We start from the raw sequence: 144,179 nt of genomic DNA on the forward strand, positions 1-144,179 counted from the left end.
TGGAAAAGTATGCTCCCTCTTAACCATACCGATTGGCTCCAAATCTATTGGCGGTGTCCATTTTGCTCTCCGAAATCATGGAGACCTAGCCCTAACCCTAAGTGGATTTTCGGCGATTGGGGTTTTCCCATGTATTTTGCCAGGATATGTAAATAAGGCAGATTCTCTCTCTGTATAATAAATATGCTGTATGTCATTTTGTCCATTAGCCACATCTTGAATTTCTTGGTAGCCACTGTTGAAAACTCTTGAATTCAGAGGCGGCACACCTTCTATGCAATGGTAAAATCCTAAAATGGTGGACCTACTGTTTTGAAAGTTTTTTTTATGTTTATTTAAGACTGTTGTGTAGGAAAAAGAGAAATTCAGGAATTCTCTGGTCATCATCCATTGCTTCATTCATCTAACGAAGATGATTAGGGGACTAGAGGCTAAAACATATGAAGAACAATCACAGGAATTGGGTATGTTTACTCTAATGAAAAGAAGGTTATTCTTTTATGCTGCTGGGTAAGCCTGTTAAAGGTATGCCATGGCTCAGTGGCTAAGATGCTGAGCTTGTTGATCCGAAATGTTGGCAGTTTGCAGTTTGAATTCCTAGCGCCGCGTAATGGAGTGAGCTCCCATTACTTGTCCCAGCTTCTGTCAACCTAGCAGTTTGAAAGCATGTATAAATGCAAGTAGAAAAATAGGGACCACTTTGGTGGGAAAGTAACAGCATTCCATGCACCTTCAGCATTTAGTAATGGTGGCCACATGACCACGGAGACATCTTTGGACAGTGTTGGCTCTTCAACTTTGAAATGGAGATGAGCATCGCCCTCTAGAGTCAGGAATGACTAACACATATCTGCAAGGGGAACCTTTACCTTTAAGCCTGTTAAACATGTATTAAGAAAGAGTTGATGGATGTGACCTCTTCCAACTGAAGATGGGTATCTAGAGCAAGCAATTAAGCAATTCAGAAGGATATGTCTGTTGTCAGATTTTTGGAGCAGCCTAATTAATCAGAAGAAGTAACTTTTCCTACAGCTCCTTTGTCCTGCCTTCAAATCAGCTTGCTTGGCTCCATCTCTACAAGCCAAGTTTCTACTCTGCTGACCGCTAGCTTCCGGTTTCACCATGGACCTCCAGAAGCTCTGGCAAGCTCTTGCAAGGAAGACAAATGTATGGCTTTTTTCTCTACTATGCATTGAGGTTTCCCTATTTCACTGATTGCACAGAAAGTTTTGGGGACTCAGCCAAGAGAATGAAAAAGTTGGCTAGAAAGGAGACGGCAAATCATAAGGACAAGAGAAACTGAATTGAAATATGGACCATCAAATCGTATCAATGTTTTATGGACTGATGCACATCAAGGCACGAAGACAAAAACGGGAGTTTCATTACTTATTATGGCGATTTGAAAGGTTTTTAATGTCTCAGGATTCAATTCTGATGTTCAGGTTTCCTTCCCAGGAGCTAAGAGACTTGGATCGTTGACAGGATCTTCTTAAATTTGCTAAATGAGTAAATAAAGTGCACTATCTAAATACCCAATGTGGTTCCTGAAACAGGCTCCCTTTTTTTGATATCAACAAATGCTGTAACATTGCCAACTTTTGCCAGCTGACAGCTACTACATTTAATGCTGGCATTTAAATGCTAGAGAAAGTCTGTCTGTCTGTGTGTGTGTGTGTGTGTGTGTGTGTTTGTGTGTGTGTGTATTTTCCTTCCCTTGCAGTTGCAGCTAATTTGCTTTTATTTCCTGACTATTCCTAGCCAACAGTAATTAACAGACAGCAGGAACTCTTTTTTCTTCTCCTTGATATTTGCAGAGAAAGGAAAGAGCAACAAAGCGCCCAGATCCAACTCTTTGTTATAGCCACCCATATTCTAGAGGAGGAACCATGTAGATGAAATTAACCTAATTCCCTAATTAACTGAATTAACCTAATTTCCATTTTAGATAATAGAGTGAGCTAGCTAGACAGACAGACATAGAAACACAGAGATAGATGACAGATATATGATGGATAGAGAGGGGAGAAAAGAGAGAGAGAGATAGGCAGCAGATTGTTGATGATGATGATGATGATGATGATGATGATGATGATGATGGGTAGGTAGATATAGATTATAGATAGATAGATAGATAGATAGATAGATAGATAGATAGATAGATAGATAGATAGATGACAGAGACAGAGAACAGATGATGGAAAAAGAGCGGTAAAGAGAGAAAGAGATAGGCATCAGATTGATGATGATGATGATGATATAGATAAGTAGATAGACAGAAACAGATAGATAATAGATGATAGATAGAGAAAGAGAGATAAAAAGAGAAAGAAGAGAAAGATAGGCAGAAGATTGATGATGGTAGGTAGGTACGTAGATAGGTAGGTAGGTAGGTAGATAGACAGACAGACAGACTGACTGATAAATAGACAGACAGATAGAGAGAGAGATAATAGAGGATGGATAGAGAGAGGTAAGGAGAGAAGAGAGAGATAGGTAGCAGAATGATGATAATAGAGATAGGTAGGTAGGATAGATAGATAGATAGATAGATAGATAGATAGATAGATAGATAGAAGATAGGTAGGTAGGTAGGTAGGTAGGTAGGTAGGCAGGCAGCAGGCAGACTGTCAGAGGTAATTAGCCCCATTACCTTCTTGGGGTAATTGCCTGGATCGTGGCACTTTCCTTGTGTATACTCTTGATAAAATAAGACCGGAATACATCTTCTAATAAACTCATATTTATTGTAAAGAAAATAAAACATCTAACTATCTAAAAAAATTAATTGTTACATTTTTGATAAAATTCATGCCGGCCACCTCTCTGTGGTCGGACTTCTTGGCAAGAGAAGAAAGAAAAGTGTGAAGTGGAAAGAAAGGAATATGGATACACGTAATTAGCTTACTGATAACAAAAGTTGGCAAGCTATGGAAAGTCTGACAGTCCAGAAATAATGAGCTCTGCTGGTAAATACAAAAACGCAGTGACACAGACAGACAGACAGACAGACAGACAGACAGACAGAGTGACTGACTGACTGACTGACTGACTGACTGACTGACTGACTGACTGACTGACTGACTGATAAATAGACAGACAGATAGATAAATAGACAGATAGATAGACAGATAATAGATTATGGATAGAGAGAGGTAACGAGAGAAGAGAGAGATAGGCAGCAGATGATAATAGAGATAAGTAGGTAGGATAGATAGATAGATAGATAGATAGATAGATAGATAGATAGATAGATAGATAGATAGATGATGAATACACCGAGAGATAAAGACAGAGATATGCAGCAGGATGATGATGATGATGATGATGATGATGATGATGATGATGATGATGATGATGATGTTGATGAGAGAGACAGAGAGAGGCAGAGGCAGAGAGACAGAGGGAAATACAGTAGATATAGATAAATACAATTTTCAGAATTGGTAAACCCAAACCTGAGAATTAATTAAAGTGACAGTTGGCGAGTTGAATCATATTGTTTATTCATATCACCAGTCTATTAATCAATGCTGCAACATTTTGCCCACTTCATCGTGGAGGAGGAGATGGTTTCAAGCTATTCCTCACATTCAAAAATTGTTGTTTTCCTCCACAAGGAACTTATTTTCTTGATTTCGGCAGATTGGTTGAGAAATTAGGGGCGCAGTGGGGTGCCGTCATATTCATCTATACGTTCTATTAAAAAGAAAATAGTAAAGCTGATTTCAAATTTAATGATTTCCTGTATGCATTTATGTTACTTTATTGGCAATCACATTAAAATAGTTTGCTGTTCTTTTCGGTCAGGATGTGTTTGAATAGTGGGGTCCTGGATGCTCTCAGAGATTTTTTTTTTTCCTACAGACGTTTCATTACTATACTATGTAACATCATCAGTGCTAGAAAGAGTATTTGAATTATCAGACTGGCTCACAGCTCGCTATTTTATAGTGGTCTCTTTTTCAAGAATCACCCACACTCCAACGTTGCTTAATTTCCCACCCAGAAAAGGTCAACCTGGCATATCAAAGGTATATATAGACACACTAAAATAAATTTGATTCACAATGCTTGATTTTTTTTTTTATCAGCATACATGGCTTTAATCAATTCTTCCTAAAATGCATGCCATATCTCTTCATGGAAGCTTTGTAGAGGTTCCATGTATACAGTAGTGGCCAAAATTGTGGAAACGTTTTCAGAAAAGTGTATTTTTGAGGTTTGATGGCTAATGACACCACTATTTTGGGGGGGAGTTTCAAGATAATCCTATTCCACTGCTGGAATAGCCCAGACCTTCACCCAATTGAAAAATCTATGGATCCTTCTAAAGAAACTTGTTAGTCAGAAGCGACCCAGCAATCAAACCCAGTTAATAGAAGCCATCCTTCAATCTTGGTTTCACATTAGAACAGCTGCAGAACTAAAAGACTTGGTTCACTCCATGGGAAGACGTTGTAAGGCGGTAATTCATTCTAAAGGTTACCCAACTAAGTATTAACTGACATAGTGATCATTTTTATATATCTCATTTTTTCTACGTATTTCACTTTTCTTCTTTATACTGTAACTGCTATTCTAATAGCAAATCCTTCCTAAAAGTTATTGCATTACATTCTTGATTAAATTATCTTTCCATTGATATATAATTTTATGGGACTACTCCCCCCCCCAAAAAAAAGTGGTGTTATTAGCTAGTTTTAGAAAATACACTTTTCCCAAAAGGTTTCCACAAGTTTGGCCACTACTGTATATTTGTTCAATTTTCTTGGCCATAATGTGAAAATGGATGGTTATTAAATTATGGCTTATTTTTTTTCCAGAGACACTGTCTGCCCTATAGTCCTTAGATTGCCTTCTCATCTTCAACCCAAATATTAACTGGGGCTGACCCTGCTCAGCTTTTTGAGATCAGGCAAGGTTGACCCGATGACATTTATGAAAAATTTGCTCTGGATCGCTTGGTTCTCTGCTGAGAATAAGATGAGGAGAATTCTTTTAAGCATGGCCGGGTTATAGTTCTTTTTCGATACCACATTATCATCCCTGAAGTCTGTGCCCCTTTCCATATGTGGTTCAGCATTCAAATTGTACCCTCTGAATATAGGTACAGTATCTGTTGCAATTTGATATACAGTAGTGGCCAAAATGGTGGAAACCTTTTGGGAAAAGTGTATTTTCTAATACTAGCTAATAACACCACTTTTCTTTGGAGTAGTACCATAAAATTACATATCAATGGAAAGATAATTTAATCAAGAATGTAATGCAATCACTTTTATGAAGGATTTGCTATTAGAATAGCAGTTAGAGTATAAAGAAGAAAAGTGAAACACGTAGAAAAAACGAGATACAAAAATGATCACCATAAAAGAAACGAGATATACAAAAGTTATCACCATGTCAGTTAATACTTAATTGGGTAATCTTTAGCATGAATTATGGCCTTACAACGTCTTCTCATGGAGTGAACCAAGTCTTTTACTTCTGCAGCTATTTTAATGTGGAACCAAGATTGAAGGATAGCTTCTATTAACTGGGTTTTATTGCTCGGTCACTTCTGTCTAACAAGTTTCTTTAGTGGGCTCCATAGATTTTCAATGGGGTTAAGGTCTGGGATATTCCCAGGCCATTCCAGCAGCGGAATTTGATTACCTTGAAACTCAAAAAAAAAAAATGGTGTTATTAGCCATCAAACCTCAAAAATACACTTTTCCCAAAAGGTTTCCACAATTTTGGCCACTACTGTACTCTGCATTAGTCAGACTTTCTTTGGTTGACCTATGACATGAAGAGGAATTTCTTCATGGTTTAAAATGCTCAGAGCTTCTCCATTAAACATTAATGATATATTATCAAATTTTAAAAAAAACCCAGTGCATATGTTTGGCAAACAATGTTTCATTGACTTTTACTTGGTTCGATAACTTGCCTTATGATATTCTATGAAACCAGGGGTGAAATCCAGCAGGTTCTGATAAGTTTTGGAGAACTGGTAGCGGAAAATTTGAGTAGTTTGGGGAACCGGCAAATACCACCTCTGTCTGGCCCCAGAGTGGGGTGGGAATGTAGATTTTGCAGTATCCTTCCCCTGGAGTGGGGAGGGAATGGGGATTTTGCAGTATCCTTTCCCTGGAGTGGGGTGGGAATGGAGATTTTGCAGTATCCTTCCCCTGGAGTGGGGAGGGAATGGGGATTTTGCAGTATCCTTTCCCTGGAGTGGGGTGGGAATGGAGATTTTGCAGTATCCTTCCCCTGGAGTGGGGAGGGAATGGAGATTTTGCAATATCCTTTCCGCAGGAGTGGGGTGGGAATGGAGATTTTGCAATATCCTTCCCCTGCAGTGGAAAGGGAATGGGGATTTTGACGTATCCTTCCCCCAGGAGTGGGGTGGGAATGTAGATTTTGCAGTATCTTTCCCCTGGAATGGGGAGGGAATGGGGATTTTGCAATATCCTTCCCCCAGGAGTGGGGTGGGAATGGAGATTTTGCAGTATCCTTCCCCTGGAGTGGGGACGCAATGGAGATTTTGCAGTATCCTTCCCCTGGAGTGGGAAGGGAATGGAGATTTTGCAGTATACCTCCCCTGCCATGGCCACCAAGCCACTCCCACAGAACCGGTAGTAAAACAATTTGGATTTCACCACTGTATGAAACCCTAAACTTCGTTGCACTTATTAACGTGGTCCGTGAAAAAGGCAGGGCCTTCATGCTTCTTTCCTCCCTGATCAAAGCTTACCAAGCCACAACTGAGTTCACATCATCTCGTCTGAAAGTTTTGTTTTTTTTTGCAACTGGTTGGAATCAAAGCATATCCCCTATGTAAGGAAGGAGCCTTCTCAAAAGATGTACCATTGGCTTCATTTCTTAGGCAAGTCCAAGGGTTGAAAAAAAAATAGGACTTACTGTAGATAACCAGGTAATATTTCCTTCCTGGGACGGTGGTTATTAATGCTGCATCGAACTGAAGCGGTTTTTAAGTACTTGCGAATCGGGGGAGACATTTCCAAACTCCCATTGCAATTAAAACACATTAAAGAGAGAATCCAATTACAGCCGAATCTTTTTCGATCTGTAATTTGTAAAGCAAGTGGTTTGCAAAAAAAAAAAATGAAATGATGTATTTTTAGAGGAGTAGGCTAACGTACATAACAAATGGGCACCCTTTGGGATAAATGCATATCGATGTTGAACCTCATAATGTAATATACAATTAAAATCATTCTTTGTCAAAGGGCCCTAAATGCCAGCCCAAAGGTAAAGCCGCAGTTCTCGAGTTTATCCCTGGTTCAGACTGAACTATGGTTAATATTTCCAGCCCAGCAAATGCTTGGAATGTAGCTCTAAACTTATTTTTTTCTAATTGATGCTTTGACTTCTTCCTCTCTTCCCTGAGGGAAAGCATCCATTCCAGAGATGGTATTCAGCCGGTTCGGATCAGTTCACCCGAACCGGTAGCAGAAATCATCGTCAGCCCGCCCACCCCCACCACAGGTGGGTTCTACTTACCTTTATTATCGGTTTGCAATGGGGCCGCGCACACTCTTCTGTGTATGCGCAGAAGCCGGGGTCGGGGGTGGAGCCTCCTGCTGGTTTTACTACTGGTTCTATAGAACCAGTTGTAACTGGGGGCAACCCACACTGACCCCCACCCTCTCTCCCCGGCTCTATCTTTGCCATCCTATTTAGGCACATTTTTCAGGATAGGCACATGCATGAACGGAAGGAGCGTGCGCCAGCAAAGCGCATGTGGGAAGACTGCACGCACGTTCACATTTGCGAACCGGTAGGGAAAATAGGGATGTGGTGGCTCAGTGGCTAAGATGCTGAGCTTGTCAATCGAAAGGTCGGCAGTTCAGCGGTTCGAATCCCTAGTGCCACTTAACGGGGTGAGCTCCCGTTACTTGTCCCAGCTTCTACCAACCTAGCAGTTCGAAAGCACGTAAAAAAATGCAAGTAGAAAAATAGGGACCACCTTTGGTGGGAAGGTAACAGCGTTCTGTATGTCTTTGGTATTTAGTCATGCCGGCCACATGACCACGGAGACGTCTTTGGACAGTGTTGGCTCTTCGGCTTTGAAACGGAGATGAGCAGGGGTGGGTTCTACTTACCTTTACCACCAGTTTTCAATGGGATTGCGCACGTGGCTTCCTTCTGTGCATGCACAGATCACTGATGACGACATCTGGGGTGGTGGGCGGGGCCTCCTGCCAGTTTTACTGCCAGTTCTTGCGAACCGGTCCGAACCGGGGGCAACTCACCACTGGAGATGAGCACCGTCCCCTAGAGTCGGGAACGACTAGCACATATGCACGAGGGGAACCTTTATCTTTACCTTCAGGGAAAGTAAGTGAATCCATTTTTTTATTTATTTGTGGATCAACTATTTTACTTTGATATAAGGTGTTCTGTCACTCTGGCCCTTGCCCCAACGTATGTAAAGCTACAATGGTGCAAGATGATTTCTTTAAAGTTGAATCTCGATTATAATGCGAAACACACTTGCCTTTGGAAGACGTCAACAGGAAAAGAAATAAAAAAAGTAGAAGAGCTTTTGACTAATTGCTCAGCAAGAAAGCAATTGTCTCTTGTTGTCAGCTCTCTCATAACATTGGTGTCCTTATATAAGTGCATTCGGCTGATTAATAAACACTCGGGGGTGTATGTTTTCTCATTTTATTAAAAAAAAACCCCTCGTTTGATTAAAATGTGTACACAAATACGCGGTTTTAATTAAAACAAATTGGAGGCTTTTCTAAACATCTCTGAAGAATCTAGAAGCAAGCTTAGAGGCTCCGGGTAAGAGGGGAAGGGACTTGGCATCGTAAATCGAGCTTTATTGCAATCCAGCTGGTGATTTATAGAGACTATGCCCAAGTGGTTGTGTGTTAGTGGCAGGAGCAGTTGTTGAGAAAAAAACAAAACAAAAAAAACAGGGGTTAGAGACTGCCAGTGGATATGGTCAGTGGTGGGATTCAGCCGGTTCGCACCAATTTGGGAGAACCGGTTGTTAACTTTCTGAGCAGTTTGGTGAACTGGTTGTTGGAAGAAATCATTAGGGCAGAGAACCGGGTGTTAAATTATTTGAATCCCACCACTGGATATGGTGTTATATGCCCAGTCATCTTGAACCATGAGATGGATGGCAAATAAATGTGGTGTGGAGGAGGAGTGGGGAGAGGGAGGGGGAGGAGGAGGAAGAGGAGGAGATGCAACTCTGGTTGTGAGTCAGGCACAAAACTGACTAACGCCTGTTGATTTTATTCTTCTAAAGTTTTCCACTGAAGATGCTTTATTATCCTCCCTTGTCTAATAACTGTGCATTTTTTTCCCCCAGGTAGACATTTCTTCCCTGAAAGAAGGACCTTTGTATAGAATTGAGTAGAATAACAGTGTTGGAAGGGACCTTGGAGGTCTTCTAGTCCAACCCCCTGCTTAGGCAGGGAACCCTACACCACTTCAGACAAATGGTTATCCAACATCTTATTTATTTATTTATTGGTTTGATTTATATGCCACACTTTTCTGGAGACTCAGGGCGGCTTACAATGCGTTAAGCAATAGCCTTCATACTTTTGTATATACCTGCTTAGTAGGGCTTTTGCCCCTCCCCCCAAAGCAGTGTTCTTTTTTATACAAAGTCAGCTTATTGCCCCCACAATCCGGGTCCTCATTTTACCTACCTCGAAAGGATGGAAGGCTGAATCAACCTTGGGCCTGGTGAGATTTGAACTTGCAGTAATTGCAGGCAGCTGGTGTTACTTAACAGTGCTTTAGTCTGCTGCGCCACCAAGGCTCTTTTTAATCTTCTTAAAAACTTCCAATGTTGGAGCATTCACAACTTCTGGAGACAAGTTGTTCCACTGGTTAATTGTTCTAACTGTCAGGAAATTTCTCCTTAGTTCTAAGTTGCTTCTCTCCTTGATTAGTTTTCACCCATTGCTTCTTGTCCTGCCTTCAGGTATTTTGGAGAATATCTCTTGATGCTCTTGACTAAATAAGGTGGGACTCCATTCAGTAGTTCTACAATGTGCTCCCAAATCTAGCTTGGGATGAGCCACTGGCCAGCGTTCATCGTCTCTTCAAGATGTTCAATGGATGGGGATCAAATCTTCAAGATGGCATCTTGATCAAAGCCATATCTCTTTTGTCCAAGCACATATATTTGTCCATGTTTGATTCCATCAAGTCTAGTAGAACCTCTGCTCAGGAGCAACCCTGTGTTTGAGACCCAAGTGGTACTGTGAATGAGGATGAGTTTCTGTCCTTCACTCCAGCTCCTGTGTTCTCCAATGGACAACAGTGCAACCATGCAATCCTTTCAATCCAGAAGCACCTTGGTGCTTCAGACACAAGTGCAAAACAATTTAAATTTTATTTTTTTTTAAAAAAAATTCTTATTTCTTATTAAAATGCATTTTGGCAAATTCTTCTCCTGTGACATTTTCTTTTAATAGGGAATGGGGCAGAGGTGAAATGCTCCCGGATCGGACCGGATCGGCCAATCTGGTAGCAATTTTTCTCTGTGGTTCGGCAAATTCTGTAGCGATCGCCGCCTGGGTGTCATTACTTCCTGGTTTTAACCAGGAAGTAATGTTTTTTTTTACCTTCTGCGCATGCCCAGAAGGTTTTGCGCATGCACAGAAGGTGTGCGCACCGGTGGGTTTCAAATTTTTTTACTACTGGTTCTGTGGGTGTGGCTTGATGGGCGTGGCATGGCTTGGTGGGCATGGCAGGGGAAGGATACTATAAAATCTTCATTCCCACCCCACTCCTGGGGAAGGTTACTGCAAAATTCCCATTTCCTCCCGATCAGTTGGGAGGCAGAGAATAGATGGTGGGGGGGGGAGGAGCCAGTCAGAATTTTGACTACCGGTTCTCCAAACTACTCACAATTTCTGCTACCGGTTCTCCAGAACTGGTCAGAACCCACCTCTGGTGTGCACGCACATGACATGCACCTGGCACATGCAATTCCAAACCAGAAAGGAAGGTAAGTAGATTTCACCCCTGAAATGGGTGAAAATATCCTTCCCGTCTCTGAGAAAATATTTTTTGGAAATGTTGAAGAAGGCATGTCAGGTTTTCACTTCTTTGCTACTCTATAATGTGGAAGCCAGAGCTAACTATTCCTCAATATTAGAATAAACTTTATTTATTTATTTATTTATTGGTTCGATTTATATGCCGCCCTTCTCCGGAGACTCAGGGCGGCTTACAATGCGTTAAGCAATAGCCTTCATACTTTTGTATATACCTGCTTAGTAGGGTTTTTGCCCCCCCCCCAAGCGGTGTTCTTTTTTATACAAAGTCAGCTTATTGCCCCCACAATCCAGGTCCTCATTTTACCTACCTCGGAAGGATGGAAGGCTGAGTCAACCTTTGCTGGAAGGATAAATTTATACTATGTATTCCTCCTTCTCTCTCTTCTTTATTGAAAGAAAACAAAACCTCTCTAGGAAGGGAAAACTTGTATCTTAAACTCAAAGGAAAGTTGGCTTGGATCCTCTTAACGCTCATCGTGCTTTCACCGCAGCTTTCTCTTCGCCCAAACAGATGGAAGCTGATTTTGCATGATTTGAATTTCATAAATTGGAATTGCCAGGAGCTGCCTTACAAGGGTTACATAAATTTTGCTGGATCCAATTATTGAATTCCAGGGACAATTAGGGTTCCTGTAAGGTTGAAGAGGACAAATAGATTGGAGACCAAACTGGCACAGAACCATCTGGATAGACTTGGGGGAAAGAAAAAAAAAAAGACAACTATGATTTCAAGCTGAAAGGTTTTTTTTTTTTTTTTTTTTTTTGTTCTTGCTTGGCTGGCTGGCTGACTTACCTATAACTTACTTATTTTATGAGCCATTATGGTGTAGTGGTTAGAATGCAGTATTGCAGGCTATCTCTGCCTACAGCCAGGAATTCAATCCTGGCCAGCTCAAGGTTGATTTAGCCTTCCATCCTTCTGAGATTAATAAAATGAGGACTCAGATTGTTGGGGGCAATAGGCTGACTCTGTAAACTGCTTAGAGAGGGCTGTAAAGCACGGTGAAGAAGTATATAAGTCTGAGCGTTATTGCTATTACTCATAAACTCTTTCCTACAAGTTAAACATTGTGTGCAGCTGACTTTGCCTTTTTATAAAAATGAATGAGTGAATGAGTAAATAGTGAGCACTGTTCTGTCCTCACTGCACATTAGTCAGTGTGCAGCTAAACCCACTTATCCTCCAATAAAACAGACCGTGTGCATAGATCTGAATGCTTTATTGAAAGAACAGGATATGGTGAAACTGGGGAAAATAGGGATACATACAATGAGAACCAAATACAAGATAGACACTATTGAGTTACTGCTGAACATAACAATGAATAAATACTAGTAATTTAAATCTCACAGAGAGATGCTCTGTGTGTGGGATGTGGGTTTGTCCTTCAATGACCACATGCCACAAATTAAGATGGATTCTTCTCTGTGCTTCTGCCTTCTCCAGATGCTAAAGAAAATGGAGTCTGGCTTCCCAGCATGCACTTGGTTTGAGAGTGCAGGCTGATGGGTAATGGGATGGGGTCAGTTTCAAACAATATACTTGGTATTTTGTCTCTCCGGCCACTAGATGGGGCTAGTGAGCAACTAAAGGTAAAGGTAAAGGTTCCCCTCACATATATGTGCTAGTCGTTCCTGACTCTAGGGGGTGGTGCTCATCTCTGTTTCAAAGCCGAAGAGCCAGCACTGTCCGAAGATGTCTCCGTGGTCATGACTAAATGCCAAAGGTGCATGGAACGCTGTTACCTTCCCACCAAAGGTGTTCCCTATTTTTCTATTTGCATTTTTTATGTGCTTTTGAACTGGTAGGTTGGCAGAAGCTGGGACAAGTAACGGGAGCTCACCCCATTACGCGGCACCAGGGATTCAAACCGCTGAACTGCCAACCTTTTGATCGACAAGCTCAGCGTCTGAGACACCACATCCCTTAGTGTGAGCAACTACAGTATATAAAGATTGTATGTTGGGGCATATTTGTCACTCCGGCCACTAGATGGGGCTAGAGAGCACCAACAGTATATAAAGACTGTATGTTGGGGCATATTTGTCATTTGGGCCACTAGATGGGGCTACAGAGCAATAACATTATATAAAGTTATATGCTGGGGCATGACAAGCACAAATGAGAAAATCTTCCTACTAACATTGTACTGTTGTTTTCAGAGAACATCTCTTTTTGTTAAGCACATGTTCCAAACATCTGTTTTATGCTACCATTTGATTATCTGAAGCAATGGCTCTGACATTCATGTTTTTCAATCCCTTTTGAGATATAATCAGAGGAGGAGGAGGGAGAGGGAGGAGGAGAAGGAGGAGGAGGAAAGTGCTTGTACACCTAAAATTAATTTGGCCAAGAAACAGATTGAGATAATTTCCCCAGTTGTTCCATCAGAGCTACTTCGGGAAATCTAGGTTAAATACACTTCTCAACTATTCGGTGACCTTGGATAATTTATTCAATTTACCTTGGAGCTACAAATCCATTAGTGTAGGTGTATGAGCATTTTGCTGAAGTTTTCAGCCCTATGCATCAAGCCAGTTTTATCCACGTGTAGACAAACTGTATGCACTACGGGCTTAAATTAGTGTATAGTAACTGGATTGTTTTCAATGGGAAATGGGCACAATTTCAATGGAAGATCATCTCTATTGCAGATATTAGTCTTTAATCAGACAACTACAGCTTGGTATCCTTCCTACAGAGGTGTCACATCTAATAAAACAGTTCCCATTATTGCATGGCCTACTATGAAGAAGCAACGCAAAGTATATAAAAGCATTTTAAACAGCAACGTGGTATCTGATCCTGTGCGCTGGCACAGAAGATGCTAACTGTCATAAAAATTGCATGTCCTGGGTATGGTTTATTTCAGAAAAAGGTTCCGAGTCTTATTTTATTTATTTCCCCGATGATAGATGCATACCAACACATTTAAAGAGCGTAAAAGGGATTGTTAAGGGATATTGGGGTCAAATTTCCACGTCCATTCAATGCACAAAAACTGAATGGTTCTAGGCTCAAGGTGCTTTGTGAACGTGAAATATAAAATTATGGCTGGCACAGCTAGTCCTCTCTTTTCAACCATAACAAGGACAAGGAGTGGTATTCACTTACCTTCCCTACCGGTTCGCAAATGTGAGAATGCTTGAGTCCATGCATGCGCCCGGCCTTCCGTGCATGCGCTTTGCTGGCGTGTGCACCTTCCACGCATGCGCCCGGCCTTCCGTGCATGTGCTTTGCTGGCATGTGCACCTTCCACGCATGTGCCTGGCCTCACTAACATGACTAAATGGGATGGCATAGAGCTGGGGTGGGTGGGCAGGCCCACCCATGATTCCGCTACCGGTTCGAATGAACCAGTCCGAACTGGCTGAATCAGTCGTGGGTTGCCCCCGCTTCGGACCGGTTCACAAGAATCGGTAGTAAAACTGGCAGGAGGCCTCACCCACCGCCCTAGATGTCGTCATCGGTGATCTGCGCATGCAATCCCATTGCGAACCAGTAGTAAAGGTAAGTGACCATGAGGATGAAGCAATGGACCTGTGAGAAACAGCCAGAATTTAGTTTTTTTTTCAAGCCTGTTGTAACTTTATTTATTTATTTATTTATTTATTTATTTGATCAAATTTGTATACCGCCCTACTCCCGAAGGACTCAGGGCGGTGAACAGGCACAAAATAAAACACATAGATACAAAAGTTAAGAGCAGAATTAAAACCAAATTAAATATTTAAGCCCAAAACAATTTCAAACATCCCCAAAAAATTAGAACAAATTTAAAATTTAAATTTAAAAGTTAAAAATTAAAGATTAAAAATTAAAAGGGGGAAAATGTCAGGCCAGGCCAGCTTGCTGAAATAGAACGGTCTTTAGAGCACAGCGGAAAGTGCGCAGGTCCGGGATCCTACGTATCTCCAGGGGGAGCTCATTCCAGATAGTAGGTGCTCCCACAGAGAAGGCCCTCCCCCTGGGGGCTGCCAGTCGACACTGTTTGGCCGACGGCACCCGGAGGAGCCCCTCTCTATGAGAGCGTACCGGCTGGTGGGAGGTTGATTGTGGTAGTAGGCGGTCCCATAAATAGCCAGGTCCTAAGCCATGGAGCGCTCTAAAGGTGGTAACCAGAACCTTGAAGTGCACCCGGAAGACCACCGGGAGCCAGTGCAGCTCGCGCAGGAGAGGTGTTACGTGGGAGTGCCATATCGCTCCCATAACCACCCACGCGGCCGCACTCTGTGCTAGTTGGAGCCTCCGGGTGCTCCTCAAGGGGAGCCCCATGTAGAGAGCATTGCAATAGCCCAGGTGGGAAGTGACGAACAATCACTAAACAAATATTCATAATTTGAGGAGCCCTCTTCTTCTTCTTCTTCTTCACTTCCTCTTTTACTGCTTCGGGTGTCAAGGGAGGCCCAAAGTTCCAGTTCTTACTCTTCTGGTGACCTCATAAATGAAAGTTAGTCACCATGGAAATGAGATGTTTGATGGAGTGATCAGAAGAGATTAATTTCAGGAATGAGATCATAAGAGAAGGAATTGGCATAGAACCAATCCTAAACTACATACAAAAACAGCAAATAAATGAGGGGAGGGAAAGGGTGGGGGGAATATGGGGGGGAAGAAAATTTTTGTTTTTTTGTAAAACTTTTCAATAAAAAAAAACAGCAAATAAAGTAGTTTGTTCATCTGGAGAGGACATCTTGGGATTCTACAACATACAAGATGTATACAAAAAGAGGAAAAGATCAACGAACATGAGGCAGACCCAGAAAAGATGGAGATACAATATAATAATAATAATAATAATAATAATAATAATAATAATAATAATAATAATAATAATAATAATAATAATAATAGTAACAACAACAACAACAACAACAACAAGCCATCAGAATGAATGTAATCAAAGCCAGAATAGAAAAATCTGCTGATGACCCCAAATGCAGACTCTGCAAAGAAGCGGATGAAACCATTGATCATATACTGAGCAGTTGCAAGACAATAGCTCAGACTGACTACAAACAACGTCATAACACAGTCGCTCAGATGGTCCACTGGAACTTGTGTCACAACTACCATCTGCTTGTAGCAAAGAACTGGTGGGATTATAAGGCTGAAAAAGTGGTCAAAAATGAGCATGCAAAACTACTGTGGGACTTCCGAATACAGACTGACAAAGTTTTGGAACACAATACCCCGGATATCACGATTATGGAGAAGAAAAAAGTGTGAATGGTCGACATTGCCATACCTGGTGACAGCAGAATCGATGAGAAACATCTTGAAAAAGTCACCAGGTATCAGGACTTGAGAATCGAACTGCAGATACTCTGGCATAAACCAGTGCAGGTGGTTCCAGTGATACTCGACACAGTGGGTGCTGTGCCTAAAGACCTAGGCAAGCACTTAAAAACAATTGGCACTGAAAGATCACCATTGATCAGTTGCAGAAAGCCACTTTACTGGGATCTGCTCACATAATCCGCCGATACATCACGCAGCCCTAAACGCTTGGGAAGTGTTCGACTAGTGACTTGGGATACGAAATCCAGCATGGTCATCTCGTTTGCTGTGTATACTGTCATAATAATAATAATAATAATAATAATAATAATAATAATAATAATAACAACAACAACAACAACAACAACAACAACAACAACAACAACAACAACTTTATTGTCATTGTACGTTTATACACAGTATACCCGTACAACAAAATTCACTTAACACCCAAAGACCAGGTCCAACACACATAACAATCCCCAAACACACTCCCACCCACCACAATTCCCCACATATCACAACAATATCAGTTAACAATGGTTAAGTGGAGGATCACCTACTGTATATACCAAATATCCTGTTAGCTTCTCATACTGTGAACAAAATTTCGAATTACAAATGCGGTCAAATGCACTGCCAAAAAAGCACTGCAGTTAACTTTAGTTGGATTGACTTCTTTCTATGACTTTGAGAAGATTTCATTTGAATCAATAAATCACTGCAAATTGAGGTGGACGTTGGTGTAATCTGTTAGAAGTAGGGAGGGAAAAGTTCTTTTTCTTTGCAGCTAGCATTAGAGAACTAACTGGATATCCTGGTCCTATCATGAAGCAACGTAATACAAAGCAACCCCAGAACATTCACATTTTTTAGGACAAGGGTGTCAAACTCAATTTCATTGAGGGCCTCATCAGGGTTGTGTTTGACCTTGAGGGGACCGGGTGGGCGTGGCCAAGGTGGGTGTGGCCAGCTTGATGTCACTCATGTCGGGGGCACCTGTGGAGGCCCTAGTGATCTGCCAGCGAAAATGGGCTCCCAAATTCCGTTTTTGGGTACGACGGATTCAACTTGTTTTACTACCTGTTCTGTGGGTGTGGCTTTATGGGCATGGCTTGGCCATGGCCAAGTGGTCTTCCAGGTGCGATTCAAGGTGCTGGTTACCACCTTTAAAGCGCTCCATCGCATAGGACCCGGGTACCTTCGAGACCGTCTTCTGCCACGAATAGCTTCCCACCAACCAGTCCGCTCCCACAGAGAGGATCTCCTCAGGGTGCCATCGGCCAAGTTGTGTCGGCTGGCGACACCCAGGGGGAGGGCCTTCTCTGTGGGAGCCCCAGCCCTGTGGAATGAACTGCCCCCGGAAATGCGTAAGATCTCCGACCTCCGGGTATTTGCTGCGCACTCAAGACCCTGTTGTTCCGCCAGGCCGGGCTATCAACATAATAGTTTTAAATTGGGGTATTTTAAATTTCTGGGGTTTTAAATTGAGCCAAATCTATTTAATCATTTTAAATTTTAATCACTGTTTTGTCTTGTGTTTTTAAATAGGCTGTACACCGCCCTGAGTCCTTCGGGAGAAGGGCGGTATAGAAATAAAATTATTATTATTATTATTATTATTATTATTATTATTATTATTATTATTATTATTATTATTATTATTATTATTATTATTATGGCGGCTTGGTGGGGGTCATGTGACTGAGTGGGCATGGCCAACTCGACATCACTCATGGCAAGGTGGGGCAAGTGGGCGGGTGGGGTGGGTGAGCGGTGACCGGGCAACCGGGCAACCGGGTGGGCAGGGACGGGTCCAGCCAAGATGATATTTGCCGGATTGGTGAACCAGTTAAAATTTCCGCTACCGGTTCGCCAGAACTGGTCCGAACCAGCTGAATACCACCTCTGGATGGCTCCTGGCAACCCTCCTGGCAACCCTCTGTCAGCAAAAACAGAGGAGGGCTGTTTTTTGCTGGCAGAGTCCTTCGCTTTTTCCAGGGCAGCCTCGCGGGCCAGATTTGACAGCCCTGTTCTAGGACATAGAAAGGAAAAAAAAAAAAGATGAGGCAAGGAAACTGTTTAGAAATGAAAGAGAAGAACATCGTTGCAGATGTAGACGGAAAAGAATTTTTTCATCTAAAAGACGAGATGGCCATTTCATCTATCGTCAGAAAAAAACCCTGAAGCTGATGGAAGCTGATGAACCAAGACTAGTATAATACGACCAATCTATTCGGGGCTGATTACAATCAGCACAGCTGCAATTTTGCACCGGCGATCATTCACACACTTAAGAAAGCAAGTTGCTAAAGTAATTGTGGAGGAAGAGAAGACACGTCTGTATGACTTTTAATCTCAGCTGAGCGAGGGGGGCTCTGGTGGGGGGGGGGGGAGGCAATATTTTGGTTATGCTTCAGATAGTTGAAAGATGCTTCACAAAGTTGAAAGCTTTGACTTCCAAGATGAACGACGTTCCATGTTCTTCTACCGTCGTTCTGCTGAAGCCGAGCCAAAACAGACAGGGGCTCTTCCTTCTCATAACAAATTGAATTCAACGTATCATTCAAGAGCATAATTAACATACAACTGCGGCATATGAAACCTCATAGCCATAAAACAAGAAGGAAGCCCCACTGTACGTGGATAAGAAAAACTGGGACTGCCCTTGGAACAAGAGGGTGAGATATGGAAAACAGTCAATTAGTCTGAGAAATGTTCTATGCCAGAAAGCAATTATCCTCGTTCAAAAGTAACAGAAGTGTACATTATTTATAGGGATGCAAACTCCACGCTGATTGAATTACCAATAAGCATTAATATATAGTAATACGTAATAACAGCACTTCAGATCGTTCTAAAGGGCTCAGTGACTGGTTCGATTTTATTACCATCCCCATCAGTGGATGGCATTTTTCCCAGTGGTCTGTAACTTGGCTAGACTTATATCTATTGAACTTCCTAGATTCGTAGAATAACAGAATTGGAAGGGACTTTGGAAGTCACTTAATCCAACCCCCTGCTCAAGCAGGAGACCCTATACCATATCAGACAAATGGCTGTCCAGTCTCTTCTTGAAAGCCTCCAGTGAAGGAACACCTACAACTTCTGAAGGCAACTTCTGTTCCACTGGTGGATTGTTCTCACCGTTAGGAAATCTCTCGTTAGTTCTAGGTTGCTTCTCTGCTTTACAGCCCACTCCAAGCAGTTTATAGAGTCAGTATATTGCCCCCAGCAATCTGGGCCCTCATTTTACTGACCGCAGAAGGATGGGAGGCTGAGTCAACCTTGAGCAGGTCTGTCTGTCTGTCTCTCTCTCACTCACTCTCTCCCTCTTATCCATCTATCCATCCATCCATCATCCATCATCCATCATCTATCTATCTATCTATCTATCTATCTATCTATCTATCTATCTATCTATCCCCCCTCTCTCCCATCACCATCTATCCATCTATCCATCCATCCATCTATCTATCTATCCATCCATCTATCTATCTATCTATCTATCTATCTATCCCCCTCTCTCCCATCTATCCATCTATCCATCTATCGATCCATCTATCCATCCATCCATCATCTATCATCTATCTATCTATCTATCTATCTATCTATCTATCTATCTATCTATCTATCTATCTATCTCTATCCCCCTCTCCTATCTATCTATCCATCTATTATCTATCTATCTCTCTCCCATCACCATCTATCCATCTATCCATCTATCTATCTATCCATCCATCCATCTATCTATCCATCTATCTATCTACCCCCCTCTCTCCCATCTATCCATCTATCCATCTATCCATCTATCCATCCATCTATCCATCCATCCATCATCTATCTATCTATCTATCTATCTATCTATCTATCTATCTATCTATCCCCCTCTCCTATCTATCTATCTATCTATCTATCTATCTATCTATCTATCCATCCCCCTCTCTCCCATCTATCTATCCATCCATCCACCCACCACCCACCCACCCACCCACCCACCCACCCACCCATCCATCCATCCATCCATCCATCCATCCATCCATCCATCCATCCATCCATCCATCTATCTATCTATCTATCTATCTATCTATCTATCTATCTATCTATCTATCTATCTATCATCTACCTATCCCCCCTCTCTCTCCCATCTATCCATTGATCATCTATCTATCTATCTATCTATCTATCTATCTATCTATCTATCTATCTATCTATCTATCTATCTATATCATATTTTGCAATGCAGTTCAGTGAAATAAGCACAAACAAACATGTTGCTGTTGGAAAGAAATACTTTCGAAATGGTGCACATTTCCTACCCTATCCAGTTTTTCTTTCAACACAGAAAAACAATCAGCAAAAATCTTGTATCCAGTTGACAATTGGCAATGGGAACAGCAGGGAGTTTTACATGCACACATATCCATCACACTTTTCCCTTCCTGGGTTAAGCAACATTATGCGAAGTGCAGAGGAAGAGTGAAAAATAGTAAGCAAAGAAATTAAATGTGGGAGATGAGAAGTAAGAAAAAGATTATTAACTGCATGTAGTTTACATCAAACCCTTCACTAAACTTCTCCGTACTTTTGCATCATTGCAAACTATCTTTGTGTCCAATACCTCCACGTACTGTTTAATATATTGCCTTTTATTCTGCAATCTTTACATCTATGTTTTTATGTCCTCATCAACTCCATCCAACCATGACTTTCCTAGTCTTTCCCCTACCTCTCAGCTCATTAATTCTGCCTTCATATATCTGTTTTGCAATTTGGTTTTCATTTTTTTTAATATGCCATCACTTTACCGATACTTTTTTTTTATATTGATCACTTCCTTTTTTTGTATTCAAGCCGCATTCATTCATCACCATGAAATCTTAACCCCATCTCTTCTAATTTTACAACATACCCTTCTTTAGTAGCATTTTCAACTGTGTTCAGTTTGCTTTAACGTGTAAAGATGCAGCTTCTGTTTAACTAAGTAGGCAAAAGCACCCAGATCATTTCACTTCTTCTTTTTCAAAAAAATTTGTGCAGAACCTCAAGACTTTCACACTAATGATAGAAGAGAATATTCGTAGCTCAAGATTGAAAAAAGAATAGAGTAGAATAGAATAAAATAGAATGGAATGGAATGGAACGGAACAGAACGGAACGGAACCGAATGGAACGGAACGGAACCGAATGGAACGGAACGGAACAGAACGGAACAGAACAGAACAGAACAGAATAAGACAGGGTCTTATATTAATTTTTGCTCCAAAAGGAGAAAAATTAGGGCTTATTTTCTGGTTAGGTCTTATTCTGGAGAAAATATGGTACTAAATGCACCCATCTGGCTGACAATCTTAAGTGGGGCTTATTTGGGGGGTAGGTCTTATATTACGAGCATCCTGAAAAATCATGCTAGGACTTATTTTCCAGCTGGGTCCTATTTTTGGGGAGACAGGGTAGAATAGAATAGAATAGAATAGAATAGAATAGAATAGAATAGAATAGAATAGAATAGAATAGAATAGAATAGAATAATAACTTTATTGTCACTTTGAATGTACACTAATCGGCATGCATTAAAGTGAAATTTCATTGCATACAGCTCTCAAAGAGTCACCACCTCCAATATACGCTACATAAAATAACAGAATAAATAAAATAAATAAATACAGATAAATACAGAGCCTAATTCAGATATATACTTGTACATGGCGAGTTTACCAGACGGATGGCATAGGGAACAAAGCTGTTACAGAATCTGGTAGTCCTACTGGAAATACTTCAAAACCTCCTCCTAGAAGGGAGCAACAGAAACAGACCGTAAAGTGGGTGTGTGGGGTCTTTAATGCTTCGAGCTCTAAGCGCAAAGCATTTATAAGCAGTATCCTGAATAATGGGAAAGGGAGCTTCCTATTATCTTCTCAGCTGTCCTCACCACTCTCTGTATGGACTTTCCACTCTCTGAATGGAAATGTGGGGTCCTTGGTGTTCTCTGTGCTCGGTCGTTTGTTTGCATAAAACAGTCTAATCAAGAAACTACCAAGATCACTCCCACCAACACTGACAGGGCAAGCCACTATCATATAAAAATAAGAACAAACCCTTCTCCTTTCTGGCACTGATGATGTTACCTAGTACGGTAAAGAAACATCTGCAAGAAACCACCAAGGAGCCTAACTTCCCACTAACTTTCACATATCTTAAAATCTTTTTCCTCTCAAAATATTTAGCAGATATTCGACTAAGAGACATGTGCCTGTCCTTAAAAAGGCTGTTGTGTATTTGTTGCTTGCAACCATCCACTCTAGGTTACTGATTTTCAGACCCACCCTTTTTTATATATTGTGCATTCCGCTTTTTACAGAGGCACAATTGAGAGTGTTTTAATAAACTGTGTAACTCTATGGTTTGGTGGCTGCAGTGCCTGAGATAGAAAGTCCATACAGAGAGTGGTAAGGACAGTAGAGAAGATTATAGGAAGCTTGCTTCCCGTTATTCAGGATCCTGCTTATAAGTGCTATGTGCATAGAGTTCAGAGCATTGTTAGAGACCCCACACACCCACTTTTTGACTGTTTCTGTTGCGACTGAGACTGTTCTGTCTCTGGGAGGAGATTTTGAAGTATTTCTAGCAGGACTACCAGATTCTGTAACAGCTTTGTTCCCTACGCCATCTGACTGGTAAACTCTCAAGATTCGTTTTCCTCACCATAGACATGTATACATCTGAACTAGACTGTGTTGTTTCTCTGTGTCATATAATATATGTAGGTATATGCATAATTATTTATTTGTTTGTTTGTTTATTTATTTATATTTTTGTCTTGTTTATGCAGTGTATGTTGGAGGTGGTGACTCTTCGAGAGCTGTATGCAATGAAATTTCATTTTAATGCATGCCGATTAGTGTACATTTGAACTGACAATAATGTTAGTCCAAGTCTCTAAGTCTATGCCAAGTAAGTGCACACAGCAGAGAGATGATTCAAAGGAAACAGTTTCTGATTTGCATCTCAGTATCTAACACAACACACTTGAGTGTGTTTACAAAGAGACTTCACATTGCAAATAGTCTTACAGTTGGACTTCGCACATGAGATTCCAGCCATTATTATTTTATAGCAGTATTTATTCTCTTCACCAAATATAACAGAACAGCTAAATTGCCATACTATGGGCATAAGTAGTAGACTAAAATGACTGCCCCATTCCCAGTTCCCAATGATTAATCAAAGTTATCAAAGCGAGTTATGTTTTTTTTTCCTCTCCGAATGCCTTCCAAGCATTGAGCAGTGAATATGTCCCCATTTTCCAAGCAAATGCAAAGAAAGCTTATTCGGCAGACCTTGAATAAGCTATCAATGGACGCTTGCAATTCTCGCCAAAGTACTTTGTCAGGTAGAGAGAGGCTGCACGATGCAGACCAAATTATTTTATGCTTGGTTTGTTATGCAGCATATTTTCACATTTAGCCGAATTGTTCTGCCGCATTTAGCCGGCTAATGAGTCAGGAGCATTATATGTTATCTTCATCAAAAGCACCTGCACATGGTTTGCAATTATAGGAGGAAATTATTCTATGGAATTAACAAAAAAAAAAAAAAAAAAAAAGACCAGCCAATTTGGTGAGGAAACAAAATTCAATAGCATTTGTTCAAGACTTTTTCGGCTAGGTTAGTTGCAGAAGCGTGGCACTCCCTCTTTGGGTCTTCGAAAACCTTGAGTCAATAGAAATTCAGCCAAGTCAACAACACTCCCTTCCAGGCCCATTGAAGTGAAAATTGCACACGCTTTATACCAGTGGATCTATTCTCTAGAGCAGTGATGGCGAACCTATGCCACATGTGCCAGAGGTGGCATGCAGCACCCTCTCTGTGGGCACACGAGTTGTTACCCCACCTCAGCTCTGCCTTGCATGCATGAGGGACAGGGCAAAGGGAGGCGTGTGTGTGTGCATGCATACGGGTGCATGCGGGTGCATGCATACATGTATGGGGGTGCATGCAGGGGGCCATGCACAGGTGCTCTGGGCAGGGTGCATGCGATGGAGGGCACATGCGCATGCAAGGGGGCACATGCGGGGGCATGCACACATGCATGGGGGTGGGGTGCATGCGGGGGCCATGTGCGCATGCACGGGGGTGCATGGGGGTGCATGCACACATGCAGGTATGAAGGGGTTTGTGCACACATGCTTTAGCAGGGCACATGCGGGGGCAGGGCGCATGCACATGCAAGGGGGTGCATGTGCATGCAAGGGGTGCATGCAGGGGCATGCACACATGTACATGGTGCATGCAGGGGCGGGCATGCATGCGCTGGGTGGGGCACATGTAGGGAGGGCATATGTGGGGGGCATGTGTGCATGCAAGGGGGCTCATGTGGGGGCATGCGCACATGCACAGGAGGGCATGCGGGGGGCATGAACACATGCACTGGGTGGGGCTCATTTGTGGGGGCCGGCGGCACATTGCATTTTGGGGTTCAGGCGCTTTGGGCACTCAGTCTGGAAAAGGTTAGCCATCACTGCTCTACATCTTCCACTTGGTCTGGAATCATATTTTTGGAAAAATGCAGGGAATATAAAGGTGTGTTTGGAAACTGATACTGATACTGTCTTTCCCAGATGGTATAGCTAGAAGATCATTCTTGCTTCAAGGCATTGTCAGGTGCCTCTTCTCCACCAAGAGCATCAACTCTCCTTATTCCAGACACAACACTCAGCTATCTCCATGTACAGCAGTCAAGGGGAAATCCCTGCCCCAGGTAGCTTGAAGTACAAGGATAAGCTTATATTTCAGTTAAATAAGAACTACCGTGTATCACCCACTGAGGCATGGCCTATCCAAATGTCCCAGTGTTCATAGGTAACTTATTTCATAAGTTTACTTCAGATATTTCCAGTGAGGAAGAGAAAGAAGGGAACAAAGGGAAGAAGGCAAGGAAGACTCAGAAATAATAGAACAGAACAGAACAGAACAGAACGGAATGGAACGGAACGGAACGGAACGGAATGGAACGGAACAGAACAGAACAGAACAGAACAGAACTATTCTATTCTATTCCAGGAATGGAATAGAATAGAATAGAATAGAATAGAATAGAATAGAATAGAATAGAATAGAATAGAATAGAATAGAAGAACAGAGTTGGAAGGGACCTTGGAGGTCTTCTAGTCCAACCACCTGTTGGGCAGGAAACCCTATAATGTTTCAGACAAATTATCGAGGGTGGGTTAATATAAGCAGAGAGGGCTATAAGAGCAGGAGTAAGGAGGGATGGAGAGAGGAGAAAAGAGGAGGAGGAGGAGGAGGAGAGAAGAGGAGAGGAGGGGAGGGGAAGAGGGGGAGGGGAGGGGAGGAGAGGAGAGGAGGAGGGGGAGGAGAGAGGAGAGGATAGGGGAGAGGGGAGAGGAGAGGAGAGGAGAGGAGAGGGGGTAGTAGGAGGAGGAGGGAGGAGCAGAGGAGGAGGGAGGAGGAGAGGAGGAGGGAGGAGGAGAGGAGGAGGAAGTGGAGGAGGAGAGGAGGACAAGGGGAGAAGGTGGGGAGGAGGAGAGTAGAAAAGAGGAAAGGAGGAGGAAGAAAGGAGAGGAGAGAAGAGATAAGGATCAAAGCTTAATTGTGATAGCGGCCAAACTTTTTTTTTTTCTCACCCAATATCTTTTTACCACTTTCATTGTTCACAAAACAAAAACTTTCCGAAGTGCATTTCTCTTTTTTTTTTCCCCTATAGGACAGGATCCTTCCACCGCAACAAAGTTCCTAAAATCTGAACCTTAACTTTTAATTGGCATGAATGTTTTCTTTGTCTGAAAAGCTGAAAATCCAGGTTGGGATTCATAGCACCAGGGCTGAGGGAGTAGGCTTTTTCTGTCTTCTAGGGCAACGGAGCCATATTGCTTTCTCTCCATGCCAGGTTATATTAACCATTGGCAGAAATGAAGTATAACTGAAGGGAGAAGTAATATATTTTTAATAGGCATCCAGAACCGAGCGGAGATGGATGTTAAACACATCACCAGAAATAATTTCAGCTTTCCCAGTGGCCCCACGTAAATGAAAAAAGTGCGCACTAAGTTTTTTATATATATATATATATATGTGAAACCAGCTACGCATCCATATTGCTCCCGTCGTGATTTCACTGCAGGTTTAACTCAGCCCAAGAAACCTACCCGTCAAACCATTCGTTCTAGCCTGCCACTCCTGATTAGGAAGGGACAGCCTAACATCGTTTCTTAAGAGCTGCATTGCATTTCAACAAATGCTGAACGTCAAGATTAATGCATCAAAGGGGTTTGGTGGGAAACAAAAGGAGGAGGAGGAGGAGGAGGAGGAGGAGGAGGAGGAGGAGGAGGAGGAGGAGGAGGAGGAGGAGGAGGAGGAGGAGGAGGAAAACCTCACGTCAACTACAGGATTCAGAAATCTGGAGCTATCAGCATGAGGCAAAGTTCTCTGAATTTCAATGGATGTCAAAGATTGGGAAGGGAACATCCACCTTGCTGGTGCTGAAGATCTTTGCAAATGGCCTCTTGAAATTCATTTCCAGCGTGCTCTCTCTCTCTCTCTCTCACTCTCTCTCTGTCTTTCTCTCTCTCTCTCTCTCTCCCTCTCCTTCTCCCTCCCCTCTCACTCTCACACACACATAAATATCATCTCCCTCATCTAGATAGATAGATAGATAGATAGATAGATAGATAGATAGATAGATAGATAGATAGATAGATAGATAGATGGATGGATGGATGGATGGATGATATAGATATAGATTATGATCTAGATCTAGATCTATCTATCTATCTATCTCTATCTATCATCTATCTATCTTTTTATCTCTAAATTTCTAGATCTGGATATAGAGATAGAGATAGAGAAAGAGAAAAAGAGATAGAGATAGAGATAGAGATAGAGATAGAGATAGAGATAGAGATAGAGATAGAGATAGAGATACAGATACAGATACAGATAGATGGATGGACGGATGGACGGATGGATGGATGATAGATCTAGATGATCTATCTATCTATCTATCTATCTATCTATCTATCTATCTATTTATCATCTATCTCTATCTCTAGATCTGGATATAGATATAGATATAGATATAATATAGAGATAGAGATAGATAGAGGTAGAGATAGAGATAGATGGATGGACGGACGGATGGGTGGATGATAGATCTAGATGATGATCTAGATCTATATCTATCTATCTATCATCTATCTCTAAATCTAGATCTGGATATAGATATAGATATAATATAGAGATAGAGATAGATAGATAGATAGATAGATAGATAGATAGATAGATAGATAGATAGAGAGACAGAGAGACAGAGAGAGACAGAGAGAGACAGAGACAGAGAGACAGAGAAATATACAGTATTATCATCTTAGCAGAGATTTAGAGCTTAGGTGCTTTTGGCTAATGGAAAAAGAAAACAGAATTGTATTTGATTCCCACAAAATAAGCCATGCCCACAGAATCGGTAGTTAAAAAATTTAGAACCCACCCCTGTACATCACCAACAGGTTTTAAAAAAGGATTTAACATGATACGTAGTACTCTGAGTCTGTCTTTCCTTTCAGTTCCAAGGTTAATTTGTCCATGGGAGAAATGGTACGAATGGATTAAAAAAAGAAAGATGAAACAGGCTCAGACACAACAAAATTTGATGAAGTAAAATATATAGACTAGAAGTATTTTATAGGGATAAGTTTTGTAAGTGGACACAGCTCTGCATAAAAAATGGGGTTCCTTTTTTTCCTTTTTTCTTTTCTTTTCTCTCTTTTTCCTTTCCTTCTCTCCTTCTTTCCCTTTTTTTCCTTTCCTTTTTTTTGTGTTTTTGCTTGTATTTTTGTATGTACATCTTTGGTTTTATGTTTATTGGAAAATTAATAAAAAATTTAAATAAAAAAGGATTTAACAGTGAAAAGGCAGTGGTGAAATCCAACTTTTTTTACTACCAGTTCTTTGGGCATGGCTTGGTGGGGCGTGGCTTGGTGGGCATGGCAGGGGAAGGATGCTGCAAAATCTCCATTCCCACCCCACTCATGGGAGAAGGATATTACAAAATCCCCATTCCCACCCCACTCTGGGGCCAGCCAGAGATAGTATTTGCCTGTTTTCCGAACTACACAAAATTTCCACTAGCGGTTCTCCAGAACCTGCTGGTTTTCACCCCTGTGAAAAGGCCCTCGATGTATTACAGTGATTAAAATAAAATAACTGTGTCAAAAAAAGGAAGAGGGAAGCTGATTAACCTTCCCCCCCCCCACACACACACACAAAAAAAAACAGGAGAAAGGAATCATATAATATCATTAGTATCGATATAAAATGAATTCGGTCCCTAAGCTTATCATTAAATCTCAGCCATATTGACATATATTGCTTCCCCAGCTCATTTTCAGAGTATAAAAGCTTTTCAAAAACAGATCACAGACTCCCCTCTCAAATCTATGCCTTAACATCAGAAGGATAACTTTCTTTAAATGGAGGGCTCATCAAACTAACGGTGCATCTAAGGGGGGGGAGGGGAGGGGGCTGTGCTGCATGGTTTTAAAATAAAATAAAATATTCAGAAGTTCTGACTTTTCAAACAGCCTGACTGGTTTTTTTTTTTTTTGTTTTTTTTGCCTTTTTTCTGTCCCAAATGTTTCAAGGATTCTGAATAATAAAAGAGGCATATTGAAGGCTTAGAAGGGGGGGGGTGAGGGGAAACATGGACCTATGACAAAGGATTTTCGACAGATTTCATGTGAAAACAAGTAAAAAAAAAAAATACCAGAAGGCATGTGCTGGAAAAGAACCTGCAAATCAATGTTGAATTCTTTAAAAAAAAATGTGCCAAGAAAAAAAATAAGGAAAAGAAAAAAGAAACCAGGTCAATCTAACCCAAAGCAAAATCTGTATTTATATTGATATTTATAAAAATGGAGAAGTCATGGTGACTCTTGCATTTATACTTGGATTAGTACATGTTTTCTTTGATTATTATTAATATCAATCTTTTTGGAAGCTACAGTGCAGAAGTCCAGAATGTGAAGAGATGGACTGGGGAGACATCTTCTGTAATAAATTGACAGTAGAGGACTCTGAGTTTTGAATCCCAGAATTTTCCATCAGTCTGCGGATGACAGAGATAGAGAGGAGAGAGAGAGAAAGAGAGAGAGAAGAAAGAGAGAAGAAAGAGAGAGGGGGAGGGGGAGGGGAGAGTGAGGGGAGTGGGAGGGAAAGAGAGAGAAGAAAGAAATTGAGTGAGAGAGGAGAGAGAGATGGGGAAGGGGGAGACAGAAAGAGAAAGAGAGAGAGAGAGAAGAAAGAGAGAAGAAAGAGAGAGAGAGGAGAGAGGAGAGGGGGAAGGAGGGAGAGAGAGAGAAGAAAGAAAGTGTGAGAGAGAGGTGAGGAAGGGGGAGAGAGAAAGAGAGAGAGAAGAAAGAGAGAGAGAGAAGAAAGAGAGAGGAAAAAGAGAGAGAGAACCAGTCCGAACCGGCTGAATACCATGTCCGTGCTTATGGAAATATTTTGCTGGTCTTCTACCTACGAGTAGAAAAGAATATTTGTAGTTTAGGATTGAACTGTGGAATCCTGCAGTTTTTCTGCAAATGTTTTGTTACCCAACAAGGTAAAATTTTTAGTGCTGGTCCTGTAGATGTTACCTAGGAAAGTAATAAAATGTCTACAGGTAAACAATAAAGCTCAGAGAACCCCAAGGAATCCACAATCTTCTACTTATTGGTCCTATGTTTACAATTTTTGCATTTCAAGCTTGTAGGCACGAATTCTGTCTTCTCTAGTTTAGGACTATGGAATCATTTGAGTTTTCTTTTGATGCTTTGTATGGTTCAGCTAGGTTATTGGCGGAATTAAGAAAGTCAGTAAGCTAAATTTAGGATTTGAATGGCTCACCCAGAAGCATTCTTGGATGGCTTGGTTGCTCTTGGTATAGTCCTTTGTTCTTTTGATCATCTTATCAGGGATTAATGCTGCGCTATTGCATTGAGTAGACCTGACCATATTTTCTTTAAAGAGGAGAAAGCTGATGTAGAAGCCTGAAGATAATTGGGCCTCTTGAACAGATGGAAGATGTGGGCTGGGCTCTCATTTCCGAAAAACTGAAGCACTTCTACCACATCCTATTTTGAAGCATTAACTTATTTGGAATATAGCAACACCTTACTTGATGGCCAAAGTTTTCTGCTTCACAAGGATGGTCTGATCAGCAAAATTCCTTTCCAATACTAATTTAAAAAAAAAAATCCTGTTTGCAAAGCTGTTCAAGTTTTATTTCTTCCAGATGATCACAGGATTAGTGATGGATCACTAGTTTTATCCTATTTCTCCTTTGATTTGCTTATTTTTTATTGCCTCAGTCTCCGTTCCTACTCTTATACCGTGAAGAGACAGTGATTGCTTTTCCCTCCCCCCCCCCTTTTTTTTGTCACTAAGCATAGGGTTATTCTAACTTCACTTGAAAATTGTTCTAGATGAAGATCAACATGCCATGGTATCATCCATCAAACCTAATGCTACAACTGTAAGATAAGCAGGAGGCTAAATTGATCTCATTCTTTAGCTAAAGAAGCGATGCAAATCTTGCTTCGCTGACTCTTCATGTAACTAAGCATTTGAAAGATGCCTTAAGTTTGATTTAGATTTAATGGGTCGACCCATATGGACACTGCAAAGGGGTTGATGGGTAAGTGTAGGGTTGTAGATGGGCCAATATGCACACCTCCCAAATCTCAATTACATGTTGTGTGGAAATGAGCATTCTGAATCTTGATTGATCAAACTTCCTGAAGGGAAGTTTGCTCGGTGTTGCTGTTTTGGTGTTCCCAAGCAGAATATGAACATTCTCAGGTGTATAAATGCAACAGCTTTGCAACTATCTCTGAACGAGAAGAACGGTTGCAGGAACTGGGCATGGCTAATCTAGTGAAGAGAAGGACCAGGGGAGACATGATAGCAGTCTTCCAATATTTGAGGGCCTGTCACAGAGAGGAGATAGGGTCAACCTATTTTCCAAAGCACCTGAAGGCCAGACAAGGAACAATGGATGGAAACTGAACAAGGAGAGATTCCATCTGGAAATAAGAAAGAATTTTCTGACAGTGAGAGCAATCAACCCATAGAACAGAATTTGTCTTCAAAAGTTGTGGGAGCTTCATCACTGGAGGCTTTCAAGAATAGATTGGACTGCCATCTGTCAGAAATGGTGTAGGGTCACCTGCTTGGGTGGGGAGTTGGACTAGATGACCTACAAGGTCCCTTCCAACTCAGTTATTCTGTTTCTGTTATTCTGTTTACAGACATGCATTGAAACAATAATCTAATTCCCACCTTAGATTGCAAGAATTTGTGTTTGGAAGTATCTCAACAGAAAAACAAAAAACTCTACACATATTCCATGCACGTTCATTAGCAATAGCAATAGCAATAGCATTTTAGGGTTATTTACAACACTCTCTAGGCAATTTACAATGTCAGCATTATTTGCATTTTGCCCCCAACGATCTGGGTCCTCATTTTACCAAACTGGAAAGGATGGAAGACTAAGTCAATATTGAGCCCTGCCAGGATCGAACTTCAGACTATAGGCAGAGTTTGCTTGCAATACCTCACTTTAACCACTGCGCCACCAGGCCTCTTCAATATCTCTTCAAGAAATTTCAATCAATAATAGTATATTTATATTTATATTTATATTTATTCCCTAGAATATTTATGCTGTTCAACCCCCAGTGACTGAAAAGGATCTGCACTGAAAACTATAGAGGGTTCAAAACAGCAAAAGAATCTTTATATTTACTTCCTTTCAGATTTTGAGATATTTTGTTTTTGATATTAACCAATTAAAAGAGTTGGAAGGGACCTTGTACTGTAGGTCATCTAGTCCAACCCCCCCCCACCGCCCCAAGCAGGAGACTCTACACCATTTCTGACAAATGGCAGTCCAATCTTTTCTTGAAAGCCTCCAGGGATGAAGCTCCCACAACTTCCGAAGGCAACTTCTGTTCCATTGGTTGATTCTTCTCACTGTCAGAAAGTTCCTCCTCATTTCTAGGTTGAATCTCTCCTTGGTCAGTTTCCATCCATTATTCCTTGTCTGGCCTTCGGGTGCTTTGGAAAACAGCTTGACCCCCTTCCTCTCTGTGGCAGCCCCTCAAGTATTGGAAGACTGCTATCATGTCTCCCCTGGTCTTCTCTTCACTAGACTAGCCATGCCCAGTTCCTGCAACCGTTCTTCATATATTTTAGTCTCCAGTCCCTAATCTTCTTGGTGGCTCTTCTCTGCACTTTTTCTAGAGTCTAAATATCTTGGCTCATATTTAATTGGTTGTCCACTAAGACTCCAAGATCCCTCTTACAGTTACTGCTATTAAACCTGGTTTCACCCAGTCGATACGTGTACTTTTGGTTTTTCTTGCCTAAGTGTAAGACTTGACTTTTCTCTACATTGAACTTCATTTTGTTAGAGAGGGCCCAGTGTTCAAGTCTGTCAAGATCCATCTGGATCTTGAGCCTATCATCTAGGGTGTTAGCTATTCCTGCCAGCTTTCTGAGAGTTTCCTGGAAGAAATCAGTACAATTTTTGGAAGCATGATTATGGCCTAGACAGATTTTAAAAATATCATTTTCCAGGTATAGATTATTTATTTTGGATAAGACAGAGCATACCAGCACACGATTTTTCTCACCTAAGTGATGTTGTCAAATAGGGCTATGAGAGTTTTAAAAAATGAGCACAATTCTCCAATTTCTTGCAATTGTTTTCCTATTTTTTTAATCACGTTCTTTAAGTGCTTTTATAATTTGGCAGTGGTTAGTGCAAATGATATTGTTACAAGGTGATAGATAGAAGTGTTATTTTTTCTTTCCCTCATTCTGCAGGCTTCCAAGCCATCATTGCTTTCTTAAAGAACACTTTTTTTTTTTATTTCTTCCTCTGAGCCATTTGGAAGCAAGGAATTTGTTGACCACTGGAGCAGGTGATCTAGTGAAACACTCCCATTTTATGACCCTGTAATCTCTTAATTCAGGATTGAGTTGGGGCAGCTGGATAGAGCTGAGCATTTACTGGCTGGATGCCCTTCCTGATACCTATGTGGAGTTCACAGCAGATTTTTTTTTTCACCCTTTGGAACCTAGGAGAGAAACATCTGCTGCTATACCTAGGATTGAACTCTCAACCTTCCGAGCAGGAGGCAAGTACCTTAACCACTAGGCCACCATGCTGATCTGATGATCTAGTGAAACATGAGGTAGTAAATCCCAGTGGTGAAATCCAAATTTTTTTACTACCAGTTCTATGGGTGTGGCGTGGTGGGCGTGGTGTGGCTTGGTAGGAGTGGCTTAGTGGGCATGGTAGAGGAAGGATACTGCAAAATCCCCATTCCCTCCCCACTCTGGCGCCAGTCAGAGGTGGTATTTGCTCAGTTTCCATCCATTGTTCCTTGTCTGGCCTTCAGGTGCTTTGGAAAATAGCTTGACCCCAGTAGTGAAATCCACATTTTTTTACTACCGGTTCTGTGGGCGTGGCTTGGTGGGCATGGCTTGGTGGGCATGGCAGGGGAAGGATACTGCAAAATCTCCATTCTCACCCCACTCCAGGGGAAGGATATTGCAAATTCTCCATTCCCATCCCACTGAGCGGCCAGCCAGAGGTGGTATTTGCCGGTTCTCCGAACTGCTCAAAATTTCTGCTATTGGTTCTCCAGAACCTGTCAGAACCTGCTGGATTTCACCCCTGGTAAATCCTCTTGCTGAATCACTCCTCAATGAAGGTACTATAATTGCTAGCATGAAGATCACTCAACATTTTCTTTCTATTTGGGGAAATTTTTTTTTTTTTTTTTTTTTTATCAAATGGCTCTTCCGAGGCAACTACAACGGCTCCTATCCAAGCTTAAACTGACTTATTTTATCTTCTAACTGTTTTTAAGGTTTCTGTTTTAATTTTTAAATTTTTAAGTTTTAAATTTTAAATATTTCTATATTTATATTTTTATATTTCTCAATTTACCTTTAGCTATACCCCGGTTATAGTAGCTGTATTTTTAACAACTTTTAACTACCTGAGCTGGCCTCAGTTTTGGGAGTGTTTTTGCTGCCGCTTTTGTTGCTGCTATCTACGATTTATTGCTTTAGCTTGGAAGCCGAGTACTGCCAAGCTTTGATCTGACTTCTTCTTCTATCTGACAATTATTTTTAACTACCATTTTGTTACTCCATTTATCTTATTATTTTTATCTACTCCCTGCTCCTTGCTCTGCCGGGAGGGTAGGATCCTTGCCTTACTCGTGAGGAGTTTTGTTGTTATTTGCATCAGGGCTTGTTTCCTCTTGATCCCTCTGCCTCTGGACCTGGACTCGTCCCAGAAACTAGATTTTTCACCATATTATATAATGAAGTCAAGGAAAAGGACCAGATCCCTTACTGACTTGGCTCCCCAACCTTCTTTGAAGCAATCTAAGATTGAGGACTTTGCTTTAATTCGACCTACCTGCCTGGAAACTCTAGCTCCTTTTCATCTGACTGCTGCTGGTCGTCGTGATCTTCCGTTGGTCGAGGATGTCGTCCCCCGAGTTGAAAACAAAGGCTCTTCAAAAACTATGGCCCCCACTCAACCTTCAAATGAACCTACTCTTATAGAACTCTTGGCCCAGCAATGTTTTCTGGTTGCAGAAACAACTGTGAGTATACAGTCACAGCTTGATAAAATAATAAGTACTTTAGATTGTCTAGTTTCTTCGATTACCGCCGGCTGCCCTGGACGGACTGCTCGGCAGCCTGGTTCAGTGACAGGGCCCTCCCTGTCGGGCCCCAGCAAAAGTACCGGTTGGGGTGGCCCTGCCAGTGGGTTGAACTCTACACCTCTGGGTGCGAGAAGCCACCTGGTTTTACAGCCAAGACAGGTGGCCCTTAATATTAATCCCATTAACGGCAATTTGCCTTACTGGGGCTCAATTCAGCTGGCAAGGGGTCATATACTACAGCTACTGGGGTTGACTGCTGATGATCTGAAGAAGATTGAACTTTTACCCTCCCCTGCATACTGCTCCAGAGTGTTACTTAATTTTGATAACCCCAGCACCCCGAAATTATTCTTCAGGAGAAGTTCTCTGCTAAGATCTTTCGGCATCGTGCCAAGCAGAGTCTTCAAAGATATGTCGATTAAGCCACTCTTAAGAAACCGACAATCTGTGACCAGCAGGAGACTTACAGCCCCCAAAAGACCCTTAGCAGCACATACTAATGTGCCAATTTTGAATGCCATCCCTAATACTAGACCATCTATCAAACACAGACCCATTCCTGCAAGACTTCCCGATGGCATCTTCTCAGACGGTACCTTGTCTGTTCCTCCTACAGCTGGTCAAATCTTCTCCCCTCAGCGAGGCCCATCTCATCAGGAAGTTTGTCACGATCTGATCAGCTGGGAAGTAATGGCCCCAAAGGAAGCGACACCAGCCCAGGGCCTCCAAAGTTCCTTAGTGAATAAGCCTCAGGCTAGTGCCTCTGGGATTCCACCCATCTATGAAACCATCCCATCTCAAGACAATTTTTGGAATCTGGAGGAGATACAGCTTTTCGACTCCTTTCGCGCACTTCCACAACCAGAAAGGGCCCAAATTATAAAGCGCCTGTCTGCAGTTAAATCCAAGCTTTGGAGTCTTTCACTACCTGATAAGGATCCCCCTGGACCCCAGGGAGTCCACATAAATTTATCAGAGGCAGTTCCCTCGGCTCTCCCTCCAGAATGTCCAACTTGTAAACTTGAAGATCCAGGGCTACTCCAAACCCCGTCTGTTGATGTCACCGAATGCTTGCCAGGTAAGCAACCAACGAACGATAGAAGCATAAACTGGACTGCGTGTAGAGCCCTACAGCCTCATGAACAAGGCTCGCCTCCCTTCCACTTTTCTTTGCCTTTATCTCCCAAAAGGGTGACACTTCCATCGAATAACGGCTGTATTTTTTCGGACTTGAAGGGCTCTCTGGAAAAAATTAATTATACAGAATGACTAGCAAACCCGGCATCCCCCCTTTGCACACTTAGATGCCTTTCATGGAATATAGCAGGTTGGGGGAGAAAGTGCGGCACCACCGATTTTATTAACTATATTCAGTCATTTGATGTGGTCCTGCTTCAGGAGACCTGGGCATGCGATAAGATATCCCTTACAGGGTTTACGGCCATTTCTTTGGCTGCTACCAAACAATTCAAGTCGGGAAGACCTAAGGGTGGTTTAGCTTGTTTGGTCTCTACCTCCCTGAAAGTGGAGACAGTGGAGCTGCCCCCCAGTGGGTCCTTAGCTATGGCACTCCTAATTAAGAGAGGACACAGTAAAATGCTAGTGTTCAACGTTTACCTTCCCCCGACGGTGAGGCAAGCCGACACTAAGGCTCAATGGGGTGAACTGGAGAGCTATATTACCCATACAGAAACTAAATTTCCAGCGCCGTACATCTTTATAGGGGGTGACTTTAATGCCCGATTGGGAGGCCAAATTCCCCCACCAATTGAGGCACTCTACTCCCAAGAAATCTGCCAGGCCATAGGACACCAGATCTCAGCCAGGCATTCTAAGGATGAGCTAACAAATTTTGCCGGCGTTCAATTAGCCCTCTTAGCATCCCAACACAATATGACAATCCTTAACGGGAGTACCCCAGGAGATCTAGCGGGTGAATTTACTTTTAGCTCTTCACGGGGGAGTAGTGTTATTGATTTTGTGATGGTTTCCCAGCCACTAAGACAGGCAGTCCATGTTTTTTTTGTGGACTGCCTCACGGAGAGCGACCACTACCCCCTGGTCACAATCATTGGGCTCTTTACAAATATACATCTGCCTAAGGGCCCCCAAATACTGGATCCTTATGTGACCTCTTATGCAAGGAGGATCAAATGGTCTCCCAAGACTGAAAGAAAGTTCCACTCTCTTTTATCATCGCCGGAGTGTCTTAGCCTATACAATCAGGCCTTAACATGCAGTGACTCAGCGGCAATCTCGACCTTCGAATCATTAATTAACAGTATTCAAAGGGAACTAGGAGCTGATTGTAGGCCAAGTGGCCCATATCGTCCAAGAAGCAATCCCTGGTTCGATGAAGAATGTGTGCTGCTCAGGAACAAGATCAGACAGGTTTACCTGCTCTACCGTAATCGAGGGGATAAACGCCTACCTGAGGACTATTACCGCCTGAAGCGGGAGTATAAAGGACTAATTGTTAAGAAAAAGAGGGCTAAAGAAAAAGAGAAGTGGGACCTACTTCTCCTCTCTATTCAGCAGAAGAACACCCGACTATTTTGGCAAATGGTCGCCTGTTCGCTGCCTGGTCATCAAGAACTCCCTCTCTGTTGTATTTCCAACAGAGATTGGGAAAGCCATTTTGGATCAATCTTCCAGGCTTCAATAGTCACGACCGGACTTGGACAACAACTGCCCCCTGCAATTCCGGACTGGCACCCCGTGACTCATGCTGAGATCAACGAGCTTATCTCTGAACTTAAATCAGGCAAAGCTCCTGGCCCTGATGCTATACCCCCTGATCTGTTAAAATCTAATCCCAAGTGGTGGTCTCCTCTTTTAGCAACACTCTTTACCCATATCAATACCTCTGGCAGGATTCCTACCTCCTGGAACCAAGCAATTATTGTCCCTATTTTTAAACGAGGAAATAGGAACAACCCAGCCGATTATCGTCCTATAAGTCTGCTCTCTATCATTGGGAAATTGTACGCTAAATATCTCCAACGCAGACTCCTCACCTGGGTCGAGGAGTCCAACATTATTGGTGCTGAACAGATTGGGTTTAAAGCAGGCTGTGCCACATTGGACCACTGCTTTGTCCTAGCGCACCTGGTTGACAAATATGCCACCATACCAGGTGGTAAACTTTTTACTGCTTTTGTCGATCTAAAGGCAGCATTTGATTCAATCCCAAGGGAATTGTTGTGGACAAAATTGCTCAAAAGCTCCATCGACAGACGTCTGTTGTTCCTAATTAGATCCCTATATAATCAGACTTCTAGTCAGGTCAGGTGTAGTTTGCAGGGAGAACTCTCTAACCCTATCCCGATAAAGAGTGGAGTAAGGCAGGGCTGTCTCCTGGCTCCTCTTTTGTTTAACCTATTTTTATCTGATTTGGCCTCTTATATCGGATGTATTGAGTCTCACGCCCCAAAGCTGTCAACAACGAAGATCCCGCTTCTCCTTTATGCTGATGACGCGGTCCTCCTATCACTGACGAGGCTTGGCCTGAAAAGGCTTCTCTCTGCATTTGGGTCCTACTGTGCTGAGAATCACTTGTCCATTAACTACGACAAATCAAAAGTCTTGGTGTTCTCTAGTGCCCGGAAGTTACACAACTGGGCTATTAAGGGTAATGCTGTTAAGCAGGTTTCCCATTTTAAGTATTTAGGTATACATTTTCAGAACACTGGTGCTTGGACTAGACACCGAACCCAGGTGCTGAATTCAGCTTTTTGTAGCCATCAGCAGATTTTAAGATTTTTCTATACCCAAGGTGGCCAATTTATTCCTTCTGCTCTGCGTATTTACAAAGCCAAAACCTTGGCCCAAACTCTTTATGGAATTCCGATATGGATACAGGGCTTCAAGGAATGTATTGAAAGAACCCAGGCTGCTTTTTTAAGGAAACTTTTGGGTCTCCCTCCCTGTGTTGGCTTTGCTCCAATGTATCTGGAACTGGGCATTCGATCAGTCGAATGCATGGCGTGGATCAACACCTTTAAATGGTGGTTTCGGGCACTCTTTTTGGCAGCCCCTGGCAGCTACCTCTCCCTGGTGTTAGCTGACCCCTATACGTCTCGATGGGAGAGGGATCTGACGAAGAAACTCCACCTGTTAGGTTTTTCGGGGGATGCCATGGGAGACTATGGCCTTAAAGACGCCCAATGTAGGGTAGTCCAACGGCTTGTGGACATAGACTTACAATATCTGAGAGCTAGAGCCAATAAAACCTGCTCCCCTCTGGTCTTCAGCCAACTTAATAATTTTGGACTGAGGATGGCCTCATATTTCTATACTCTAACCATCCCTAAGTATAGAAGAGTCTTCTCCCTTGCTCGTTTTAACGTCTTGCCTTCAGCATTGCTGGACGGTCGATTCAAGAGGCTTCCAAGGGGCGAGCGGCTATGTCCCTGTGGTAGAGCGGAGGTTGAGACTGTGGAGCATGTCCTTTTACACTGCCCCATGTACAACGTAGCCAGGACTAATTTGATGTCTCTCTTAGAGACAGATTTCTGTGGGCCCAATGATAGTGATTTGGTCTTGTATTGTTTAGGGGATGGCTCCTCATACACTACCTCTCAGGTCTCAAAATTTTTTCTAAGAGCCGTAACCATTAGAGGAGAGCGCTGTGGTCCCTCCCAGCCGGGGCTTCCGGTGGCCGGCTGTTCGTGATGTTCTTTTTCCTATGTTTTTCTGTAGCTATGCTTGCATTTTGGTCTGTGACCGTAAATAAATTTATATATATAATGAACAAAAATGGTTAAAAAATATGGAAGAAATATTTGATAGAGTTTTAGTTATATTGTAAATGTATCCACTCAAATCTAATGACTTTCCCTGGGGAAGATCTAAAGAAAAAGAGAAAGGCCCTCTTATAAACTTATGTTTATTTCTTATGTTTTAGTTTTATACTTGAGAGAATTACACAACAAAGCCATTTTGTTGTTGTTGTTGTTGTTTTAATTTGATTTATATGCCGCCCTTCTCCGAAGACTCAGGGCGGCTTACAATGCGTTAAGCAATAGCCTTCATACTTTTGTATATTTATACAAAGTCAGCTTATTGCCCCCACAACTGGGTCCTCAATTTACCTTCTTTAGAAAGGATGGAAGGCTGAGTCAACCTTGAGCCTTGGTGAGATTCGAACCCTGCAGTAATTGCAGGCAGCTGGTCTTAATAAGCTTAATAACAGGGTGCCTTAAACCCCTGTACTACCAAGGCTGTTGTTGTTGTTGTTGTTGTTGTTGTTGTTGTATGTAGAGATACAAGATGCTACAAAAATGGTCTGATTTCCTTAGGACTAAGACCTTTGTGATAAATGTGTTGCCATCAACTGAATTTTAAAGCAGTTAAAAGCTGGATATCTCCAAACCACATCCGTAACAAATAGTGACGGTGAATACGACTTTAAAGCATTAAAAAGTACCTTCCTTTGTTAGAACCCAAAAACATTGTTTTCTCCTTGCAAATGAAACGGTGAGGAAAAGTTTTGTTTGTTCTTTGATTAAACTTCACCAAATTGCTAGAGGCCAGAGAGATTTCTTCCGAAGGCCAGCTCTGACTTTTTGACGGTCAGTTGCTATCTCTGCTATAAGAAGAAATTGTACCCTGTTAATAATTCATGGATTTATATAATGCCTACCCCTTCCCAAGTAAATATTTTGGAGAATGTAATTCAGCGTTCATTTCAAGCAATTCTGCCAGAAGATATTTTAATCGAAGCTGGAGAAAAAAAAATAAAAATAAAAGGAGTGAGTTATCATGCTTACTACATCTATGTCCGAATTCATTAATTTTAAAATGGAGAGCATGTTTAAGAGCTCAACGCAATATTTAAGTGCTTTTTAAATTCACCCTTCCGTTTCTTTTGAAGGGGTATGACCTGGACAGATATTCTTGGCAAATAGGTTAGAGAATTATTCCCCACCCACCCACCCCTAAATTTTATTATCTGGTGTTTGTCTGTCTGTCTGTCTATATCTGTCTGTCTCTCTAACTATCTATATCTGTCTGCCTGCTTGCCTGTCTGTCTGTCTGTCTGTCTCTCTCTCTCTCTCTCTCTCTCTCTCTCTCTCTTTATCTATCTATCTATCTATCTATCTATCTATCTATCTATCTATCTATCTATCTATCTCTATCATCTATCTATCTATCCTCTGTCTCTCTGACTATTTGTCTATCTAACATCTATCTGTCTATATTTGTCTGACATCTATCTATCTATCTATCTATCTATCTATCTATCTATCTATCTATCTATCTATCTATCTATCTATCTATCTCTATCATCTATCTATCTATCCTCTGTCTCTCTGACTATTTGTCTATCTAACATCTATCTGTCTATATTTGTCTGACATCTATCTATCTATCTATCTATCTATCTATCTATCTATCTATCTATTTATCTATGTATCAATATCTATCTATCTATCTATCTATCTATCTATCTATCTATCTATCTATCTATCTATCTATCTCTATCATCTATCTATCTATCTATCTATCTATCTATCTATCTATCTATCTATCCTCTGTCTCTCTGACAATTTGTCTGTCTATCTAACATCTATCTGTCTATATTTGTCTGTCATCTATCTATCTATCTATCTATCTATCTATCTATCTATCTATCTATCTATCTATCTATCTGTATGTATGTATCTGTTTGTCTGTCTGTCTGTCTTTCCATTCATCCTCTCTCTCTCTCTCTCTCTCTCTCTCTCTCTCTCTCATCTATCCATCTAAATTGTCTCTATTTATCTCTCATACAGACACACACACACACATACACACACACAGAGAGAGAGAGAGGGAGGGAGAGAGGGAGAAGGAGAGAGAGAGACATACACCTCATTAAAATGGCCTTTATGCTATTGCATGACTAATTCGAAGCAGAGCCCACATAAGTCAGTCTGTAGTTGGTCAACTCCAAGACAGCAACATCAGAAAGTCTGGTTTTGTTTTGTTTTTCCTGGAGGAAAGGTGGCAAATGGATGAAATAAATTTGTGGTCACATGGGAGATCTGATGCATGCTTGTTTTTTTTTTTCAAAGCAGCAGCTGTCCTGCACAATAGCTACTGAATTTCCGGTGAATTGCAAGCACGCATCCAAAAGGAAACATTCAGTGAATAAAAACCCGATACCGTAAGACTGAGAAATAACACATTCGAAACTGTGGCCTTTTCACGGTGGATCTAAGAGCCCTGATCCTGCACATTGGGCAGTTAGCAGCAACTTGGCAAACCTTTGATAGATGTTATTGATATGTGGGGTTAAAGGCGCCTTGCCTGCAAGCTTAGTGGGGGTTGTGAGTTTTTGATAAAAGCTAAGTCTAGCTCCCAGGAAGGGATTATTGAAGGAAATGCTTGAAAAGAGTAGCACATTTTATTTCTTTCCACATCTTGGCTTAATCCTGCAAAAAAAACCCACAGCTGCAGCATGTTGCATGTGTGAGTGAGAGGCAAAATGTGATAATCAGACTCTAAACTAATTAGAAGGAGGGTTTGCCAAATTGCTTTTGCTCACGACTGAACACTGTGCAAAGAGCCTTGGTAGTACAAGGGTTTGAGGCACCCTGTTATTAAGCTGCTTAAGACCAGCTGCCTGCAATTACTGCAGGGTTCGAATCTCGCCAAGGCTCAAGGTTGACTCAGCCTTCCATCCTTTCTAAGGTAGGTGAAATGAGGACCCAGTTTGTGGGGGCAATAAGCTGACTTTGTATAAATATACAAAAGGATGAAGGCTATTGCTGAGCACATTGTAAGCCGCCCTGAGTCTTCGGAGAAGGGCGGCATATAAATCAAATAAAAAAAAAAAAAAAAAAAAAAAAAAAAAAATTAGACATTGTTACAGCAGCAGTTGTGGAATACTTAGCTAAGCACCAGAGTAACATGTGGAGGAAAGTAATTAATGCCATGCCCTGCCAGGCACATCCTCTGTCTGTTCCCAGACCTCAATACCTACCAGGCATATTTATGAGCAAGGGAGGAAAACATGGGTCTCGTTGGCCAGGGGATGGTGCTTGGTGCTTGGGAACAGTCCCACTTGGTTACTCTGTTGTCCCAGACAGAATTCTGTATGGTGGTTTGAAGTTAGTTGATCTATCTGATTCATTTCCTTCTGTGGGGTTCGTAGGTTGATCCTGAAGTGATCTACAAGGAAGGAAGGAAAGGAGGGAGGGAGGGAGACAAGGAGGGAAGGTGGGAGGAAGGAAGGAAGGAGAGGGAAGAAAAGGGAGGGAGAGACAGAGGAAGAGAAGAAAGGGAGGGAGGGAGGGAGGAAGGAGAGAGGAGATGAATGGAAAGGGAGCGAAGGAAGGAACAAAGGAAGGAAGGAGATGGAAGAGAAGGGAGGGAGGGAGACAAGGAGGGAGGGTGGGAGAAAGGAAGGAAGAAGAGGGAAGAAAAGGGAGGGAGAGACAGAGGAAGAGAAGGGAGGGAGGGAGGGATGAAGGAGAGGGAAGGAGATGAAAAGAAAGGGAGGAAGGAAGGAAGGAAGGAAGGAAGGAAGGAAGGAAGGAAGGAAGGAGAGGGAAGGAGATGAAAGAGAAGGGAGGGCGGGACAGACAAAGAGAAGGGAGGGAGGGAGGGAAGAGAGGGAAGGAGAGGGAAGGAGATGAAAGGAAAGGGAGGAAGGGAGGGAGGGAAGGGAAGGGAAGGAAGGAAAGAAGGAAGGAAGGAAGGAGGGGTATTTTATTGATACGGGACCTTTCCTTCAATAAACTCAAGGTCCTTTATGTAAATGCTCTTCCTTCCATTTTGGTTCATAATAACCTTGAAGAAAGTTGGGCTGAGACAAGAGTGTGACTGATTTGGAGTCTCCCAAGAAGTTTCCATGGCTGAGAATGTGCTTGAACCCATGACTCCCCACTCTCAAGCCGACACATAAACCGGCCCGTCACGTGGAGATAGACCTAATTCTTGGAACTCGAGGGACCCATCCTCTCAACTCCAGAAAAACAAGCTATGTGTGGATGTGAAAGAAGAAGCAACGATGGCATCGTTAGACAAGTAGCCGAATAAAGAAATAATTTATCCACTCCACATTGGTGCCCATTTTGAAGAGAAACAAGCAATCGGCAGAAAATAAAGCACAGTTGTCCGCTAATCCCACTTCACCAGCCTTTGTGCTTCTCTTTTAGTTGTATTATTTACTTGTGGGCATCATTACGTTGTGCTGCATTTTCATAAAAATTGCTCACCAAACGACAGAGGTGGGAAATGGAATTGATTTTAATCCCTTTAACCTTAGAAGGCTGCCTTGGACAAAATGTCTGCATTTTTCTTGCTGAAACCTGTCTCTCGAAAAGGTCAACCAGAGCTGCAAGTTGCATCTGATTCTACCAATAAGTGATTTAAAAAAAAAAAAAAGTTAGAAGCATTGTATTTGCAGTCAAGGTAGATGGAAACGATCTGTCTAAAGTTTTCAGGCTTCACATACTGAAAAGGATTCAGAAAGCTCATAGTGTATATTCCCTCCAGTCCCAAAGGTGCTTTTTTCAAGAGGGAACTGGACTTTCTAGTTTTTCTTTGAAGACGTTTTGCTTCTCATCCAAGAAGCTTCTTCAGCTCTGACTGGATGGTGGGGGAATGGAAGGATTTATAGTCCTTGCAGGCAGCTGGTCATTTGTATTCTTTCTGAGAGTCATTGAGGCCACTTGGAGGTTTATCTGTGTCCTCAGCAGTGGTGGGTTCCTCCCGGTTCGGCCCGGTTCCACCGAGCCGGTAGTGGTGACAATATGACGTCACCGAACCGTTTCTGCCCCCCCACCCCCCACCCCCACCCCACATTATTCTTACTTTTTATTTGGCCCCACCCCCAATCTATTGCCTCCTGAGTCCCAGCTGATGGACTATAAGGAAAAAAACTGTTTAAACTCTTGCCGCGGAGCTTCAAAAGGCCACTCTACAGCTGGTCAGTGGTAAAAGGCAGTTTGGTGGTAGACCGGTGCCTCCAAAAATAAATGGGCAGACCGGTGCCTGCAAAAATGCGTGAGTAGACTGGTGTCTGCAAAAATACGTGAGTAGACCTGTACCTGCAAAAATACATGAGTAGACCAGTACAGCTCTGCAAGCAGTTAAAAGCCTGGTAGACCAGTACCTCTGCTAAATCTTAAACAATTGTCACATGATCATCAAGCCACGCCCACAAAATAAGCCACACCCACAGAACTGGTAGTAAAAAAAATTAGAACCCACCCCTGGTCTTCAGGGTCACCTGAATAGTGCAAATGGATGTGGAGCCTTCTTGGGACTGTTGAAAGGACTGTGTTGTAGATGGGAGATAGATGATGTCGTATCCCTCCCCCTCTGTTGAGAGAGGGCCGTCCAAGTTTGACATAGAGGGCCTCTTTGATCCCTCTTTCAACCAGCGATCCTCTCTGTCCAAAATATGGACTTTTTTGTCTTCAAAAGAGTGGCCTGTGTCTTTTAAATGCAGATGGATTGCTGAATTGAGTCCTTATGGGTTTGTTCTTCTATATCTTCCATTCCCCACCATCCAGTCAGAGCTGAAGAAGCTTCTTGGATGAGAAGTGAAATGTCTTCAAAGAAAAAAAAAACCAGAAAGTCCAGTTGCCTCTTGAAAAAAAGCACCTTTGGGACAACCATGACCTGGATGACTGAGAATCTCCATGGACATTTCCTCCAGTGTTTCCCACCACCACTATCAAATTAAAATGTTAAGAGTTCTTTGCTTATTTCCCCCCGATTATTTATATGGACAGCTCAGGTTTCAGATCCCTCAAAGGAAGAGTATATTTTGCTTTCCCAAGGAACTTTGCTGCATTGTTCTACAATATGGGATCTATCATTTAGGATATATGTAATGGAGGATGGGACTTTTGGGGAAGAGCTCCTGGGATGAGAGAATGTCTTTGAAAGTTTCTGGGATGACATATAAGTGCTAAATGTTGGAAATGTACATTGGGCACATACTATCACATGTGGTGGATGTGTGTGGATGTGTGTGAAAGCAAAGAATTATTGGATAAAAATACATACAGTATATGGTTAGAAAAAATGTTAAAGCTGCATATAGATTATAAGCCAGAAATATTTTTGTTAGGTATAATACCAGAAAAGTATAATAAGGGGAATTTGTATTTAATATTGCATGTTTTGACAGCAGCAAGAATTCTATTTGCACAGTATTGGAAAAATGTGGAAACACCTATAGAAGAAGATGTAATTAAAAATAATATTAGATTGCACAGAAATGGATAGACTGGCATTAAAGATAAAAGAAAAGGAAGATACAGAGTACTTTCAAATATGGGATTTGTTTTATAAATGGTTGGATAATCGAAGTAGGAATTAGGAGCTAGGAAAATATTATTATGCAAGCAATCGACCCAAACAATACACTGTTCACAAAGCATTTATATATGTTAAATGAAAATGTACAAATAAACTATTTAAAAAGAAAAAAGAAATCTTACTGTAGGTTTGGAGGAAAGTGATTTTTGACAGCAAAATTTGAAGAAAAATGGTAAACATAATTCTTGTCATCTTGATAATGTCAAGATGATAATTTCTCTTAAGTTGGAATGGGAATTAATCAGTTGGAATGGGAATTAATCAGTATCAGTATCAGTTAGGTGCAAGAAATCAGGAACCAAGATTATTCAAAACAGTACAAGTTTATTCCGTGATAGCTCTGTACAAGAATCTGAAGTACTAACAGTCAAGGCAAATTAGCGGTAGATAAGTCAATGGAATTCAAGATGGGCTGGACTCCACTCTCTTGTGGGTGCAAACAGACTCTAAACTGATGACACACTTAATTCCTCCCTCGGTCTCAGCCTGGTCATCTCTTTCAAAACTTACTTTGTTTCAGTTTACTTATTTCTCAGCTATTTTATACAGGGAGTATTGTCTGGTTGAAGATTCTCCCTATCAACAACTTGTCTATGGGAAGCTAACAACATCAAATTAAATGCTGTGATGTCTATGCTGAATTCCTCTCTTGCAATCAGAAACTACAAGGATTGTTCCGTAGCTAGCTTGTGAAACAAAAAGAAATTTAATTATACTCTGATAACAGTACAAACAGTTTCAGGATCCCAATACTTTATCATAGCGCTAAACTTCTTGGTGAAATATCTGATGAATGAACAAATCATTGTTTAATCTCAGTTCCTTCCTGCCCACTCTCCCCCTCCCTCCCCCTGGAAGAAGCAGTATAAATAAATTTAATATTTCACACCTTATTGTATTCTCGCTTTGTTTTTAAATTTTGATAGAGCTCTAAGATTGATTTTCTAAAATACATCACGAAATTCAGAGCTGAACTCCAGCAGATTTCCAGTGGGATTACATGTTTCTTCTTGCTAAGAATCCTCAAATTGTTTTCTCTTTTCAAACACTATACCTAACATCTCATTATATTTAAAATACCCCACACACATGTTTTTCTTTGTCTTTGTGGACAACTTTCTACGGTGTCACCTTTATTTTGCTTTCATGGCTTGATTGTAGCTAGAATAATAGTATTTTGTTTTATTTCCTTGTATTGTTTCTTGGAAATTGCTAGCCATCAATGCATATTGGTCAATATGGCCATTGGTATCCTCTGTATGTTATGATCAGTTAGCAGTTGGCTTGCCACATTTTGCATTAGTGGCAATTTCTGAATTTGTTCTGGTCTTTGACTGCCATAAACATTGATTTGACTTGAACTTCTGAACATTTTTCAAGTAATTAATAGAGGCCCACAGATGCCTTTAAGTGGAATGGTATTAGGCACCAACAATCTTATCTTATATAGCTTAGATGCAGGTATAAACCTAGTGTGGGGCTCTGAAAATATAGAAAGAAGACTGTGATCCATGGATCCATAGATCTAATTTAGGGATTTAATCCCTAAATTCCAGAGAAAGACAAACACAGTTTTGTCCTCTCTATTCTAGTATGGGATGTAAATGTAAATAAAATATGGTGAAACCTATGAGAAAGAGATTGGATGGGTGAAGGTAGAACTTGAAAAATTGTAAACTCTGTTCAAAAAAGAAGTTCAAAATATACCCTTTTAAATATATATATATATATGTATGTATGTATGTATGTATGTATGTATGTATGTATATATATATATATATATATATATATATATATATATATATATATATATATATGTTTATGTAAGTTTTTGTTTATGTAAGTTTTCACGGGTATGTATGTGTGTATAGTTAATATTTCGGGTTTCTTCCCGTGTAATTGTGGATATATCCCTAAAAGGGTAGAAGCGACGTTTCGGCAGAAACTGTACATACATACATATGTGTGTGTGTGTGTGTGTGTGTGTATTATTTATTTATTGTTTATTTATTGGTTCGATTTATATGCCACCCTTTTCCGGAGACTCAGGGCAGCTTACAATGCGTTAAGCAATAGCCTTCATACTTTTGTATATATCTGCTTAGTAGGGCTTTCGGCCCCCCCAAGCGGTGTTCTTTTTTATACAAAATCAGCTTATTACCCCCACAATCCGGGTCCTCATTTTATCTACCTCGAAAGGATGGAAGGCTGAGTCAACCCTGAGCCTGGTGAGATTTGAACTTGCAGTAATTGCAGGCAGCTGGTGTTACTTAACAGTGCGTTAGTCTGCTACGCCACCAAGGCTCTTGGTGCATATATATATTTATATATTTATATCATTGCTGTTTAAGGACATAAGCTGTGTTCAGGGAACTTATCTATGTTTTTGTAAATTAGCTGCACAATATTATCGTCAACAACAATTTGACATAATTCCATTTAAGAGTTCTCTGAAACTATATAAGAACTGTCAGTTCGTAAATTCCAATCAGCAGTTTTTGTTTTTGTTTTTTTTAATTTGATTTATATGCCGCCCTTCTCCGGAGACTCAGGGCAGCTTACAATGTGTTAAGCAATAGCCTTCCTCCTTTTGTATATTTATACAAAGTCAGCTTATTGCCCCCACAAACTGGGTCCTCAATTTACCTACCTTAGAAAGGATGGAAGGCTGAGTCAACCTTGAGCCTGGCGAGATTCGAACCTGCAGTAATTGCAGGCAGCTGGTCTTAATAACAGGGTGCTTTAGACCACTGTACTACCAAGGCTCTTGGTAGTTGATATTGAAACCATACAGTGATCAACAGTTATTATTTGTGGTGCAAATAAACAATTTGTACAAACTCCCTTTTCTTTCTCAAGCACCTAATGGGAGACATAGATTCTATCCTTCAAATTTATCCATACAAGAACAACTCTATAATGCAGGTTAGGCTGAGAGATAGTAACTGACCTCAAAGTTTGCACACTTGAAACTAATGGCTGGAGGCTAAAACATACAAAGAACAGTTGCAGGAACTGGGCGTGGCTAGTCTAGTAAAGAGAAGGACCAGGGAAGACAGGATAGCTGTCTTCCAATATTTGAGGGGCTGCCACAGAGAGGAAGGGGTCAAGCTATTTTCCAAAGCACCTGAAGGCCAGACAAGGAATAATGGACGAAAACTGACCAAGGAGAGATTCAACCTAGAAATGAGGAGGAATTTTCTGACAGTGAGAACAATCAACCAATGGAACAGAAATTGCCTTTGGAAATTGTGGGAGCTTCATCACCGGAGGCTTTCAAGAAGAGATTGGACTGTCCTCTGTCAGAAATGGTGTAGGGTCTCCTGCTTGGGCAGGGGGTTGGACTAGATGACTTATAAGGTCCCTTCCAATTGTGTTTAAATCTGTTTAATGGGTGGGGAACCCCTGCTGTAACACATTTAATTTGTTGAGCTTCTCAGTTGTTAGTCCAACGTTTTCCCTATTATGTTTGCAAAAGCTGTCACTCATGTCTGGCAATCTATGGGGGGGGAAAAAAACCTTCCCTAATGGTGTCTCATGAGAATCTATGGACTGGGTGTGTTCATGTATGTGCTGTTTCTAAGTCATTCAACTCAGGGGAGGGGACGGAGGCAATGATCATCTGTCTAGGATCAGAATTAATAGGACTAGTATTGATCCGCCATAAGTCTTCTCACAGAGTCCTGGCCAGAGTCAAATGTAACATTTCTTCACTTCTGCCTTTGATTTTCTCTAGGGACTTTCATCTCAGTGATGAGCTGGCTTTCGAATCTTGGCTATTTGATTCTGCCCACCAGGAACAGAAAAACTGGAGAGAAGATTGCCTGGGGAAAAAAAATTGATAGGTAATTGAAAGCTGAATAGGCCAAAGACAAACTCCTTGCTACATTTTGCATAGCAACAACAATACACAAGAAATGGTCCCTGTTCACAAGGAAAAGCCATTGTTATTGTCTCTCTCGCACTCCATTTCTTTGACCAGGGATGAAATTTTGAATGTCCCTGACAAACTTCTCACGTTCAAGGTGAAATTATGGAGTCAGAGGTGGCATTCAGCCGGTTCGCACCGGTTCGCCTGAACCAGTAGCAGAAATCGTGGGTCACCAGAATAAAAATCAAATTATAAAAAATATATATAAATCAAATTAAAAATAAAAAGATGTTGAGATACAGGAAGAGTGTAGAGAAGAGCAACAAGGATGATTACAGGTCTGGAGGCTAAAATCTAAGAAGAACAGTTGTTGGAATTGGGTATGTCTAGTCTAGTAAAAAGAGAAGGAGTAGGGGAAGACAGTAGTAGGGGCTACTAGAAAGATTAGGGGGTCAATCTATTTTCCAAAGCACCAGAAGGCAAGACAAGAACCAATAGTTGGAAACTAATCAAGGAGAGAAGTAGCCTAGAAGTAAGGAGAAATTTCCTAACAATTAACCAGTGAAATGGCTTGCCTTCAGAAGTTGTGTGCACCCCATCACTGGATCACTGGAGGCTTTCAAAAAGGAGGGTCACTTGTCTGAAATGATATAGGGTCTCCTGCCTGAGCAGGGGGTTGGACTAGAAAACCTCCAAAGTCTCTTCCAACTCTGTTGTTCTATGTTCTATATCTGGAACCAGGAGTCTTTTGAAGCACATTTTATCCCTTGAACTGCAGGATTCTTGCAGAACTTCAGGATCATCGGTGGTGTTTGTACATGTTAAGTCTGGATACTGGATCAACCTCTTTTAAGCATTCACACAGTATTCTGAACTATCAACTATCCAAAAGGTTTTGGTTCATGTTTGACCAAATGCTTAAAACTACAAGAGCAGACGGATAGTAAAATTGGGTGGTGTTGCTATAGTTCAGGAGTGTCAAAATCAATTTCATTGAGAGCCGCACAGGACTGTGTTTGACCTGGGGGGGGGCATGGTAAGGGTGGGTTTGGCCAGCTCGATGTCACTTGTGTTGGGGGCACCTGTGGTGGCCCGAGTGCTTTGCCAGCAAAAATGGGCTCTGGAGCTCCGTTTTCAGCTGCAATGGCTTCCTGCAACCCTCTGCCAGTGAAAACAGAGCTTGGGAGGGCTGTGTGAGGCCCTACCGAGCTCCGTTTTCACTAGCAGAGGCACCACAGGCGAGTCCTTCGCTATTTCCAGGGTGGGCCAGATCTAAGCACCCCGTGGGCCAGATCTGACCCCCGGTCCTTGAGTTTGACACTTCTGCTATAGTTGGTTGCATCTAAAAAGTGAAGTTAAAAGATTATTTTATAAACACAATAATAAACTCAACAGCGTGGATGAAATTGGCCATTTTCTGCACACTTGAGAGAGAAAAAATTAATATTATGCTTGGGCCAGCGAGTTACTTTGTGAGTTGAAAGGGATTCCTAATGCCTCTTTAGCACCGTGGTTCTACCTCCGATATTTGAGATTGAATTCGTATACTTGAATAAAGGCATCATTATCATGTCCACACTTTCATACAGAACAATGGATGCCCACTGACTTTACGATGATGCTGCTCGGGAAGCTTGAATGTCATTAAACTTCAACTGTTTGAGGGATAAAAGGGGGAAGGGCAAAGCCCTTGGCAAGTGGACTGATTTTAAAATGAAATATTTGACGTCAGCCGAGTGCTGCGCAGGTTCAGGAAGAAGCAGAAAGGAGGAAATTTTGCTCTGTTTCCGTTCAAAACTCAAGAAAGAAAAACCCGTTTGTAGAGAAAGGTACTTTTACTGAGCATGAACGGAATGCAATGCAATGAAAAGAAAGCAAGATCTGAGGCAATAGGCGCAAAAATTACATATTGAAAGTATTCCCAAATCCCTCCCCCCAAGGACCCTGGCTGAATGTTCAATCCCCAGCTCCCCAGGTGCTGTTGTGGTCCGCCCGCAGCCTGCAGAGCTGGCAGTGGAGTCAGACAGCGATGAGGCTGGGGAGGAACATGAGCCAGTCCTGGAGGCTGGGGAAGGCCCGGATGAGGGCTCTGCGTCGGAGGCAGAGATGGAGCCAGGGCCATTTGGGAGTGATGTGCAGACTTCGGAGCCTCCAGAGGCTGACAGTAGAGAGGCAGAGGAACAGGAGGAGCCTGTTCCTAGTGCACGTATGAGAAGAGCTGCCAGAAAGCAGGAGCAGCTAAAGCAGAGAGGACGACTCGGGAGTAGGGCCAAGAGATGATTGGCCCCTCCCATAAGGCTTAAAAGACCAGCAATGGCTCTTGGCCTCTTTGCCGGAAAACAACGTTGAGAGAATTGCTTCTTGTTTCACTGTATTCATTTCTTGTCGGTGTCTTCTACTTCTGAACTTTTGCCAAGAAAAGCCTTTGGCAGTTTGCCTAATTATCCCAAGGTCAGTGATAAACTGAGGAATGGTGTTTTGAAGAATTTGCTTTAATTTAGTTTGGACTACGCTGAGGATGAGTTAATTCTCAGCTGTTCTAATAAAAATCTGTTTGTTTTTGAACTGTTTGTATTTAATACTAACTACTTGGGCCTGGGTCACAACAGGTGCATCTTCAGATGGTCCCATCCATCTGATATGCCAAAACGGTTGACCTTGACTGATTATCAACAACTCCATTCAGCTGCGCCAAAGACGATGAGAATAGTCCTCCCTTTTCCTCCCTTTCATGGGACATCTCCACCAGCTCACTTCCTTCTCCCGAATACCTATACATTCCCCCCCCCCACATTACTATGGCAGTCGATAGCAAGCAAGCATCATAGATGCTGACACTCTGTGAAATGCTGCTCCCTCTGAATGAAAAGAAGGTTCCTTCTCTTTAGAACTGAAGAAGCTTCTTGGATGAGAAGCAAAACATCTTCAAGGGAAAAAAATGTACGTTGGAAGTGTAAAAACAAAGAAGGGGCTTTTTACCATCGATGGTGGACATGTGTTAAAGCAACAACAACAACAAAAATTGGACTGTGACTCATATCCTAATACAGAAAATCCTGAAAATGGAGATAAAAATGAAACCAGAATTTCTTTTTCCTCTTGGGTCTCATAGGAAAAAGAACTGGAGAAAAAAATTTGGAACTTTACTATTATATATGTTGAAAGCAGCAAGACTATTGTATGCGCAAAAATTGGAAGGACACTTCGATTCGTACCATGGACGAAGGGTTGCAGAAGTTGATGGAGTTGGCTGAAATGGCAAAACTGACTATTTTGATTAAAGAAAAGAACATAAGTGCTTTTGTTTCTGCATGGAAACCAGTTCTGAACTTTGTGCTTGATGTGGAAAAGAATGAAATTTTGATTTTGGGTTTTACAGATTAGATTGATAGAACTTTATAGAAATGACTTGTTCATACTATTATGGGAAAACAAAAAGCTGTGATCTGTTGTTAATGCTTTAGTCTACTGTAACAGAGAGAGTTGGAAGTCAATGCTTCTTTTCTTTTTCTTTCTCTATCCTTCCTCACCTTTCTTTCCCCTTTTCCCGTCTCCCTCATTGTCCTCTGAATAGAACGGAACGGAACGGAACGGAACGGAACGGAACGGAACGGAACAGAACAGAACAGAACAGAACAGAACAGAACGGAACGGAATGGAATGGAATGGAATAGATTAACAGAATTGGAAGGGACCTTGGAGGTCTTCTAGTCCAACCCCCTGCTTAGGCAGGAAACCCTACACCACTTCAGACAAATGGTTATCCAACATCTTCTTAAAAACTTCCAGTGTTGGAGCATTCACAACTCCTGGAGGCAAGTCATTCTACAGATTAATTGTTCCCACTGACAGGAATTTTCTCCTTAGTTCTAGGTAGGTTCTCTCTTTTATGAGTTTCCATCCATTGCTTCTTGTCCTGCCCTCAGGTGCTTTGGAGAATAGCTTGACTCCCTCTTCTTTGTGGCAGCCCCTGAGATATTTGGACACTGCTATCATGTCTCCCCTATAATTATTTGCTTTGTATTTTGTATTTTATTTAATTAAATTTTTTTTATTTAATTAAATTTAATTAAATAAATAAATTTTACAATACTTTATAACTTAATTAAAAAATGTGATACCAAAAAAAAAAGTCCAGTGGCCTTTTAAAAAGCATCTTTCTGACAACCATGACCTGGATGACGGAGGTGCAGGAAGCTGAGTAGGCCACGCCCACCATGGCCATGGCCACCCAGCAACCAAACAGAGAACCGGTTGCTAAATGTTTTGAATCCTACCCTTGATCAGTTGAGTTTAATGAACAGCCATGGAGTTAGGGAGAATAGCACCACCCACAGCCGAGAGCCATAAAAGATCAAGTTGAAGTAACGTAGTCTTGGAATATGACTCTTCTCGACATGTAATATTGAGTTTTTGCTAAGGAGGGATCTTTGGTCCTGAAACTCTTCTTCATTTAAAATTAAGATTATGAAATTATTAGCTACTTATGCACTTGCACACTCTGTCTTCACTATGGACACGGAGGTCAGGTTTGTTCTGTCCCCGCACCCAACCAGCCAGCCGAGGGTTAAATAAACTCTTCAAACACTCAATGTCAGTGATAAGAAACTTGGCAGCAACTCCGTGGCTGCCTGCCAAGAACTTTTACTCCGATAACACAGACAAAAATACACACAGTTTGAATAGTCCAGTTTGTAATTAAATCCACAGCAAATAGGCGTTGTGTCCAAAGGTGCAAAGTGACTCGCCAGAGATTAGCTTTGTCCGTCACAGAGTCCGAATGGCCACCACACTCCCTTTTATAGCCTGTGGGGTGTGGTCCAGTGACTCAGCTTAATCTCTGGCACATCTCCTTTTCTGCTGCGCCCGCTTGTCTCTCCGACGCTGGCATGGGTCCAACCACAATGTTTCTTCATCACTATCCGACGGCTTGGAAAAACCTGGCTCCTGGCCAATCTCTTCTCCTTCGGGAGACACCTGAGGCATTGCCAGAGAGGAGGTCTTGGAGAGGGAGGCCTGGCCGGCTCCTTTCCTTCATGTTCGGAGCCTTCTTCCTCCGATAAGATAGGCTCGGAGGACGGAGCCACAAGGTTGCTAATTCTGATCCACGGTCCAAACCACGAAAGATGGAATGGAATGGCCTCCATAAGAATGAAGAGAATAAATGAAAGTTTTGCTAAGCCAATACATGCCACACTAATGTTGCAGACACCATCTGGGCGGTAAATTATTTTCTTTCCATAACGTCCAGATCTGTTAATCTCTTCAGCCTCATCTCCAATATAGCTCATTTAAGATGTAGTTTCTTTCCAACAAGTGCATCATCGTTCACTATCATTTAAGGACTCTGACCCTCAAAAGAAGACGAAAGCTTTAAATTCCAAGGCACCACAAAACGCACCTTGATCTTTCCAGCATGAAGACTGATATACAGGCGTTTGCTTAATCATCAACCTGTTTAAAGAGAAAGGACTAATCAGTCATGCATTCTTTGTATGGCTGAATGCTCGTCTACAATGTGATCCTTTTCCTTTGTTCCATTCTAGTGGAAATAAACTTAACAAGTGTTCTTCCTGTTCCCTGCACAGTTTCCACAGAGAATTTCCTCTCCTGCCACGCAAATCTACCCAACCTTTTCAGTAACAAGGATTTAGCCATGTTTGCCAAGCGGTGTTGAATTTATATTTACTGACAAAGAAGTAAAGGGAAACTAGTATAGATCTATTTCAAGCTATTTAGCTCTCGTCAGCTAGCCATACCCTTCTGGGATTCGAACCTAGGCTGCTTGCATATTACATAGATGTATTAACCAGGGGTGGGTTCTACTTACCTTTACTACCGGTTCGCACATGCGCAGAAACTTCCTGATGACATCTGGGTCGGTGGGCCTCCTGCTGGTTTTACTTCCGGTTCTTGCAAACTGGTTTGAACCGGGGACAACCCACCACTGGTATTAACCTCTAAGCCACAGGTTCTCCTCGCTTTGTCGGCTATACCAGGGGAGAGATTAAGTGTTTTTTCCAGTGAGACTGGTCTATCGGGGCAACCTGGTCTACCCAAATATGGGACAGAGCATACTGCTTCCGCTTTCACCCCTCAGCCCCAATCCAGGGGCCTTTGCAGGCAGTCACTTTCACGACAAATTATTTATATTTACTGACAAAGAAATAAAGGGAGACTAAATAAATCAGAATAATGCAGAAGCAGTATGCTCCATCCCATATTTAAGTAGACCAGATTGTCCTGATAAAAAACACTTAATCTCTCCCCTGGTATAGGGGTTCCTGTGGTGGCCCGAGGGCTCTGCCAGTGAGAATGGGCTCCCGAGCTCCGTTTTCGGCTGTGACAGCCTCCTATAGCCCTCTGCCAGCGAAAATGAAGCTAGGGAGGGCTGCCTGCGGCCCTCGCAAGCTCAGTTTTCGGCTGCGACAGCCTTCTGCAACCCATTGCAGCCCTCCCGAGCTCCACTTTCACTGGCAGAGGCCCAGTCCTTCACTGTTTCCAGGGAGGCCCTGTGGACCAGATCTAAGAACTCTGCAGGCCGGATCTGGCCCCTGGGGCTTTGACACCCCTGCCCTACACAATTTCTGACAGATGGCAGTCTGGTCTCTCTCTTTTTTTAAAAAAATTGATTTACATGCCGCCCTTCTCCGGAGACTCAGGGCGGCTTACAATGCACTAAGCAATAGCCTTCATTCTTTTGTATATTTATACAAAGTCAGCTTATTGCCCCCACAACTGGGTCCTCAATTTACCTACCTTAGAAAGGATGGAAGGCTGAGTCAACCTTGAGCCTTGGCAAGATTTGAACTTACAGTAATTGCAGGCAGCTGGTCTTAATAACCAGCTTAATAACATGGTGCCTTAGACCACTGTATTACCAAGGCTGTTTTTGAAAGCCTCCAGTGATGAAGCCCCCACAACCTCTGAAGGCAACTTCTGTTCCACAGGTTTGATTGCTTTCACTGTCCACAAATTTCTTCTTATTTCCAGGTTGAATCTCTCCTTGTTCAGTTTCCATCCATTGTTCCTTGTCTGGCCTTCAGGTGCTTTGGAGAATAGCTTGACCCCAGTAGTGAAATCCACATTTTTTCACTACCGGTTCTGTGGGCATGGCTTGGTGGGCATGGCAGGGGAAGGATACTACAAAATCTCCATTCTCACCCCACTCCAGGGGAAGGATATTGCAAATTCTCCATTCCCACCCCACTCAGCGGCCAGTCAGAGGTGGTATTTGCCAGTTCTCCAAACTGCTCAAAATTTCCGCTACCGGTTCTCCAGAACCTATCAGAACCTGCTGGATTTCACCCCTACTTGACCCCCTTCCTTTTCGTGTCAGCCCCTCAAATATTGGATGTTTATCCAAATACTTGTTGATGTTTCTCTTTGGGTTGCATATCCTTACATATATTAGGGTTGGTTTTTTTTGTAGCATTTATTTCTGCAGGATTAGCTCCCTAAAGCCTGCCAGAATAGTAGCAGCAAACAGGCATCACGGATAAACAAATACAATCCATCCTTTTGGGAACAGTGTGCTTCACAAATCAGGTGCACACCTCCTGTTTGTGTGGGGATAAGTACGCCTTTCTTCTGCAGGAACCTTAGAAGTGGAAGACAAAAGGCAGACATTTCCTTTCCTTTCTCTCTCTCTCTCTCTCTTTCTGTTCCTGTGAAACTCCACCCTGTCTGTAGAATGTGTAAAGAAGCCCTGAATAGCTCAAAGGTCCTGTTGAATTACTCTGTCTGAAATTCTTTGATTATGGAAGATATCATATTGTGGGAGCCTTTCCTTTTTCTGACTGTCTGAAAAGGGCTTCAAATGGGGAAAATGTTGACCCTGGGAAAATAAGCTTTTATTGAATCCTTTGAATCTGCAAACCTTCCTTCCTTCCTTCCTTCCTTCCTTCCTTCCTTCCTTCCTTCCTTCCTTCCTTCCTTCCTTCCTTCCTTCGTCACTCACTCACTCACTCCTTCCCTTTCTTCCTCTTCATTTTGTCCCTCCTTCTCTTTCTTTCCTCCTCCCCATACTCTGTCCCTTCCTTTCTTCCTTTCTTCCTTTCCTTTCCATTTCTTTCTCTTTCTTTCCTTCCCTCCTGCCTGCCTGCCTCCCTCCCTTTCTTTTTCCTCCGCACTTCTTTCTCCCATCCCTCCCTCCCTTCTTTCTTTTCTTCCTTTCCTCCATTCTTCCTTTCCATTTCTTTCTCTTTTTCCTCCCCCTCGCTCTCTTCCTTTTTTTCTCTCCATTTCCTTCCTTCCATCTTCCCGCCTTTCTTCCTTTTTTGTCTCCATTTCCTACTTCCTTCCATCTTCCTCCCTCCCATCCTCCCTTATTTCATTCCTTCCTTTACTCCCTCCCTCCCTCTCTTCCTCCTTCTTTCTTTTTTCCTTCCTTCCTCAGTCACTCACTCATTCCTTCCCTTTCTTCCTCTTCATTTTGTCCCTCCTTCTCTTTCCTCCTCCTCCCCATTCTCTGTCCCATCCTTCCTTCCTTCCTTCCTTCCTTCCTTCCTTCCTTCCTTCCTTCCTTCCTTCCTTCCTTCCCATTTCTTTCTCTTCCTTTCTTCCCTCCCTCCCTCCCTTTCTTCCTTTTTCCTCTCCATCTCTTCCTCCCATCTCTCCCTCCCTTCTTTCTTTTCTTCCTTTCCTTCTTTCCTTCTTTCCTCCTTTCCATTTCTTTCTCTTTTCCTCCCCCTTGCTTTCTTCCTTTCTTCTTCCTCTCCATCTCCTTCCTTCCATCTTCCCTCCCTTTCTTCCTTTTTCCTCTCCATTTCCTCCCTACTTCCATCCATCTCCCTCCCTCCCTTATTTCATTCCTTCTTTTACTCCCTCCTTCCTCCCTCCCTCCCTCCCTTATTTCCTCCCTCCCTTTCCTCCCTCCCTCTCTCTCTCCCTCCCTCCTTCCTTCCTATCTTCCTTCCTCTCTCCCTCTTCTTTGTCTATATTGTTTTCTGCTTTGTCAGCCCAGGTGGTTGTGAAATTAAAAAAAAAAAAATCAGCTGGAACAGCCCCTGGGATTTTAACAATGACATTATAATAGTATGTCTGGAGTAAACAAAGCAAAACAAAATGTGGGCTTGCCCATAAACAAATTTGTATGTGTGCACACGCCTGCGGGCCAGGGGGAAAGTGGGGGAACAATTAATCAGGTTAAATAATAGTGAGCCTGCACACATAGCCAGGAAAACAGGAGAAGAAATACGCATGAATATTTCATGAGTCAAGATATTTTGGTAATTAGACTGTGTTAAATATGCTAATTGAAAAAGCGTATTTGGTGTAGCCCCATATAAAATCTTAAACCTCTTGAAGAAATGAGTGTGTTTATTCCTGCAAGCGTGATCTTCCGTAATCTTTAAGTGTGTTGTATGCAGATTGCATTTCTTTGCATGACTTGTTTCTACTTGGCGAAAGTGGGCTTCGTTTTAAGCCATTCTGTATGTGTATCAGGAGTGAAATGCTCCCGGTTTGGACCGGATCGCCTGATCTGGTAGCGATGGTGGCAGGTGGTTTGGAGAACCAGTAGCAAAAATCCCTGTCCCTCCCCCCCATGCCCAGCTGAGCCGCACAATCAGCAGAGGCTTTTTTTTTTAAAAAAGCATTTTTTCTACAACCTCTTCCACTGAAAAAAATGCTTTTAAAAGTTAAAAAAAAAAAAATCCTCTGATGATCATGCGGCTCAGCTGGGCTCGTCAGAGGCTTTTAAAAGCATTTTTTCTACAACCTCTTCGGCCAAAGAGGTTGTAGAAAAAAGTGCTTGTAAAAGCTTCTGACGAGCCCAGCTGACTTGCCTGATCATCAGAGGCTTTTAAAAGCATTTTTTACAAACTCTTCGAGGTTGTAGAAAAAATGCTTTTAAAAGTAAAAAAAAAAAAAAAGTTGGCCACGCCCACCCCATCACATTAACCCCTCCCCCACCAAGCCACGCCCACAGAACCGGTGGTAGCAAATTTTACATTTCACCAGTGGTGTGTCTGTGTATGCGTGTGTGTGTGATGTATTTATTGTTTTGCCGTTCGAGCCCGTAAAGGCATTCTCGGGAAATGTAATTTCATGTTGTGTTAGTCACTTTGGGTGGGAACATCTACTTGCAAAAAGTAATTTGATAGAACACCTGAACGCTGGCCCTTGTTTTGCAAAAGGGTCAAGCCATCTTTAAACAATAATTGGGGAAAACAGCATGTAACAGCAGTAGCCTGTTCTTGGTCTCCTATTGCTCTCCTGGCTTTGTGACACTTCTTTATTAACATGCTGGGTTGTTGTTGTTGGTGTTTTTTTTTTAGAAACCGAGGGTATGATTCAGCCTGAGATAAGCTTGTTTAAGGGCTTGACTCGTAAGCCGCATTTGAAGAACGCTCCTTGCGCTGAACTGATCACCTGTTGCTTCTGAGTCTGTTTGCTTCGGAGAGGAGTGTTTATTTTACATCAGGAGGGGGGGAGAAAATCGCTCAAGGGTTCTGACCCAGCCTTCGCAAGCAAATGGAAAGGCGGATGTTCTGTGGGATATCGGGCATCTCCCTTCTTGACCACCTCACAAATGACACCTGTCAGAGTCAGCCACTAACCACTATCAAACCACGTTGCACAACCCCCTCTGGCTCCGGTGCACGCTCTCACTGGGTTTCTCTTCTCTCTGGTCTCTCTAGTTACTCTGGCCTTCTCTCTGGACTGGGCCCATAACCTGTCAGGGTGTTTACAGCGTGACTACTATTTTGAGACAACCCAGGAGCAAAATACAGTACACAGAGGTTTTGTCATTACAAGTATTACAAAGTAGCGCTCAATGATCCAAAAAGCAGACCCTGCTAGGAATAAGAAGAAGAAGAGGAAGAAGAAGGAGGAGGAGGAAGGAAGGAAGGAAGGACGGAAGGAAGGAAGGAAGGAAGGAAGGAAGGAAGGAAGGAAGGAAGGAAGGAAGGAAGGAAGTCACTTTATTTATTTATTTATTTATTTATTTATTTATTTATTTATTTATTTATTTAATTCGATTTTTATACCGCCCTTCTCCTGCTGGACTGAGGGCGGTGCACAGGCAAAGATACCTGGGAGGAAAGAGCCTTGATAGTACAGTGGTCTACGCACCCTGTTATTAACACAGCTGCCTGCAATTTACTGCTGGTTCGAATCTCTCCAAGGCTCAAGGTTGACTCAGCCTTCCATCCTTTCTAAGGTAGGTAAATTGAGGACCCAGTTGTGGGGGCAATAAGATGACTTTGTATAAATATACAAAAAGATGAAGGCTATTGCTTAACACATTGTAAGCCGCCCTGAGTCTCCGGAGAAGGGCAACATATAAATCAAATTAAAAAAAAAAAAAGATGAAAACAGCGCATACAAAATTTAAAATTTTTAAAGAATTAAACTAATATTGGCCCAATAAAATTTAAAATTATCCCAACTAAAACCAATTTAGCAACTAAAAATATCTAAGGTGGGGGGGGGGGTCAAGCCAGCCCAGCTTGATGAAATAAAAAAGTTTTAAGGGCACGGCGAAAAGCATGGAGATCTGGGATCCTACATATCTCCGGGGGCAGGTCATTCCAGAGGGCAGATGCTGCCACAGAGAAGGCCCTCTCCCTGGGGGTCATCAGCCGACATTGTCTGGCCGACGGCACCCTGAGGAGTCCCTCTCTGTGGGAGCGTACTGGCCGGTGTCATCTTATTTGATGACTCTGTTTTTGTTCAGTCTAGTAAGAATGAGAATCAGAATCAGAATACAGCTGGAAGGGACCTGTGAGATCTTGTAGTCCAACCGCCTGCTCAAGCAGGAGATCCTGTACCATTCCAGACAAGCAGATGTCCTCTACAGCCTCTTCTGGAAAACCTCCAGTGATGGAGCACCCACAACTCAGTGGGTTTCCTTTCAGTGCTGGAGTTAGGAGCTATTTATTCAGTAATTTATTACCATTGTTGATCAGCCGAGAAAAACATGAAAAGAAACAGTAGCAGATGTTCATAGATCTCCTGGACATTTTCCATATTAAGCTTGCTTTCTTACAACACTTTGTCTGAGCACCGATCTGCTAAAACAGAAAGACAAATCCTATCCCTTGGCCGTTTTAAGTGTATTCAGTCATGTCTGCACACCTAGACACCCAAATATATTCTTAAACTATAGGTACACATTTTTACTGGGAGGAAATGGGGATTTTGGTGGCGCAGCAGACTAAAGCACTGTTAAGTAACACCAGCTGCCTGCAATTACTGCAAGTTCAAATCTCACCAGGCTCAAGGTTGACTCAGCCATCCATCCTTTTGAGGTAAGTAAAATGAAGACCCGGATTGTGGGGGCAATAAACTGACTTTGTATAAAAAAAGAACACCGCTTGTGGGGGGGGACGAAAGCCCTACTAAGCAGGTATATACAGAAGTATGAAGGCTATTGCTTAACGCATTGTACGCCGTCCTGAGTCTCCGGAAAAGGGCGGCATATAAATCGAACCAATAAATAAAGAAATAAATAAATTTTGCAGTAACCTTCCCTTGGATTGGGGGGGGGGAATGGAGATTTTACAGTATCCTTCCCCTGCTGTGCCCACCAAGCCACACTCCCACAACTGGTAGTAAAAAATTTTGAGACCCACCACTGGGTAACATCCTAATTGGGTCTTCTCCAGGCAGTAGATCATATTTGCAAGCAATCCGGAAGGGGAGACACAACGTGATTTAATCTTAGCAAGGTGTTTGGTAATGCTGTCTTTCAATCTTCTTGTATTAGTCATCCCCCAACTATTGGAAGCAAAACACTTTTTAATCTATTTCATATCGAGACCTCCACAGTCTGGCCTTCTAGGCATTTTTGGAGAAAAAAGATTTCTTTTTTTCCCCCTTTCAGTTGAGTTATTTACAAAAAAATTAATCTATAAAATAAAACCCTTTTCTTTCCAAGTTCATTGAGTAAATTTAGACCAAACCTGGCAGGTGTGTTTCAATTAACAGCCCAGATTTCTTGCCACGAATAATCCAGGGACTGTCAGAATTCTATTAGGAGAAACTGAATTTGTATTAAATTCAGAACGGTGGGCAAGGAATCCTGTAGGATACATCTGCCCTGCTCAGGTTCAGTATTTCCTGCATTTTAAAGTGACCAATGTGAAGTCTTCTCCGGGTGTCTCCATAGACAAGATTTGCAAAGATCAATTGCATGTTTGAATTACAAATTATCCAAGAGAAAATTATCTGAGTGGTCATTTGCATAGTCAAATGTCTCTCGGTCTACTTTTGCACTTTTCTAAAATATATTCTGTGTTTTAATCGTTCTCCTTTGATTTGTTAAAACAAAGGAGATGTTGCTAGGTTTGCTTGCTTGTTCCTTTATGAAGGTAAAAATCTGTCAGAGTTTGTTGCAGCCCATCCAATCAGACGCAATTAAATGAACTTCAACAGGATTCAAATTACAGAAGAAACTTCTTTATATACAGTACCATACAGAAGAATTCAGCCTTTATTTTATTTATTTATTTATTACTTCAATGTATATGCCGCCCCTCTCTGAAGACTCAGGGTGGCTCACAATACATTCAAAAAACACTATAAAAACATTTAAAAATTAAAAACATTAAAACCCATTCACACCATTCATGGCCGGATCTCGTCAGATCGCAAAGCGAGATCAATGGCCCCAGGCCTGCCGGAAAATCCAGGTCTTCACTGTTTTTCAGAAGGCCAATAGGGTGGGGATGGTCTGGACCTCAGGAGATAACTGGTTCCAGAGAGCTGGGGCAGCCACAGAGAAGGCCCTTCCCCGCGGGCCCGCCAGCCGACATTGTTTAGCTGACAGGACCCGGAGGAGACCGACTCTGTGGGATCTTACCGGTCGCTGGGAGCTATGTGGTAGAAGGCGGTCTCTAAGATAACCTGGCCCTAAGCCATTTATACAGTATCATACATACGGTATGCATACAGTATCAGGAACACAGAAACAATATTCATAGACGCAAGTCATTACAGGGTAGAGAGATACAGAGGCTAATATATTGTACAGAGGCTCCCATTAGAGGCCAAACCAGCTCTTATATATATTTCAGCAATTCCAAGCCACACCCAGATTCCAAACCGTCTCTTATGGCCCCATAGAAAAAATATTATGTTTCAGTTACCAAACAGCCCTCATTGGCTGATGTGTTGCTATGCCCTATTCCAGTTTATGAATACACTCTGACAAAATCCTCATAGCTGAGATGAGAAGTTCCCTCATTTACATTGTGTAGAAGTTGGCCAAGATATAGGTTTGAGCAATCCATCTCACTTCTTTCTCCATTGTTTGAGGGCCTCTTTGCTTTCATAGAATCATAGGGCTGAAAGGGACTTAGGAGGTCTTCCCTCTCCAAGGCAGGTGTCCATATACCATCTTGGACAAATGGTTGTCCAATCTTATCTTGAAAAACTCCAGCAATGGATCACCTACAACTTCAGGAGGCAAATTGTTCCATTGATTATTTGTTCTCGCTGTCAGGAAATTCCTCCTTATTTCCAAGTTGGATCGCCTTCTGATGAGCTTCCAACCCATTCATTCTCGTCCTGCCTTCAACTGCTATGGAGAATAAATGGACCCCTTTTCTCTCCGTGATAGCTCTTCAAGTATTGGAAGACAGCTACCAGATCACCCCTAAGCCTTCTCTGCATCAGGCTAAACCTACCTTGTTCCCTTAGCCATTCATCATGTGGGAAGAAATATAATCAGGTTCAGTTCCAAACTGGGAGAAAGACACTGGAAACATGGAGGCTGATTGGAAAGATGGTTTAATGATGAAGCAGAATCATATGGGTGGTTCTGGGCAGCTGACCACATGGAGTTAAGACTGAGGGGGTTTTATACCTTCTCTTGGCCTTTGCACTTGAGCTTCCTGTTCCTGTGCAATAACATGTATTCTATTGGCTGTTGTCAGACTTCCATGGGCCCATGTAGGGGTTATGTAGGGTTCATAGCTGGCTCTATAGGCAGAGTACAAATCCTAGGTGTTTGTCTGAGCTACGTTTAGTTGAAGTTTCTGAGGGTGATGCAATGAAGGGGCATTGGGCAATTCCTCTTGTGGCTGGGGGCTAATCCTACCATTGTTCAGACTTTGCTGTAGGGAATTTCAAAATATCCTGTCTTGAATGGATTTCTGCCTGCAGTATTTCCTTTGCCTATGAATAGAGCTACCTAGATACTTTGGCTTCTTTCAATAAGCTCTTTATTTCTTAAGAAAGGTGGGGGCTACTTTCTGTCTCCAAGAGCATGTTTCTCCATTTCTCCCTTTAAGGAAATATAATATTCTGCCTTTTTAATAGTTCCTAAAATATTTCATTCTTCTAGGAGAGGTGGTATTCAGCCAGTTCGTACCAGTTTGGGCGAACCGGTAGCGCCGACTGCGGGTGGGCCTGCCCACCTGCCCCAGCATAATGCTATCCTATTTAGCCGTGTTTTTGAGGCCAGGCACATGCGCTGAAGGTGCTCGCGCTTGCCAAACTGGTGGCAAGAATATGCGAAACTCACCACTGGGAGGGGTGGATGCTAACTTTCTACAATCATACAATTTAGTCTCCGCACTCCTGAACCTCTTTCAATCTCTTCATTTTCTTTTAACTCACAAGGATAGACTCCAAGGGTTTTAAAGGCCACTGAAACCATCCACACCAACTCCCTGCACATAGCAGGTATGCAAATTAATTATCCCAAATTAATTATCTCATGGCTATCCAGCATTTATTTGGTCACTATATGAGAATCTGCCATTCCTTGTGAAAATTGTTTCTGCTGCTGCTGTCAAGTTTCCGAAAGATGTCCTAATTAATTCATGAGCCATGATCCAAACTTCAAAGGAAATATATTCATTTATTAGGAGCAACATTCCGGCAATAGTCGGATGCAGTTAGGACTGATCCTACGTAGATTTACGTTCCCCTATGACCCTGTCTCTCCCCTCCTCTCTGGCCATGTCATAAATCACATTCTCCAATTAACCACTTTGGCTGGCTGTGAAACCTAACACCCTCCTTCCTGATTGCGGTCAGGAAGAATGTATGGAATTCACTTCAGTTCTCCCTCCCTCCTGCTCATGGCAACTTGAAAGCTTTGCAAGTTGACAGCTGCATTTCACCGCAACCAAAAAAAATCCTAATGACATTTTAAAACATCTAAACAATGAAGGAAGAAGTTTTCTCCTGCAGGGGAGGAAAACAATGGGAGAATTGAAGAACAGATTTGAGCCTAGAATGGTTTCCTATCATCTGATGACAAATTAATGGTAGCAGGTTATATTTTTAATGGTTGTATCAGAGGTAGAAGAATCATAATAGCTTCAACGGTACTAATGGGAATTGCATATTATTTGATGTCATCTTCGGCACCATACTTGTCAATAATGCTGTGATTTAACTAATGCATAATTGTCATTATCAATATTTTTTGATCAGTACCCTTATATCAATCAATACTTTTTTTTCACGGCTGCCAATGTCAAAATATTTCAGAGAGGTTTATAAAAATAAAATGCACAAAAAAAACAGAACAAAAACAGAACATGAAAACATTAAAGGTAAAGGTTCCCCTCGCACATATGTGCTAGTCGTTCCCGACTGCGTTTAGTCATGAAAACATTACGAAACAACATTTAATAAAGACATTAACTTAAAAGGTGGAGGAGAAAGTATGGCAAGCATTAAAGAAAGATCAAGTAATAGTCTAGGGCCTTCTCCTAATGTTTAAATACAATAAGCCATTCCGTAAATATTATTTTAATATGCAAATAATCACACAGCTAATGATAATTCCTCTAGCAGATGCAAAGAAGCTTCTTGTAGGTCAAAGAATTGGGAGAATAGGAGGGAGCTACAGGCAAAGTTCCCAGTTGATCTGGTTAGGGCCAGAGATGAATTTCAAAGCAATTAGATTCAAAATCAAAAGGTCATTTCAGCTTCTTTAAATTCCTTCCAATTGTGATTTCTTTTGATGCTAGCTAACAGTCACACAATTGCACTAAACAAAACCTGCACACTGATATGTGTCTCTTAAAATATTTTGATTCTTGCATAGGCATGCCTTTACGTCACCGATTTCTTTCAAGCCAGGAATTATTTTTTTTTAACCTTTTGTGTCACAAACCCAATCAAGAGTCTGATGATTACCTTTTCTCTGGAAAAGGTAATTAAAAGCACAAAATAAAGTTCTTAGCTACCAATCATCTTACAAAGGAAAACTAATTATGCTCAAATATTATCAAGCTATTAAAAACAGAACAGGTATGTAAATCTGCTTCAATTGAATCAATAATAAGACAATACTCTTTTGTAGGATACAATAATTTTATAAAGGGAGATGCACGGAAGTTAACAAGCTTTGGAATCAGCAGCCATAAATTATTTTATTGCCTACAGATATTATTGAATGAAAATATAATTTTCATTTGGAGGTTGGTGAAACAGAGTTGCAATTGTTTTCCATCGAAGTCCATGGTCCCCTCAAAGAGTCGCAAGCTGAGAAACGTCATTATACACCCTACCCATCATCCTATAATCCCTAATTGGAATTGGAAGAAATATTGGTGTAGACCATGAGACATCAATGCATGAGAGAACAAGGCTGCAAATAATCTTAAATTAAATTTACTATAGCCTTAAGGCCAGAGGTGCACCCACACCCACACACCTGTCTGTCTGTCTGTCTGTCTGTCTGTCTGTCTGTCTGTCTGTATATGTCTGTCTGTCTGTCTGTCTATCTGTCTGTCTGTATATGTGATAGAGATTAGCGATAGAGAATAGACAGATAGACAAACAGATGGATAATAAAGTAAATAGAGTATGGGGGAGGTGTCTAGTGGTGAAGATGTTTCCTCTCACTTGGAAGATTGACATTTCAACCTGAGGTAGCAGCAGATGTTTTTCTCCTAGGGAGCAAAGAAAAAAAATATTTGCTGTGAACTCCATATGGCATCAGGAAGGGCATACGGCGAGTAAATGCTCAGCCTCATCCAATTACCTCAACACTACCCCAAATTAAGGGTTGTAAAAAGGGAGAGAGGTTTTTTTATTAGATAGATGATAGATAGATAGATAGATAGATAGATAGATAGATAGATAGATAGATGATGGATGATGGATGATGGATGATGGATGATGGATGATGGATGATGGATGATGGATGATGGATAGATAGATAGATAGATAGATAGATAGATAGATAGATAGATAGATGATAGATAGATAGATAGATAGATAGATAGATAGATAGATAGATGATGGATGATGGATGATGGATGATGGATGATGGATGATGGATGATGGATAGATAGATAGATAGATAGATAGATAGATAGATAGATAGATGATAGATAGATAGATAGATAGATAGATAGATAGATAGATAAATAGATAGATGATGGATGATGGATGATGGATGATGGATGATGGATGATGGATGGATAGATAGATAGATAGATAGATAGATAGATAGATAGATAGATGATAGATAGATAGATAGATAGATAGATAGATAGATAGATAGAAAAATAAAATAAATAAAACAACGTTATAAGAAATTCCAAAATAAAATACAGTTATAAGAAATTCCAAAGCTCAGTAATGGTGTCACATATTGTTATGGGTGGTAGCCGTAAACTGGATGACTTGGGAAGGTACGTTTGAGTTTATCTTCAAAAAAGTAGCAATAAGTAGGAATCACTCCCTACCCAGAAAGTTCTTCGAAATTAGATAGAGAATCCTTATATAGGAAGTAGCATGGTAACATATGGCTTATAGCGTTTTTCAGCCATCACCACTTGGACATGACTAAAGCTGCAAAAGAGTACCCTTAAGACATGGGTGTCAAACTCGTGACGCATCACAATGTTTTTCCCCTTTGCGGAGCTGGGATGGGTGTGGCCTGCGCGTGATGTATCCAGCCCGTGGATGGACACCCCTGCCTTAAGAGATCCAAAATAAACTGTTGTGACCAAAGCATCCCACCTGACTAAAATGAAAGGCTTAACAATATTTCAAAATTGGAATGGATGATAAATGGGAGGCTGGAATGAACCTTTTGAGAAAGAAAGAAAGAAAGAAAGAAAGAAAGAAAGAAAGAAAGAAAGAAAGAAAGAAAGAAAGAAAGAAAAGAAAGAAAGAAGGAAGGAAGGAAGGAAGGAAGGAAGGAAGGAAGGAAGGAAGGAAGGAAGGAAGGAAGGAAGGAAGGAAGGAAGGAAAGAAGGAGGGAGGGAGGGAGGGAGGGAAGGAAGCAAGGAAAGAAGGAAGGAAGGAAGGAAGGAAGGAAGGAAGGAAGGAAGGAAGGAAGGAAGGAAGGAAGGAAGGAAGGAAGGAAAGAAAGAAAGAAAGAAAGAAAGAAAGAAAGAAAGAAAGAAAGAAAGAAAGAAAGAAAGAAAAAGAAAAGAGAGAGAGATTGGGCTGTAACACTAAGGCCTGCTACTCAACTGGTTCAGCCCATTTGGGACAATTGAAGCAAATGTTTTCTCAAAGTCAAGAGCTCCCATTGATTCTCTTAAAACCAGGCCTCCTCCTGAAATTTTTGCCCTAAATCTCTAGCAATATCTAGCAATCTCTGCATGCTGGCCATTATTCTAAAAGTAAAAGGCTGGTCTATTATTGGCTGCATTGAAGCTATGGGTAGATAAGCCAGGAGGCTGATTCTTCATCACAAAGCTTTATATGTCGTGGCCCCCCAGCTGCCAGCAGAACTGGCAGCAAACTCGGACCATGAGGAGGTTGGGGAAGAACTTGGGCCAGTTCTGGAGCCTGGGGAAGGCTCTGATGGATGCTCAGGGTCAGATACAGAGATAGAGCCAGGGCCATCCGGCATTTCCCAGCCAGAGAGGCAGCTGCCTTTGGAGTCGGAGATGAGTGAGGAAGAGGAACAGCTGGGGCCTGTTCCAGATGCACGTATGCACAGAGCAGATAGGAAAGGTGAACAATGGAGGACAATGAGCCGGCTCGGGAAGCAAAACAAATGTGAATGCTGACTGGCCCCTCCCTGGCTGGAGAATAAATAGGAGGAAAGGGATGTGGTTTGGTTGTCGCAGACAACCGTTCACATTTCTGGAAAGTTTGTTCCTTGTGTGTTTCGTGGGACAAAGACTGCCTTGCCAGAACTGAGGTTCGTCTATTTCTCTGTTTGAACCGACTTAATTTGCAGACTCCCAACTGGGAGCTCACAGCCTTGCATTTATCATAACGAGCTGATAAGGACTATTGTTTTGTGTTAACTCCTTGCAGGACTCTTGCCTGGACTTTCTGTTGGTGAATGCAGTTAATTCCCAATGTGTAAATAAAGAGGGGTTTTGTTGTGACCTAGGCTCACTTAGTCATTGCAGGACACAATTAGTCTCAAACAAAACTATTTTATTATAACAGCTGTGAATTACTTCATTCCCAGCTTAGTCCAAATTAATTCCAAAACAAGGCCTTCAGAAGAAGTCCTTCGGGCTCATCACAAACCTTTATCTTCTTGGCAAAGCCCCACAAAGTTCAGAAACAAGAGACACAAACTGGAAAACAGATTTAGCAATGTTGCTTTCCTACAAGGAGCCCAAGAGCCTTTGCTGCTCTTTTAAGCCTTATGGGATGGGCCAATCATCTCCTGGCCTTACTCCTGAGTCATCCTTTTTGCTTTAGCTGCTCTTGCCTTCTGGCAACTCTATGCATGTGTGCACTAGGAACAGGCTCCTCCTGTTCCTCTGCCTCTCTGCTGTCTGACTCTGGAGGCTCCGGAGTCCGTACATCACTCCCAAATGGTCCTGGCCCCATCTCTGCCTATGATGCAGAGCCCTCGTCCGGGCCTTCCCCTGACTCCAGGACTGGCCTGTGTTCCTCCCCAGCCTCCTCACTGTCTGACTCCACTGCTAGCTCTGCGGGCTGCTGGCGGACAACAGATTTTCCTTTGCGGGTTTCTTGCTCCTGCAAACGCTGGGTCAGAACATTATGTGCCATTTTGTGTGTGTGTCACTGATGGGTTGCTACCGGTTCGCCCCAGTTTGGGCAAACTGGTAGCAGTGGCGGTGGGAGACTCCGCCCACCCACCCAGACATCATCAAATATTCTTTGTGCATGCATGGAAGTGGCATGTGCATGAGCAAACTGGTAGCAAAGATAAGTGAAATCCACTACTAGCGTGTGTGTTTGTGTGTGTGTGTGTGTGTGTACTGTATGTAAAAAAGGAAAAACACAGCACCTTTGTGGCTGAGCTGGATTCCTCGCCATGCTGAAATCCTTCTCCCCAATCTCAGCAAAGTAAAAGCAATCCAGCTGTAAGCTATTTTTTTTAGCCAAAAGGATTAGATTTGTCTCTTAGACAGGTCTGACATAAAGTATAGATTTCCAATTGGTTGAGTTTAGCCAGTCATAGTTGTGATTTTGTTAGAAGCAGAAAGCTTTTCAGAAGACAAAGCCTGTCCCCTACTGGGAACGAAAAGATTATTAAAAAAAAAAAAATAACAACAACAACAATAATAATAAAAATTTAAAAAGAAAAGCATGGCCATGTTTATTGGACATATTGTTTTTTTCTTAATAAGAGTAACGCAAACGTTTGGTTGATTTTTCGAGAGCAAGCTGGGTTTTGTTCACGTTAGGCAAAAGAAAAAATTGATTTAGGCAGCCAAATCAGCAGGTGTAGGCTTCCATGCAGATTTTACATGTGACTGGAAGATTTTACAGCACTTAAGGTTTTCAACAAGGAGATCTAAATATCTTCCGTTGCAAGTTGCACACTTATGATAGTTATCCAGAAGCACACACTTACAGATTCCCTGGGCAGAAACTCAACTGCTTAGGAAGAACAAATCACTTCTTGCTTTTTTTTTTCTTGCATAAATCCCAGGGACAATTTTCATGCTTTGGCATCATTTGGAGACAAAAAAAAAAACAATAACAACTTTCTGACTGAAATAAACACATTTCCAAGGGGAATAAAAAGGAACTGATTAGCATCAAGGTGTCAAAGGAAGCAAGAGAAAAGATACCATGTTTGAATCATAGGGGAGTCTGCCAAGAGCCACAGATCTTTCCTTCTTTCCAGTTGACTCTGTTCTTTTCTAAAAAAAAGCTGTGTCCTTCGGTTGATCTACATCAAGTGTGTCAAACTGGTGGCCCACGGGCCGGATGCATCACACGCAGGCCACACCCACCCCAGCTCTGCGAAGGGGGAGAAACTGTCATGATACGTCACATGATGGCTACGTGATGCCGTGAGTTTAATACCCATGTTCTACATGAAACATGCAAGCCATGAACAGTAGCCATCCTGAAACTGGGTGACTCTAAATAGCAGCAAAGAATAGAGTGGAATAGAATAGAATAGAATAGAATAGAATAGAATAGAATAGAATAGAATAGAATAGAATAGAATAGAATAGAATGGAATGGAATGGAATGGAATGGAGTGGAGTGGAGTGGAGTGGAGTGGAGTGGAGTGGAGTGGAATGGAATGGAATGGAATGGAATGGAATGGAATAGAATAGAATAGAATAGAATAGAATAGAATAGAATAGAATAGAATAGAATAGAATAGAATAGAATCGGAGCGGAACAGAACAGAACAGAACAGAACAAGAGTAGAGTAGAGTAGAGTAGAGTAGAGTAGAGTAGAGTAGAGTAGAGTAGAGTAGAGTAGAGTAGAGTAGAGTAGAGTAGAAGAGAAGAGAAGAGAAGAGAAGAGAAGAGAAGAGAAGAGAAGAGAAGAGAAGAGAAGAGAAGAGAAGAGAAGAGAAGAGAAGAGTTGGAAGGGATCTTGAAAGTCATTTCTGTCAGGTCATTTGCATTCTTTTGGGTAATGAAATATCTACAAGAAAACAATCAAGCTTAGAGTGCAAGCTTGCAAAAAGGACCAGCTGTCTGCAAGGAATATAAATCTTTCCATTCCCCACCATCCAGTTGGAGATGAAGAAGCTTCTGGGATGAGAAGTGAAATGTCTTCAAAGAAAAAACAGGAAGTCCAGTTGCCTCTTGAAAAAAGCACCTTTGGGTCACAGGTTCCACTCCTCCCTTAGCAAATGCTTTCAGCAGATAAGGATGGACAGCCACCGCTTTGTGGAATGCTGCCAAGTTAGATGTGTAGTATTTCACATCCATTTGAGGCAATGATGATGATGATGATGATGATGATGATGATGATAATAATAATAATAATAATAATAATAATAATAATAATAATAATAATAACAATAACAATAACAACAACAACAACAACAACCCCAAATGCAGAGTCTGCAAAGAAGCGGATGAAACCATTGATCATATACTGAGCGGTTGCAAGACAATAGCTCAGACTGACTACAAACAACATCATAACACAGTCGCTCAGATGGTCCACTGGAACTTGTGTCACAACTACCATCTGCCTGTAGCAAAGAACTGGTGGGATCATAAGCCTGAAAAAGTGGTCGAAAATGAGCATGCAAAACTACTGTGGGACTTCCGAATACAGACTGACAAAGTTTTGGAACACAATACCCCGGATATCACAATTGTGGAGAAGAAAAAAGTGTGGATCGTTGACATTGCCATACCTGGTGACAGCAGAATCGACAAGAAACAACTTGAAAAAGTCACCAGATATCAGGACTTGAGAATCGAACTGCAGAGACTCTGGCATAAACCAGGGCAGGTGGCTCCAGTGGTACTCGGCACACTGGGTGCTGTGCCTAAGGACCTAGGCAAGCCCTTAAAAACAATTGGCACTGACAAGATCACCGTTGATCAGCTGCAGAAGGCCACCTTGCTGGGATCTGCTCGCATAATCCGCCGATACATCACGCAGTCCTAAACGCTTGGGAAGTGTTTGACTAGTGATTTGGGATATGAAATCCAGCATGGTCATCTCATTTGCTGTGTATACTGTAATAATAATAATAATAATAATAATAATAATAATAATAATAATAATAACAACAACAACAACAACAACAACAACAACAACAACAATTGAAAAGAAAAAAGTATGGTTCATTGACATTGCAATACCTGGTGATGCACGGATTGAAGATAAGCAGCAAGAAAAAAAATCACAAAGTACCGGGACTTGCAAATTGAAGTTGAGTGACTGTGGAAAAAGAAATTGTGTGTTGTCCCGATTGTAATTGGAGCCCTTGGAGCAATACCCAAAGGCCTACCCCGCTATTTAGAAATTCTAAATTTACCGGACTTGAACATTTTGACTCTACAAAAAAACACCTTACTCGGAACAGCTTACATCCTCCGATGATACCTTAACAGTTCCTAGGTCCTTGGTTAGGACTCGAGCTGCTGAGCTATTAACCAGCCTCAAAGGCTGTGAATCTCACTAAAGATTAAATAATAATAATAATAATAATAATAATAATAATAATAATAATAACAACAACAACAACAACAACAACAACAACAACAACAACAACTTTATTGTCATTGTACATGTATACACAGTATACCCATACAATGAAATTTGATTAACACTCAAAGACCAGGTCCAACACACATAACAATCCCCAAACACACTCCCACCCATCACAAATTCCCCGCACCTCAACCACCCAAACATCCACACAGCAGACCAAGTAATGCTGTCCAACAGCTCACTGATGGTGGCCCTTTAGTTCATTGTTGAGTGCAATTATAGCTCTGGGATAAAGACAATGAGATCATCTGCTGATTCAGATGAACAAACATTAGAATGCTAATGATACGCAGCTTCACATTATTATCCTGGACTGTAATTGGCAACACATTTCATCATCCTGAATGGTTGTAGACTTGGGCCGTTCGTTCAAGGTTGAGTGGCTGGTTGTGTATTTTTTCCCCCCTTTGGAGAAATCTATATGATTGAGAAGTATAAGGACAGTCAACAATCAGCAAGTGATGGACTCAATTATAGCAGGAATAGACAGACTGTTAGGAGATCTGAAGACCGTGGAACAAGATGATCATGTAGAACATGGGTGTCAAACTCACCGCATCCATTATGTGATGTTTCATGATGCTTTTCCCATTTGTGGAGCTGGAGTGGGTATGGCCACATTCGGCCCATGGGCCACCAGTTTGACATGTAGAATGTCTCCATTGGGTTGCTAAGAGCCAACTCCTACTTGATGGTGCATAATGTTGTGGCCCATCAGCGACCTATGTAGCTAGTAGCTGATTCTGACAGCAAGGAGGCTGGTGTGGTGCTGCGCCAGCAGCCTGCGCAGCTGGCACTCGAGTCAGACAGTGAGGAGGCTGGAGAAGATGTGGTGCCACAGGCAGGGATTCAGCCAGGGCCTTCAGACCCTCCAGAAGCTCCTATAAGTGAAGAGGAAGTAGAGGAGGAGCCTCTTTTCGATGCACGGGCATGCAGAGCTGCCAAAAGGCAGGAGTGGCTCCTCAGGAGGAAGTCTCCTTGAGAGTAAAGCTTGGGGCTAATTGGCCACTCCCTTATCTTATTTAAGGAAGGACGACAACTGATGCAATTTGCAGGGAACAACTTTGTTCACTCTCCTTCGTGTCTTGATCTTAGTTCTCTGCAAATTGCTTCTGGGCTTTCTGCCAACCATAGTAAGATTACGCTTATTTATTCTTTGGATTCTTGTAGGCTGTTAAGAAAGTTAATTAACAGCCTTTGTTTGAAAAAGACTGATTTAATTTAGTAAACTAAGGTTTGCACAAACTTTGTGTGTGCTGCGTTCTTTGGGGTCCATAGCTGGGGCAGAACACATAATCAATGAAACAAAAATCTATTCCAATATCACAAAAAAAAAACCCCACCATTTTTTTTTCTAGTCTCACTTCTTCATCTTCCTTCAGCAGCTAGCACAATACCGACAGACTTATATACCACTTCACAGTACTTTACAGTCATCTCTAAGCAGCTTACAGAGTCAGCTTCTTGCCCCCAACAATCTGGATTCTCGTTTTATCGACTTGGGAAGGATGGAAGGCTGAGTCAACTTTGAGCCGGTCAGGATCAAACTGTTGGCAGTGAGCAGAGTCAGCCTGCAATACTGCATTCTAACCACTGCACCACCATAGTTGTAGCTTGGTTTCATTAGATTCCTCTTTTCCCTATCTTTGGGACATCTTGCAAATGCTATTTAAAAGAGAGAAAGAAAAACAAAACACTACTCTAGGAGTAAAAAAGACTTTCAACTGCTCTTTTTTTTTTTTTTTTTTTTTGGTTATTTCTTCCTTTCCCACAGTATCTTTTTTTTTTCTTCCTGTCTTTCCCTTTCAAGCTTTCCCTCACATAATTTCACTCAGCTTGATGTAATTAATATACTTCATGGGGCTTAAGCTGCTGTTTTCTCTGTAAGAATGAAAATTTGAGAGTGATATGGATCTTCTTAGAAGGAGACGGCTAATGTTCCCCACTTGTTAACTTGCATATTATTTCTTCAGTTCCCACAAAGAAGTGACAGAGAGGGTGGAATTCCTGTTATATTAGGATCTCAACATATGCGTTATCGCCACTTCAGTACTAAATGGGATGTATCATGAAATGAACACAAATAATGATCTTACATGTAATAATGGAACAGCCTGTTAATGAATGTAGTCAGATAAATATCCATGGTGAAATCAGTCCTAGCATTTATACTAGATATCTATATTTTATCAACATAAATCAGGGGTTGAATGCTACTGGTTCGCACCGGTTTGGGCGAACCAATAGTAGTAAAAGCTTTCCAACAATCAGCTGTTCCGCACGATTTATATTCGCTAGAAAGCAGGAAATCCTGCTTTCTAGCAAATCTAGATCGCGCGGCACAGCTGTTTCCCCCCCCCGCTGTTTTACTTACCTTCTTAAGCCTCCTTTCTCAGCACGAAGCACATGTTTGGTGTGCACTGTGCATGTATGTGCATGCAGTATGTGTTTGGTGTGCATTGTGCATGTATGTGCATACAGTATGCGTTTGGTGCGCACTGTACGTGCATGTACATGCAGTATGCATTTGGTGTGCATTGCACATGTGCACACAGCACACATTTGGCTCACACCATGCATGCAGTGAACCAGTGGCAAACATTGAAGGATTTCACCACTGACATAAATGTTATGAGTGCTGCGTTAGCTACTTTATGCTTTGGCGGAATTTGGACTATTAAGCATCCAAACCATTTCCAAGTAGTCAACTCCTTTTGAAGCATAGAAGGCATTTGATTTGGTGGTTCAATCAGACATTGGTTAGAATCACTCGAGTGAATCTTTGCATGACTCTAGTATTTACTAAGCTCATGGCTCACATAATTGTACCAACATTCAATAAATAATTTACCCAAAACTAATTCATTATCTTGGTTGCTTAAGAGTCCATGAAGAATTGGGGCATAGCTATACAAAATTTTGGAGAAGAGGAATGCGATGTCGAGTGAAAGCCAAACTTATTCCTTCGTTTTCTTAATGTTAGTTTCAAATATTTCCTTTCACTTCGCATGTCTACAATGGAACCGTTGGTCTGAACTTATCTTTTGGTCATAAACGATCAATGTACTTCTGCTATGAAACTGGAAATTCATATTTTTGATTGGTTAAGCCAGGAGTCGGCAATCTTAAATGCTCAAAGAGCCACAAAGGTCCTAACTGGAAGCCCCCCGTTCAATTCTGGAGCCAACCGGAAGTCCGTTTCCCCCACCATAGAGTCTCCTCCTAATGTGGCGTCTTTTTTCCTCTGCTGACTGGAAGTCCAGTTCCCCCACCATAGAGTCTCCTCCTAGTGCAGCGTTCTTTTTCTTATGCTGACTGGAAGTCCGGTTCCCCCACCATAGAGTCTCCTCCTAGCACAGCATCCTTTTTCCTATGCTGAATGGAAGTCTGGTTCTCCCCACCACCATAGAGTCTCCTAGCGTGGCGTCCTTTTTCCTTTACCTGTTCTAACCGAAAGCCCTATAGATTGTGGAGCCGACCGGCGACCAGGAGCCGCAGCAGAGGGATAAAAGAGCCACATGCGGCTCCAGAGCCGCAGGTTGCTGACACCTGGGTTAAGTTGTTTTGAGGTCACAGAAGCTAGTAAACCATGGAAAGTCAGAGAGGAAAAAAGTAAGGTATACAAGGCTGGATTTAAAAATAGTTGCAAAAATAGGATACTAGAAAAAGAGAGTCAATTAAATGAGAAGGAAAAGGTGATAGTTGGTGAGTGATTTCTTTTGCTCCCATGGAAGCATGAGAGAAAGACAGACAACTAGATGTGTCTAGCTAGATAGACAGCGTAATCAATAAACATATACTACCTAGAAGGTACTATCTGCCTATAGATTCATTGATCTATCCCTCATCATGTCTTGGCTGCTACATTTTGGAAGATTCACTGCTGAATTCCATTGAAAAATATTATCTTCAAACTGATATATTCTCAGATTAAACTTCTGTTTGGATGGATTCTGGACTGACATCTTCATGTACGCAAATAAAATATGCTCGTTTCAACTAGGTGCACCCAGCAAAGATTTGGTTGATTGATTTATTATTTGGCCTGTGCATGCGCAGTTAATAAAAGGTGAGCTACAGAGAATACCTTGGCAGATTTTTTTTAACATAATAAAATCATTCTAATTGAATTAATATACTAAAGATATCCTGCTTATACAAACTGCTTAGTATTTTCTCCAAGAAAGAAATAAGTCTCGGTTCATTCTTGAATGTTAATTGCATGACAATGTGCATATATTGCTGGAAACGGCAGAGCTTCATTCATATTTTCTAGCTTACCACATAACTACATTCTTAAATGACTTTTGCTTGGCACATCAAAGATTAAATTCATGTGTGCATTAGAACAAGGGGTCTCCAACCTTGGCAACTTTAAGACTTGTGGACTTGAACTCCCAGAGTTCCTCAGCCAGCAAAGCTCCTCAGCCAGCAAAGCAAAGCTGGCTGAAGAACTCTGAGAGTTGAAGTCCACAAGTCTTAAAGTTGCCAAGGTTGGAGTCCTCGGCATTAGAAAACTTCACGAAGGCCATTCCAATATAAGGTAAAGGCAAAGGTTCTGCTCGCACATATGTGCTAGTTGTTCCCAACTCTAGGGGCGGTGCTCATCTTCGTTTTAAAGTCGAAAAGCCAGTGCTGTCCGAAGATGTCTCTGTGGTCATGTGGTCGGCATGACTAAATGCCAAAGGCGCATGGAACACTGTCACCTTCCCACCAAAGGTGGTCCCTATTTTTCTACTTGCACTTTTATGTGCTTTCAAACTGCTAGGTTGGTAGAAGCTGGGACAAGTCATGGGAGCTCCCCCCTTACGCGGCACTAGGGATTCAAACCGCTGAACTGCCAACCTTTAGATCAACAAGCTCAGTGCCTTAGCCACTGAGCCACAGTGTCCCTTATTCCAATATAGATAGTTTACTTTTTTACAAGAGTAAACTTCTCCGTTTACCTGGTTCCACATCCATCCTATTAACATGCTTTGCCTCAACCCAGAGTTTTAATCTAATGTGAATGCATGATAAATTGTATCAAATTGGCTCTAGGTATTTCAGCCCCACTGACAATTTTCATTGTATTAAACTTACATTTACTTTCTAATTAAAATTAAACTTGCAGTGCCTGCAGCGATGGCAGCTTTAACATCAGGCTGGAAAACTAAGGTAAGTAATTGTTTCTCTAAAGCAATTCTGTTTAAGTCTAGTTAAAACTTGGCTTGCCTAACTCATAAGCCTGAGAAGGAATTGTCATTGCCTGATTACCAAAGCTATATTTGCCATCCCAATACTAAGTCTTACCTACAGAGATATCACATCAACAGTGGTGGGATTCAAATAATTTAACAACCGATTCTCTGCCTAATGATTTCTTCCAACAACCAGTTCACCAAACTGCTCAGAAAGTTAACAACTGGTTCTCCCGAAGTGATGTGAACTGGCTGAATCCCACCACTGCACATCAACTGCATTAGACTTCCTTATCTGACTTGATGATGATGAACACCTTATCCTATTCAAGAGGCAAGTGGACTTTGTTTATTTTTCTTTCAAGATGTTGCACTTCTCATCCAACAAGCTCCTTCAGCTCTTCTTCAGATGAGAAGCGAAACATCTTCAATGAAAAACAAGAAAGTCCACTTGCCACTTGAAAAAGCACCTTTGGGACAACCATGACCTGAATGACTGAGAATCTCCATAGACATTTGGCTCTGCAAGAACTGAAGAAGCTTCTTAAATGAGAAGCGAAATGTCTTCAAAGAAAAACCAGAAAGTCCAGTTGCCTCTTGAAAAAGCACCTTTGGGACAACCATGACCTGGATGACTGAGAATCTCCATAAACATTGAACATCTTATCCTGCATCTCTTTCCCAATGTGTTTGCATGCTGCTATTACCAAGGAGAAGCTAGATGTATTTATTACTTATATAGTTTTTCATTACTCTCACAATTTTTCACGTGCATTGTTTTCTTTAATTTTTAAACATCTGTATCCCCAAACCTGTTCTTTCGAGAAATTTAAGCACTGTGAAAGCCTCAACAGTTGATGGACATCCTTGCTGGGAATCACCAAATATAAAGAAGATCCAAGGTTATATTAATTATTTGTGTCTAGTTTTGGGCACCAGAAGTTAGAAGGGTGAGGATCTTGCTGGGAGGATTACAATACAAGTTCAATGAAGAGAACAAGTGCAGAGAAGAACAATAAAGAGGATTAGGGGATTGGGAGCTAAAACATATGAGGAACGGTTGCAAGAACTGGGTATGTCTAGTTTAATGAAAAGAAGGACTAGGGAAGACATGATAGCAGTCTTCCAATATCTCTGGGGCTGCCACAGAGAAGAGGGAGTCAAGCTATTCTCCGAAGCACCTGAGGGCAGGACAAGTAGCAATGGGTGGAAACTCATCAAGGAGAGAAGCAACTTAGAACTAAGGAGAAATTTCCTGACAGTTAGGACAATTAATCAGCGGAACAACTTGCCTGCAGAAGTTGTGAATTCTCCGACACTGGAAGTTTTTAAGAAGAGATTGGACAACCAGTAGTCTGAAGTGGTGTAGGGTTTCCTGGCTAAGCAGGGGGTTGGACTAGAAGACCTCCAAGGTCTCTTCCAACTTTATCATTCTATTTTATTCTTGTAAAAGTTGAAGAAACTGGATGGGTCTAGTCTTTTGGGAAGGAAAGGGATTGAATATTTTATTCCAGTTTGTTTTAAGATTAAAAGACAAATAGAAACAAAAATTAGAAAAAGTAAAGAGGTCAGGAGAGAGGGGCAGAGAAAAAGAAAGGGGTGAAAACAAAACAAAACAAAAAATGAGAGATTTAAACTTTTTCAGTGCTGTAATGTACTAAGAAAAACCCTGAATATTTCTGAATATGTCAAGCCATTTCTATAACAACAAAGTCTTCAAAACCTAAATTTAATTTCTTTTTTTTCCTGAACATGAAGTCCAAAAGCACTTTCCAAGTAGAAACAAAACTAAGTAATTTTTTTCTCTTTAATTAAAGCAGTCAGTTTTGCTCTCTCGGTCATCTCTATCACCTTAATTGTGAGGGGACATAATAACACTTTTCAAGGTTTGAAAAGATGCCACATAGAAAAGAGCCAAGATCTATTCTCAAGTTTTATTTTCCCTAGATATCGGGTTTGGCAAAAGAAAAAAATGAATAGGTTAACATTGAGAATAAAAGATGAAGAAGAATCGGTGTATTTCAAGACATGAGGACAATTTTATGTATGGTTAGAAAAGAAATATGAATAAAAGATTATAGAGAAATAAATTAGATAAGGTATAAGTAAATGAGAGACAAAACAAAAAAGAAATAGAAACCCAGATGACACCTGTGTAAATGGAAAAGGGGGAAATGTTATTATATAAATGTACATTTATGATGATATGTGTGAATTTAGTAAAATGAAAAAGTAATTGAAAAGAAAGTAAAAATTGGGATTCCTCGAATACCACTTTGGAAAATACTAAATTGAAAATGAATATAACAATAGAGAGAGAATGGAGAGGGGTAGAGGAGAGAGAGGGGTAGAGGAGAGAACAGAGGAAGGAGAGAGAGGGAAAGAAGAAAGGGAAAAGAAGAGGAGAAGGGGAAACAAGAGTAGGAGAGAAGATTAGAAGGGAGGGAGGGGGAAAGGAAGGGAGGAAGAAGGGAGGTGTGGGGGAAAGGAAGGGGAAGTAGAGAAGGAGAAGGAGAGGAGGAAAGAAGAAAGTAGAAGAGTAGATGGAAGAAGGGAGGGAAAGGAAAGAGTGGAGAGGAGATTGAGAAGAAGGATTGTTGTAAAACAAAGGAGATGAAATGGTAGAAGAGCAACCCTGAATATACTTAAATTGTTTAGGATGAAGATTGTATTAGTATGAAAGTTAAAAGAAAATATGTGTGTTAGATAGGAAACTGTACATTTAAGATACGTTTATGAGGGGGGGGAAGAAAAAAAAGTTTTTCAAAAAAGAAAAAAAATTAAGCTGTAGAAAAGCAGCTTCTGAGTGAAAGTCAGGGTGGAGGAATCCTTAACAACAAGAATGATGGAAGTAATTGTAACTGGATGTGTTCAAACAGAGGCTAGGCTGACATCTGTCAAGGATATTCTGTTTAATCACCGTGGTGGACTCTTAAGAGCCAATGGAGGCATCGGATTGAAGGTTTTTGCCATATAACCAGGCAGGAAGGTAGTTCAGCATTATTCCAATACGTAAGACAACCCTGATGCATAGAAAAAGGAGATTATGCAAGACCTCTTCTTCTAATACCAGGTCACCTTTATTGCTCCTGAAGTCCATTCATTAAGCTTTGATATTGAACTAGGGAATCCTATACAGGTAGACAAAGACTGAATAAAACTATTGGTTACAGGGGGTCTACAGCAGGGGTGAAATCCAGCAGGTTCTGACAGGTTCTGGAGAACAGGTAGCAGAAATTTTGAGTAGTTCAGAGAACCAGTAGCAGAAATTTTGAGTAGTTCAGAGAACCAGTAGCAGAAATTTTGAGTAGTTCGGAGAATCAGCAAATACCATCTCTGGCTGGCCCCAGAGTGGGGTGGGAATGCAGATTTTTCAATATCCGCCCCCCAGGAGTGGGGAGGGAATGGGGATTTTGCAGTATCCTTCCCCTGCCATGCCCACCAAGCCACACCATGCCCACCAAGACATGCCTGCAGAACTGGTAGTAAAAAAAATGGATTTCACTACAGGTCTACATGCATTGGATTGGATGTCAAAGCTTGAAGCATAACAATCAGGATCTGGGGAAGTCTTGTGGCATCAGTGGTATAATCAGTAGCCCAATCCAATTGCCCCTTCAATCATTGTTGGTAATTATTAATATATGGTGGTGAAGTGTGGATGTTGTCACTCTGGTTACAAATGGTAGCATGTGTTCCCCCACAAGAGATAGGGGCAATTTTCCAAGAAATGGAAATTTCACTGACAGCTGGAGGGTTGCAGATAATAGTGACCTGAAGGGTAGTGGCATTACAAGAAGGGATAGAGAAAATATACATACCGTATTTTTTGGAGTATAAGACGCTCCAGACTATAAGATGCACCTACCTTTTTTGATGAGGAAAACAAGAAAAAGAAATCTCCCTATGCCTATGCCTCCCAGCAATTTTACCTCGTTGCAGCAAACAGCAAACAGCCTGCTTTACTTTCAGTTTCATTTTCAGCATAGCTTGATTAGCACAAGAAAAAAAAAATCTCCTCCCAACAATTTACCTCCTTGCAGCAAGCAGCAGAGGCCCGTGAAAAACAGCTGAGAGCAAAACAGCTGAGAGTCGGGAGGCTGATCCAATCAACTTGTGCTAATTAGGCTGTGCTGAAGCTGAAATGAGCTGTTTCTTCTTGCTGCTTGCTGCAAAGAGGTAAACTGCTGGGAGGCAGAGGCCAAAGGATGGGGGCCAGTGGGTGGGCAGGGCTACATTCGGTGTATAGGATGCACCTAAATTTTCACCCCCTTTTAGGGGGAAAATAGGTACGTCTTATTTTCCCAAAAAATACGTATATATTCAGTAGTTTTGGAGATGCAATCCCAATCCCCACACATCCAGGTTACTGCCAAATTTATTATTTATTCCAGAAGGGCAGCAATCATATCAATTATAATTTATATTCAATTAACCTTAAATGAAGTCTATACATATGTACCTTTTCTTTAGAAAGCTAAATTGCTTTATTTTAAGGTGTAAAGTAAGTACCTTAAATTTATACAAGAGTTAGCATTTAGCACTGGTACCTCTTATCCCCTTAGACTTGAAAACAGTACCCAAGTGTTTGCTTTATCCATTTCAAAAATAATTCCTATGGGAATGTGATGTATCGATGGCTCAGCAGTTAAAGACACTGAGGTTGTCAGCTGGTTCGAGACCCCAGAGTCGCGTGAAAGAGTGAGCTCCCATTCCTTGCCTCAGCTCCTGCCCACCCAGTAGTTTGAAAGCTTGCAAATGTGAATAGATAAATAGGTACCACTTTGGTGAGAAGATAACAGTGTTCTATGTGCTGCGGGGTATAGTCATGCTGGCCACATGAGCAGAGAAATGTCTTTGGACACTGCTGGAGATGAGCCCTCTAGAACTGGACATGACTGGATAGGGAAAACCTTTACCTTTAATAGAAAACAAAAGGATGCTAACCTTTGCAATGGAAGCATAAGTTCGCTAATGGAATTAATATATTATGTGAACTGAATCCTGAAATCCAGAGCACGCTTCCAATTCAGGTCAACTCATTTGCCAATTTATAGTTGGACAATATGGTCGTTTGAAGGATCCTTGGTGCTCTCTGAGCTTGCGTGTTTTCCTGCAGATGTTTCATTACCCAAACTAGGTACCGTAACATCATCACAAATATGGTCATTTGTGTAGGATATATGTCTTAAAGGTGCTTTTTCAGGAGGCAACTGGACTTTATGGTTTTTCTTTGAGGACATTTCACTTCTCATCCAAGAAGCTTCTTGAAGAAGCTTCCTGGATGAGAAGAAACACATCTTCAAAGAAAACTCAGAAAGTCCAGTTGCCTCTTGAAAAAGCATCTCTGGGACAACCATGAACCTAGAAGACTGAGAATCTCCATAAACGTAGGATATATGTTGTCCACAGTTCCACTGAAGACTGTATTTAGAAGGATGAACATTAATGTTTTTTTTTCCCCTGAACATAATAGAAGCTTTCCATTTTATGCATTTTATGCATTTTATGCATTAAACGGGGATGGTTTTGAAATGTAACTACTGTATCTTCCACAGATTCCGAACATTGAAAACACATTCTTGAAAACATGTTTACTTTGTATAACAAGTAGGAATGTTCAAGTCTCTCAGAGAATAAATGAAGCTTGGAAACTAAATTATATTTTTATCCTATTCAGGACCAGTAAAAATGGATACGTATATTTGCCTTACAAAACAACATTAAAAAAAAAATAGATCATAACTATAAAATGACAATGTCTACAGCATATAAGGAAAATTTATATAAGATGTTTTACAGGTGGCACTTATCCCCATCGAGAATCGCCAGAATGTTCCAGAACAAATCAGAGAAGTGTTGGATATTTTGTTGTTCTTCAGACAGAAAACAGAAGCATCCTGTAGTCCTTGAACAGTAAATCACAAATTTAGACAGCAGCCGCTTATGCTGCAGACAAGGGGGCCATTCAGAGAAGTTGGCATGGCAAAATATTCAGCCAGCTTTTATTCTTCCCATGAATTCAAGGCTAATGCACTCATGATCACCTGTAGCTACTGATCGTCTTCCCAGTAACATGAAGGAAGCGAAGCCAACGCAGTTCTAGGCTGCATTAACAGAGGGATAGAATCGAGATCACATTAAGTCTTAGTGCTGCTTTGTAAGACCACACTTGGAATATGGCATCCAGTGTCAGTCACCACAATATTAAGAAATATATATGTTTAGACTCTAGAAAGAGTGTAGAGAAGAACAACAAAGATGATTAAGGTGCTGAAGAATGATTGCAGGATTTGGGTATGTCTAGTCTAGTGAAAAGAAGGACTTGGGCTAACATGATAGCAATATTTGAAAGGCTACCACAAGGAAGCCTGGTGGCGCAGCAGACTAATAGCCTGTTATTAACATTCAGCTGCCTGCAATTACTGCAAGTTTGAATCTCCCCAGGCTCAAGGTTGACTCAGCCTTCCATCCTTTCTAAGGTAGGTAAATTGAGGACCCAGTTTGTGGGGGCAATAAGCTGACTTTGTATAAAATATACAAAAAGTATGAAGGCTATTGCTTAACGCATTGTAAGCCGCCCTGAGTCTCCGGAGAAGGGCGGCATATAAATCAAATTAAAATAAATAAATAAAATAAAATAAAATAAATAAAGGAAGAGCGGCTTCAACCGATTCTCCAAAGCACCTGAAGGCAGGACAAGAAGCAATGGAAGGAAACTAATCAAGGAGAGGTGCAATCTAGAACAATAGAGAAATTTCCTGACAGTGAGAAGAATGAACCAGTGCAATAGCTTGCCTCCAGAAGTTGTGAATGCTACAGTTGTGAGATTTTTTTTTAAGGAAAAGATTGGACCATCATTTATCTGAAATGGTATCAGGTCTCCTGCTTGAGCAAGAGGTTGGACTGGAACACCTCCAAGGTTCCTTCCAACTCTATCATTCTGTTAAGAAGCTTCCTCAGATCAAATTTTTCTGAAATACAGCAGAAGGAGAAGTGTTACTTCTCACTTGCTCACACATCGTCCATCTCAGGAAAAATGGTCAGTGATGGCAATAGCAATAGCCATAGTTTGATTTATATACTGCTTCACAGTGCTCTACAGCACTCTTTAAGTGGTTTACAGAGTCAGCCTCTTGCCCCCAACAATCTGGCTCCTCATTTTACCCACCTCGGAAGGATGAAAAGCTGAGTCAACCTTGAGCCTGGTGAGATTTGAACTGCCAAATTGCAGGCAGCCGGCAGGCAGCAGAAGTAGCCTGCAGTACTGCACTCTAACCACTGCGCCACCACAGCTCTCATTTAAATATTTAAAAACGAAAAATACCAATATTGTCAGTAAAATGAAGACCCAGATTGTTGGGGGCAAGATGCTGACTCTATAAACTGCTTAGAGAAGGCTGTAAAGCACTGTGAAGCGGTATATAATTCTAAGTGCTATTGCTATATTTACCTGATCTAGCCTCTTGGAAGTGTCTCCAAACACGATTGACCTATGTTGGGTAACAGCATAGCAACAGTAAATTCATCATGTTCTGCCAAGCTATATTGTTCTTTTGTTTGCAAGGAAAGCTATCCAACACAGTTATGCAAAACTAGTGATTGTTGTAAAACCTTTTTAGTACTCAGTGTTTTCAAGCAGCTTTTGTCCACCTGGTTGAGAATGTTCAGAGTGGTCGTCCCACCAAATCTGCAGACATCATATAGGAAAAGGCTGTTAGAAAATAATAGCAAGGACCTGATAGCAGTATTGAGGGGCTGCCACAAAGAAGAGGGGGGTCAACTTATTTTCCAAAGCACCAGAATACAAGACAAGAAACAATGGATGGAAAGTAAGCAACTTGGAATTAAGGAGAAACTTCCTAACTGTGAGGACAATTACCCAATAGAACAGCTTGCCTTCAGGACAGTGGTGGGTTTCAAAAATTTTTACTACCGGTTCTGTGGGTGTGGCTTGGTGGGCATGGCTTGGTGGGCATGGCAGGGGAAGGATACTGTAAAATCTCCATTCCCTCCCCACTCCAGGGGAAGGTTATTGCAAAATGTCCATTTTCTCACGATCAGCTAGGACTCGGGAGGCAGAGAATAGATGGGGGTGGGGCCAGTCAGAGGTGGTATTTACCGGTTCTCCAAACTACTCAAAATTTCCGCTACTGGTTCTCCAGAACTGATCAGAACCTGCTGAAACCCACCTCTGCTTCCAAAGTTATAGATGCTTCATCACTGGAGGTTTTTAAGAAGAGACTGGACAGTCACTTGTCTGAAATGGTTGATCTGTCCCCGTCCACACACACACACAAACACAGCCAGCTGAGGGTTAAGGAAACACTTTGGCACACACCCAGGTCTTTATCTCCAACTTGGCAGCGATTTACACACCGTCTGCCAAGTGCCTTTATTTTCACAGAAAAACAGAAAGATAAATACTCAGCTTCCAAATGTCCGACAACAATAAATATTTCTCTCAGCAGTTCCGAACGAGGCTTTAGTGACTATCCAAGGTTAGTTTTGTTCGTCACAAGGATCACTGACCACCACCCTCTATTATATAGTCTCTGGGGTGTGGTCCAGTGACTCAGTCCTAATCCCTAGCACGCCTCCTGAGCTGCTGCAATCGTTTATCACGCCTTCGGAGGCGTGCGTCCAGGAATGATGTCTCTCCCTCACTCTCATCCGAGCCACCTGTCTCCCTGTTAATCTCCTCTCCCTCGGCCGGCACCTGAGACAGTGCCAGAGGGGAGGGGCCTGGAGAGGGAGGCCTGGCTGACTCCTCTTCCTCATGCTCGGAGCTTTCTTCCTCCGATGGGACAGGGTCAGAAGGCGGGGCCACAACACTGGTATAGGGCAGTGATGGCTAACCTTTTTGCCATCACATGCCAAAAGCTGGGGGAGTGCGGGGTAGTAATGTGTACGCATGCCCACACCTGTAATTCTAGGCGCCCTGCCCCCCCACAATGCATGCGCACGTGATCTCATGCTCCCCTCACTTTTGGCATGTGACAGCATGGTGAGCACGGTAGGCCCATTTTTTGCCCTCCCCAGGCTCCAGAGGCTTTCTAGGAGCCTGGGGAGGATGAAAACAGCCTTCCCCACCCCACCGGAGGCCTTCCAGAGGCCAGAAACAGCCTGTTTGCCAACTTCCAGTGGGCCCAGAAGGCCCAAAAATCAGCTGGCCAGTGCGCACGTACATGCTGGAGTTGAGCTTGGGCAATGCTCGCGTGCCCAACAATATGGCTCCACATGCCACGTGTGGCACGCGTGCCATAGGTTCGCCATCACTGGTATAGGGTCTCCTGCTTGAGCAGAGGGTTGGACTAGAAGACTCCAAGGTCCCTTCCAGTTCTCTTCTGATTGATTGATTGATTGATTGATTGAAAACAATAAATGAAGGAGTCCCAAAAATGTTTTTTCAAGAGGCAACCACACTTTCCGGAGGAGTCCAGTTGCCTCTTGAGAAAGCATCTTTGGGACAACCATGACCTGGATGACTAAGAATCTCCATAGACAATAATGAAGGAGACGCGTATGTTCAACCAACCCACATTAAAACTGCACAGGTTGGTAGTCTAGAATTAATTTCTCTGTTCCCAGGAGTGCTTTTGTCCTTGTACCTTGCCTACTCATAAAATGCTTTGCTTCTATTCATCCCACTGCTCTGAGTTATTTTAAGCCAAATAGTGGCATAAAATAAAATAAACGGCAGTGGCTTCCTTCAGTTTTCCCAGTGCCATTGGGCTGAAGGTCATCCTGTTAATTACAGTTCCACGGTCATCACCTTGGGTGAGAGCCAACACAATCTTCAGTGGCCAGTCCATCATGAAGAGTGTCAGCTTGACAAGTGAGGAAGAAAACTAAACCAAACACATACTGTACTTCCACCTTTGCATACAGTAATGAAACTGTAGGCAACGGGGTATATCCTTATCAGTGGTGGGTTGCTACTGGTTCGCCCCAGTTCGGATGAATTGGTAGCAATGGGAGGCTCCGCCCACCCACCCAGACATCATCAAAAATGCACAGAAGCGCTCTGCCCATGCGCTTCCAATAGCAAACCGGTAGTGAAGAAAATTGAATCCCACTACTTGTCCTTACAGGTGCTAAACTAAACTCTCTTGGATGCAGTTGTTTGGTTCAAGTGCCTGTTTAAGTTTCCAGTGAAGTATCTCATTATATACTGTCTTTTTAAAAACAGATTAACAAAGTTGGAAGGGACCTTGTAGGTCATCTAGTCCAACCCCCTGCCCAAGCAGGAGACCCTACACCATTTCTGACAAATGTCAATCCAGTCTCTTCTTGAAAGTCTCCAGTGATGAAGCTCCCACAACTTCCGAAGGCAACTTCTGTTCCATTGGTTGGTTGTTCTCACTGTCAGAAAATGTCTCCTTATTTCCAGGTTGAATCTCTCCTTGTTCAGTTTCCATCCATTATTCCTTGTCTGGCCTTCAGCATGGAAAACAGCACGAACCCCCTCCTCTCTGTGGCAGCTCCTCAAATATTGGAAGATTGCTATTATGTCTCCCCTGGTCCTTCTCTTCTCTAGACTAGCCATGCTCAGTTCCTGCAACCGTTCATCGTATGTTTTAATCTCCAGTTCCCTACTCATCCTGGTTGCTCTTCTCTGCACTCTTTCTAGAGTCTCAACATCTTTTTTTATAGTGTGGTGACCAAAACTGGATGCAGGACTCTACATGTGGTCTTACTAAGGCTTTATAGAGTGGTATTAGTACCTCACTTGATCTTGATTGTATCCCTCTGTAGGTTGGAACAGGGCAGGGGTGAAATGCTACCAGTTTGCTCCAGTTCAGGAGAACTGGTAGTGATAAAAACTACTGGTTCAGGCAAACTGGTAGTAAAAAAAAAAGCTACAATCTGACAATCACCTGTGCTGCACGGTTTAGCTTTGCTAGAAAGCAGGATTTCCTGCTTTCTAGCGAAACTAAACTGTGCGCCACAGCTGATCCCCCCCTCGCTGTTGTACTTACCTTCCCAAGCTCCTTTTGGCGTGCAGCACGCATGCATGGCCAGAGAACCAGTAGCAAACCAATTCAGATTTCATGCCTGGAACAGGGGTCCTTAACCTCAGTCCCTGGCATGCCAGAAACCAGGCCTTGCAAGCGAGTGAAATCAGGGGTGAAATGCTACCGGTTCGGACCGGTTCGGATGGAGCGAGGCTCCACCTACCCGCCTGGTCATCGTTACTTAACCAAGAAGTAACCTGTTTTTTGCCCTCTGTGCATGCGCAGACGGTCTGTGCGTGCAAGTGACAAGCGGCATGTGCACTTCCGAACAGGAAGTAGTATCCATTCACTATGCCTAGTAAGAAGCTTTCTGGTCTTAGTTCTATCTTTTGGTGTGTTATTTCCTCTATTTGTATTTTGATCCTTTGCCAATATTGTTTCACCATTGGGCAGGTCCACCACATATGGTAATAGGTGCCTTTGTGGTGATTGCATTTCCAACATGTTGATGGCATGTCGGGGAACATTCTTGCCAATCTGGCTGGTGGCAAGTGCCACCTATAAAACATTTTATAGAGATTTTCTTTATAGGGTACAGACATTGTCAATTTATAATTTATTTTCCATAGTTTTTCCCATTTGTCTAATTGAATACTATAACCGAAATTTTTTGCCCAGGTTATCATATTTTCTTTCACTACCTCTTCTTCTAATTTATATTCTCATAAGTAATTGTAAATTTTTTTGATCAGTTTGTCCTGTGTCCCTTGCAAAATTTTATCTAATTCGGTTTGACCTTTTTGGAATTCAAATTGAGCCGAATCTTTATTGTATCTTGATTTTATTTGTATATACGGCCACCAGTCAATGTCTGTACCCATCTCTTTTAGTTCTTGCCTCATTCTTAGTTCCCCCTGATTGTTTGATTGAGGCCCTGGTTTAGAACACATGAACGGGAACGAGCATGGGGCACAGATGGGCCATCATTAATAATGTCATTCTGCGGAACACAGGGAAAATGTGTTGGTTTAAGAATATACAGAGGGTGCTTGATACCATGCCGTCCAGAAACCTATCCTTAGTATCTACGTGCTTCTAGTTCCATCAAGGGCCTATTGTGAGGATAAAAAGCCAAACAACACAAAAACGTGACAGCTATTTCTTCATTCCTAACAAAAAAAATATGCCAGGGCTCCTTTCTCTTGCTGAGAAAAGCTACATCATTTAAGACCCAGGAGAAATCGAGAAATTATATATAGTTGATGACAAAAAAAAACCCCTCCTCTTTTCCAATATTGTGCTCATGACTTAATTTAGTTTCCCAAGTAAGTTATTAAATAGAAGCTTATATTGAGAAAGACGGGGGTGGGGAACAGGGAGAGAGAAATGTGTTAGCATGACCTAGGGCACAATCCAATACCAATTAAGCATTTTATCTTTAATTGGGGAAAACAATATCTATATATATAGAGAGAGATGCAAGGCACCCTATCTCAAGATGCTGGGGTATTGTAATGCTCCATGGAATGCATATTCAATGATATAATTGGTCGCCTTGGAAGTTGATGTGATTGCTCACATATGTAAAATGAGATTGCTCTGATTACAAGGCAATACTTCTTAGAAGGCTGGGAAGAGCAATGATTCATTCTTTCCATTGTGTCTCACTTGGGTTTGTTCTGCTTTTGTATCCAAGTAGATCAAAGCACCAGAGATGAAGAATCCAGAAGAAAATACAGTGGATCTCATCCCAGGAGTCTCGGGTATTCGTAAACGTTTAAAAGGGATGATAGAGAATGGTCAAAGAGTTAACCTTTCACTCCTCTGATAATCCTACAAATCTCATTATTTTAAGTATCACTATAAAGCCTTCATGTATTATTAACGAAGCCAAACATTGAACAATCAATAATAATTGTTAATAATTTTGTATTTATTTCCAAAGTTAAAATACAAAATACAGTAGTGGCCAAAATTGTGGAAACCTTTTGGGAAAAGTGTATTTTCTAATACTAGATAAGAACACCACTTTTTTTTTTTTTTGGAGTAGTACCGTAAAATTATATATCAATGGAAAGATAATTTAATGAAGAATGTAATGCAATAATTTTCATGAAGAATTTGCTATTAGAATAGCAGTTACAGTATAAAGAAGAAAAGTGAAACCGGTAGAAAAAATGAGATATACAAAAATTATCACCATGTCAGTTAATACTTAGTTGGGTAATCTTTAGCATGAATGACGGCCTTACAACGTCTTCCCATGGAGTGAACCAAGTTTTTCAGTTCTGCAGCTGTTATAATGTGAAACCAAGATTGAAGGATTGCTTCTATTAACTGGGTTTGATTGCTGGGTCGCTTCTGACTAACAAGTTTCTTTAGTTGGCTCCATAGATTTTCAATTGGGTTAAGATTGGGCTATTCCCAGGTCATTCCAGCAGTGGAATAGGATTATCTTGAAACTCCCAAAAAAAGTGGTGTTCTTAGCCACCAAACCTCAAAAATACACTTTTCCCGAAAGGTTTCCACAATTTTGGCAACTACTGTAGAAAGGAGGAAAAATACCCATCAACCAAGTAACAACAAAAAAAAACAGTAATAAAAATAAAAAAGTACGTACAGCAAATGAAAAATATGAATTATGAAATATGAATTCACCCTGATTGAATGCTGAAAAATATATCTTAAAATCTGATAACACCCCCCCCTTTGCATAACAGATTTGAAATACTTATAAATTTTTTTATATTGTTAATCTGCCATATTTTTTTGAGATGAGAAATTCCTCTGTTTGATAATGGCAGGGATGGATACGGTTGAGAAAAACCAGTAGGAACCTGTGAACAAATTTTGTACCTTCACCTACACCTAACAAAAAAAGGGATTGAAAGTTGAAGTTTTGGAGCACCATCCAACACAACTTTCCAATTGACAAAAGAGAGAACACTTTTTTTGTTTGTTTCTCTCTAAATACAAGGGTATTTATAATCAAACCAGTCAGTGCTAGAGGAGATCAACCCTGACTGCTCTTTAGAAGGCCAGATCCTGAAGAGGAAACTCAAATACTTTGGCCATCTAATGAGAAGGAAGGACTCACTGGAGAAGAGCCTAATTCTGGGAAAGATTGAGGGCAAAAGAAGAAGAGGATGGCAGAGAAGGAGGTGGCTGGATGGAGTCACTGAAGCAGTCAGCGTGAGCTTAAATGGACTCCAGAGGATGGTAGAAGACAGGAAGGCCTGGAGGAATGTTGTCCATAGGGTCGCATCAGAGTTTCTTGCAAAAATCAAATCCAGAAGCACACACAGATAACTGATTCAAGCAGGATTCACTAAATAAGAAACTTCTTTATATACAAGAATATACAATACCAACAGTAGAGTTCTTTCAACGTGGTAGAAGTTACAGACAGAACACAAAGCAGGAGAGAACAATTAGTTTCATTTCAGCAGAGCAGACAAGCACAGGCAAGTTCACACACTGGTTTCAGTTTCGTTTCTCAGCGCAGCACGGAGCTGAGCCACGCCCAGCTTCCAAACTGTTTCAGCTCTGATTGGCTGACTTAGTTGCTATGCTTATTCATTGGCTGACCTTCTTACCATGTCTCTACCGGCTCATGAACAATCTGACAGGTTGCGATCGATCGGATACGACTTTGTAACTAACAACAACAAGAAAAATTCAAGGGTCTTCTGGCAGCGTACGAACAGATATACATGGATTGAGAAGGCTACCCTTGCCGTGATACTCCATCACTTGAGGAATTTGGTCTGACAAGCAGTGAAAAAAATTATCCATCTGAGACAAATTTAGTACTGCTGGAAGAACTTTTTAGAGCTCCAGATGAAAAAACAAAACAAAACAGTAACGTCTCCAAATCAATTCTTCTGCGAATATTCAGAAGACACCAGAAGGCATTTTAATTATGATTGTCCCCCCCACTCCTTTTCCACCTCCTCTCCAAGTGTTGTTGAATGTTGAACTGTTAACAATAAACCCATCTATCCAACACTTTTCCCCATCGGAATTATATGACAACTTTCGACAATTTCCCACAATCAAGTATAATGTGTTAAATAATAATAGCCAAATATTCCAAATCATAATTAGCAGAGGAAGAGTTTGTATATAATTTTCAAGAAAATTACTCTGGGATTTAAATAGCTCAGAGACATCACAATATTATTTTAAAGAAAAAAAATCATCCATGTCGTTTAATTAGAAGCACAGACCAGGAGTTATAATTGTTCCAATCTCAGGAAATTTGAAGCATTGAATTAAGAACCATCCCCCCAAAAAAAACCTGGATGATAGAATTTTCCTCCAGGTTTGGAACACTTTCCTGATGGAAACAACTTGCCTCCAGAAGTTGTGGGTGCTCCATCACTGGAGGTTTTTAAGAAGAGATTGGACAGCCATTTAACAGATTAACAGAGTTGGAAGGGACCTTGTAGGTCATCTAGTCCAACCCACCAGCCAAGCAGGAGACCTTACACCATTTCTGACAAATGGCAGTCCAATCTCTCTCTCTCTCTCTCCCTCCCTCTCTCTCTCTCTCTCTCTCTCTCTCTCTCTCTCTCTCTCTCTCTCTCTCTCTCTCCCTCCCTCCCTCCCTCCCTCCCTCCCTCCCTCTCTCTCTCTCTCTCTCTCTCCTCTCTCTCTCTCTTATTTTTTTTGCTTTAATTTATATGCCACCCTTCTCCGGAGACTCGGGGCAGTTTACAATGCGTTAAGCAATAGCCTTCATACTTTTGTATATTTATACGAAGTCAGTTTATTGCCCCCACAATCTGGGTCCTCATTTCACCTACCTTTGAAAGGATGGAAGGCTGAGTCAACCTTGAGCCTGGTGAGATTTGAACTTGCAGTAATTGCAAACAGCAATTACTTTCTTCTTGAAAGTCTCAAGTGATGAAGCTCCCACAACTTCTGTTCCATTGGTTGATTGTTCTCACCATCAGAAATTTCTCCTTATTTCCAGGTTGAATCTCTCCTTGTTTAATTTCCATCCATTATTCCTTGTCTGGCCTGCAGGTGCTTCGGAAAATAGCTTGACCCCCTCCTCTCTGTGGCAGACCCTCAAATATTGGAAGACAGCTACCATGACTCCCCTGGTCCTTCTCTTCACTAGACTAGACATACCCAATTCCAGCAACCATTCTTCATATGTTTTAGCCTCCAGTCCCCTAATCATCTTGGTTGCTCTTTTCTGCACTTTTTCAAGACATCTTTTTTTATAGTGTGGTGACTAAAACTGGATGCAGTACTCTAGGTGTGGTCTTACTAAGGCTTTATAGAGTGGTATTAGTACCTCACTTGATCTTGTTTGCTTTGTCTGAAATAGTATGGGATCTCCTGCTTGAGCAGTGGGGTTAGACTAGAAGACCTCCAGGGTCCTTTTCCACTCTGTTATTCTGCAGGATTTAATCTGGGTCGGTCACCGGGACCAGAATTTTAGTCTTCTGAGTTTTGAGTCTCATGCTGGAGCCCATCCTCAGGGAATTTCTCTTGTGTTATTCTAAAATAACTCAAAGAGCTTCTTGGTTGTGATGTCCTCTGATACATATGCCTAGTTATGGAGGGAGGAGTAAATGTGGTCAATGGGTTGTGTAGTCTTTGGTGGATCAGACTTGTCTAATCTGCCACAGATACCAAGGGAGCAGTGGTGGTATTCAGCCAGTTTGGGCGAATTGGTAGTGGCGGCTGTGGAAAGCTCCGCCCACCTGCCCAGATGTCATTACATCCCGTTTTTGATGTTCTGCACATGTGCGGAGGTGGCGCAAGAGAGAGCAAAGTGCACCCGTGTGCACCTTCACATTTGTGAACCAGTAGCGAAGGTAAGTGAATCCCACCCCTGCAAGGGAGGAACAGAATTATAACAGAAATGTAATGGTTGAATCCTTCTCCTAATGGAATGCTGAAGCATTAAGAATTGCCTTATTGTCTTGAGTTCAAATATCTCCAATAGAGTGCATATTATTGTTGTGTAGCAATCATTATGTCTTTCCTTTTCCAATGAGCATGTCGTGCTGAACTATAGCCAAGGCTTTATTAAAATTAAAACGTTGTATGTCCGTTGCGTGTCCTTTATTCACTAAGCTTGTTATCCTATCAGACCAAGAAATTAAGTTAGTTCCGCTTCATTTGTTTTTGATGAATTCGTGTTGCTTACCTATTTCCTTCTCCCATCTATCTGTATTTGTGTTATTAATTGCCATAGACATAAGTGCAAAAGTACATGGGAACAAGCATCTAATCACTATTTTAATGCTAGTCGTATAAATAAAGCTGCAATTAGAATCAAATGAATTATCTGTTTATTTAAACCACAGCTGTCATTAATGTTAAATTTCTATCACATTAAATTAATTTACTAAAAAAAAAACCATCCTACTATAAACTATTCTTTGTATGGTGGACTACTGTAAATTATATACTGTGTATAATATTGTAATATTATACATATATTATATAACAACAAATCATGTGAATTTGCCCGTGATTTTTTTTTTTAAATAAAACATTAAAACTTTTGCTAGAATATAACTTGGGTGTTCAAGAAACAGCAGATGTTCTGTAAAACTCATTCTACAGACGGTTATCTTTGAGCAACACAGCTTTAACAGAGGCACCTATATTAATACCTATAGTGTGAAGTCTGGAAGAAAAAAAAATAGCTTCCTTCTGGAATACTGATATTAAGAGGAAAAAAAAGTAATAATAATCAAAATATGCCATCGTTTTACCAATAATATTTATTGCAGAAAGTAGGGAATAAAAACAGCATAAACGCAACACGTAATCTACGTCAAAGCTGTTTGAATTTTGTGGTTTGAAATTAGACCAAAACATGCATCAAATAGGTAAACTCACTGACAATTTATTGACTGCAATAGTGATGCTTTAAGGTTAGAATAGAATAACAGAGTTGGAAGGGACCTTGGAGGTCTTCTAGTCCAACCCCCTGCTTAGGCAGGAAACCCTACACTGCTTCAGACAAATGGTTATCCAACATCTTCTTAAAAACTTCCAGTGTTGGAGCATTCACAGCTTCTGGAGGCAAGTTGTTCCACTGATTAATTGTTCTAACTGTCAGGAAATTTCTCCTTAGTTCTAAGTTGCTTCTCTCCTTGATTAGTTTCCACCCACTGCTCCTTGTCCTGCCCTCATGTGCTTTGGAGAAAAACTTGATTTCCTCTTCTTTGTGGCAGCCCCTGAGATATTGGAAGACTGCTAAGTAACTCTGAATTTTATGACTAGTTAGAATACTGTTCACAAAATAGCAGAGCAATATTCAAATAAAAGCAAATTAAAGCCAACGGATTATGACAAGATATTGTCTACTAAATTTAGCAATAGTGCTTATACTGATATCACAATGCTTTACAGATCTTGCTAAATATTATAGAGTCAGCATCTTGCCCCCAACAATCTAGGTCCTCAGTTTACCAACTTCGGAACAATGAAAGGCTGAGTCAATCTTGAGCCAATGAGACTTGAACTGCTGAACTGCTGGCAGCCGGCAGTCATCAGAAGTAGCCTGCAGTACCGCATTCTAACCACAGCGCCACCACGGCTCTTCCAATAAAATAAGCTAGAATTGTCTCGTGGTACACTGAGGAATTTAAGCTGAATGTTGGATTCCTCAGTGAAAGACCATTTCCTTTCTCCCTTTTCTCTGTTCCTCCGATTCTTACTTTGTCACCGTTTTCATTATTTGGAAGCTAAGAAGGATAAAGATAAATGTAAAGGTTACCCTGTACATGTGTGCTAGTCGTTTCCAGCTCTAGGGGCAATGCTCATCTGCGTTTCTTAGCTGAAGAGCCAGCGCTGTCCGAAGACAACTCCGTGGTCATGTGGCTGGCTTGACTCAATGCAAGGAGCGCTTTATCTTCCCACCAAAGGTGGTCCCTATTTTTCTACTTGCATTTTTTAACCTGCTTTCGAACTGCTAGGTTGGTAGAAGCTGGGACAGGTAAAGGGAGCTCACTCTGTTACGTGGCGCTAGGGTTTCGAACCGCTGAACTGCCAACCTGCTGATTGACAAGCTCAACATCTTAGCCATTGAGCCACTGCGTCCCTTACCTTAAATATCCTTAAGAAGGATATTTCATATCAATTTCAATGCATAATTGTTTCCATGGAAGACTTTCCATGGAAACAATTATGTAGGTTTCCAAGGACTGGTTCTTTGTTTTCCAAAGTTTTGCAAGTAGATGTACCCTATCCTTTCTAAACCTATCCTTTTTAACATTAAAATTTTAGTTCAAGCACGGGAACACTCTTCGGTCTCTGCCAGAGTTTGCAAAGTCTTTATTAAAAATCTGTGTAAAAATTGCCATACATCCACAAAAAACACCTTGTTTAAATGCTTTCCGCATTATGCAAGTGATTCGTTTCATAATGTTTACCTTCATTTTTGAATGCTTTGTCTTTTTAAATATCTGAATTTATGGATATTTGATGTACCTATGCATGAATGTACATTCTTCAAGCAGGCAATACTTTCATCCAAATCAGAGACATGAAAACCCACCATTAATTTGGGTCGGAGTTTATGTAACAGTTCAGGAAGTGTTTTCTTTGCTGTAATAAAATGGTGATCAGATTTCCATTCTCCTTTGGTAGAAGCTTCAGTCCCATCTGTCGCAAAACACTCACTGTTCTATTAATGCCATTGGTATGTATCTCTGAATTCTTTTCCAACAGATATATCACAAGGAGCCAAATACTAGGTTATTCTTCAAGTTCTTTTATCAAAGCCCATCTCAAATACTATGCTGGGTTTAGGATACCACTGTGCCAAAAGGATTCAGAGAAACTGGAACAGGATTAAAAAAAAATGGCAATATGAAAGAAGATTTGAGGGCTAGAAACAAAGTCCAGTGAAGAAAGTAAAATAAGTAAGAAGGTTTGACTCTCAGAAGGGAGAAAAAATAGCAATTTTTAATTACAGTGCCAATATGGAAGCTGTTGAAGATCAGAATGCAGGACACAGAATAAATGACTTAAATCACATGAAGGCAGATCCCAGTTGTTAGAAAAAATACTAACAATAACAGAAGTTCAAAACTAGTCTCATAACCTAGAGAGTGTCTATCTCCATCTCCGTCTCTGTCTCCGTCTCCGTCTCCATCTCCATCCATCCATCCATCCATCCATCCACCCACCCATCTCTATCTATCTATCTATCTATCTATCTATCTATCTATCATATCATATCATATCATATCATATCATATCATATCATATCATATCATATCATATCAAAAGAACCGAGGTGGCGCAGTGGTTAGAATGCAGTACTGCAGGCTACTTCTGCTGACTGCAATTTGGCAGATCGAATCTCACCGGCTCGAGGTTGACTCAGCCTTCATCCTTCCGAGATGGGTAAAATGAGGATCCAGATTTGGGGGGGCAATATGCTGACTCCGTAAACCACTTAGAGGGCTGTAAAGCACTGTGAAGCAGTATATAAGTCTAAGTGCTATTGCTATTGCTATATCTATCATCTATCTTATATATGTATCATCTACATGTATGTATGTATGTATGTATGTATGTATGTATGTATATATGTATGTATGTCTCTGTCTCTGTCTCTGTTTCTGTCTCTATCTCTATCTCTATCTCTATCTCTATCTCTCTCTATCTCTCTATCTCTCTATCTCTCTATCTATTTATCTATCATCCATTATCATATATCTGTCTGTCTGTCTGTCTGTCTGTCTGTCTGTCTGTCTGTCTGTCTATCTATCTATCTATCTATCTATCTATCTATCTATCTATCTATCTATCTATCATCCATTATCATATCTATTATCCATTATCCTCTCTCTCTCTCTCTCTCTCTCTCTCTCTCTCTCTCTCTCTCTCTCTCTCTCTCTCTCTCTCTCTCTCTCTTAAATTCATTTGCCCCATCACACTGCGGGCGGGGGGGGGGGCTTATCCCATCCTTCTGAATTCCAAAGGAAAATCATTTGCCACTTCTTTTTTGCAAAGTGATTGAATTAGTTGCCCCTGAGGGAAGTTTCTAAGGCAAGAGGCAAATTCTGGGTAACATGCCTTATGGGATGCATCAGATGAAATGGTCTATCAACTGAACACTTGAAGTTCATTGGAGCCTTTAAACTAGCAATTTTCTCATGTCATACTGAAGCACTCAGGCAGGCAGCACAGGGATGGATGGTTTCAATTCATTAAGGCAGAACAAGAAACATTGGATGTAAACTAATCAAGGAGAGAAGCAACCTAGAACTAAGGATAAATTTTCCTATCAATGGGAACATTTAACCAGTGAAAACAGCTTGCCTTCAGAAGTTGTGGGTGCTTCATCACTAGAGGCTTTTAAGAAGAGACTGGACCGCCACTTGTCTGAAAGGGTATAGGGTCTCCTGCTTGAGCAGGGACTAGAAAACCTCCAAGGTCTCTTCCAACTCTATTATTGTGTTGAATTCTATTAAGGTACTTTGCAGTAGCCACGTGATATTTGGCAATGTTAATCTTGTAGCTATTCTTCTATCCTCAATTGATTCCAAGACATTAGGGTTCCAGAAGTGCAATGCAAAGTGCACTAATTGCTGCCTATCAAACTATTGTTTCCAGAAAACCACAATTATTTGAGAACATTTGAAGCACCCTCCTACTGCTGATACTGGCAGATGGTATAGAATCCCTTGGGGAGGGAGTCTCCCACGTGTGCAAAGGAGCCCTGTGGCTAATCTGTAGGTGATAGTTTGTTTTAAGTGCTACCTTGATTGTTTGCCAAAAAGACTTTGACAAAGGGGATTCTCAGTGTGTTTTTCAACCGCAGTTCAAAGCAACAGACGTTCCACATTTAAAGACTCTTTAACATCTTTAGAATTCAGTATCTCATAACATTCTACAGGAGGCTAAGGATGGATGGATGGAAGGATGGATGGGTGCATGGGTGGGTGGGTGGGTGGGTGGGTAGGTAGATAGGTAGGTAGGTAGGTAGGTAGGTAGGTAGGTAGGTAGGTAGGTGGATGGATGGATGGATAGGTAGATAGGTAGGAAGGTAGATTGATGGATGGATGGATGGATGGATGGATGGATGGATGGATGGATGGATGGATAGAAAGGTAGGTAGGTAGGTGGGTGGTGGGTGGATGGATGCAGTGGATGGATGGATGGGTGGGTGGGTGGGTGGGTGGATGGATGGGTGGGTGGGTGGGTGGGTGGGTAGGTAGGTGGGTAGGTAGGTAGGTAGGTGGATGGATGGATGGATGGATGGATGGATGGATGGATGGATGGATAGGAACGTAGGTAGGTGGGTGGGTGGGTGGATGGTGGGTGGATGGATGGATGGATGAATGGATGGATGGATGGATGGATGGATGGGTGGGTGGGTGGATGGATGGATGGATAACATCTTTATTTCCATGCAGGGCTCTATCAGAATTGGATGAGCCTAAGTATTATTTGCTAGCCTGTGCAATGAAATGAATTATACAAGGGTTTGCCCACTCTGTTAAGTCTCCTTTTTTTCGTATCGGAATAAAGATTGACCTCTTTCAATCTGCTGGCCACTGTGTCATTCTCCAGATTTTCTGGCGCAGCTTGGTTGGAACCTTGACTGATTCTTCTTCTGCTGCTTGGCATATTTCTATGAATATTCAATCAATTTCTATAACCTAGATGACTAAAAGATCACAGTGATCTAATTTTATCATCCAGACTTTTTTTATTTTTTGGTACGTAGGGAACATCTTCTAATAATGGATATTAACATCCCCCCTGCACAGTGTTAGAATATACTCCTTCCATCTTAGTTTGATCTCCTTTAAATCAGTTGCCATCTGTTCCTTGGCATCCTTCAGCACACCAATTTGAGGTTAAAACCTCCTTCTGAGTTCAGAGAATTTTTGGAAGACTTTCTTTGTTTTTCCACATCTGTCATTCTCAGTGCCTTTGCAGATGTTGTAACACTGTTTCTTCTTCTCTTCCAGCAGCTTTCTAAAATTTTTTGCTACACCTCAATACTAGCCTATAAATCCAAACATTTTAAATTTGACTTTCCACTGAGGACCCTTTGCATGTGATACCACTATAAGATGTTTAAGTGTAAGAGGGACAATTCAAGCAATAATTTAACCCCCATCAGAGGTGCTATTCAGCTGGTTCAGATCGGTTCGCCTGAACCAGTAGCGGAAATTGCGGGTGGGCTCAGGTGCCCACCTGCCCCAGTTCTATGCCATCCTATTTAGACATGTTTTTGAGGCTGGTATTGTGGCCTGCCAGTGGCCTGAGCTGATTGTTGCTGATCCCGACGATGAGGAGGCTAATGTGGTGCTGCGCCAGCAGCCTGTGCAGCTGGCGCTCGAGTCGGACAGCGAGGAGGCTGAAGAAGATGTGGTGCCAGAGGCAGGGATTCAGTCAGGGCCTTCAGATTCTCCAGAGGCTCCTTTAAGTGAAGAGGATGAAGAGGAGGAGCCTCTTCTCAATGCATGGGCACGCAGAGCTACCAAAAGGCAGGAGTGATTCCTCAGGAGGAGGTCTCCTCGAGAGTAAGGCTTGGGGCTAATTGGCCACTCCCTTAGCCTATTTAAGAAAGAACACAGCTTGCAACAAGCTGCAGGAAACAACTTTAGTTCGCTAATCATCGAGTTTGGATTTCTCTGCAACCTTGCTTCTGGGCTTTCTGCCAACTCCAGTAAGACACTGACTATCTTATCTGTGGAATTCTGGCAGGCTGTTAAGAATGCTTATTAACAGCCGGCATTTGCTAAAACTGCATTATTTGAGTAAACTAAGTTTTGTTCAGAGTTTGTGTGTGCTGTGTTCTTTGGGATCCATAGCTGGGGCAGAACAGCTGGGCGCATGTGTGGAAGGCATGTGCGCCAGCAAAACGCATGCACGGAAGGTTGGGTGCCTGCGTGGAAGTGCATGCGCTCACATTTGAAAACCGGTAGGGAAAGCAAGTGAATACCACCCTGCCTGACCCCCATGTGTAAGTAGTCAAGCAGAAAAACAAGTTTGTTTCCAAATTATTATATATAAACAATTCTAATAAATACCGGACACAATTGACATAGTGGTTAGAATGCGGTACTGCAGGCTAATTCTGCTGACTGACAACAGTTCGATCTTGACCGGCTCAAGGTTGACTCAACCTTCCATCCTTCCAAGGTCAATAAAATGAGGAGCCAGATTGTTGGGGGTAAGAGGCTGACTCTACAAACCGCTTAGAGAGGGCTCTAAAGCACCGTGAAGCGGTATATAAGTCTATGTGCTATTGTTATTGGTGATGTCTCTATTTCCTAAGCCTCTCCATTTGTAGAAGGCAAAATTGCAGGGATGAACTTTCACGCTTCCTCCAAATCACTGATGGTCAGTGATGGCAGAAGGTGTTGATTCAGGTTTTGAATGTTGTGGTGAGAGAGATGCCTCTCTGGGTAAAACCAAAAGAGCAGAATCACAGAGTCACAGAGTTGGAAGGGACCTTGGAGATCTTCTAGTCCAACCCTCTAATCAAGAAGGAGACCCTATATCATTCAGGACAAACGGTTGTCCAATCTCTTAAAAATCTCCATTGATGGAGCGCCCACAACTTCTGGAGGCAAGCGAATCAAAACAAAACAATATCTAACGTAACATAAGGTAACCAAAGCCATTTCATATGTCTTTATTTGGAGAAAATGTTCATTTCTTTCTATGCGTCCTTTGTACCGTGATGAAATGGAGGTCTTGATCGAGAGAGAGAGAGAGAGAGAGAGAGAGAGGGAGGGAGGGAGGGAGGGAGGGAGGGAGAGAGAGAGAGAGAAAATGAGAGAGAAAGAAAGAAAGAGACAATGAGAGAGACAATGAGAGAGACAAAGGAGCATCAATCATGGTGTGATAGGAACTTCCAAGCTGCAAAGGTTAGCTAGATAAATACGAGAGCAAGACCTAATTGGATGTCGAGCTAACTCCCACGGTATTGCTTTGAATGTTTATACTATTAACAAAGAATAAAATGCAAACTTATGAGGGTTTAGATTGCGTGATGTGAAGCATTAGGATAAAACCATCTCTCCGGGGATTCATTGGATGGATGCTATTATTTCTCTAAGCAGGAACTCCCATTTTACAACTTACCCAAAAAGCCGGCTGCCAAAAAAAGGAGGAGGCCTTTAGAAAATCGTCCTCCATGAAGCCCTGTTAGCTGCTTTCCTCAGAAATAGGCGAGTCCCTACAGTCACTTTGGAACGTTTCAATTGCATTTTTCACTCTGAATGCCCATCTGAGTATTTGTTAATGCTCTAATAAGCATTCCCCACTGTAAGCGGAGCTCTTAACATTTCCTAAAACATTAATGGGCAGTTCCTATACAAAGTTCCTCCTTCTGGTTTTTCGCTCAGTTATGTCTACAGGGAGCCGAGAACGAAATATTAAGGGGGCTCAGCAGACTCTACGGGCGAAACCAGCAGCCTGACCCTCTGGTGTATTTTCCTTGGAAATAAATCCCATTAAGTTTAATCAGGTTGCTTTATTTATCCCTTCATCCTTTGTGGGCAATCGAGGAAAAATAATAACACGTCTAAGCTCTTTCAGCTACCTTTAATAAGCTGTAAAACCATGCATATTCAGGTCTGGTAGCACAAATCAATAAATCTGTTTTAGTTAGATATATCTTACGAGCAGCAACATGAGCAGGAGTCGGAATCTAGAAAAGGGGTGTCGACTTCGCAATGACACGTTGTTGTCACGTGACGTATCGCAACTTTTCCCCCCCTTCGCTAAAATAGGGATGGGCGTGGCCAACGTGTGATGCATCCGGCCCGCGGGTCACGAGTTTGACACCCCTGATCTAGAATAAAATTAGCACAAGGGCACCATCCTCTTTCAAGGAATCAAGGGCCTAAAAGAACCTCACCCCTAGTGAAAATATATGAAATTTATTTCTCTTCATGGAAAACTCTCCATCTGATACCCATCATTTTTTTGTTTGTTTTTTTATTGAAAAGTTTTATAAGAAATACAAACATTTTCTCCCCCCCCTTTCCCCCTCCCCTCCTCCCCCCCACCCCCCTCCCTAGACTTCCCAGAACAAGCACAGGGTATAGCATTCATAAACATAAAGCTAAAATATGCTAACAAATTATTACATTCATATTCTCCCTAAATCTTTAGCTCCTTATAACTCAAAAACTATAAACATAGACTACTTAAAAATATTTCATTCATAAGCTATATGAATCTTCTTATTCGGATACTTTTTTTGTATATAGTCAATCCATCTTCTCCATTCTGATATGTATCTTTCATTTGAATGATCTTTAAGATATGATGAAATTTTTGCCATCTCTGCCAAATGCACAACTTTTAATGTCCATTCCTCATTGGTAGGTGGGTCTTCCTTCTTCCAGTACTGTGCCACTAGTAACCTGGCAGCTGTTATTAAATTCAAAACCAACTTAGTCTCTATTACAGTACAATCCGTGACTATTCCCAACAAAAAAACTGTGGTGTAAATTTAATTTTTTTCCTTAAGATATTTTGAATAATCCACCATATTTTTATCCAAAAAGCCTTAATTTTTTTACATGTCCACCATATATAAAAATATGTAGCATCTTCACACTCACATCGCCAGAACTTGGGTTTTAAATTTGGATACATGCAAGCTAGTTTTTTGGGGTCTAAATGCCATCTATAAAACATTTTGTAAAAGTTCTCTCTTAACTTATGACATGATGATTCCCATCATTTGTTAATGCCGTCAGATCTGGGCTACAAAACAAGCACTTAAAGAAACAATGAAAAAAAGGAGAGGAGGGTCCTTGGTGGTCTCTGATCTTGGTGGTTGACTTGCAGATGTTTTGTTACCCAAACTAAGTAACATCATCCGTGTTTGGGTAATGAAACATCTGCAAGAAATCAACCAACCACAGACCCCTCATTTCAAAGCTACAAATACTCTCATTTATTGGTAAAAAAGGATAAGCAGAGATGCAAAATAATAATAATATCTACTGTATGGAGATTCTCAGTCATCCAAGTCATGGTTGCCCCAAAGCTGTTTTTTTTCAAGAGGCAACTGGACTTTCTGGTTTTTCTTTGAAGATGAAAGAGCTGAAGAAGGTTCTTGGATGAGAAGCGAAATGTCTTCAAAGAAAAACTAGAAAGTCCAGTTGCCTCTTAAAAATGCACCTTTGGAATAATAATAATAATAAATAATAATAATAATAACAACAATAATAACAACTAACCACTGGAGCATCACTTGAACAACATTGGCACTGACAAATTCACCATCAGTCATCCCAAAGGTGTGGATTTAAAAGGCAACTGGATTTTATTTTATCGTTGAAAAGGTTTTGCTTCTCATCCAAGAAGCTTCTTCAGTTCTGACTGAACAGTGGAGGTGAAGGTCAGAACTGAAGAAGCTTCTTGGATGAGAGGCAAAGGAAAGCCTAGAAAGTCCAGTTGCCTTTTGAAATGGCACCTGTGAGACAATCATGACCTGGATGACTGAGAATCGCCATAGACATTCATCATCAGTCAATTTCAAAAGGCAGGTTTCAGAACAACTTACATCAGGGGTGTCAAACTCAAGGCCCGGGGACCGGATCTGGCCTGTGGGGTGCTTAAATCTGGCCCATGGGACCACCTTGGAAACAGCAATGGACCGGGCCATGGTGCCTCTGCCAGTGAAAAGGGAGCTGGGGAGGGCCGCAAACAGCCTTCCCGAGCTCCATTTTCACTGGCAGAAGGTTGCAGGAAACCATCACAGCCGAAAACAGCTCGGGAGTCCATTTTTGCTGGCAGAGCGCTCGGGACACCAGAGCGCTTGGTGCCCTGACACAAGTGATGTCGAGATAGCCACACCCACCCTGGCTACGCCCACCCTGGCCCCAAGGTCAAACACAACCCTGATGCGGCCCTCAATGAAATCGAATTTGACACCCCTGGCTTACATCCTGCGACAATACCTTTAACACCATCAAACATCCACATCTGCTTATTCCAGGTCCTTAGGAAGGATTCCACAAATAGACAAAAATGCTAAATCTGAACATCTGGCTGACTGTGCGATGAACCATCATTTAAATGCTTTCCTGCCCTGTAGAGGTTATCCAGAGTTTGGGGACTGTCCTGCCGTCATTATTTTAAAAGCACATTGGTGTCTTTTAGTACATATTAAGCAACACTAGCAAGAAGAATCCTGCATTGTGTGCACGTACAGAAGCGAATTCAAGAACTACTGGTTAAGAAGAACAGAGACGTTTGGTTGATTGACAGAGCCAACAGCAAGAGGTCGCTTAGCTTTCTTAATAAAACAGATATCACTTATGAAACAAATACACCACCGAGTATAATAATCTCCTTCAACTTCGCCTTGCTTGTCCCTTTGCATTTCCTGCTTCTTCAGCTTGACATGAAATGGATGAACTTCAGGATGAAGATCTCGGCTCCCAAGCTCATCTGGAACAAAGGGCAGCTCCCTGCAGAGCCTTTCCTTGGCTTCCTCCTTTCTCCTAATTTACAAAAGAGTGGCAAAATTGATTGTGAGTACAAACAGTAGGCTTCAGGCTATGCTGTGTCATGAACAAGGGCAACATGATATGGGTATGACAAAATGTGCAGTGTATATACCGTGTTTCCCTGAAAATAGGACCTACTCAGAAAGTAAGTCCTAGGTTGATTTTTACACGTGCACCCAATATAACCCCTACTCCCAAAACAAGACCTAATTAAGACCCCACCCACTCCAGGGTGCACAGGTAAAAATGGAGCTAAGGTGGGGATGGGGGGTGGTGGAGCAGCCCTACTACTGTTCTGACCTAGGCTTCCTGAGTCAGTAAAATACATGAGTAGTCCCCAAAACCTGTTTTATTTTAACAGCTGTGAATTCTGTTCATTCACAGATGAGTCCCAAATAGTTCTAAAGAGTCCTTCGGGATAAGGCTGATAATCACCCACCTTTATCTCCCTTGACACGCTGCCAAAGACCTAATTGGCAAAGCCACACAGAGTTCAGAATCAAACAGAGCTTCAGACTTTAAACTGTACAGAATTAACAATGTTGCTTCCTGCAAAGGCCCACATGCCTTTGCTCCTCTTTTAAGTCTTATGGGAGGGGGAAATCATCTCCAAGCCCTACTCCCGATCCGTCCCTTTTGTTTTAACTGTTCTTGCCTTCTGGCAGCTCTGTGCTTGCACGCACTGGGAACAGGCTCCCCCTGTTCCTCTGCCTCACTGAGGTCCGACTCTGGAGGCTCCAGAGGCAGCACATACCTCCCAGATGGCCCTTTCTCTGCCTCTGATGCAGAGCCCTCATCCGAGCCTTCCCCAGAATCCAGGACTGGCCCATGTTCCTCCCCAACCTCCTCAATGTCCAGCTCTGCTGCCAGCTCCGCAGGCTGCCAGCAGACCACAACAACTACTTACCTTTGGACAGTTGCAGCTAGGCCTCTCACACCTCGGTTCATTTCTTCTGCAGCTGGCAAGGTTTCCTAAAGGCCTCTGCCGCAGATAACAGAGCTCCGGATCATTCCAGAACTCTGTTACCAGCTAGAGAGGCCTTCAGGAAAGCCTTGCTGGCATTGCTGGATGAAAAATGATGGCCTCTGACAGAGAAAAGGAGGCCAGGGGTGACGCACGCAAGTGAGGTGAGTCAGTGCATGACATCCACCCCTGAAAATAAGACCTGGTGCCTTTTATGGTGGCAAAAAAAAAAATGACAGGGTCTTATTTTCAGGAAAACACAGTATATATAGAGCCTTCGTGGCGCAGCAGACTAAAGTGCTATTAAGTAGCACCAGCTGCCTGCAATTACTGCAAGTTCAAATCTCACCAGGCTCAAGGTTGACTCAGCCTTCCATCCTTTCGAGGTAGGTAAAATGAGGACCCGGTTTGTGGGGGCAATAAGCTGACTTTGTATAAAAAAAGAACACCGCTTGGGGGGGGGGCAAAAGCCCTACTAAGCAGGTATATACAAAAGTATGAAGGCTATTGCTTAACGCATTGTAAGCCGCCCTGAGTCTCCAGAGAAGGGCGGCATATAAATCGAACCAATAAATAAATAAATAAATAAATAAATAAATAAATAAATAAATAAATAAATAAATAAATAAATAAATAAATAAATAAATATGCTCTGTTTATTTCATGTCCTGCTATATTTGCTTGTGACAGCACTGTATTGTATCCTGAGACTTAAGAAATGCTTCAAGTCTTTTCTATAGTAACCTGTCCCACAGACTGATTTACAAAAGGGATGAAAAAAAGATATACAAGAAAGGTTCATAACGCACCCTTTTGGATGAAGAGGTTGCTATATCTGCTCCAAAATCAGAATGACTGGCAATCAATTTTAATAGCCAGCCATCAACACCTCAATTAACAACTAAAAGCTACACACAACCAGATCCATATAAATACAACGTGCAAAATGGGCCAGAATAATAGAGTTGGAAGGGACCTTGGAGAGCTTCTAATCCAATCTCTGCTCAAGAAGGAGACCTGATACCATTCCGGACGAATGATTATCCAATCTTTTCTTGAAAACCTCCAGTGATGGAGTACCCACAACTTCTGAAGGCAAGCTATTCCACCGGTTGATTATTCTTACTGTTTGGAAATTTAGGTCTAGGTTGCTTCTCTCCTTGTTCAGTTTCCATCCATTATTCCTTGTCTGGCCTTCAGGTGCTTTGGAAAACAGTTTGACTCCCTCTTCTTTGTGGCAGAGGGGAAGACTGCTATCATGTCACGCCTAGTCCTTCTTTTCTCTAAACTATCCATTCCTGCAATCGTTCTCCATCAATTTTAGTCTCTAGACCCCTAATCATCTTTGTTGCTCTTCTCTGCACCCTTTCCAAAGTCTCAACACCTTTTTTGTAATATGGTGACCAAAACTGGATGCAGTATGCCAGATGTGGTCTTACTAAGGTTTTATAAAGTGGTACCCATATTTTGGAGAGAGAGAGAGAGAGAAGTTCCCTGATGATGGGCTCCAGCATGAGCCCAAAAGCTTGGAAGAATAAACCTTTGGTCCCGGTGACCAAATCTGGGGCCTGGTGGCTCAGCAGACTAATGCACCGTAATTAACATCCAGCTGTCTGCAATTACTGTAAGTTCGAATCTCACCAGGCTCAAGGCTGACTCAGCCTTCCATCCTTTCTAAGGTAGGTAAAATGAGGACCCAGATTGTGGGGGCAATAAGCTGACTTTGTATAAATATACAAAAGTATGAAGGCTATTGCTTAACATATTGTAAGCCACCCTAAGGCTCCAGAGAAGGGCAGAATATAAATCAAATTAAAAAAAAAAAAGTCTGATTGGATCCTGTAATCAGTATTGTTCCCAGAACTCCTGAACCAGGGTGGGCTGCTGGGGGTTTGCAGGGGTTTGAAAGAACCTCTAGCTAAGATTCTTTGCAGTTTGGAGAAGCCCCAAATCCCACTCCTGGCTGGCCCCTCCCACCCCACCCCACCCCGCCCCTCCCAGGAGTCCCCACGCGGCCTGTTTTGGATGCAGGTAAATGCAGGGCATGTGTGGAAGCTTGGGGAGGGTGAAAAACGGGCCTACTGGAAGTTCAGGAAGGACCGTTTCCAGCCTCCAGAGGGCCCCCAGAGCCCGGGGAGGCCATTTTCACCCTCCTGGAGGCTCAAGGAAAGCCTCTGGAGCTGGGGGAGGACAAAAATTCCTCCTGCCGTGGTGCAGGAAGCTGACTAGGCCAAACCCACCATGGCCACACTCATCTAGCAACCAGGCAGAAAACCCCTTGTTAAAATTTTTGGAGCCCACCCCTGTCCTGAACTTGCCCATCCTTATTAAAATTAGCCCTGGCTTCACCCACTTTTGGATACAGTATTTTATGTACCTTGCAAAGCCTGAGAAGGTCTCAGCTGATGGAATTTTCCGCTAATAGACTTTATAAATTTTCATCCTCATTCTTCTGAAGATATTTTAACTGAGGGGGTCTTTTGGTGCTCTCTGAGCTTGCTTGTTTTCTTGCTGACGTTTCATTACCCAAAGTAGATAGCATCATAAATGCTAGAAGAGAGTGGAGTTTGTGGAGGGGAGGTGGGAGAAGGAGAAGGAGAAGGAGAAGAAGGGGAAGGGGAAGGAGGAGAGGAAGAAGAATGAGAATGAGGAGGAGGAGGAGGAGGAGGAGAGGAAGGGGAAGGGGAAGGGGAAGGAGAAGGAGAAGGAGAAGGAGAAGGAGAAGGAGAAGGAGAAGGAGAAGGAGAAGGAGAAGGAGAAGGAGAAGGGGAAGGGGAAGGGGAAGGAGAAGGAGAAGGAGAAGGAGAAGGAGAAGGAGAAGGAGAAGGAGAAGGAGAAGGAGAAGGAGAAGGAGAAGGAGAAGGAGAAGGAGAAGGAGAAGGAGAAGAATAGGAAGATTGTGAGGTCCTCAGTGCTTTCTGAGCTTGCTTGTTTTCTTGCAGATGTCCCATTACTCAAACTCATCATCAGTGCTAGTTGATATTTTAATCATACAGGAATATTACAATACAACAAAAGGAATGCATTTCCTTGCAGGCAAACATCTTTCAAAGCCTAATTAGGAACACAGTCACTAATATAATGTATTTGATTAAGAAGAAAACTCTTTCATGTTCCAAGGTTAAATCTGGAGCAAAGATATGGTGATACAGTGAATGCTGTTTAATCTGAAGGACGTGTTCAAGGAAATAAAATGCGTGGAGGCAGCAGTTTTGTTGCCTATCAAACCGATGCATCCAATGGGGCTTACATTTGAGTAGTCATGCACACAAATGAACTTTAACACCTTGTTGTTCTTAATGATATTTATATTTCTATTAGCTGCCCCACTTCAAAAAACTCTAATATCCAATATACACTTTAACACAATTTCCACAATATACCATAGCCATAGAGCCCAAAGCAACAATAATAGTAGAGCCTTGGTAGTACAATGGTCTAAAGCACCCTGTTATTAAGACCAGCTGCCTGCAATTACCTCAGGTTCGAATCTCGCCAGGCTCAAGGTTGACTCAGCCTTCCATCCTTTCAATTGAAGGTAAATTGAAGACCCAGATTGTGGGGGCAATAAGATGACTTTGTATAAGTATACAAAAGGATGAAGGCTATTGCTTAGCGCATTGTAAGCCACCCTGAGTCTCTGGAGAAGGGCGGCATATAAATCAAATTTAAAAAAAAACAGTAAAATGCACAAACACACCCATACCCACACCCCACAAAAACTCTCTAACACATTATAGTCATGCCTGGGGAAGAGAGCCAGGTCTTAAGGGCCCTCTGGAACCCCAGAAAGTGGATGGTTCATATATTTCTTGAAGAATGCTATTCCAAACAACAGCAAAGAAAGCATGTTTCCTCATCCTCACAACATGACAAAGTTTAACTGAAGAAACCTGGAATGTGCCTATTCCACCTGCGTAGACATCTGGTCAAACCCAGTTGAATATAGTCCCAAAGATAAAGTTGGGAGACTGCGAGCTAGATTAGAAGGAGAGGGTCAAATGAGGACCCAATGAGGACCCAGCTTGGAATCATTACGCAGTCACAAGAACCATAAGCTTGACCTTCCCCAAGAACCACGAATCCTTATCTTGTCATTCCCAAGGGAAGTAAAAGCACTCCATGGAGATTCTTGTAACATATGTAGAAGGCAATAAAGTTGCTTACTTTAGCTATTTATAAGTGGGTTTGGTGCCTTGGGCCTGATATATAACCAGATATGCCATGAAAGTTTTTTTGTCATGCCCCCGTTGGAGCCTGAATCTGCAGAAGACGACGAGTCTGAGCTGGAGCCAATGGAGATCGAAGGGGTGGCTTCATTGGCTTTGAGGAATGTGGGGAGGAGCAGGCCAAGGCAGTCCAGGGCCCCTCAGAATTGGGATGGCTTGTTAGCAGGGAGGAATGGGGGCAGGATGACAGAGAGGGCAAGCAGTGGATATGAGGAGTGACGGAGCTCAGGCGATGAGCAAGGACTCATCAATCTCCCTCTCAATCTCCATTGGCTCCAGCTCAGGCTCATCCTCCTCTGCAGATTCAGGCTCTGATTGGGGCATGGCAATTTTTTTTTTTTTTATTGCAAAAGTTTTACAATTACATTTTCACCCCTTTTTTCACCCCCCCACCTCCCTCCCCAAACTTCCCATCCTCCCTAATCCTCCCTGACCCGCCCCCCCCCGGACTTCCCTATTACATACTCATAACTAATAACACTAATATATAAGCCTGAACCCATCCCTCCCCCTATATAATTTTTCCTCTTTAATATTTCTAATACATTATTTTCAAATAAAAGCTATTTGATACTTTCTAGTTTGGTATTTATTCTGAACATATTCTATCCACCTTTTCCATTCCCATTCATAAGTCTCTTGTGAACAATCCTTTAAATACGCTGAAATCTTCGCCATCTCTGCAAAACTAGCCATCTTCAAAGTCCATTCCTCGATAGTAGGCAAAGCTTCATTCTTCCAATATTTACCTATCAACAATCTTGCTGCAGTTATCATATACAATATTAATTTTATTTCACCCCGTGTAAAACCCTTAACTATACCCAATAAAAACAATTGTGGAGAAAATTGAATTTTTTTCTTCAAAACATTCTGCATGACCCACCAAATTTTTATCCAAAAAGCCTTAACTTTCCTACAGGTCCACCAAACATGATAATACGTAGCATCCAAACATTCGCATCTCCAACATTTTGGCTGAACATTAGGGTACATACATGACAACTTTTTGGGATCTAAATGCCATCTATAAAACATTTTGTAGAAATTTTCCCTCAGGTTCTGGGACTGTGTAAATTTAACATTCTGAACCCAAATATTTTCCCATGTTTCCAACATCACTGGTTCTTCAAAATTTTGTGCCCACTTAATCATACAATCTTTAACTAATTCAGTTTCTGAATCCCTTTCTAGCAAAACATTATAAAGCCTTTTAATATGCATTGGACCTTTCTCTCTTATATGTCTAACCAATTCTTCCTCATGCAACATAATACCAGTTTTTTGGTCCTCTTTCCATCTCAATTGTAATTGATTATATTGTAACCAATTTAAATTAATTCCTTCGTCCAACAGTGTCTGTAATGTCTTCAGCTGCCATCTGCCCGCATCTGTAAAAAGAACCTCTTTGTATAAAAACCCCCCGAGTGACATTATATTTGTATTCCACAAAGTATGACCAAGATCCAGCCATAACGGTATTTTATAATCCCATTTGAGTCGGTGCTTCTTCCAAACTCTCATCAAAGATTCTCTAAGTATATGACTTTTAAATACTTTATCTATTTTGTCGTCGTAAAATAAATAAGCATGCCATCCAAATTCAAGATCAAAACTTTCTGCATTCAATATTCCAGCCTTCTTATTTCCAAACCAATCGCTTGTTAAAGTTAAAGCTGCTGCATCATAATATAACTGTAGGTTTGGGAGTTTAAGACCTCCTCTTTCTGGAACATCTTGCATAATTTTCAATTTCACTCTCGGCTTTTTCTCGTTCCAGACAAACTTATTCACGCCAGACTGCCAGACTTTCAGTTGTTTATCACTTTTAAGCACCGGAATCATTTGAAACAAAAACAGAAATCTTGGCAAAATATTCATCTTAACTGCTGCTAATCTTAACTGGCAATTTTATTGGTGATGATCAGAGGTGGTATTCAGCTGATTCAGACCGGTTCGGGTGAACTGGTAGCGCCGACAATCATTTGGCCCCACCCACCCTCCCCTGCTCTATCCTGTCCTTTATTTCCTGCTTTGTAGCTCATCTCAATCTCGTGGCACAGCTCATTTCCCTCCCCGTCGCTGTTCTACTTACTGTTGCTGACTTGGAAGGTAAGCAGCTGAGCTTCTAAATGCTCCATTTTCAGCGCTGCGCGCAAACAACTTAGAAGCACACACTCACCAAACCAGTTGTTAAACTGGCAGCATTCCACCACTGGTGATGATGAGTACCTTGAATTGCCAGTAGAGGCCAACTGGTAGCCAATGCAGCTTGCACAGCTGCAATGAAACACTGGAATAACAAGAAGCACTCATTAGTAACTGCATACTGCATTAACTGGACCTTCCAGGTAGTGTTCAAGGGCAGCCCCATGTACAACACATTGCAATAGTCCAGTTGTGAGGTGACTAGGGCATGACTAACCATCTGAAGGGTGTTTTGTTGTTGCCATAACATTATTCTCATTAAGTGGATGAATGAGTTGAATCAACTGTAACTCAATTGCAGGAACATCAGAACAGTGTCTATTTACCCAGTAAAGTACCCTCTAGGGATTAAATTTAGCTCTAAGCAGGACAGATAGACATATTTTTAAAGTAATCCCATCCAGTGGTGGGTGTCAATTTTTTTTACTACCAGTTCTGTGGATGTGGCTTGGTAGGCGTGGCATGGCTTGGTGGGCATGGCTTGATGGGCATGACAGGGGAAGGATACTGTAAAATCTCCATTCTCTCCCCACTCCAGAGGAAGCATACTGTAAAATCTCCATTCCCTCCCCACTCCAGGGGAAGGATACTGCAAAATCCCCATTCCCTCCCCACTCCAGAGGAAGGATACTGTAAAATCTCCATTCCTTCACACTCCAGGGGAAGGTTACTGCAAAATCCCCATTTCCTCCCGATCAGCTGGGACTTGGGAGGCAGAGAATAGATGGGGGTGGGGCCAGTCAGAGGTGGTATTTACCAATTCTCCGAACTACTCAAAATTTCCGCTACTGATTCTCCAAAACTGGTCAGAACCTGCTGAAACCCACCTCTGATCCCATGCAAGGGTCGTGTTTTGGAACCAATCACACCCAGTCAATCCATTTTGTGATTTTTTTTTCTAAACTTGTTCAAGAGAAAAGTTTCCCAAGACAGATCACTACCTTAGCGATGATTGAAAGGACAATATTGTCTAGAAAGAAAGAACCTTGTAGATGACCTTCACTCTGACAAGGACCTTGGAGTACTCATTTCTAAAGATCTAAGTGCCAGAGCCCACTGTAACAACATTGCCAAAAAGGCATTAAGAGTTGTTAACCTAATCTTGCGTAGCTTCTTCTCTGGTAATATTGTACTACTAACTAGAGCATACAAAACATTTGCTAGACCAATTTTTGAATACAGCTCATCTGTCTGGAACCCGCACTGCATATCAGACATAAATACAACCGAGAGAATCCAGAGATATTTTACGAGAAGAGTCCTCCATTCCTCTACCCGCAATAAAATACCTGATGCCACCAGACGCCAATGTCCTACCTGTCAATGACTACTTCAGCTTCAACTACAACAATACATGATCAAATAATAGGTACAAACTCAAGGTAAACTGCTCCAAACTCGATTGCAGAAAATATGACTTCAGTAACAGAGTGGTCAATGCCTGGAATTCACTAACTGACTCTGTAGTTTCTTCCCCAAACTCCCCAAACTTTAACCTTAAACTGTCTACTGTTGACCTCACCCCATTCCTAAGAAGTCTGTAAGGGGCGTGCATAAGTGCACCAGCGTGCCTACCATCCATGTCCTAATATTCCTTTTTACTTACTCCTTTCATATATTCAAATTATGTTTATACTTTTACCTGTTATCTTATATATGCTTGACAAAATAAATAAAATAAAAAATAAATAAAGATAAACCTCATGAAGTTTTCTGCTGAGCTTAACTGACAGGATGAAGATGATGCTTTTTGTTGTGGCCCGCCAGCAGCCTGCGTGGATCGTGGCTGATCCCGATGATGAGGAGGCTGGTGTGGTGCTGAGCCAGCAGCCTGTGCAGCCGGCGCTCGCGTCGGACAGCGAGGAGGCTGAAGAGGATGTGGTGCCAGAGGCAGAGACTCAGCCAGGGCCTTCAGAACCTCCAGAGGCTCCTTCAAGTGGAGAGAGCGAAGTGGAGGAGCCTCTCCTCAATGCTCGAGCACGGAGGGCTGACAAAAGGCAGGAGTGGCTACTCAGAGAGTAAGGTTTGATGATAATTGGCCACTCCCTTAGCCTATTTAAGTTGCACACAGTTAGTAATTTCTTGCTAGAAACAACGTGTAATTATTACAGAGCATTTTTGAAGAGTGAGTGTCTTATCGTATCTTGTTTTCTGGGCTGGTTGCCAACCTTTGCCGGACTTCGTTTATTCTTGGTATGTTGGGAATCCGGAGCTGGGGCAGAATACTTTTAGAGAAAGATGTGGACAACGAAGGAAGACATTAATCTGGACTTCTTTGTGTCTTCAGCTGAAGGAAATATAAGAACATTTTCACCCCATCTATGAGAAGCGCCCCAGAATTCTCACCTTCATTACAACCTTCTAAATCCAATTTTCACCCATAAAAATGAATGAAAACTGATAGGGATTTCCCTGAGATAACTAACTCCATTCGGCTGTGTGAGATGGAGCCCAAAATTGTGGTCCTTCCTTCTAGGCCTAATGGCCATCTGGAACTTTCTGCCTCCTTTAAATGCCAATTTGTTTTCCACATCCACCCAGCTTCTATTGTTTGTATTCAGGAGCATCACACAGTGGGGAAAAAAAAATAATTCTCATTTGAGATGTGCACCCTGAATAAATATGGATCTCACGTGAAAGGACCTAGCTGCTCAGTGGTTGATTATAGAAGAACTAAAAAAAAAAAAAATGCTTCAAGGAAAAAAAAAGAGGAATAAAGCACATTTTTTATCAATAGCCTTTTCATTAGGAAATATTCAAGCAAGCACTGGGATTTAAAGTGCAAAGCTGCGGCAGGAATTGTTTAGTACATTAAAGATAATTTGAAATGCTATACACCAGAAGATACTTTCTCCATGCTGCTGCTTATTACCAATTTTGTCTTTTTATATTACATTTATTGTTTCTCTGTTCCTCCCTACAGTTATCGAGTTGATGTGCCACAGACTACGTAATAATCTTTTCCGAGTCCGCTTCTCTTTTCCCCTCCTTTTCTTCCTACTGATTTTCAGCTTGATTGACTCCCTCCCCTTGGTTTCCTGATTCTTTTTTTTACTATTCTTGGTGACACGCTATCAATTAGGTTTAATTTTTCTCCCCCTCCTCCTTTAAACAAGCAATACATTGATCACTCAATCCTCCATCCCTCCCAACCAGGCGGCTCCGCCGAATGCATTTCTATAGCGGAATCACATAAGATAAATGAGGTTGGCTACACATTCTAATAAGAGATCATATTTCCCTGCGCGGAACAATGGAGGTGCTGAAATGCACATAGAAGAAAAAAAAAAGTTCAGCCTGAAATTGCAATTTGTGCTGAAAGGCATACAGCAGCTTTACAATATCAAAACTGCTTTTGTAGGCACCGACAAACCTGATCTTCCAAAAGAATTCTTGTGGGCCATTTCATCTGGAGAAGAACTCCATCACTCTGCTAAACAAATAATTCCCTCAACGCTGTCAAACTATTCACTAAGTCTGCATTACTATTACTATTAATCTTCTCATTGTTCCCATCACCCATCTCCCGCCACTTATGACTGTATGACTGTAACTTGTTGCTGTATCCTTACGATTTATATTGATTGTTACCTAGTACGATTCGATTGCTTATTTGTACCCTATCGTACCCTATGACTATCATTAAGTGTTGTACCTTATGATTCTTGATGAACGTATCTTTTCCTTTTATGTACACTGAGAGCATATGCACCAAGACATATTCCTTGTGTGTCCAATCACACTTGGCCAATAAATAAATAATTCTAATTCTAATTTTCTCTTCTGCAGTAAATGACACTGGTTAGGAGACAAGGAAAGCTGGACATTTACATATAAGCACTGTAGGGAGAGGAATGGGTATATCAGAATCATAATCATAAGTTTATTTGTCAAGCATATATGAGATAACAGGTAAAAGTATAAACTATAATTTGAACACATGAAAAGAGTAAGTAAAAAGGAATATTAGGACAGGGATGGTAGGCACGCTGGTGCTCTTATGCACGCCCCTTACAGACCTCTTAGGAATGGGGTGAGGTCAACAGTAGACAGTTTAAGGTTAAAGTTTTGGGGGTTTGGGGAAGAAACTACAGAGTCAGGTAGTGCATTCCATCACACAAGTAAATAAGTAAATAAATAAATAGTAAATAAAGTAAGTAAATAGTGCATATCACACTAGTAAAAAAAACATTAATGTGTTTATAGCACATTTAAATGTAGTTCTACATAGTTGCACAATGAAAAAAAAAGGGAGGGTGCTTGTAGCTTTATGGACATGGCTAAGATCAGATTTGAATTACAGAACTTCTTAACTCTCAGTAACATTTGAGAATGCACAGTCAGGTTAGGAGACAACCAAATAATTGTCTTACATACACATTCACATGTCCTAAGTCTGTGATGACGAACCTATGGCACGCATGCCCAAAGTGGCATGCGAAGGCATGTCGCCTGGCATGTGTGGCCTACCCTGTTTGTCTTCCGGATTTCTGGCACGCATGCATGCATGATGAACAGCTGTCCGCGTGCACGGCAGTGCCGAAAACCAGTATGCGATGAGCGCCGGCCAGCTGATTGTCGGGTGTGGATGTACGCCAGAACCCAGAAGTTCGGCTTTTCTAGAGTGCGGCCCCGACAAGAGCGCATGTGATGTTTCCACACGACCTTTTCACCACTTGGTGCTGAAAAGGTTTGCCATCACTGTCCTAAGTGTTCTACAGCTGGATTCCTGGACAGGGCTACCCGATCTGGAACTAAATAGAATAGAATAGAATAGAATAGAATAGAATAGAATAGAATAGAATAGAATAGAATAGAATAGAATAGAATAGAATAGAATAGAATAACAGAGTTGGAAGGGATCTTGGAGGCCTTCTAGTACAACCCCCTGCACAGGCAGGAAACCCTACACCACTTCAGACAAATGGTTATCCAACTTCTTCTTAAAAACTTCCAGTGTTGGAGCATTCGCAACTTCTGCAGGCAAGTTGTTCCACTGATTAATTGTTCTAAGTGTCAGGAAATTTCTCCTTAGTTCTAAATTGCTTCTCTCCTTGATTAGTTTCCACCCATATTAAAATTGTATAACCAGCAAAGAAAGATAGAAAACATGGAATCTTGTGTTGCCCAGATTGTTGCAAACAAGATATAGTGAGTGATCCAAGATCAAAAAATATATTAAGTTCTTATCTTTTAAAGTCAAATAACAATTAAACATATCATTGTGCTACCAGTACCCCAAGGGTGTCATAAGAGCATAGTAAAGTTGAATTAATGTCTTTTAATACCAAACAGATAAAATCAGGCCTGGTTTCATTTTATCTGAAAGACAGTTTTTACCAAGCTGGATTTAAGATGTTCAACATCTTAAGAATATAACAAATGAATAAATAAAATAAATTCCACCAGATGTCTTGTAATCTGAGTCTAATTTCTAAAATCTGATTGATACGTCTAAACAGAAATGAACAATACAATTAATTGTAATCAACACTGTCATCTAATAGATTATTGTGATGTGAAATAACCTTTACACAACGATATATATAAATAGCCATTAAATAGTCATTCCTATATACAGTGGTGGGATTCAAATAATTTAACAACTGGTTCTCTGCCCTAATGTCTGGCTGGGTGGGCGTGGCCCTGGTGGGCGTGGCCAGGGGGTGTGACAGGCAGCACTTGGCCTCTCCCTGGAAGCAAAAACAGCCCTGGGTGGAAACGCGGCACCCCCATGCCCCGTTTTGGGCCTAGGAGGCCTCCCTGAAGCCTCCTGAGAGCGAAAAAGGTCCACAAAGGGGCATGCCATACCCCCTGTGCCCCATTTTGGGCCTAGTAGGCCTCTCTGCACTTACCTGGGAGCCAAAATGGGGCACGTGGGGACTCCTGGAAGGGGTGTGGCAGGGCCAGTCAGAAATTTAACTACCGGTTCGCCCGAACCAACCCGAACCGGCTGAATCCCACCACTGCCTATATAGGACCAAATGGTCATTCCTTTGTAGTTTGCATCAGAGAGAATTTAATTCTAATTATGGCACAGTAAAATGTTTGACTTGGATAAATACGTTTTTAAAGTGTCTTTTGAAATACAGTGACCTTGCCAGTGTTATAAGAGGAGGAAAAGAATGTTTGACACCTTGGGTTATATGTTCAATTTAGATAGCGCTTGTGAGTTTTTTGCTTTACTCAAAATTTAATATAAAAGACGAAACAGATTAAAGTCATCTTTGTTCTTTTTTTCTTTTTTTTTAAATTTGGTTGCTCAGTTTTATTCATTGTTTTGTTTCTTGCTTCCTGTTTCTTTCTTTTTTTAATTTTTTTTTTATTTTAAACATAAACAAACATACAACGTAAATACATATAAAAACACGTACATAAAACACACACAAAGAAACAAGAAAAAACTATCCTAAGAAGCTATCCTAGCGGTCGTTGTTTACTCATTTACCTGTTGTTTCTTTGTTTAAAAGTTTGCATTTCTGCTTATTTGTGTCTTAGCATAGTTGTGCTTTTCTAAGCGTAGTTTTCTGCAATTTGTACCAACTATTCGTAACTACCATCCTACTATTTCATCCTACTAAGTCATCTTTTTAATTATGTTTCTTCTTAATGCCCAAGTGTATGTTAATACAGAAGGTGATGCTTACAGTATGTTGATACAAAGTTAATGAAAATACTGCAATGCAAAATTGATTAACCCTTAAAATAACTTTTTGAAATGTAGAACTCTGTGGTAAACTTGTAGTACTTATACTGGAACTGGTCATTCTAGTGAATAAATTCAAGTAAGTTAAGATGGATCTTTTTTTTTTCAAAGCAGCCATTCTTTAAGGAAGGAGAAACGGGAAACTGAATTTCTCAGATGTTTTGAGTGAAGTTTGCGTCCTTTTCAAGCAGTTTGATGAGAATAAAGATGATCACAGCGGGTCTGACAGGCCAAGCTGAGAAGCCTCAGCACTCTTTCAAAAACTCAACTCTGTTTTGACAGTTGGCTAAAGGCTGGTTCTCCAGGCAAAGGATCCTGTAATTTAAACTCATTTGCTTTTTACCTACATAACAAGTAATTTACATTCCCCCCTTTGTGGGTCTTTAGAATCCTAATTTGGGGAGCTGGCATGTGTAAATGGGCTGGAACTTCCAGAGAAATTGTGGTCAAAGTGGAATTTATGGTAGGCCTATGTAAGTGAAACTCTAGAAAAAATTTCATCATTCATAAGAGATTAACAGAATAACAGAGTTGGAAGGGACCTTGGAGGTCTTCTAGTCCAACCCCCTGCTCAGCCAGGAAACCCTATACCATTTCAGACAAATAGTTGTCCAACTTCTTCTTAAAAACCTCCCGTGTTGGAGCACCCCCAACATCTGAAGGCAACACTGATTAATTTTCACTGATTAATTGTTCTCACTGTCAGGAAATTTCTCCTTGGTTCTAGGTTGGTTTTCTTCTTGATTAGTTTTTTGTCCTGCCTTCTTGTCCTGTCTTCAGGAGAATAGGTTGACCCCCCCACCTCTTCTTTGTGGCAGCCTCTCAAATATTGGAAGATTGCTATTGTATCACCCCAGTCCTATTTTTCATCAGATTAGCCATGCCCGATTCCTGCAACCATTCTCCATAACATATTAGGTGTATATTTTACATTTGTTCTCGAAGCTACTTGAGATGAGAGGAAGAGAGAGGGAGGGGGAGGGAGAGAGAGAGGGAGAGGGGGAGGGAAGAGGGAGGGAGAGGGAGGGAGACAGGGAGGGGGAGGAGAGAGGGAGTTGGAGAGAGAGAGAGAAGAAAAAGGGAAGAAAAATCCCATATCCAAGCTACTTGAGATGAGAGGAAGAGAGGGGGAGTGGGAGAGAGAGAGAGGGAGAGGGGGAGGGGATGGAGAGAGGGGGAGAGAGAGGGAGAGGGGAAGAGGGAGACATGGAGGGAGAGGGATGGTGAGGGGGAGAGAGAGAGGGAGGGGGAGAAAGAGAGAAGAAAAAGGGAAGAAAGATCCCATATCCAAGCTACTTGGGATGAAAGGAAGAGAGAGGGAGGGGGAGGGAGAGAGAGAGGGAGGGGGAGGAAGAGAGAAGGAGAAGGAGAGAGAGAGAGAGGGAGAGGGAGAGGGAGAGGGAGAGGGGGAGAGGGAGGGAGAGAGGAGAGGGAGGGAGGGGGAGAGGGAGGGAGAGAGGGGGAGAGGGAGCAGGGGAGAGGGGGGAGGGAGGGAGGGGGAGGAGGAGGAGGGGGAGGGAAAGGGAAAGGGAGGGAGGGTGGGAGGGAAAGAAGAAAAAGGGAAGAAAAATCCCATATCCAAGCGTACAAAAGGCCAGGGGCTGTTTTCAGGAATACCAAAAGATTTATCTGACTGCATCAAAATGATTTTCCAGTTCTCGGGTTTTTTTGTGACACGTACAAGTTCTAGTCGTTTGAGGATTATACGTCCGCTTCTCAGGTTCCCAGATGCAGGAAATTGTCTATTAATAACTGAAAAAAAACCAGAATCAGGTTGTGGTTTCAGACAGAACACGAACGGGAGCTTCCGTCTATATTTCCTTCTGGAGACCGAATATTTAAAATGATCTTCAGAAATCAACGGAGGTGAGTAATCGGAATGTAGAATATTCCATTCAAGGAAGCAAGAGGAAGCCAAGCCATCTTGACACCAGCGATGCAATATAACATTATCCAGGTAATAACACTGTGTAGTCAGGAATTGTACCAAGCAGGAAATGCATGTCTTGCTATAATAGAAGCTAAGGCTGCAATAATAAAAGCAATCATACTACAAACCGATTCTTATCCCTCTTATGTCTTTCTGCTAGAGTGGAGCTATTTTTTTTCCCCCAGAAGACAATTTATGTTTCTTTTCTTCTTTTTTTTCCCCCTTACTCATTGCAGGGGGAAAAAAAATGGCTACCGCAGATTTCTCCAGCCATATTTTCCCCCTATCCTAATGGCTGCCAGTTGAGGTTCATTAAAGGAGTGAGTTACGGGGTGAGAATATATGGCTAGACATACAATTAACATTTCCTGGGGATTCACGGAGGCGAGAGCAAAAGAAAACACAGCAACAAACACAATAGTGGGAGGTTGCCGGTTCAGACCGGTTTGAGCGAACCGGTAGTTCTGATAATCAGATGTCCCCGCCCACCCACCCCTCCTTTATCCTGTCCTCTATTTCCTTCTTTCTGGCTCAGCTGATTCCTGCAGCACAGCTGATTTGTTCTACTTATCGGAGCTGCCTTAGAAGGTAAGCTGTATTTGAAGAAACACCCTGAATCTGAGCCATTTTAATTGGAAAAGAGCAGATAAATAATTATCAAGAACATATATATAATCGTTTCTTATTAAATAGCCCACATTAAATGCATTGTCTACACATTGTATTCATCGGGGGTTTCTGAGTTCAGTTTGAACTTTTTCTATCAATGCAGACAGATGCATCCTTTGTGCTCTTTGGAATTAGGAACCAAACAGTGACTTGATAGTATGAATTATAATGGGATTAATGATTTGATTGATTTATTTAACGGTTACACAACATCTTACATTAAAAAAAAAGAGAGAATGTAATATTTAAACTAATATACTAGATACAGATACAGATTAACAGAGTTGGAAGGGACCTTGTAGGTCATCTAGTCCAACCCCACGCCCAAATAAGAGACCCTACATCATTTCTCACATATGGCAGTCCAATCTCTTCTTGAAAGCTTCCAGTGATGGAGCTCCCACAACTTCCAAAGGCAACTTCTGTTCCATTGGTTGATGGTTCTGACTGTCAGAAAATTTCTCCTTGTTCAATTTCCATCCATTATTCCTTGTCTGGCTTTCGGGTGTCTTGGAAAATAGTTTGATGCCCACTCCTCTCCTTGCAGCTCTTTACATATTGGAAGACTGCTATCATGTCTCCCTTGGTCCTTCTCTTCACTAGACTAGCCATGCCCAGTTCCTGGAACCGTTCATCATATATTTTAGCCTCCAGTCCCCTAATCATCTTGGTTGCTCTTCTCTGCACTCTTTCTAGAGTCTCAACATCTTTTTTATAATGTGGTGACCAAAACTGGATGCAGTACTCTAGGTGTGGTCTTACTAGGGCTTTATAGAGTGGTATTCGTACCTCACTTGATTTTGATCGTATCCCTCTGTTAATGCAATTTAAGATTGCATTGGCTTTTTTGGCTGCTGCCACACACTGCTGGCTCATATTTAACTGGTTGTCCACTAAGACTCCAAGATCCCTCTCACAGTCACTGCTATTACACTTGTTTTCACCCAGTCTATACGTGTACTTTTGGTTTTTCTTGCCTAAGTACAAGACTTTACTCTTCTCTACATTGAATTTCATTTTATATACAGTTTATTATTACAGTATAATGCAAGCTCATTTGCATTATATTTTATAGTATAATAATATACTATACCCGTGATGGCAAACCTATGGCACGCGTGCCCAAAGTGGCACACGGAGCCATGTCACCTGGCATGCGTGGCGTTGCCCATTCCTCTTCCGGGTTTTTGGCATTCTGCCTTTGTGCGTAAGGCAGTGCCGGAAACAGGCAGTGCCAGAAACAGGAATGGTGCTTCCTTGAATCTTTGGAATTGGGAGTGTCCAGAAAGAAGGAGGACCAATAGGAATTCTCCTTTCTGCAGCATCATTGGTCTCCAGACAGAGTCTCCCTTGACTTCACCCACTGGAGGAGAGAGTTCTGTGTGCACAGAATAGGATAGTTTTTGTTTTTTTTTTAATTTGATTTATATGCCGCCCTTCTCCGAAGACTCAGGGCGGCTTACAATGTGCTCAGCAATAGCCTTCATCCTTTTGTATATTTATACAAAGTCAGCTTATTGCCCCCACAAACTGGGTCCTCAATTTACCTACCTTAGAAAGGATGGAAGGCTGAGTCAACCTTGAGCCTTGGCGAGATTCGAACCCTGCAGTAATTGCAGGCAGCTGGTCTTAATAACCAGCTTAATAACAGGGTGCCTCAAACCCCTGTACTACCAAGGCTCTTGGTGACTTATCCAGCGTGCGCATGGCCCCTGGGCAGCTTCTCTTCCTGGTTGCAGCCCCGAAGGGCGTGCCTGCATGTGTGAAAGGCTCCTTTTTCAACACTTGGTGCCGCGCACACACACCCTCAGTGCCAAAAACGTTCACCATCACTGTACTATACTTAAACTAATTTTGTTTAAACTAACAGTCTAAACAAAAATCCTTCAATTTGCTATATGACCAATATAAAAATGTAAAACACAGATTGAATTTAAAGCTATTGATAATATTAATAACTTTATTAACAAACAATATCAGGAAATAACATAATATTAATTACAATACTGTGTCACTGTTAAGTAACACCAGCTGCCTGCAATTACTGCAAGTTCAAATCTCACCAGGCTCAAGGTTGACTCAGCCTTCCATCCTTCCAAGGTAGATAAAATGAGGACCCGGTTTGTGGGGGCAATAAGCTGACTTTGTATAAAAAAGAACACCGCTTGGGGGGGGGGCGAAAGCCCTACTAAGCAGGTATATACAAAAGTATGAAGGCTATTGATTAACGCATTGTAAGCCGCCCTGAGTCTCCGGAGAAGGGCGGCATATAAATCGAACCAATAAATAAATAAATAAATAAATAAATAAATAAATAAATACTGATAATGCTGTTTCATGGACAATAATTACCTTACAAGTACTAAATGAGCTTGCATTGCTTCTAGGTCGTAAGATCGAGAATGACTTTTTTTTTTTTTTTTTGGTCCAGAAAGGAAACAAGATTGTGTTTTTCTCCCCAAAAATTCGGAAATTTCACAATTATTATTAATTGTTTTTATTATTATTTATATGCCGCCCTTCTCTGGAGACTCAGGGCAGCTTATAAGGCGTTAAGCAATATTTTCCTTTAAGAATCATTACCAGTTTTTAACAGCTGTAACACCAGAACTGCAGCGGAGTTTTCTTTCGTTGGGGGTATTACTTGGAATCCTGACACGTCCATTTTCCAAATGCAGTGTCTCTGAGTTAATGTTTTAATGCTAATGAAATGTTGAGTGTTAAGTTAAATGTTAAATTGATGTGAATAAGGAAATGTGGGTGATTAATGGCTTAGCTGCTTTTTTTTTTCCTGTTAGCGAATTACTTTGATGGCTGGTAGGCGCCGGTACAAAATGATCCCATTACTGTACATGTTAGTTTCATTACCTATATTTTTCATTTTCCTTCTGATTAACTTAGAATCATAGTCTCTCTCTCTCACACACACACACACACACACACACACACATACACGCACACATTCTTAAAGTCTGAGCATAGTTCACAGGGCAATGTTATTATCTATGCAAGATGAGACATTGGGCTGAATTAGTCACAAGTCACATTTTATTTATTTATTTATTTATTTTATTAGTCATATTTCTATGCCGCCCACTCTCCGAGGACTCTGGGCGGCTTACACCAAAGACAGTATACCAAATAGCATATTGCCCCCAACAATCTGGGTCCTCATTTTACCCAACTCGGAAGGATGGAAGGCTGAGTCAACCTTGAGCCGGTGAGGTTTGATCCGCTGATCTGCTGAACTAGCAGTCAGCTGAAGTAGCTGCAGTACTGCACCCTAACCACTGCGCCACTTTGGCTCTTCATTTTCCAAGGCTGTTGAAACTTTGAATGGTTGCTAAATAGAACATAGAAGAATAGGGTTGGAAGGGACTTTGGATATCTTCTAGTCCAGCCCTCTGCCCAATGAAGGAGATCCTATACCAGTGATGGCTAACCTTTTTGTTGTCGTGTGCCAAAAGCACACATGCGCGACCGCAACAGTATGAGTGCATGCCCACACCCATAATGCAATGTGCCCCCCTGCATGCTCTGCCCCCTGCTCATGAGAGCATGACCCCTGCACGCTCTCCCCGTGCCCCATTTTGGACTTAGTAGTCCTCCCTGCAGCCTCCTGGGAGCAAAAACGGGCCATGGGGGATCCCTCTGTGCCATCCCTCTGTGCCCCGTATTGTGTGTAGTAGGCCTCCCTGCACTATTAACCCATAATGCAATGTGCATGTGCCCCGCCCATCTGCACATGTGCACACAACCACCTCACATGTGTGCATGTCTCCTGCATGCACCCCACCTCCACACATGCATGGCAGAGACCAGAAAATCAGCTGGCCGGCGGGACACACGCACGCATGTGCAGTGGAGCTGAGCTGGGGCGACAGCTCGCGTGCCCGCAGAGAGAGCTCTGCATGCCACTTGTGGCACACGTGCCATAGGTTTGCCATCACGGTACTATACCATTCTGGACTTTCTTTGAGCTTTATGGGATGAATACACCTGTTCATAGAACGAATAACAGGATAACAGAGCAGAGTAATAGAGTTGGAAGAGACAATGGGGGGGGGTTGTGTCTTCCAGTCCAACCCTCCACCCAAGCAGGAGACCCTGAGACCCATTTCAGTCAAATGGCTGTCAAATCTTTTCTTGAAAAGTGATAGAGCAGCCACAATTTCTGGAGGCAAATTGAATGAATGGTTGTAAATCGAGGACTACCTGTATTGTGTTTTAAAACAGACAAACAGTGTGCCAAGTTCGAAGCGCGCTTATGCTGTTGCAACCATTATTGCTTTTCAGCTTGCCAACGAACCAGGGTGGGAAGGAAGGGGGAAATGGAATGCAGGCTCCAGACATCAACAAGCCAGCCCGTGTGAACCAAGGACATTTCCGCAGGTGTTTGCCAGACCCCAAAGACATTTTCTCATAACAATACAGTGCCACTCAATTGGACAGTGTGACCTTCACTAACAGGGGGTGAAAGACTTCAATACTTTAATTATATTGAATTGCATGGGAATTACCCAGAGCTGGTTTTGCTTTCATTCTGTGCCAAAATGATGTACTCAATAAAGTTTTGCATTAAGAGATGGGATCATCTCGACAGTGCTTGCTTGGTTGGGTTCGTCAGTCGGAACCTTAACACCATAATTTGTATTTCTATGTTCTCCTTCCCCCCCCCACCACGCCACGACTTTTCAGAATAAGCAGTCGCATGGACTATCCATCCACACCTTTTCATCTATAAAGCTCTCCTGGTGACTTCGACCTAGAGATACTCTTTGTTGTGAACATCTGCTTCAGGAGGAGTGTGAATTGAGGGGCATATTATAATTTGTCAGTGAGTGGACTGATCTGCTCACCAAGGAGGTAATGCATGCTTTACTCCATTCTTTGCACTGTATCGTATCTCAAATATCCCAGCCCCACAACCTCTTTAAACAATCACACGTCTTTGTAAAATTTGTAGGCGCATCTTATCTAAGGGGCTACCAAAATGAAGAGGGAGTCAAGCTAGTCTCCAAAGCACCTGAAGGCAGGACAAGAAGAAATGGATGGAAACCAGTCAAGAAGATATCCATCGTAGAACTACAGAGAATATTTATTTATTTATTTATTTATTTATTTATTTATTTATTTATTTATTTATTTATTTATTTATTTAAATTAATTAATTAATTTAATTAATTTATTAATTTATTAATTTAATTTTATTTATTTTATTTGTCAACAAGTACTAGGAAACAAGTAACAGTATAGACATGGACATGGACACATGAAAAAATTTGGCACAAATAAAAGGATATAAATAGGCAAAACGTAGCCATAAACACATAGAATGGTTACATATAAATGGGGACAGTAGGACAGGGACGGTAGGCACCAGAGGTGGGTTTCAGGAGGTTCTGACCAGTTCTGGAGAACTGGTAGTGGGAACTTTGAGTAGTTTGGAGAACCGGTAGTAAAAATTCTGACGGCTCCGCCACCATCTATTCTCTGCTTCCCAAGTCCCAGCTGATTGGGAGGAAATGAGGATTTTGCAGTAAGCTTCCCCTGGAATGGGGTGGGAATGGGGATTTTACAGTATCCTTCCCCTGCCATGCCCACCAAGCCACGCCCACCAAGCCACACCCACAGAACCAGTAGTAAAAAATTTTGAAACCCACCACTGGTAGGCACGCTGGTGTGCTTATGGACACCCGCTTAGGGACCTCTTAAGAAACATGAAAGGTCCACGGAAGACAGTTTAAGGTAAAAGGTATGGGGGTTAGAGAGACTAACAACAGGATCAGGTAGAGTGTTCCAGACATTTACTACTCTACTGCAGAAGTCATATTTCCTACAATCAAGATTAGAGCGAATTACATTGAGTTTGAATCTATTGGTCGCCCTTGTGTTATTACAGTTGAAGTTAAAGTACTTATTAACAGGTAGGACGTTTTGGTAAATAATCTTAAACTAAGTTTAGGTCCTGAATATTTTCCATGATTTGATTAAAAAATAAAGAAATAACTTCCCTGATTGGGGTATTGTTTACTTGATTATTGCGCCGATATTAATCTAGATAATGTTTGTTCTTCCATCCAATCAAATTCTCCAAAGCATCTGAAAGCAGGACAAGAAGTAATGTATTGAAACTAATCCAGGAGAGAACTAATCTAGAACTAAGGAGAAATTTCCTAACAATGGGACCCTAACCTTGTAGGTCATCTAGTCCAACCCCCCCACTCAAGCAGGAAACCCTACACCATTTCTGACAGATGGAAGTCCAATCTCTTCTTGAAAGTCTCAAGTGATGAAGCTCCCACAACTTCTGAAGGCAACTTCTGTTCCATGGGTAGATTGTTCTCACTATCAGAAAAATTCTCCTTATTGCTAGGTTGAATCTCTCCTTGTTCAGTTTCCATCCATTATTCCTTGTCATCCATTATTCCTTGTATTCCTTCAGGTGCCTTGGAAAATAGCTTGACCCCCTCCTCTCTGTGGCAGCCCCTCAAATATTGGAAGACTGCTATCATGTCTCCCCTGGTCCTTCCCTTCACTAGACTAGCCATGCCCAGTAGTTTCTGCCTGACCAGGAGACTGGACCAGAAGATCTCAAGGTCCCTTCCAACCCTCTTATTTTATTATTTTGCTATCTGAATACAATATGTTTCAAGATTTCAGTACTACTGCTCATCAGCTTGTGAGATGCTTCTAAAACACCATGGGTTATTTATACAAGAAATAAAAATCAAGCTAACGATCTTATGAGAATGCACAAGAAGGCAAAAGGAACAGAGAAGTAACTAAATATGTTTATTTCTAGTATTTAATTAATATGTTAAAACAAATGTTTCAGAGTACAATCTTTGCTGTTTGAAATATGAATTTTAGAAGCTCGGGGGAAATATACATTGTCAAAATAAAATTATTCATGTAGACAACTAAATTGGACCCACGCTGTATAAAAAGAAATATGTCAACCATTGTTCTTTGCTTTCCAGAGATAAATAGTAGAACAATCTGGAAGATGAGTGGGCACTCAGCATATTTTATTGTGCATGAAATGAAGCTGAAAGAATCATAATAATAATAAGCAAACACAAAAAGACCAGCCATCTGATTCTTTAGAAACACATTTCAAGCTTTGAGATGATGCCATATGGATATAAGGATGGAGGTTAATAGGCAGCAAATCAGAGGTAAAGCAAATTGTGTGCATGGCATATACAGCCTTAACCCAAAGGGAATAATTCATGCTTGTATTACGCAACCAAATGCAACAAACAGACAGGATGGGACCTGTCACACCTGCAGTGTACATGTCGTTGTACCTAGGAATGCAGGTAGCATCTCTTGGCGGTCACAGTCATCAGAACTCTTCCGGTTTTCCCAAAATCTCAAGCCAATTTCTTATCTAGGTAGACTGAAAAAACAACAACACTTCATTTCACAGCATGTGCGCTAGCAAAGAATAATCTCAGGAACACCCACAAAAAATTGGTTACTAATATCAATGATGCTCGATCACAGGAAAGAATCATTTTAATGAAGTCCCATAGATGACAGGTACATGGCGTTTTGGGAGACAACCATTCTAACCGTTAGATCCTAATTAATGAATCTAACTGTTGATGAATATGTCAGAAAAGGGTATGAAAGGACGAACATAATTCAAAGCAGTGGTAGATTTCAATTTTTTTTACTACTGGTTCTGTGGGCATGGCTTGGTGGGCATGGCAGGGGAAGGATACTGCAAAATCTCCATTCCCACCTCACTCCAGGGGAAGGATACTGCAAAATCTCCATTCCCTCCCCTCCTGGGGGAAGGATATTGCAAAATCCCCATTCCCTCCCCACTCTGGAGCCAGCCAGAGGTGGTATTTGCCGGTTCTCCGAACTACTCAAAATTTCCGCTACCGGTTCTCCAGAACCTGTCAGAACCTGCTGAATAGCACCTCTGATTCAAAGGTTTTCTTTCATTACTCATTTTCCTTCCTTCCTTCCTTCCTTCCTTCCTTCCTCCCTCCCTCCCTCCCTCCCTCCCTCCCTTCCTTCCTTCTTTCCTTTCTTCCTCCCTCCCTCCCTCCCTTCCCTCACAAAACTGGACTAGCATCATAACCTCATCATTGTTTTATTTTCCCTGCTGTTTCTTATCTTGTCTTACAATTTGTCTTACAAGTTGTCATTTTACATTTTTCATTTGTAATTGCTTTGTTTATATGAAGTTGTCTCCTCATAATGGATATGTAGCCTGTCAAGTCTGTTTAACCTGGCCCTCAAAAACGATATTGCTTGATATATCTTCAGTCATATGTTGACTTCCGCAAGTCTTGAGCTAGAGTAAAGTGTGAAATTTTAATAGACAGCCGTGTTTAATGAATAGCCATGAAACTTGCATCTCTAAATGTGATGTCTATTGCAACAGTATACTTATGCACAGCAGATGGACTTAATGAAAGAGTAAATATTTCGCAAAAAAAAAAAAAAAAAAAAACCCTTGACTCACTGGAGGACATTTCTAATTATTTCAAATTGTTTAATCTCTCTTCAATTCTCTATCAAAAGCACTGATTAACATATGCAAAAAGCATTACTTCTCCTCCAATTCTGTTTCATGTGGGGACAGAAGAAAACATAGTAAAATAATTTAATTGCAGTTTAATATAAGCCCTCTTCGTTTGCCTCTTCTGAACTGGGATCCTGTTATTCTTCACTTTTAGTGGGTTTTTTTTTTTAAAAAAATTGGAATTGTCACATTAAAAATGACTACAAAATGCATACATAGAGGCAAATACATGATACAAATAATAGCATATACATGATACAAAAACCTGCAACATGCATGTATTGGAGAAAATGCATATGTACTGTAAATGTACATATATGCCCCTCTTGGTTTAAAACAAGTTTTGAAAATAGAACATTCTCGGCCAATTTCAATGTTTCTTGTCTGCGCTTTCAGTTATCTAAACAGGCTGATTTTTCAAAAAGAATTAAAAATAAATGTTGCTGATTATATCGTAAAGAAATGGCTGTTATTCAAGCAGTACAGAAAATGCAAAAAAAAAAAAAAAAGTATTAAAATAGGATAAATATCCAAAGTCTAAAGGAATGATTATTTGGTTAAGCATTTAGTTAGTTAGTTAACTAAATAATAATAATTTAGCTAGAGATATATCTCTTGTAGAGGTGTTCTACAAGTGGTTATGGCCAACTCTATTGAAGGACTCGTGTTCTGTCCCCAGAGAATTTGCTGCTCAGAGAGAACAGGATTAATCCATTTAACAGATTAACAGAGTTGGAAGGGACCTTGTAGGTCATCTAGTCCAACCCCTCACCCAAGCAAGAGACCCTACACCATTTCTGACAGATGGCAGTGCAGTCTTTTCTTGAAAGCTTCCAGTGATGAAGCTGTCCCACAACTTCTGAAGGCAACTTCTGTTCCATGGGTTGATTGCTCTCACTGTCAGAAAATTTCTCCTTATTTCCAGGTTGAATCTCTCCTTGATCAGTTTCCATCCATTATTCCTTGTTTGGCCTTCGGATGCTTTGGCGAATAGCTTGATCCGATCCTCTCTGTGGCAGCCCCTCAAGTATTAGAAGATTGCTATCATGTCTCCCCTGGTCCTTCTCTTCACTAGACCAGAATAAACTTCTCGAAAGCTTCCAGTGATGAAGCTCCCACAACTTCCGAAGGCAACTTCTGTTCCATGGGTTGATTGCTCTCCGTGTCAGAAAATTTCTCCTTATTTCTAAGTTGAATCTCTCCTTGTTCAGTTTCCATCCATTGTTCCTTGTCTGGAATTCTATTTCTGTTTAGCTAGCTTATAGATAAAGTTTAGCAATCCTTACCTTACTGGCCAAAATAGGTGCAGCGTGTTCTCTTCACAAGGAAGTGTTCAGGAATTATTACATGCTTCCCAGTGGTGAAATCCTCCGCCAATCGCCATCGGTTTGCTGCCGACGCATGTGTGGTGCATGCCAGACATGTGCTGTGTGCACCTATGCACAGTGCATCCCGGACGCACGCTACATGCACACACATTCACAGTCCACACCAAATGCGCACTTTTGGATTTCCTGGTTTTTTTAAAAAAACTTTCTAAAACATTTAAACTACCGGTTCTGGAGAACCAACAGTTAAAAATGCTTTAAAAAGTTCCAAAGATCAGCTGAGTGACATGCAATCGTCGGAACATTTTTTTTTTTTTTTTACTTTTTAAGCATTTTTTTTACTACCGGTTCAGGTGAACCAGCCCGAACCGGTAGCATTTCACCCCTGATGCTTCCCCTTTCATGTCTCGCCACTTCCTGTTACAAAGCTTTGATAGGAAAGAGAAGGGAAGTCAGAACATTCCAGCCTCCATCTTCCATGCAGAGAAGCTCCTCACAGTTCATCAATTGCAATCTCGACCTATCTGGAGGTAACTCAATACGAGCAATGTATCCCTTCACACCTTTAGAGAGTTGAGGTCCTGCAGGGTGTAGAGTAGTTATACCTTTTAGCCTAGTCAATGGGTAAACTGTGTTTTAGCTAAGTCTCATTTATTGGAGACTTAGAATAACTTTACTGTCACTTTAAATGTTCACTAATCGGCATACATTAAAATGAAATTTCGTTGCATGGAGCTCTCAAAGGGTCACTGCCTCAGATATACATCACATAAACATGACAAAATAAATAAATACAAAATTATGCATGCACCCACATAGATTATATGTCACAGAGAAACAACACAGTTTGTTTGGATGTATACATGTACATGGCGAGAAAAACGAATCTTGCGAGTTTACCAGAATGGATGGCCTAGGGAACAAAGCTGTTACAGAATCAGGTAGTCCTGCTAGAAACACTTCAAAACCTCCTTCCAGAGGAGAGTGACAGAAACAGACTGTGAAGTGGGTGTGTGGGGTCTCTAACAATGCTTTGAGCTCTAAGCACATAGAGCTTATGAGCAATATCTTAAATAACGGGAAGTGAGCTTCCTATAATCTTCTCGACTGTCCTTACCACTCTCTGTAGGGATTTTCTATCTGAGGCACTGCAGCCACCAAACCAAACAGTTTGGATGCAGTTTGTTAAAAGGCTCTCAATCGTGCCTCTGTAAAAAGAGGCCAGGACAGAAGGAGAAAGATGTGCTCTCCTCATCCGATGTAGGAAATGCAGAGCATGGCTGATAGTTATGATATACATATCAGGGGTGAAATCCAGCAAGTTCTGACAGGTTCTGGAGAACTGGTTGCGGAAATTTTGAGTAGTTCGGAGAACCAGCAAATACCACCTCTGGTTGTCCCGAGTGGGGTGGGAATGGAGATTTTGCAATATCCTTCCCCCAGGAGAGGGGAAGGAATGGGGATTTTGCAATATCTTTCTCCTGGAGTGGAGTGGGAATGGAGATTTTGCAGTATCCTTCCCCTGCCACACCCACCAAGCCATGCCCACCAAGCCACACTATGCCACCAAGCCATGCCCACAGAACCAGTAGTAAAAAAAAATTGGATTTCACCACTGTACTCATATATATATGTACATGGCGCTCCCATGTAACTCCTCTCCTGTGCGAGCTGCACTGGCTCCCAGTGGTCTCCCAGGTGCGATTCAAGGTGTTGGTTATCATCTTTAGAGAGCTCCATGGCTTAGGACCTGGGTACTTACAAGATCACCTTCTGCTACTGATAGCCTCCCACCGGCCAATATGCTCCACAGAGAGGGACTCCTCAGGGTACCGTCGGTCAAACAATGTCGACTGGCGACCCCTAGGGAGAGAGCCTTCTCTGTGGGGGCACTTGCCCTCTGGAATGAATTGCCCCCAGAGATACGGATGATCCCTGACCTACCCACCTTTTGCCGTGCCCTCAAGACGTTATTGTTTCAACAAGCTGGGCTTACCTAAACATTAATTTTAATGGGTTGCTTTTGCTTTTTAATGATGTCGGGCCAGGGTGGCTTCAGCCAGGTCTATCCAGCGTGAAGAGGAAACATGCCAGCAGTTTGGGGAGTGGCATCAAGCTGGCCACGCCCACCCTGTCAGCCACACCTAGTGAGTGGCATCAAGCTGGCCATGCCCACCCAGTTGGCCATGCTCGCCCAGCCCCCCGAGGTCAACCACAGCCCTGATGAGGCCCTCAATGAAATTGAGTTGGACCCCCCTGCCTTTTGTTAGAGAAAATTTATTTCTCTATAGCTGTGCCTATTAATGGCTTTTGGAATGGACAGATACATAAGCCAATCAGAGGGCAGCTAATATGTTTGAATCTACAGGGTCCTACCCTAACTGTCATAGTTAGCAGCATAAAAGGAGATTCCTGTCAGAAACTCTTGGCTCTTCGATCTTCACTTGTCTTAGCTATTTGGTCTTAGGTCTTAGGTCTTAACTCTTCTAGGATTTTCCATTAGACAACTGTGAGCAGTTTGGAAGTCTGCTAGAAGAGCTGCTGGTTTATAATAATATTTCTTCTGAGGAAGAATAGTCATAGATAACATAACTTAGTGAGAATAGATAGAGATAGAGATAGAGATAGAGATAGAGATAGAGATAGAGATAGAGATAGATAGATAGAGAGAGATAGAGAGATAGAGATAGAGATAGAGATAGAGATAGAGATAGAGATAGAGATAGAGATAGGGATAGAGATAGAGATAGAGATAGAGATAGAGCTGACAGGATAATTAATCATAGTAACTAAGTGCTGTCTATTAATTGTATAGATATTGTTATGTTTTTATTATGTAAATAAAAACATTTACTGTTAAATGATTTAAAGGCTCATTTTTTAAAGTAGAAATTCATAGAGACAAAGGTTCACGGTTTATTGATTTTATTAACCTCCACAACATCTTTAGATGGTCCCATTTGGAAAAGATGCCCTAATACTAATTTCTGTGTAAAGAAAGACTTCATCCCAATGAAAAGTCTAAAGTTTCAGAGTACCTCTACCAACGCTACACATTATTTATCAAATTTCTCAGAGGTAGAGCCAGCTATTTTTCAGCGAGAAATGACCCATCGTGCTCGGCCAGACAATTGTTTTTCAATTGTCGCAACTGTGTCCTAAGGGGAATAAAGGTTTGGTGGAAATAGCTTGCAATTGACTTCCTTGGAGGATTCTGAATATAAATGAGCACACCAGTGTTCATTCCTAGGGTGAATGCCAGAGATTTACAGCATGATCAGTTAGCAAATAAAGTGATCTGTTAGCAAATAAAATGATAGGAGGATGCCAAGAGAATTTCATACCAGAGAAAATCCACAGGAATATCGGGGCTGATAAATGAGCTGTAACTTTAATAGTAGCAGAAGGTATTTCTCCTAAAATGGGAGACTATAATATTTCTAGCTTAAATATATAATACAGGCTCTCTGCTTATAGTAGGGCAAAGATCAGGGCAAAGAGTGGAAAAACTGGAAAGGTGCCAAAGCTCCATAAGTCTACAATACAAACAGAAGACTTAATGTGTTTCCCAAGGCTTTAATCAGATGTTTATTCATCTATAATGGGATGCTCTGGTTTAATACTCAACATACATAGCCCTGATCTATGGGCATAGGCCATCTCAGTTAAAGAGGCCTTCATTAATGTGGCATTTAACTTTGGCCAACATTGCTCTTTTAAAAGATAGATTTGATTTTGTGTTGGCATAGCTTGAAATTGTAAGGTTTAGTCCATGGGAGAATTATAAGGGCCAGCATTTAGCTTTTAAGGGGATGTGAGCCCCAATTTCACTGGTGGTTCAGTGACTTAGATTTAGAATAACTTTATTGTCACTTTTAATGTACACTAATCGGCATACATTAAAATGAAATTTCATTGCATGCAGCTCTCAAAGGGTCACTGCCTCCAATAATACATTAGTGATTGTTTCTAGCTCAATATCACCACATTGACAACTTGAATATTCCTTTTGAGCACAAGCCATACTGGTATCTTTGGCTCTTACTATGTCAGCCCAACCTCCCTCTCTCCATTTAAGTGCCTTGACCTCCCAATACAAAGGTAGGATTAAAAAAAAATATTATTATTGCAGCTGTTTTCTGAAATCACAAGCAACACTCTTGAGTGATGTACTAGTAAGCAATTCCTCATTAGATTCCAACTTTGTAATCAGCCTGGAATGGAATGGAATGGAATGGAATGGAATGGAATAGGAATAGGAATAGGAATAGGAATGGAATGGAATGGAATGGAATGGAATGGAATGGAATGGAATGGAATGGAATGGAATGGAATGGAATGGAATAGGAATAGGAATAGGAATGGAATGGAATGGAATGGAATGGAATGGAATAGGAATAGGAATAGGAATAGGAATAGGAATGGAATGGAATGGAATGGAATGGAATGGAATGGAATAGGAATAGGAATGGAATGGAATGGAATGGAATGGAATGGAATGGAATGGAATGGAATAGGAATAGGAATAGGAATAGGAATGGAATGGAATGGAATGGAATGGAATAGGAATAGGAATAGGAATGGAATGGAATGGAATGGAATGGAATGGAATGGAATAGGAATAGGAATAGGAATAGGAATAGGAATAGGAATAGGAATGGAATGGAATGGAATGGAATGGAATGGAATGGAATGGAATGGAATGGAATGGAATAGGAATAGGAATAGGAATAGGAATAGGAATAGGAATAGGAATGGAATGGAATGGAATGGAATGGAATGGAATGGAATGGAATACGAATACGAATACGAATACGAATACGAATACGAATACAAATACAAATACAAATACAAATACAAATACAAATACAAATACAAATACAGTGGAGTGGAGTGGAGTGGAGTGGAGTGGAGTGGAATGGAATGGAATGGAATGGAATGGAATAGAATAGAATAGAATAGAATAGAATAGAATAGAATAGAATAGAATAGAATAGAATAACAGAGTTGGAAGGGACCTTGGAGGTCTTCTAGTCCAAACCCCTGCTTAGGCAGGAAACCCTACACCACTTCAGACATATGGTTATCCAATCTCGTCTTAAATACTTCCAGAGTTGGAGGATTTACAACTTCTGGAGACAAGTTCTTCCATTGATTAATTGTTCTAACTGTCAGGAAATTTCTCCTTAGTTCTAGGTTGCTTCTCTCCTTGATTAGTTTCTATCCATTGCTTTTTGTCCTGCCCTCAGGTGCTTTGGAGAATAGCTTGACTCCCTCTTCATTGTGGCAGCCCCTGAACCTCATCAAATGGTTCTTGAGAAAACATGTATCAAAATTACTTTGACCATTAGTAGCATGTTGATTTATTCCACGCTGCAAAGATTGCGCTCAACCCAAGATGGCAACACCCAAACTCTTTGATGCATTGCAAAACTTCATAAGCCAGGCTACCTCTTTGATGGTATAAATCTTTGGTATAAATGAAATCTTTGATGGTATATTTTGAGGAAAAGAAAACTAGCTTTCGGTCCTGACATACATCATTGCAGAAACACAACCGAGAGATATTCAAATCTATCCTGAAAATCACCTCAGCCCAAGTAGAATCTCTTTCAGCTGGAATCGGACTAGAAGAGAATTTCATTTCTGCCCCCCACATGGCAAGCTGAATTAGTATGTGTAACATCATGGAGTTGTGCAGAAAATACATATTGGATGTTTGGGGATTAAATGGGCTGTCTAGGATGGCACAATAGCTCTGAATTATTTAGCAACGTGGCAGTTAAACCTGAATAATTCTGAAGGGCAAAGTTGGAGCCGGAAAGTTCTGCCTATGTGAGGGAGAAATCCCCTTCGGCTCCTACCTAGCTTTTGGGTTCAAGAGAAACAGGAGTCAATTTTACCAGGATGAATACTTTTATTGATCCTAGCCTCTGTGTAAAAAGAATTCAAGTGAGGTCAAAAAAGTTCTTAGCGTAGCAGTCGCGGAGCAGGTGATTAAAGTCCTGTCTCTCACTCTAAGCGTTCCAGGCTGGCCTTGGGAGGTTTAATACTCGCCTCAAATCTCCAGTGGATTAGAGCTGATTTTGTAAACACACCTTCAACATTTAACAAAGGGCAAAACAAAAAAAAAGCACACAAGTTATATGCTGGAATGAGCTATTCAGAGATTAAAAAGGAGGGAAGAACGCCAAGATGGTTGCAAAGGGTTTGTTTGGTTGCTATTGCCCTCTCTTTGTTGCTAACTAGGATGGAGGCCAGAGGTGGGTTTCACATAATTTTACCACCGGTTCGCCGTGCACCGAAAATGTGAGCTTTGCTCGCGTGCATGGCTTGCACGCATGCACACGGCTTAGAAAATGTGGCTAAATAGGATGACATAGTGCCAAGGCGGGGGGAGGGGGGCAGGGGGCAGAGGGCGGGGCAGGGGTTGTGGTGAGGGAGCAGGGGGGGTCGCTACTACCGGTTCGCCTGAACCAGTCCAAACCAGCTGAATACCACAAGTAAGACCGGACCACATTGACAATAAGGATTGGTATATATTTGTCCATGTCTCAACAGCGGCGAGAATGGCATTTGCTCAACTATGGAAAGATGCAGATACGCCCCCTGGCCATCTGTTAATAAACAAGATTCTTCGATGTGCTGAGATAGACAGGCTAACGTATATCTTAAAAGACAAGAAAGATTCAATATATAATAGAAGTTGGGACAGATGCTTTGTCTGGCTCAAAAGAAGGTTAAACCTAGGAGATAGGTGATAAGATCGTCTAATTAGATTAACTAGATACTTAATAGGCTATATAATTCTTTATAATTTTGATAAAAACAGGCCAATTGTTTTGTAGATCGTTAAAAGAACTTGATTGTATTGAAATGTTTGGTTAGGATGATATTAGTTAATATTAATTGGAGAGTGAGCTTAACTCTTGGTTAGTCATGTTTGTTGTTTCGTTTTAGTCTTGTGTTTATGTGTTTCTACATTTCACTTTTGTTTTCCAATCATTATTGTGTGTTAATTTTACTGTAAATATTTAATAAAGATATTTTAAAAAAAATACCACCACTGATGGAGGCCTACTCTTGTGGGATGATCCATGTCCATACAAAACACGATCATACTTTACCTCATACATTCTGTTGTGACAATTTTTTTTTTAAGACCTAGCTTCCGAATTGAGGGAGATTTGGCTCCCTGTCTGAAGATGTCTCTGGTCTTCCTCTTCATTTCTGTGACATACACTCTCGATTCGCATCTGGGTCATTAAATAACAATCCCATGATAGGAAAAAAAAAAAACCCAAAACCTGACACTCCATTCATCTTGCTTTGCATGAGTGCTCTTTCTGTCAGGAGTACAATGTAACAATGTTCTTTTTTATATTGTCTCCAGAAACTCAGTCCCAAATCAGCAGCCAGGTACCAGGTGAAAAAAGCACTAATCTGGGAAAAGGATGAACAAGAAAGCCATTAAAAAGCGAGAGTTAGAATATTTTGCACATGTGATGCGACACCCAGAAAAATACGGCATCCTTCACTTAATCCTCCAGGGAAAGATTGAAGGCAAATGAGATCCAGGCAAAAGAAGAACATCATGGGTTCAAAATCTAAGGGACTGGTTTGGACAAAACTCAGCGGCACTTTTTCATATGGCTGTTGACAAAAATAGGATGGCCAACATGATCGCCAATGTCCGATGACGGATATGGCAGAAGAAGGAGAAGGAGGAGAAGGGGAAGAGGAAGAAGAAGAAGAAGGAGGAGGAGGAGGAGGAGGAGGAGGAGGAGGAGGAGGAGGAGGAGGAGGAGGAGGAGGAGGAGGTGGTCTCGGGGGGGAGTGTGACATGATAGAATATCCCAATATTTGAGGGGCTGCCACAAAGAAAAGGGGGTCAACCTCTTCTTCAAAGCCTCTGAAGGAAGGACAAGAAGCAATGGATGGAAACTAATCAAGGAGAGAACTAACTTAGAAATAATGAGAAATTTCCTGACAATGGAAGTTGGAAATAAAAGAAGGAGATTAGAGAAGAGTAGAAAATATGTTAAGCTAGAGCTGTAAAAAATATGATGATTGTTATTATTATGACTATTAGTATTATTATGCTTAATATTATTATTATATTCTCAATAGAAGATATGTTAAGAGGGAAAAATGAATAGGTTTACTACCGTGTTTCCCTGAAAATAAGACCCTGTCTTATATTTTTTTGAACCCTGAAATAAGCGCTTGGCCTTATTGCCATGTGCTCAAAAGCCCGATTGGGCTTATTATCAGGGGATGTCTTATTTTGGGGAAAACAGGGTACGTTCAATACTACAATTGTAAGATCAGAGAATTAATATCAATGTAATGAATTCTGTTGTAAATCTTGATGGCTATTGCCCAGAGATATCTGTTACCAGACGACACACTGTTTAAGTGAAGATGGAATGTTTATGTTAAAAAAATAAAAAGTTTTATTAAAAAAAAAAAAGACATTTTCTGACAGTGAGAACAATTAACCAGTGGAACAGTTTGCCTCCAGAAGTTGTAGATGCTCCATCACTGGAGGTTTTTAAGAAGAGATTGGACAGCCATTTTTCTGAAATTGTATAGATTTTCTTGCTTGAGCAAGATCCCTTCCAGCTCTGTTTTGATTGATTGGAGAAGGTTGGAGTAGAAGACCTCTAATGTGCCCTCCAACCCTGTTACTCTGTTAAATGTTGGCTTGAGATGATCATAGGAGAGCAGAAAGAAAACCAGGGGACAATGATTTTGGGATGTTTTTTTTCTCCTAACCCTTTTAACAAGCGATCTACATGACGTGTAGCATTACCATGAGCAGATTCTGATAGGTAACATGCATTTTACTTCTTCCTGAAAAACGTAACCATAATTTTCCACCTTGACAATGCTATTCTCATTGGTGGATGCAGATTCCAAAGAGGGCCATTGGTGTGACTGTGAACTTGTATCGTCAAACATCTGTTAGGAGTTGTGTTCAACTTCACGGTTCAGATATATTTTTGAAAAAAACCTGCAAAATAAAGAAGGGGACAGTTCAGTCTTCCATAGAGATTGGCTACTACTAAGGTTTTTTCTTAGTGACGCATTTACATTACACATTTAATGTGCGCGGGATGGTTTTTCTTCCGAATGAAGCTAGATTGAATTATATCTGTGGAATAAAAATTAGTTTGTCTAAACCATCTGGCTATTGTGTCCCTTCCTAATGTGTACATTTGGAAACTGATGTCAATACACAAACACAACACGGCATTCTTTCCCCTTTCTCCCTTCCAACACTCATCCTTGATTAAATATTTCTAAATTTGGAAGGCTTCCTTCCAATATGTTAAAGGTCT

Source organism: Pituophis catenifer, unplaced genomic scaffold, assembly GCF_029215685.1.
Source record: "Pituophis catenifer annectens isolate HBS135680 unplaced genomic scaffold, rPitCat1.0.hap2 SCAF_4, whole genome shotgun sequence".
In the NCBI taxonomy this organism is placed as follows: Eukaryota; Metazoa; Chordata; class Lepidosauria; order Squamata; family Colubridae; genus Pituophis; species Pituophis catenifer.